Source organism: Nipponia nippon, unplaced genomic scaffold (genome assembly GCF_047370975.1).
Source record: "Nipponia nippon isolate SJK-2023a ecotype South Korea unplaced genomic scaffold, ASM4737097v1 scaffold_43, whole genome shotgun sequence".
Classification (NCBI taxonomy): Eukaryota; Metazoa; Chordata; class Aves; order Pelecaniformes; family Threskiornithidae; genus Nipponia; species Nipponia nippon.
In genome coordinates this window covers 3,206-136,709 of record NW_028262362.1, presented here as the reverse complement: position 1 = coordinate 136,709, position 133,504 = coordinate 3,206, and the positions used below count along the sequence as shown (strand labels likewise).

The following is a 133,504-nucleotide window of genomic DNA, read 5'->3' as shown; positions in this document are numbered from 1 at the left end:
GGAGGGGGCTGCGTGAGGCTTGCAGGACGGCACAGCCAGCGCAAAGCCAGGGGCATGCCCGTCTCTCTCTCGCCTAGCGTCAGGAGCTACATCTCTGCGGAAGGGATCTTCATCAGGAACGCCAAGGAGTTCCTGGTGCGCCACACCCTCTCCATGAGGAAGAGGCACGCGGCGCTGAAAGCTGCAAAGCAGCAGTGGCGCCAAGATATGCAGGAAGCGCGGGAGGCGGTGCGGGATCTAGACAGCTCCCAGCTCCTGGAGGGCGTGCGCCGGAACCTGGAGGAGGTGAGCTGAGCGCCGCCCGTGTCCGGGTGTCGGCATCGTGGCTGCGCGAACGAACCCGCAGCCCGGGGCTCGGTTCCTGGCTCTGCAGGTGCGGTGACGGGCAGCTGAGGGGGCCGAGTCCTCCTGGAAATCGGATCTCGCGTGTTTTTTGGGTTAGATACGCGGCGTTCGTCCCTCCTCGCGTCTTCCTCATCATAACACGAGGGTTAGAGGCTGCGGATCGCAGTGACGTTACCGTGCGTCAGACGAGCGGCCCAGAGCGCCTGCGTGGGCACGCGTGGCCCGCAGCTAACGGAGCGTTGCGCGGTAGAAGAGTTTCGGTTCTGTTTCGCTGTGTGCGCTGCGGACTAGGAAGGCTCTACGAAGCAGTGGCTGCAGTGCGGCCCGTGCTCAGTAGCTTGCTAGCTTCCAGGAGCTCTGGGCGCCTTGAAAACGGAGAAGGCATTTGGTGGGGAAAGAGGGATTCCCGTGCCCCGCAGGTCCCATAACGCGCTTTTTCCTCCTAGCAAAGGAAGCAACAGGTATCCGTCCCATCAGCGGGTACAAATTTAGGGTCGTAGCTCTACAGTGATTTCACCCTTGCTTGGCAGAGGGTTCTTGAGCACTTGCCAGCTCTGCCGGTACGCCAGGCAAAGACAGGGAAGATCGTAGTTTCCCTCGCTCGCGATAAGCGCTCTGCTTACGTCTGCAGAACCAAAGCTGTTGACCCTGTTGGCTGCCGGGTGTGGAAGTGAAACCTCCTTTTCCCTGGGGTGAACGTGCTTTGAGGCCTGGGCTCTGCCCTCTGCACGCTCCGCTTCCCATGCTCTCGAAGGCCTGGGAGCAGTTGTACTCCAGCAGCACGATTCCCCGTGCTGAGCAGAAGCGAGATAACGAAAGTCACCACGACCACGAACGCAGGTTATTTCCTGTCATCCTTGTTTAATTTTCCTCCTTGGCTTGGCTGTTGGTCCACTGCAGGAAGCAAAGCGGTTGGAGAAGATGAAGTCGGCTATGCGGAAAGGGCAGGTGCTGCTGAAGAAGGAAGAGGAGAAGCTAAGCCAGCTGGAGTCCTCGCTGCTGGAGGAGGTAAGCACAGCAGCACTCCTGCTTGGGCCTGCCCAGCCGCGCTCCCAGCCCGCCCAGAGCTCCTGGCCCTAGGCTGGAGTCTCTCTGCGGGGCTTTTGGTCCCTCTGCGGGCTGCTTAGCTGGCGGCCAGAGGCTGGTGTTTGCCAGCGGAGCCGGACTTTAGAAACACGTTCTCCGGGAGCAGAACGGTGCGCCTGTCTGAGAACGGCGGGAGAGAGGCGGCCAGTCGCAAGGTCGGGGAGCACGGCAAGCCCAATTGAGCCGTGGCCCCCGTGATTCGCTAGCTCTGCAGCCAGCAGGGCAGATGCGGGCTGGGGTTTGGGACGGAGACTTTCTTCCACGGCGGCAGCTTGCCAGGCAGGGCTGCTGGCGGCCGGGATGGACCTGGGGGAGCAAACCTGCCGAGTGCGCTGGCTTGCGAGAAGCGTGCTCGTTAGGTCAGAAACGAATCACAGTTAACACCAGCGTGCTGAAGCATCCTACGATATAAACTCAAACCTCACATCAGGATGCTTGGATGTCTTATTAACTGCCTGTATCTTGGCCGAGACGGCAAACGCTGAGCCTTCCCTCTGCTGCTGACACCTGGACTCGCCGTTAAGCGTGGGGCTGCAGAGCGGATGCAGAAGGCAGCCTGAAAAAGCTGCGTGACTCGAGGCTCGAGAAAGCAAGGGCAGGTCACCTTGCGCGAGCTAGGCTCGGGTCTGCTTTCCCGACCGAGGCAAGCCCTGGGATCCGCTCGGCTCTGCCTGGGACCGCGGGGCCTTAGGTGCAGGGCGGCAGCAGATGCGAGAGCACGAGACCTTTGAGGGTCGAGCGCTTGTCCTTGGTGCAGAGAGAGAACCCAGCCCACGCGGGAGTTTTGAGGCTTATTTAAACCAAAGCACTTGGCCTCCTGCCTAGAAGGGCCCGTTCACGTGGCCGTTGGCTTTGGCCTCCAGTGCGCGCACGTGCTTCTTCCAGAGACCGAGCGGTCTCTTGACTTTCAGATTTTGCTGTCGGGGGCCGAAGACGAGTCTGCTGTCGCCTGGCCTATGCCCGTCTCCGCAGTCCAGCCTGCGGAGACTGGCTGTAGGCGGTATTCCAGCGGCTTTGATGTTTCGGGGACAGAACGGGAGGATTTATTTGCGTTGTTTCCCTTCTTTTGACCAGCCGTCGGACGAAGATACGCTGAAGAGTGCCGCGTGCAAGAAGACGGTGACTTTTGATCTCGGCAGCTCTGAGGACACAGACAGCACATCCAGTGTGAATCTGCATCAGCCTAAACGTAAGCGCCTGACGGGCTTGATGTGCTGTGCCCAGCGCCTAATGCTTTAGACCTGGCTCTGGCTTTCCCTCTCGCCTCTCGGAGGTACCTTCTGCTCTTCTGACTCGTGCTCGCTAGCGCCCAAGGCAGGTCTGCCCTCCGTGACGGGGGCAGGTCCGTCCTCCGTGACGGGGACTGCTCTGCGTACAACGTTTTACGTGAGAAACTCCTTTCCCGCCTGTAGCGGCAGGTGAGAGGGATGGGACCTGCGTGAGAACTTGCCCTTTAAATCTCTACCGTTCTTTTTCGAGCGGATTATAAAATCCGGCTTCAGCTCTTCCCGCTGCTGTTGCAGAGCTGTCTTCCTCTTCTGCGGGTGTCCGGCCTTCCTCTTCCTCACGTCTCTGGCAGGAGAGGCTGCTGCAGTTCCCTCTGCCTGCTGCCTGTGCTTTTTTCTTTGCCTCCAGTTGCCTGTAACTGGAGTTGCGCGGGTGCGGAGGAGGGCTCCCCGTAAACAGCCGGGAAGGCAGGCGGGCTGTGTTGCTCGCAGAAGGGCTGGCAAGGCTGAAGCTTAAGGAAAAGTTGGAAAGCTTCCCTGTGGGAACAGACTGACAATCTGTCCGGTCTGGGATCATCTCTCTGGCCCTGGTCAGTAAAATACCCGCAGGCACGCGTGAAACTTAAGGGTCTTCTCTCGCCCTAAGACGAGAGCCCTTCCGTCAGGATGGTCCCATCGGTCCCACCTCCAGCCTGGCTGGTGGCCTCGACACCTTTGCTTTTTACGAGCGTGTGAAGTGTGACCAAGCCATTCTGCCTCCTGCTCAGCTGGCGCGCGGTGGGAGCGCTGAAGTACAGCGTGTCGGCCCGCGCCGGGGTCTCGCCGGAGGGGCAGGGTGCCGTACTGGGGGTTTCGGCCCTTGAGAGGGCTCGCCGCTTGCAAGGGAACCGCCGTTCACGGCTGCGTGCTGCAGGGTACAGTAGAACTCGGAGGGACGGAGCAGGGGGGTGAAGCGCACGCACCGGTGCCTATCCCGCTTGTCCTGCGGGCCCTGTTCTTGCAGCTTTGGAGGGTCTTGTCCCCGCTCTCTGGTTTCTCCTCCGCTTTGTGCCCAAGCAGCCTCCAAGGCACAAATCCTCGTTGTCAGCCCGTATCTGCTCTGTTGGCTGCAAAGCCAGGTTTCTGCCTCTCTATCCCGCTTAGCAGACGCTGATCAGGCTCGGCTCGGGGCGCGACGCGCAGTGGGGAGCGAGCCTCCTGCCGGGGAGGCGGCGTCTCCCTTGCCTTCCCAGTCACCCCTTTTTTCCCCCTCTCTTCTGCCAGTTGATTTGAGAACGGATTTGCGGCCTGCCCCCCAGCTGGACAAGATCAAGTACTTGACAGACTCCCTGCAGCGTATCAGCAGTGAACTGAGGGGGGTCCTGGGCGTCTTGGGCGCTCCGAACGATCGCCAGTCTCCGCTCTTCACCTTGACACCCTGCGACGGCGTCCCTCCTTCTACCTATGCCTCCTTGGCAGGAGTCCAGGCAGGGAGCTCCCCGGTGCCCTCCACCGCGGCATCCCTGGTGGACCGGTGGGCCTGGAGCACTGGGCTGAGCTCCAGCCGCTCCTTCGCAGCCGAACAATCAGTGGACAGCTTCCTAGCAGAGAAATGGCACAAGTATTTCCCAGGTCAGTCTCCTGTCAATCCATCTGCTTGCTTGCCTGCGACTTTTGATTTACAGCCCTGCAGGTTCTAACGGGCTCACCCGTCCGATGCTGGTGCTGCCGATGGGAAGGGTGCTAATGAGATAAGGAACGAGAGCCTCGTTCCGGGAACTGCAGCATATGGCTGATCTCGTCGTCCTGCTTCTGGGGCAGTTCAGCCTTTCAGAGGCACCCAAGAAAGCCGTCGTTGCTGGCGAAGGGAGCAGAAGGAGATGGCCCTGCTTCACTGGAAGCCTCCTGTGAATTGCAGACAGGGTTCACCATCTCGGCTTCCTTAACGCCACCGTGTCCTCGGCCGGTGGCTCAGCTTGTAAGGACGGTCTGTCCATAGCACAGGAAAGCAAACGCGCCCAGATGTAAAGACTGGCGATTTCTCTGGGGGCCTGTACTTAATGTCTGTTTTCCAGGTGGGTTCCCGGTGCTCGGTGGCAGTTCCAAGCCTCTGGACAACAAGCTGGGATACGTACCTGCAGAGTAAGGGTCCTTTTCCTTCCGTTGTCGTTTCGTTGTCCTGCTTTTATTTCCCTGGAATGATTTGCGGGTCGCATTTCATAGAACGAGTAGATAGCAAAATCAAAAGCTACGTATTAAGCAGACAAGTCAGAAGCTAGTAGTTATTACTGCCACGCGCTTGGCGGCGTGGCTGTGCTGACAGCCCTCGTTCCAGGACCAGGGTCCGAGGGTGTCGGCGCTGGGCCTCGCCGGCTCCGCCGGGCGGGCGGGTGGAGCGGAGGCTGCCGCCCCAGCCTTTCCAGTGCTGCACGGACTAAAAGGAGGACGGCAGCCTGATAGCGGGGGGCTGCTGCAGTGTTTCTCTACGATGGGGTTGGGCAGAGGACTTTGAGCCAAGAGGAGGTTGCTCTTTGTTCACCGTGGCTCTTTCTGTAGCAGCCCCTCATTTTCTTTGCCATTTCGGGGCTAGTTTCTGCCTAGACCTCTCTTTCCCACTTGCGCCGTCTCTCTCGTGCAACAGGGAGCAATTACGGCTGTTCCAGCAGTCCCAGAGCCGTGAGTCGGACAAGATGAGTATTGAAGGAAGGATTGAGGCCATCAAGAAATGGCTAGAAGACTTCAAGAGGGATTCCAAAGTGTATCCTTTGCCTGCGTCTGGTCTTCTGTTGCACTCCACCTTCCTGCAGCGAGTAGGAGACGGCGGCAGGAGGTGAGGGAATCGGGCCCCAAAGCATCGAACAGCAATTTCGAAGCCTTAGCCTCTATTTTGGCGCCCGGTTCTGCAGAGGAATACGATGTTTAGCAGTTAGAGCGTGAGTGACCTGTTGGCTGTTCTTTGCCCTGGGCTTGACAGAGAAAGTCTCTTCCCTTTCCCCAGCCGGGCTGCGCCGCTCTGCGGTGCCACGGCTCTGCTGTGGTACGCAGCAGTTGGAGCTGGTGATGTGAGGATTAAAACCAAATGAACCAGAGGGTGCAGAACGGAGGAGGCAGCAGGGCCCTAGTCTCGGAGGCCTGCCTTTGGTGCCATCGCTCCAGCCCCAGCCCCGCGGGCGACTCCGCTAGGGGCAGTCCCCGCTGAGCAGCCCGGGACGAGGCGAGGGGGCCGGAGCCGCGCGGGCCTGGCGCGTGGGGTGGCCGCGTGGCCGGGCGGGGAGGGCTGGGGCTCCCCGGCGGAGCGTGCTCTCCAGCTCGGTTGGAGGCATGGCCTTGCATCGAATGAGGGAGGCCTCGGCGCTATTAGCGGGGCCGTTCCCAGGTTTGCGGGGTAACAGCATTATGCTGGGGCTGTCAGCATCTCCTCCGTGGCGTACGCTGAAATTAGCAGCAAACCCCTCAGGCCTCCGACAGCGCACGCTGTCCTGAGCACGGCGCTCCTTCGAATGCCCTAATCCCCCTTTAATTCCCTTTGGCTCGGATGCAGCGGGCTAAACGCAGCACGTGTGCGCGAGGCTGGCTCCCGCCCCTCGATACCTGTCCTGTCTGCTGGCTGTGCTCGTGCCTGCTAATCCCTCCCGTAAGCCGGGCTTTTCCTTCACCCAGCTGCCAGACCTCTCTTCCCAGGTGCACAGAAGCCCCCGGCCGGCAGCTCCAGCCTGCTTCAGCTCAGACTGGATGAAAACAGCAACATTAAAGTGTACCGCTACTAAAAGGGGGGCTTGGCGCCGGAGAGGCAGTGGCTGGGGCCCCTGCGGGCCCCCTCACGAGATGCTGGGTTTCGGTGATGCCCAGCCGCCTCCGCGCTGTCTTTGGGCCGTGCCCTTGAAATATAGGCTCTGCGCAAGAGAGCGGAGGAAGGAGGAAGCGAACTTCCCAGCTGGATTCTTCCAATCCTGTATTGTGTCCAAATATACTTTATAGACTGTTTAATCCAGTTCTCTCATTAGCATTCTAGCAGTCGTGAGCCAGAGCTGTGAATCACGGGGGACCCTGAGTAACCGGTCAAGGGGGAGGACGTTAATCCAGCCGCGGCTCTGCCAGAGGAAACGCGTCGGGGAACGAGCCCCCACCGGTGCCCGGCAAATGCCGAATTGCCGGTGGGCCAGGTCGCCTGGCCTCTGGTGCGCGCGGGAGCAGGGGAGGACGAGCAGCGAAAGGGCTGTAGCGTCGGGGGCAGAATCGGGGAACGGTGGTTTCCGACTCTCGGGAAACGTTGCTCTCTTTTCGGGGATGGAAGCAACTGGGACGAAACCAGGAGCGGCTTTTCAGGGCAGACCTGGGAAAGCGCTCCCTGCTCCCGCTTTCTGCCGCGCCGGCCAGAGCTGCGCAGGGATTTGTGTTGAAGCAGAATTGTGTTGGAGCGGAGGCTGTGTTGCAGGTGGCGGGAGGCTCTGGGAGAGAGGGAGGAGAGACGGAAAGAAATGCTGCCCCCAATGTGGCAGAGTCATCCCGCTCCCTGGGCTGAGCAGGGTTCCCTTTTGGCGGCTGCTGTTCACGCTGACCGTTCAGCTCCGGAGCCCGCGCCTTTCCACAGGCCGGTCCCGCCGGGATCGGTGCGCTCGTCTCCAGGCTTACGCCGATCGCTGGAAGTAATGATTGGATGGGCAGGAATTTCACATCAGTTGGTGGCACTCAGCTGCAGGTAAAATGCGTTACAGCTTGTAAAAAGATCAGCTAAACCAACTATAACCCGCTTGACTTGTCCTAGCTCTGAAATCCGTAGAAAACCCATAGTGGCCTGTTTTTGCAGGAGGAAAAGCGCCCGCCTCCTCCGCCTCTCTGTCTGATCGGCGTCGTTCCCTCTTCTGGAGGGTGGCATCTGCGGTCATTAAGGGGTAGCGTTAACAAACGTTTTGTCTGTATCTGTCCCTGAAATAGGGTTCTGCCAGCTAAAGAAATTATTCTGGGATGTTCTAGTAACTGAGGTAAACTTGCCGGGAGAGCAGTCTTTTTGTGTGCCCAGTATTGCCGGATACGTGGGTGCATGGGGTTGTGGTGCGGGTGCTCCTCGAAGGGCCGTATCTGCGTCCTGGTTTGAAGCGTAAGAATCCCGATGGCTCTCGTTTGGCATATCTGTCCTGTCCTCAGGAAGAACCTGACAGGGAGCACAGCTAGGGACCGGTCTTTCCAGACGCCCTCGCCCCCAGGGAAAAGGAAGCGTAGTAAGGACTCCTCTTCTGGAGCAGCGCTAAAGAAAGGCCGCTCGCAGGCGTTCTCCCGGGTTCCGGAATTATGATGTCACTGAGGCCTCTGCAGAGCCTCACGGCCAGCGCGCGATTCGGTGGCGCATTCGTGACCCTCTGCGAACTGGACTGCAAGGGGGCCGTGAGCTCTCGTTTCTCGCTTGGTGAGTTGCAGGTGAGGCTCCGAACTGGTGCTTTTTGGCAAGTCCCCAGGGGTTTGATTTCTCTGGCCTCCTCTCCGGTCCGATGGACGGCTCGCACAGCCCTGAGAAGGTCTCTCAGACAAATGGCGTTCTTTCCGTGTGCCGCAGCTCCGGGTTTAAAGCTGACAGCGTTCCAGTTGCACTTTGATAAAAATACATGGTTAAAATATGCGGTCTGTGTATGGTACACGCTGTACGCAGGATGCGGCTAACGTTTGAACAAGACGCCACAGCTTTAATAAAACAGCGAGAAAGTAGGACGTGCTCGCGGTTTTGTTTGCATACTGATGAGGGAGCCTTTGCCTGCTTCTCGCACGTTTGGTTGTGAGCTTTGCGGGCCGCCCCGCTGCCGGCAGAGGCGGTCGAACCTTTGGGTGACTAAGCTTTGGCTCGGGGCTGTTTTTCTCCCGAGGCCGGCGGGTTCTGCCGCTCCTCGCTGCGTGAGCTGGTCGCGGTCTGGTCCCGAGCTCAGAGCGGCAGCTTCAGTCGGCGCCTGCCCTCGAGCGGGTCCTGCTGGGCTGATTGCACCCCGCCTGCTCTCCTCTGGCGATAATTTTGGGCAGAAGTCAAACGCCCAGTAACCGCGCTCTGGCAAATTGCCGTCTCGCGCTGACCAGAGCCGATGTGGAAGCGCGAGCGGGCGGACTGCGGGGCAGGTTGGGTGCTCCCAGGGGCCGGCGGTTCCTGCAGCAGCCACTGCTAGCTCTGGGTCGCTGAGGCCCTGTGCATAGAAAAGCAACAGATTAAAACCAAAAAAAAAGCCTGAGCCCAAGAAACGAGCGTGTTTTTTATCTTAATGAAGCTCCTTGTCTTTGAAAGGGGCGGTATGGAAGGCAATCAAACTGGTCTTAAAGTCACCCAAAGCTTTGCGATTTTGCTTCTTGCCGTAGGAGAACCCATGCTATTTCTGACCCCTCCAAAGACCCATCTGAATACAGCGATTCACTCGACAGCAGCGAGGCGATTCGGAAAATCCGCGGGCATCACCCCAAAACCAAAGCGAGGGCAGGACGGCCGCCACGGGAGCCGACGCAGCTGCGCGTACCCCCTCGCAGCACCCTCTGGGAGGGCTCTTACCAACTCGCACCCCAGGCAAACCGGGCAGCTTCGCCTCCGTTTGCCCTGCGACTCCGCACGGCGTGAAACCGTGAAGCAGAAACCACTCCGATGGCAAGGAGCCTCCTACTCTCCACAAGCTGCAACTACCGCCTCCTCGCAGACCGAAACCCAGGCTGCTTCCTCACCTTGCACCAGCAGAAAAGGCACGAGCAGTGCAAAGCAGCTCTGCTGCAGCAGTAAGGGGCTCCTGAACACACCTCTCCCTTTCAAAGCGCAGCAAGAGCCCCGGGAGCCCTCCAGCACCCCCACCTCTGCGCGACGCACGCCCGACATCGCCAGTTATCCTCACCCAGCAACGGGGTCCTTCTGTTGGGCTTCGCGGAACTGCCCGCCCCAGCAGCCTCGCCCTGCCGCACACCGCACAGCTTACGCTAGAAGCACACCTACGCCAGGATTTTTTTCGTAGCGTGCCAGCACGGCCGCGGGCTGTTGCTTCAGCGGCACACGCGTGCGTTCAGAAATCACAGCTCCTGCACTCTGCGCCCATACGAGATTACAGACTGCAAACAGAGTTAATTCACCCGCACGCCGAGGGATGGGGAGAGGGAGCCGATATACGCCGATCCTCCTTCCGCCAAGTCAGCGCCACAGCAACGGCAACAGAAGAAATCACACCTTCTGGGCTTGACTAATTATTTTCTATAGATGGCCATCAACTACACGTACGGAGCAGAGGGTGTGAGCTGTCCTTCAGCAAAGATAAACTCACTTCCACCGGGCTGATTACAACCTTCAGGATAACCCGCAGTTTATCTGGTATTTATAGTCCGAGTCCCTATCAGCTAACCGGGCGCCACCCCGCGCTGGTCATTAGAAACCCGAGCTAGCCATTTGGCGGAGCCGCAGCGGGCCGCCAGCAGCAGCAGAGCAAAGCGGTTCATTAACATCACACACGGCGACCTTTCCGTTCATTTTTTTCTTCAGAACGGGAGAGTGGCTAAGTTTGATTAAATTGAAGCAATTACTCATGGACAAAGACAAAACGGCCTGGAACGTTCTTCCCAGGGAAGGGCAGGATCCTGCGATAGGCAACAGGGGGAAAAAGTTTGGGCAAAACAGAGCAAAAGGGTCCAGCTATTCCCAGAGGGAGCAGCGTGGGTTTGTGAAAGGCAGGTCCTGCTTGACTGACCTGGTCTCCTACGACAAGGTGGCCCGCTCAGTGGAGGAGGGAAAGGCTGCGGGTGCCGTCTGCCTGCACTTTAGTAAAGCCTTTGGCACCCTTTCCCACAGCATTCTCCTGGAGAAACTGGCTGCTCCCAGCTTGGACGGGCGTACTCTTTGCTGGGTAAGAAACCGGCTGGATGGCCAAGCCCAGAGAGTGGCGGTGAATGGAGTTAAACCCAGTTGGTGGGCGGTCACCAGGGGTGATCCCCAGGGCCGAGTACTGGGGCCCATTCTGTTTAATATCTTTATCAATGACCTGGACGAGGGGATGGAGGGCACCCTCAGTCAGTTTGCAGGGGACACCCAGTCGGGCGGGAGCGTCGATCTGCCGGAGGGCAGGGAGGCCCTGCAGAGGGCCCTGGCCAGGCTGGGGCGATGGGCCCAGGCCACGGGGTGAGGGGCAGCAAGGCTCAGGGCCGGGTCCTGCACTGGGGGCACAGCAACCCCAGGCACCGCTGCAGGCGTGGGGAGGAGCGGCTGGGAGCTGCCCGGCGGGAAAGGGCCTGGGGGCGCTGGTCGACAGCCGCTGAACATGAGCCAGCAGCGTGCCCAGGCGGCCAAGAGGGCCAGTGGCATCCTGGCTTGTGTCAGGAACGGCGTGGCCAGCAGGAGCAGGGCAGGGATGGTGCCCCTGTGCTGGGCACTGGGGAGGCCGCCCCTCGAATGCCGTGCTCAGCGCTGGGCCCCTCACCCCAAGGCGGCCATGGAGGGGCTGGAGCGTGGCCAGAGCAGGGCAGCGAGGCTGGGGCAGGGGCTGGAGCACAAGGCTTCAGAGCTTCTCTGGGCACCCTGTGCCAGTGCCTCACCACCCTCACAGTAAAGAATTTCTTCTTATATATAATCTAAATCTGCCCTCTTTCAGTTTACAGCCATTACCCCCTGTCCCGTCATGGCATGCCCTCGGAAAAAGCCCCTCTCCAGCCTTCTTGCAGGCCCCCTTCGGGCACCGGGAGGCTGCTACAAGGTCCCCCCGCAGCCTTCTCTCCTCCAGGCTGAACCACCCCAACTCTCAGCCTGTCCTCACAGCAGAGGTGCTCCAGCCCCCGATCGCCTTCACCTCCTAAGACAACAACAGCAGCAGCCCAGGGACCAAACTGCGCTCAGACAAGTCGGTACTGCGCCCACCTGCCAACCAACGGCCTGCAGCCGCTGGGACTGCTCCTGCCCTCGTCTGGGAAAGCTCAAACACTTTTTCCCATTTTTCTTTCCTTTGAGAGGGAAGAGAGCCCCTTTCTCGAGGTACTGGCCACGGCGGCAGGAGAGCTGACCGCAACTTACGGTTTCTTATCACCTTAACCAACTCAATCACTCCGGGACTTGAGATTCAGCAAGCTAAATTAAGCTAAAAATAGCTGAATAAGCTATTCCCCCCCCAGTTTAGAGCGTGGGACCTCCAGGGAAAAGACTGACTTTGTAGCGTGCTTACTACACAGAGTCTCAGAGCCAAAACGAAGGATGATTTTGTATTTCACGTTGCCATCCCGCTTGAGTTACCGCCCATCACTTGGTTTTGGGTTCAGAAGGCACTTCGCGTCCTTGCAAAACTAAAGCAAGGTGCGAGTTGTGCAGCGTTTGCCACGCAAGGAAGGCCTCGAACAAAGGCTCTTTCAAGCTACCTCCTGAGCTTTAGGAAAACCACTAAAACTAACGCCACATCTGCTTACGTGGCCTCCAGCAGGATGGTTTTGCCCATTTTCCCCTGAAAATTACCTTGGAAGCAAAACTTCACCCCTCAGGTCTCCAGAAACGCTTACAACGGAAGGGCCGTCACAAAGGACCTCATTCCCACCTGCTCCTTCACCTTCTCCTCTATTTTGCCCTAACTCCCTGCAGCTTCTCTGGTCTGGGCCATCTCCCCCCTCAGCTCTAGCATCGCAGGGCTGCGGCACCCCCGCGCCAGGCGCGTCCTTCGAAAGCCAAGCTCGCCAGCTTCTGTGGGTTCGCGACCCCACTTCTGTGGGATTTTCATCCCACTCGCAACCTTACTGAACAGGATCCCTTGCCAGGGGGTCGCTGTTCCCATCCCGAAGCAGCAAGAGCACGGGGTCAGCCCCTAATTCACAGCCCCGTGTTCATCCTCCGCCCAGCCCGCTCCTCCTCCCCGGGAGCACTGCAAGCAGCAGAGCCTACTCACGGTGGGTTGCTTCAGCAACTGCTTCTCCTTCTTGTCTGCCTCCTCTTTCTTTTCTTTCTTCTTCTCTTTCTTTTTCAAGCTGCCGCGTGCCAGCAGCTTCTCTCGCTCCTGAACGACAAGCTCCCTGTAGCGATCGTCGCAGGGGTGGTCCCACGTGGACTGGCCGTTGGCAAAGTTGAAGTAATAGATATCGCCGGTGATATCCTGGCTGCGTGGCAAAAACAGCGTGAAGAGCGAGCCCGGTACTTCCCCGCCCGCAGGAAGCCCCCCTGTTGTGGCATTAGCCCCCCCGGCCAGCCGGTCCCCTGCCCACGCGGGCAGCCCAGAGCAGGGGAAGGGCAGGGAGGCCAGGAGCCTCCGAGGGCAGCTGCCGACAGAGCTCTCACCAGGGCTTCCACTCGGGTGGCAACGGGGCCACGATGCCTTCCCTGGCCAGCCAGATCAGCTCCGGCTCCTTCTCGGGGTCGATGCCGATCTCCCGTGCAAAGTCGTGGATTTCTAGGAAAACGGAAGAGGGACCTGTGGCGACGGTCTACACCGGGCACTACACAATAAAGGCAACCTCCTCGGCTAAAGCAACGGGCGCACGGGGAAACCCCGATCCCGAGAGGAAGCTGCTCAAAGCTGCTGAGACAGCCCTGGGTCAGCAAGCACGTCCTGCCAGGCCGGTAAAGCAGGGAGGAAGACTGGCAAACGGCATTTATCTTCGCAACCAGACAGCTAATTTTTCAGCTCCGCCTTCTACAAAATCCCATTTATCCTGCCCTCTCCCCCCACGCTCTCCCCGATTCCCGTTTTCTCAATACGCCCAGGAGCGGCTCGCGCGCTTGAATCCCTCGTCGCGGCTCCCGGGAGGCCAGGCATCGGTTACCTTGCTCGCTGGGAATGTACGTCTCGTCGTAGTCTTCTTCCAGGATGAGCTGGTCCCCGATGCGCACCATCGATCCCGCCATGGCTCCCGGCACCTGGCAGCACGGAGGAGTAAGGCAGATCACAACGATCGAACGCGCGCCGGCAGAAATAAAGCTTCCTCGTCGCCCGGCGCGTGGCAGAGCCCCGCGGGGTCCTCGGCACCGGGGCGGTGCAGGGGAGCCAGGGGCTGCCGAGGGCGGGTGCAGACGGGAAGGGCAAAGAGCGAAGGCGGCCAGAACTGATGGATTCTGGTCAAGGCGGGAGGACACGGCTCAAAGCGAACGAAGAGCGCAAAGAGAGGAGAAATGGCACGTTATTTCCACGCGCGTTTCCCCCCCTTCCCTACAAAGGGTAGAAGCTGCTGGAACTGGGTTTTGCTTCAGGCTTTGTTCATTTGGCAACGAGGAGATGGAGCCCACCTGCGCGCCGCTGGGATACACCTGCACAGCCAGCAGCCCTCCGCTCTGCGGTTCGGCACCCTCCCAAGGACGGAAAACACGCAAGAGGGCAGAGCTCTCCGCTCTGCTTACGGCGAAGCCGAATCAAAGCCCTTCCGCGCGCGCCGCGCGGGGGCCGCGGGAAGAGGGAGCGGAGCTGAAGCGGCACAGGAGTCACAATCGGAGCCCCCGGCTTTTAGGCTCCTGCAGAGGAGATGAGCGCTTGCTTTGGGGACTTTTTAAACAGGCCAAACATAAGGCGAAACGAGAAAGGGAGAAGACGTGTTTCCCAGAGCGCAGCCCAGCTTTTCGAGGGCAGTCCCTGGGCTGAACCCGCGCTGCCCAGGGACGAGGCAGCTTCCCGCCGCAGCCGGCTCGCCCCGGCCCCTCTCGCCTTCCCAGGGGACCTTTCGGAAGCTCTCAAAGGATCCTAATTCAACGTGTCCCACCTCCGGAGCTTCGCTATTTAGCTCAAAGACGGCGGGCGGCCCTGCGCAGCTGAGCCCTTACACCCCGTTCACCACGGGCTGAGGCAGGCGCAAGTCAGTTTCCCCAGCCCAGCCGCCCCCGCCGCGGCTCGGCACCGCCACCTTAGCCTCACGCAGGCCAGGTGGCCCAGCAGGCTCCCAGCACGAGGAGCGGCAGGAGCGGGGACAGGGCCTTCCCGTCCAGTCCCGCCGCGCAAACCCAGCGCAAGGACGAGCTCAGGCCAGCTTTCACCCCGAAACCCCCCAAATGCTCAACGCACGCCTCTGCTTTCCTCGTCAGCCTCACTCCGAGGCCTCACGCGCTACGGTCACCGACAGGCGTTGAGAGCCAAGGCGCGCAAACTACCTCGTCCTCGCTTGCCTCCTCTTCGTTTCTCCCTTTATCTACGGCCGCTGTGTTCAGGGAACTCTTCTCTTCACAGACCAAGCCCAGCAACTTCTTGGTCTGGCTGGTGGGCTTACAGCTCTCTGCAGGCTGCGAAGACAAAAAGAAAGGGAGGTGAGAGGACAGCCGAGGAGAAAGGGGAGATGCAAACCCACCGCGACGCCGGCCGGCAGCGGGGTTACGCCGCTGCCCTCGCTCTGCTGGAGCCACGTCCAGTCGGGAGGCGACGCGTTCTTTACCAGGCCAGGCTTTCCTTACGCCAGAGGGGCTCCTGTCCCATAGGAGCACGTCTGCAAAACCCGCCTGCGCCTCAAAACGCTGCTTCGTAATAAAACAAAATGTCTGAAGTCCCCAGGCTTCCCTCAGCGAGGGGAACACCTTCAGCCGAGGTGCCGAGCTGTAACGTTTCCCACACCTATTGTTTTGTTTTCCTTTAAAAGATCACATTGTTACCAGTCGACTGGTTGGTTGGTTGGTTGGTTGACCCAAAGGTCACTTTCTATAAACGATCACGCGACAGGATTGCAAGTCTTACGTTCATCCAGAAAACTCTTCTGTACATTTGCTTATTCTCAGCCAAGAGTTGAGCGAAGCTATTATTTAGTAGATTACGTTACCTGTACCATATGCTTCATTGGGACACAAATTAAGGCTCTACAAAAAAACTGAACTTAACGGACTTTTTTCCCCCAACAGTAATTGAAACAATTCTGTCTTTAAATCTGCTAAACGTAGCAGAAGAAAGCTCACCACAAATTTAGCACTGGGGTCCCTAGAAACAGCAAAAGAAACAAAAAACAGAGTAGGGAAGTGGCTTTTCAACAGACAAAAGTATCCCAAAACCGACGAGAGTCCCTATCAGCTAACCGGGCGCCACCCCGCGCTGGTCATTAGAAACCCGAGCTAGCCATTTGGCGGAGCCGCAGCGGGCCGCCAGCAGCAGCAGAGCAAAGCGGTTCATTAACATCACACACGGCGACCTTTCCGTTCATTTTTTTCTTCAGAACGGGAGAGTGGCTAAGTTTGATTAAATTGAAGCCTGGAGACGAGCGCACCGATCCCGGCGGGACCGACCTGTGGAAAGGCGCGGGCTCCGGAGCTGAACGGTCAGCGTGAACAGCAGCCGCCAAAAGGGAACCCTGCTCAGCCCAGGGAGCGGGATGACTCTGCCACATTGGGGGCAGCATTTCTTTCCGTCTCTCCTCCCTCTCTCCCAGAGCCTCCCGCCACCTGCAACACAGCCTCCGCTCCAACACAATTCTGCTTCAACACAAATCCCTGCGCAGCTCTGGCCGGCGCGGCAGAAAGCGGGAGCAGGGAGCGCTTTCCCAGGTCTGCCCTGAAAAGCCGCTCCTGGTTTCGTCCCAGTTGCTTCCATCCCCGAAAAGAGAGCAACGTTTCCCGAGAGTCGGAAACCACCGTTCCCCGATTCTGCCCCCGACGCTACAGCCCTTTCGCTGCTCGTCCTCCCCTGCTCCCGCGCGCACCAGAGGCCAGGCGACCTGGCCCACCGGCAATTCGGCATTTGCCGGGCACCGGTGGGGGCTCGTTCCCCGACGCGTTTCCTCTGGCAGAGCCGCGGCTGGATTAACGTCCTCCCCCTTGACCGGTTACTCAGGGTCCCCCGTGATTCACAGCTCTGGCTCACGACTGCTAGAATGCTAATGAGAGAACTGGATTAAACAGTCTATAAAGTATATTTGGACACAATACAGGATTGGAAGAATCCAGCTGGGAAGTTCGCTTCCTCCTTCCTCCGCTCTCTTGCGCAGAGCCTATATTTCAAGGGCACGGCCCAAAGACAGCGCGGAGGCGGCTGGGCATCACCGAAACCCAGCATCTCGTGAGGGGGCCCGCAGGGGCCCCAGCCACTGCCTCTCCGGCGCCAAGCCCCCCTTTTAGTAGCGGTACACTTTAATGTTGCTGTTTTCATCCAGTCTGAGCTGAAGCAGGCTGGAGCTGCCGGCCGGGGGCTTCTGTGCACCTGGGAAGAGAGGTCTGGCAGCTGGGTGAAGGAAAAGCCCGGCTTACGGGAGGGATTAGCAGGCACGAGCACAGCCAGCAGACAGGACAGGTATCGAGGGGCGGGAGCCAGCCTCGCGCACACGTGCTGCGTTTAGCCCGCTGCATCCGAGCCAAAGGGAATTAAAGGGGGATTAGGGCATTCGAAGGAGCGCCGTGCTCAGGACAGCGTGCGCTGTCGGAGGCCTGAGGGGTTTGCTGCTAATTTCAGCGTACGCCACGGAGGAGATGCTGACAGCCCCAGCATAATGCTGTTACCCCGCAAACCTGGGAACGGCCCCGCTAATAGCGCCGAGGCCTCCCTCATTCGATGCAAGGCCATGCCTCCAACCGAGCTGGAGAGCACGCTCCGCCGGGGAGCCCCAGCCCTCCCCGCCCGGCCACGCGGCCACCCCACGCGCCAGGCCCGCACGGCTCCGGCCCCCTCGCCTCGTCCCGGGCTGCTCAGCGGGGACTGCCCCTAGCGGAGTCGCCCGCGGGGCTGGGGCTGGAGCGATGGCACCAAAGGCAGGCCTCCGAGACTAGGGCCCTGCTGCCTCCTCCGTTCTGCACCCTCTGGTTCATTTGGTTTTAATCCTCACATCACCAGCTCCAACTGCTGCGTACCACAGCAGAGCCGTGGCACCGCAGAGCGGCGCAGCCCGGCTGGGGAAAGGGAAGAGACTTTCTCTGTCAAGCCCAGGGCAAAGAACAGCCAACAGGTCACTCACGCTCTAACTGCTAAACATCGTATTCCTCTGCAGAACCGGGCGCCAAAATAGAGGCTAAGGCTTCGAAATTGCTGTTCGATGCTTTGGGGCCCGATTCCCTCACCTCCTGCCGCCGTCTCCTACTCGCTGCAGGAAGGTGGAGTGCAACAGAAGACCAGACGCAGGCAAAGGATACACTTTGGAATCCCTCTTGAAGTCTTCTAGCCATTTCTTGATGGCCTCAATCCTTCCTTCAATACTCATCTTGTCCGACTCACGGCTCCAGATCTGGGACTGCTGGAACAGCCGTAATTGCTCCCTGTTGCACGAGAGAGACGGCGCAAGTGGGAAAGAGAGGTCTAGGCAGAAACTAGCCCCGAAATGGCAAAGAAAATGAGGGGCTGCTACAGAAAGAGCCACGGTGAACAAAGAGCAACCTCCTCTTGGCTCAAAGTCCTCTGCCCAACCCCATCGTAGAGAAACGCTGCAGCAGCCCCCCGCTATCAGGCTGCCGTCCTCCTTTTAGTCCGTGCAGCACTGGAAAGGCTGGGGCGGCAGCCTCCGCTCCACCCGCCCGCACGGCGGAGCCGGCGAGGCCCAGCGCCGACACCCTCGGACCCTGGTCCTGGAACGAGGGCTGTCAGCACAGCCACGCCGCCAAGCGCGTGGCAGTAATAACTACTAGCTTCTGACTTGCCTGCTTAATACGTACCTTTTGATTTTGCTATCTACTCGTTCTATGAAATGCGACCCGCAAATCATTCCAGGGAAGTAAAAGCAGGACAACGAAACGACAACGGAAGGAAAAGGACCCTTACTCTGCAGGTACGTATCCCAGCTTGTTGTCCAGAGGCTTGGAACTGCCACCGAGCACCGGGAACCCACCTGGAAAACAGACATTAAGTACAGGCCCCCAGAGAAATCGCCAGTCTTTACATCTGGGCGCGTTTGCTTTCCTGTGCTATGGACAGACCGTCCTTACAAGCTGAGCCACCGGCCGAGGACACGGTGGCGTTAAGGAAGCCGAGATGGTGAACCCTGTCTGCAATTCACAGGAGGCTTCCAGTGAAGCAGGGCCATCTCCTTCTGCTCCCTTCGCCAGCAACGACGGCTTTCTTGGGTGCCTCTGAAAGGCTGAACTGCCCCAGAAGCAGGACGACGAGATCAGCCATATGCTGCAGTTCCCGGAACGAGGCTCTCGTTCCTTATCTCATTAGCACCCTTCCCATCGGCAGCACCAGCATCGGACGGGTGAGCCCGTTAGAACCTGCAGGGCTGTAAATCAAAAGTCGCAGGCAAGCAAGCAGATGGATTGACAGGAGACTGACCTGGGAAATACTTGTGCCATTTCTCTGCTAGGAAGCTGTCCACTGATTGTTCGGCTGCGAAGGAGCGGCTGGAGCTCAGCCCAGTGCTCCAGGCCCACCGGTCCACCAGGGATGCCGCGGTGGAGGGCACCGGGGAGCTCCCTGCCTGGACTCCTGCCAAGGAGGCATAGGTAGAAGGAGGGACGCCGTCGCAGGGTGTCAAGGTGAAGAGCGGAGACTGGCGATCGTTCGGAGCGCCCAAGACGCCCAGGACCCCCTCAGTTCACTGCTGATACGCTGCAGGGAGTCTGTCAAGTACTTGATCTTGTCCAGCTGGGGGGCAGGCCGCAAATCCGTTCTCAAATCAACTGGCAGAAGAGAGGGGGAAAAAAGGGGTGACTGGGAAGGCAAGGGAGACGCCGCCTCCCCGGCAGGAGGCTCGCTCCCCACTGCGCGTCGCGCCCCGAGCCGAGCCTGATCAGCGTCTGCTAAGCGGGATAGAGAGGCAGAAACCTGGCTTTGCAGCCAACAGAGCAGATACGGGCTGACAACGAGGATTTGTGCCTTGGAGGCTGCTTGGGCACAAAGCGGAGGAGAAACCAGAGAGCGGGGACAAGACCCTCCAAAGCTGCAAGAACAGGGCCCGCAGGACAAGCGGGATAGGCACCGGTGCGTGCGCTTCACCCCCCTGCTCCGTCCCTCCGAGTTCTACTGTACCCTGCAGCACGCAGCCGTGAACGGCGGTTCCCTTGCAAGCGGCGAGCCCTCTCAAGGGCCGAAACCCCCAGTACGGCACCCTGCCCCTCCGGCGAGACCCCGGCGCGGGCCGACACGCTGTACTTCAGCGCTCCCACCGCGCGCCAGCTGAGCAGGAGGCAGAATGGCTTGGTCACACTTCACACGCTCGTAGAAAGCAAAGGTGTCGAGGCCACCAGCCAGGCTGGAGGTGGGACCGATGGGACCATCCTGACGGAAGGGCTCTCGTCTTAGGGCGAGAGAAGACCCTTAAGTTTCACGCGTGCCTGCGGGTATTTTACTGACCAGGGCCAGAGAGATGATCCCAGACCGGACAGATTGTCAGTCTGTTCCCACAGGGAAGCTTTCCAACTTTTCCTTAAGCTTCAGCCTTGCCAGCCCTTCTGCGAGCAACACAGCCCGCCTGCCTTCCCGGCTGTTTACGGGGAGCCCTCCTCCGCACCCGCGCAACTCCAGTTACAGGCAACTGGAGGCAAAGAAAAAAGCACAGGCAGCAGGCAGAGGGAACTGCAGCAGCCTCTCCTGCCAGAGACGTGAGGAAGAGGAAGGCCGGACACCCGCAGAAGAGGAAGACAGCTCTGCAACAGCAGCGGGAAGAGCTGAAGCCGGATTTTATAATCCGCTCGAAAAAGAACGGTAGAGATTTAAAGGGCAAGTTCTCACGCAGGTCCCATCCCTCTCACCTGCCGCTACAGGCGGGAAAGGAGTTTCTCACGTAAAACGTTGTACGCAGAGCAGTCCCCGTCACGGAGGACGGACCTGCCCCCGTCACGGAGGGCAGACCTGCCTTGGGCGCTAGCGAGCACGAGTCAGAAGAGCAGAAGGTACCTCCGAGAGGCGAGAGGGAAAGCCAGAGCCAGGTCTAAAGCATTAGGCGCTGGGCACAGCACATCAAGCCCGTCAGGCGCTTACGTTTAGGCTGATGCAGATTCACACTGGATGTGCTGTCTGTGTCCTCAGAGCTGCCGAGATCAAAAGTCACCGTCTTCTTGCACGCGGCACTCTTCAGCGTATCTTCGTCCGACGGCTGGTCAAAAGAAGGGAAACAACGCAAATAAAACCTCCCGTTCTGTCCCCGAAACATCAAAGCCGCTGGAATACCGCCTACAGCCAGTCTCCGCAGGCTGGACTGCGGAGACGGGCATAGGCCAGGCGACAGCAGACTCGTCTTCGGCCCCCGACAGCAAAATCTGAAAGTCAAGAGACCGCTCGGTCTCTGGAAGAAGCACGTGCGCGCACTGGAGGCCAAAGCCAACGGCCACGTGAACGGGCCCTTCTAGGCAGGAGGCCAAGTGCTTTGGTTTAAATAAGCCTCAAAACTCCCGCGTGGGCTGGGTTCTCTCTCTGCACCAAGGACAAGCGCTCGACCCTCAAAGGTCTCGTGCTCTCGCATCTGCTGCCGCCCTGCGCCTAAGGCCCCGCGGTCCCAGGCAGAGCCGAGCGGATCCCAGGGCTTGCCTCGGTCGGGAAAGCAGACCCGAGCCTAGCTCGCGCAAGGTGACCTGCCCTTGCTTTCTCGAGCCTCGAGTCACGCAGCTTTTTCAGGCTGCCTTCTGCATCCGCTCTGCAGCCCCACGCTTAACGGCGAGTCCAGGTGTCAGCAGCAGAGGGAAGGCTCAGCGTTTGCCGTCTCGGCCAAGATACAGGCAGTTAATAAGACATCCAAGCATCCTGATGTGAGGTTTGAGTTTATATCGTAGGATGCTTCAGCACGCTGGTGTTAACTGTGATTCGTTTCTGACCTAACGAGCACGCTTCTCGCAAGCCAGCGCACTCGGCAGGTTTGCTCCCCCCAGGTCCATCCCGGCCGCCAGCAGCCCTGCCTGGCAAGCTGCCGCCGTGGAAGAAAGTCTCCGTCCCAAACCCCAGCCCGCATCTGCCCTGCTGGCTGCAGAGCTAGCGAATCACGGGGGCCACGGCTCAATTGGGCTTGCCGTGCTCCCCGACCTTGCGACTGGCCGCCTCTCTCCCGCCGTTCTCAGACAGGCGCACCGTTCTGCTCCCGGAGAACGTGTTTCTAAAGTCCGGCTCCGCTGGCAAACACCAGCCTCTGGCCGCCAGCTAAGCAGCCCGCAGAGGGACCAAAAGCCCCGCAGAGAGACTCCAGCCTAGGGCCAGGAGCTCTGGGCGGGCTGGGAGCGCGGCTGGGCAGGCCCAAGCAGGAGTGCTGCTGTGCTTACCTCCTCCAGCAGCGAGGACTCCAGCTGGCTTAGCTTCTCCTCTTCCTTCTTCAGCAGCACCTGCCCTTTCCGCATAGCCGACTTCATCTTCTCCAACCGCTTTGCTTCCTGCAGTGGACCAACAGCCAAGCCAAGGAGGAAAATTAAACAAGGATGACAGGAAATAACCTGCGTTCGTGGTCGTGGTGACTTTCGTTATCTCGCTTCTGCTCAGCACGGGGAATCGTGCTGCTGGAGTACAACTGCTCCCAGGCCTTCGAGAGCGCGGGAAGCGGAGCGTGCAGAGGGCAGAGCCCAGGCCTCAAAGCACGTTCACCCCAGGGAAAAGGAGGTTTCACTTCCACACCCGGCAGCCAACAGGGTCAACAGCTTTGGTTCTGCAGACGTAAGCAGAGCGCTTATCGCGAGCGAGGGAAACTACGATCTTCCCTGTCTTTGCCTGGCGTACCGGCAGAGCTGGCAAGTGCTCAAGAACCCTCTGCCAAGCAAGGGTGAAATCACTGTAGAGCTACGACCCTAAATTTGTACCCGCTGATGGGACGGATACCTGTCGCTTCCTTTGCTAGGAGGAAAAAGCGCGTTATGGGACCTGCGGGGCACGGGAATCCCTCTTTCCCCACCAAATGCCTTCTCCGTTTTCAAGGCGCCCAGAGCTCCTGGAAGCTAGCAAGCTACTGAGCACGGGCCGCACTGCAGCCACTGCTTCGTAGAGCCTTCCTAGTCCGCAGCGCACACAGCGAAACAGAACCGAAACTCTTCTACCGCGCAACGCTCCGTTAGCTGCGGGCCACGCGTGCCCACGCAGGCGCTCTGGGCCGCTCGTCTGACGCACGGTAACGTCACTGCGATCCGCAGCCTCTAACCCTCGTGTTATGATGAGGAAGACGCGAGGAGGGACGAACGCCGCGTATCTAACCCAAAAAACACGCGAGATCCGATTTCCAGGAGGACTCGGCCCCCTCAGCTGCCCGTCACCGCACCTGCAGAGCCAGGAACCGAGCCCCGGGCTGCGGGTTCGTTCGCGCAGCCACGATGCCGACACCCGGACACGGGCGGCGCTCAGCTCACCTCCTCCAGGTTCCGGCGCACGCCCTCCAGGAGCTGGGAGCTGTCTAGATCCCGCACCGCCTCCCGCGCTTCCTGCATATCTTGGCGCCACTGCTGCTTTGCAGCTTTCAGCGCCGCGTGCCTCTTCCTCATGGAGAGGGTGTGGCGCACCAGGAACTCCTTGGCGTTCCTGATGAAGATCCCTTCCGCAGAGATGTAGCTCCTGACGCTAGGCGAGAGAGAGACGGGCATGCCCCTGGCTTTGCGCTGGCTGTGCCGTCCTGCAAGCCTCACGCAGCCCCCTCCCCAAAACCGGAGGGCCAGCTCAACGCGCGTAAACCCCAGCAAAAACATTTGCTTGCAAAACCAAAGCGACAACGTTTTCCAGAAGCGGCTGCCATGCAGATACTCACTGATCAAACTGGAAGGCGCTGTTCTCATGGCTTTGCGAGGGCGGGGAAGCAGGCTCTCTGGGCGAGCGCTGAGGAGTTGAAGCATTTCAAAAACTAAGGAATACGTATGGGAGACGGAACCCCAGGATCCCATTAGGAGCAAAAATTTGGAATGACATCATCGTGGCATCGCCCAGATCCCAGACCAGTGCCGGGGGTGTTCTTTATCTGACTCGTGAAAAGGAACACAGGCATTTCCATCCCTGACTCAAGTCCTGCCTTGGACTCCAAGGGCGCTCAAGGATCCGACAACTCCTTCCCCCCCCCCCCCCCCCCCAACAGACAGGACTCAACAATTACTGCTAAACGCGTCGACGTCCCCTGGCAAAGAAAACGCGTCGCTGCATCTCAACCGGCTTCACGCAGAAGGAACAAAAGCTGGGCTTTTCAAGGCAGTTACGGCCTCCGATCCCACAGGGAAGCACCTTTACGGTCCGCGTTACTCACAGCTTGAAGACTTTCTCTCAGGTCTTCAACGTGGAGCTCGGCTTTCCTTCTCGGAGATTCCACGCTTCCTTCTGCCTCCAGCTCTTTCAAAGTCTCCTGTTTGCTCCTGACAGCTGCCTCCAGCTCACTGCCCCGAGAAAAGGCAACAGCGGCAGCGCTTGATTAGACCGGTAATCCATCTGCAGCCGCGTCCAAAGCGACCTCCAGTTTCCAGGAGGGAAAGGGCCGCAGACGTGCAAGACGCCACCAGTATCGGCTCTGCGGGGCGACGTCGGACGTAGCCCCCGGCTGGGCAGGGAAACGTCGCTTCGCGCCCTCACCCAGAGCCTCAGCTACCCTCAGGAGAATCTTTTCTCCGCATTTCAGTGCCCCTCTCCGAGCATCTTATTAAGCTCACAAGACAGACGGGGAGAAGACAGACCAATTAACCTGGCAAGCAGGGGCAAAGTTACACAGCGAGTTACTAATAGATGTGGAAACAGCCCCCGGGACCTCCACGCCCTCGACACGCAGTAAAACCACCGTCAGGGTTCTGAAGGAGCACGGCCCAACACGCAAGAGGCTCAGAGGTGAGGGAGAGACCCAGGCGAGGTCAGAGAGGTTTCCGTTAGGAGCACAGGGGACATTTTTTGCACGAGATCAAATTTCTCCTCCACGCACCTGATGCGTTTCTGCAGCCTCTGGCTGCGGGTCTGCAACAAGTCCACCTGGGCCTCCAGCTCAGCTTTCTGGTCCCGGAGCTCCTCAAGGGACCTACGCAGCTGCCGGAGGGACTCAAGGAGGCTGGCGTGCTCCTTCCTGTTCTCCTCCAGGCGGAGCTGAGAAGCTAAAGCAGCTTCCTAGAAGAAAACCAAAACAATCCCTCACAGTCCTTTCCCCAAAACCAAAAGGAAAGGCGCTCAGTGGCTCGCCACTCGCGCAGTTCGCAGGAGGTCCCGGAGCTACGAATGCACGTGCCAGTCCTGGAAGAAGAGGGCTGTCTCTTCTTTTTGGGAAGCAGCTCAGAGCTAATCAACCTCCCGGCAAGATGGCGCTCCCGGCTGAGGCAGGGAGGGATTTTCATACTCACAATTCAGAAGCAACAGTTTGCTTTTTTAAAGCCGTAGTTCCAACGTGCTCCCCTCAGCCCCAAAAGGAGGGCAGCACGGCACCTCTCCGGAGCTAAGACATACATACATCTCTTTCTAGCTCAGTCCGTCTGTCTTCATCCAGCAGCTGCTGCCTTTTCTTTCTCAGAGACTCCTCCTAGGTCCAGATGAGAAAGTAGGCGAGTGTCAGAGCGAGGAGACGGCCGACGCCGAGCAGCACTTGAAGTACCGGGGTCAGGCCTGAGTCTCAAGACCATTTCAAGACACCCGAGGACTCTTGTCAGTGCTGCTTTATTCCCCCTCCTGCGCTCAAGATCCCCTGCCTCTCTTTGACTTCAAGCTGGGAACGTTTGCGTTCCCGTGGGAAGAACGGCCCTTCCTGCTCAGCTGCGAGGGCACTCAAGGCACGCAGCCGCTTCTGCGGGATCTTGCTTTTCTGAAACCTCTGCTTGCCTCCGGCATTTCTCCGCCTTTTTACTTCTCACTCCAGCGCCGCTTGGAAAGGAAGGGCTGACCGAAGCAAGGCTACCTACAGCCCTGGGCACAGGCCAGCACTTAGAGACCTGGCAGGCGAGAGCATCAGCCGGTGATCTTTGCCAGCTCCACAGGAGCATTTGGGGTGCTTCCCTCTCCCACCCTGCTGCCCAAGATCCAGCAACGCTCATTGCCTTTTCACGGCAGCAGGGAGAAGAGGAGGTAGATCGGGAAGGGACTGACTAAAATCCAAAGTTACGCTGAGCAGGACGCGCTGCCTCGAAAGGCTTTTATGGTCCCTCTGCCACTTACTGCCTCCCAAAGCCCCGACAAAGCCAGAGCGCTGGCTGTCGCTGCAAACATCAGTCACGAGGACCGCTTAGCCCTGCTCCGCCTCGTGATGGAAGCTTCACCTGTAGCTTGGATGGCAGCACAAGCCCTGGCTGAGCGCTTCCGAAAGTCCCCCCCCGAGGGAGCAGCCAGAGGAGCAGCACGGGCTAGGAGACCTCCGCGAGCCCACCAGGGCTGACTCACCTGGCTGAGGAGCTGCGCTGATCTGGCTTCGACGTCCCTCATGCGCATTTCAAGCTCCATTTCCGAATCCTGGAGTTCTCTTTCCTGCAGGGAGATGCCGAGTCAAAGAGAGAACGGCACGAGTTCCTCACTCGCCGGGCAGAGCTCTGCCACCAGGAGGAGCAAGGAAAACTGGGGAGGTGTGACGCGCCGCTTGCGTCGCCCTGGGCTGGCACGCACACGGAGGTGTCACCACGCCCAGGCCGTCCCCAGGCAGCCAAGTCACAGCAACCTAAGGCAAAGGGTTCTCCTCACCTTCTCCCCGTGCCTGTGCTGCAGCGCAGCCAGCCGCTCGTCCAGCTCCGCCTGCAGAGCCTTCACCTCCGCCGCGTGGAGCTGCTGGAGGCGCGCCTTCTTACTTCGCAGGCCTTCGAACAGCTCTGCCTTTTGCTTCCGCTCCTGTTTGTCGCAAAACCCAAAGAAGGAAAGCGTCTGAGTGAAGCAGAGGTTCTCCAGCAAGGCCACGGGAACCCACGGGACGCGCGCCCTCTGGAAAGCCAGCCCGTCCCACAGCAGCTCCCGAGCAAACGCCAGTCAGCAAATTAACACCGCTTGCTTACAGGGACAACGCTGTCAAGGGAGCGGCTCAAGAAAGAAGGAGCCACCCATGAAACTAAGGTTTTGTCACGCGCTGCCGACTGTATAGTCAAAAACGGGAGGCAGAAGGCTTTCCAGAACAGGCACCTGCAAAAACGTGAACGAGCTTCGCTTGTACCAAAGTCCACAAAGGCACGTGGAAGGGGCCTGCCCAGAGACTATTTGGACAGCTGATCCTTACAACCCCAGCCTAAATTCATTTTACGTTATGGCAACAGTTCTGCTAGAAGAAAGGAGACTTCCAGCTCTAGGAGCGGCCGAGACAGGCGGGCCTGGCAAGCAGCAGTGCCAGCCCAGGCGCAGCCCAACTGAGCAACTCGCTGCTCTCCCCCCGCAGTACCTCCTCCTCGTACTGGTCCTGAATCCGTGCTAGGACCTCCTGGTGCTCCTCTCTCATCCTCTCCATTTTCCTCTCGTGCTCGTCTTCCACTTGCCGGCGTTTCTCTCTCATAAGCTCGCCGAGCTGCGGGGGTAACACGGACAGATATTTCCCCGACCTGCGGCGCTGCGCTCCGGTGGCCCCCCAGCGATCAGCCTCTCGCACGAGCAGAGGGACCGAGGCTCCGAGCACCTTGCGAGGGGCATCAGGCTGTGGCCGGGGCAGCGCAAAGCCAGCGCCCTGGCGAGGCGAGATGCTGCAGGGGCGTCCTTTCCCCGAAGGCGCCGGTCACCCCTGGGCAGGGGACGCGGCCCCTCGGGCCTCACCACGCGCCCAAGGAGAGAGGGTGAAGAACCCTCAACAATCCGAGATGAGTACTCGCCTCGCGTTCGTATTCGGTTACTCGAAAGGCTTTTTGCTGCACTTTCTGCTCCGCTCGCTGCAAGTCGTCACGCAGCCGAGCCTCCTTGCTCCTCTGTGCCTCTGCTATCTGGGTTCGCAGGCTGGAAATGACCTGCCATGAAAGCCGCCCACGGAGACTTGTCACCCTTCTGACAAGATCCATTTAGGGCCCTCCTACAGAGAGCAAGCACCGCGGCAAGGACCAGCGCGTGCAGCCTCACCGCCCCCGACTTGGAGCACGTCCAAATGCTGAGCCAGACCAGGCCCGCATTTAGGAAGCGGGAAAAATTTAACGACGCCCTCCCTGGCCACCTTTGATGGCAGCGTGGGGGAGCAAAACAACCAGTTTACTTTCTGAGGACACCACGTTTTACCTTACGATGCTTCTCTTCTGCTGCGGATTTCACCTGCTGGAGTTCAGCTGCAAACTGTTTCTCCAGCTCTTCTGCTGCCTACGGGAACAGGAGCAAGACAGGCTGCTGGAAAACCTCTATTTGTGGGGACGTGCTGCGCAAGACGCATTTGCAATTAGCACCTCTCCGTCAGCATCAAAAAAGCGCACGGTAACCCCCTTTCAGGCCGGACTGTACACGAGGTGCCTTCACTCTCGCTGAGCTTTCCCTCCCGAGCGGGAGGGTGCTTCTCCCTCCCTCCTCCGCAGATCTCAGCCGCGCTGGGCTGGACGGACTACAGACCGCCTCCGTGCAGGAACCCCCCAAGCTCTCCGGAGGACTACAGCGGCAGCCGAAGCGGTAGTCCGAGCGGATAAAATGGCTCGGTTTAGCTCGGCAGAGACACGCGGCGATCCTTCTTTTCGTCAGATGCAATGTGGCCATTGAAGTAAGTGCTATTTAATCACCATGGTAATAAAAATTGGGGGAGTACTCCTCCCCACCTCCGTCACGCCTCTAACAGCATGCCTAACATCTTTCCTTTAGGTTTCAAGGCAGCCGTTATTAAAGTGCGTGCAGGCGTTGTTTAACCTCAACACTTGAGCGTCGCGACGCCAGCCAGGTCAGCACGAACAGCACGGCTCTGACCCTAGCTGGCAATAAACACCTCACCTTCTTCTTCTTTTCCCTGTCTAATCTCTCCTTGAGCTCACGCAGGACTTGCTCCTTCTCTTGTTCCAGCCCCACCATCTCCTTCTGCCGAGCTTCCTCCATTTCCAGCTTCATTTTCTCCAAAGCGAGCTGGTGCTGCTTCTCCAGGCTCTCCTTCTCCATCACCTGCAGGGACTCCCACTCTTCTCTTAGTTTCTGCAGCGCGACCTCTTGCTCTGCCCTGCCGGGTTTGCGACAAGAACACAGACAGAGGCAAGTCAGGATTCGGTCCTTTACCGCCGGCCTCCGTTTCGGAACCAGAGCTGACAGAAGACACAGCTAGAGGACAGGACACGCAAGCCAGAAGGAACCAGGAACCACAGCACACAGATCCACAAGCGCGGATCCAAAGCTCAGGCCTTGGAAATAAACAGCAAAGCAGTCGGGTGCAGACATATCCGTCAGCTAAGAAAAAAAAAGAAAGAGGAAAATAGAAGTTTGCCAGCGGCTGCCTTTTCTGCCTCCTCCGGCGGTTTTAACAGGCCTTAACCGCCGTTAGACGGAGACGTCCGCTCAAGGCAAGCCACGCTGCCGAGCGCGGCCGTCCTTGCAGATGCCACCTCTTTCATTTCCAGGCCCCAGGGCTGCGCCTGGTCCAACATTACAGCAGCACCTCTCTCAGGGCACTTCTGCACCGTACGTCTACTTAGCAAAACTGGATCAGCTCCCAGGCGGCAATAAGGTCCCTCCGTTTTACCTCCTTTCGACACGCGGCTCCCCGGCACGTGCAGCGTCACGGCTGGGGCCTCGCGCTCACGGCCGAGGCAGGCGACCGGCCACGGGAGGCTCGGGCGGGCTAGCACCTCCGCTTTGAGCGGCTGCCGGTGGCATGCAAGGCGCTTCCCTCCCAGACCAGCAGAGTTTGGGTCCCCAGGGATGGCAGCAAAAAACTTGTCACCTTATCTTCTCCTTCTCTGCCTCCGTCTCCGAGGCGATTCTGGCTCGCAGCTTTGAGAGTCTCTCAGTTTCTTCCTTTCTGACACGCAGCTCTTCCTCCTCAGAAGCCTTTGCCAAATCTTCTTTTAGAGTCCTGAGAGATGAGCAGCTGGGGAAAAAAAAAAAAAAAAGAAAAAAAGAAAAAAAAAAAAGAGGTTCAGGAGGCTTTAATGTCTTCCAACCACCTCCCCAAGGCCTATAGATCAGCCGCTGCTCCCACTCGCTCTGCCCGCCCAGGCGACGCGTTGCCAGGGCTCCAGACCATTCATTCTCTTCCCCACCTTCCGAACCTGGCTGCTGGCACGGGAGACGCAGCCCCCAAGCACCAAACTTCCGTGGCAGGCTTTTAAAATGCACTCTATCATCAGAGGTGGCACTTGGGGTTTTTTCCCAGGTAAATGAAATCAGCTCCTATTAAATGAAAGCCACGGGGCCCGGATGCTTTACTGCATCTGTAAGCTTCCTATTTCCATGAGACACCCTTTCTGCTACTGCTTTAGTACCGCATAGACCTTTTTCCCTTTCTGTGTCTTCCCTCGCACCCAAGTCAGCATTCCCGTGACATTTCATGCCAAGATACTGTTTCTGGCTGGCTCGGCCTGCTAAGAACATAAGTATCAAGGCCACCTGAAATAAAAGACAAGCCTTGAGAGAAGAATCCCCCCAGGGAGAGGACACGGCTCCCAGTGCCGTTCTGCTCCCTGCGTTGCTACGAGACCCGCGTGCACTGGCTGGCTTTCACGCAGGCATCCGTGCCCCGTTCCTTCAAGTCTCGTTTGGAAGCGCCTCTGTAAAACGTACCGCGCCAGAGGTTCAGGCAGCTCCTCTGGGGTAACCTCACCTCCTCTAAGGCTCCCATTGCCAGTCCCGTTACCAGCATTTCACCCAGGATTTGAACGCCTGCCGGGCGGCAAAGCTCCACGCGCCCAGCTGGGAGCTCTTCCCAGGTTAACCGTAAGAGGCAGGCTCAGAGCTCTGAAAGCTGCACGTGTATGGCATCAGAGCTCCTCTTGCAGGACAGGGGAAGATGCTCTCTTGCCTGCGCTGGAGAGCGCTTTCCTGCGGCAGACCGTGCTCTCCACGCATCTGCCTTGAGCATTTGCGGCGCCGACAGCAGACCCCTGCTCATTTCAAGGTGCGCAGACCCTCGCGCGCAGGGCTGTCCGTGCCGGGCAGGGAGCCCCGCGCTCCTCCTCCCCAAAAGCCTCGTTCTTGCCTCCTTCGCCCACAACTCCGCAAAGCAGCCCCGCTGCCAGGGTGGTGGCCCATACCGGCACAAGCCTGCAGCCGCCGGCAACGAAAGCGCAGCTAGGAAAGGCTCGTAGGAGAAAGCGGGGAGGTGGAGTAAAAGAGGAACGTACCTGAGGGATATTTCTTTCTGCTGATGAAGCTTCTGAGCTTCCTCCTCCTCCTGCTGCCTCATCTCCTCCCGGAATTGCCGAATTTTCTCCTTTGCTTGCAATAAACGCATTTTCTCTCGCTCCAGCTCCAGCTCCAGCTCCTCGACTATTCCCTCCAGGGATTCTTCACTAGGCTGGTTCAAGGACTGCCCGTGTTTGATTTCCTTCTTGCGGCGCCTGCCGAAAAGAGAAAGCTCCTTTAGGCAAAAGGGTGACAGAAAACCGAGTAACACGAAAGGAACAGCCACATCCCCCCACGCAGTATCGACTCCAAACCCAAAACCTCAGAGCCACCTACGGCAGAAGCTTCACCGTCGGCAAAGGGAAGGGACGAGCAGAAGCCCCACCAGCCATCAGACCATCAGTTTAGCACAGCAACAGGCCGCAGGCTTTTGCGGGGAACCTGGGCTCGACCGTCCTGCGCTCTGACCTTAGTCTCTCAAAGCGACCCACGTTCCCAGCGACCGTAAGAGCGGGGTGAGGTGCTGGGGTTTTGTTGCTCCCCCGCAACCTCGGCACCGCTCAGCGAGCCAAGGCAGGAGGCTGCGCGAAAGCGTTTGCCAAAGGAGGACGAACGCTTGCAGCCTCGTTGGCGACGCTGGCAAGGAGGAGGCTTTCCCAGGCACAGAGCAGACCGCTCTGTCTCCGTACCACGGAGTCCTGCGCCACAGCCCCCAGGGCTGAGCCGCTCTTCGCGCGCTCCCCAGCGCAGACCGTTCACACAGCTGCTCCGATTTGCGCAGGGAGGGAGACGTTCGCGCTCTGCTGTGCCCACCAGACCGCATCTCCTGGCATGCTGACTTCAGACACCACGAAGGGCAACAAAAGGACAAGAGCTGTTACGCTTACAACACCGGGGACTTAACTGAAGCCCTTACGCCTTCCGTGGGGCAGCGAGCTCCTCCAGACTGCTGGGGCTACCCAGCGATCCCTCCTCCGCCTCCCGGGCCACAGCCTCCTCCTCCCGACTGGCATTTTCTAAAGCAAAACACTTCTCTTCTGACGTTTCCCAAGCACTTTGCTCCCTCGCGCTTTGCGGCGCAGAAGAGGCAACAGAAGACCGGATTAGCACAGATCAGATGCTAGCGGCTGCCGCAGGTAGACGAGGCGGAGGGAAGAGGGGACGGGCAGGCGGCGCGGACGGGCACCGAGCCATGCCTGCCAACGGGACCCCTTTGGCCACCGCGGGGCTGCCAAAGGCACCGCAAAGCTCCAAACCGTCCCCACCGCCTCGAGGCCTGCCGGGCTAACAGGCAGCCGCGGCTCTCACGGCTGTCGGTCTCAGAATGCCGAACCCCCTGCCCTGGATTAGCCCCCTCTCTTTCCGAGTCCTTGGAGCATCTCCCCAAGACAAGTCAGCCCCGCGAGCAGTACTCTCGCTGTTGTCCGAGTTACAGACGGGAACATTGGCAGGCATGTTTACACCTCCAGTCCTACTTCATCTCAGGATAACAGAGCAGAGAGGCAACAAAGCAAGCACGAGCCAGCTTTACAGGCCGAGAGAAAGAGAGGCTGCACAGCTGGGAAGCAGGTACCAAGCGATAAGGAGACAGCTCCTGCGGGCAGAGCACGTTTTCGGGGACCTTCCCGCGAACAGCTCCTCTACGAACAAGGCTGCAGATCCCAAGGGCGTGCAGCCAGTCGTTAAGATGGACTGCAGCTTCTTCTGTTCACAAGTTTTCCTGGCACGGGTAACAGCTCCTCGGTTCCCGGCGCCCCAGAGGATGTGTAACTCTGCGCGGAGGCTAAGAGTTTTGACACGATTCATCTATAAACGCCACACGCTGCAGCTCTCGGAGAGGGAGGGAGGGGCTCGAGGGAGCACGGAGCTCACGGCTCAGCACAGCATTTCAACTGTTTTAAACGAGTGGCCACAAACAGGCTGAAAAGAGCTCCCCAGACAGCCTAACTAAGGGCCTGGAACCAGCGTTGCTCTCGGCGTAACAGCCAGCGCGCTCGAGCGAGTCGTCCGTGTACCAGGACGTAAAATAGCTTAATGCTCACAGCTGGTCAAGCAGTGACTTGCTCTGGGCCACCTCTGTGGAAGGAAGAGGACGACAACCGTTCACACTGCAGCTGGACCCTCCTGCCAGCAGCGACAGGCACCGGGCTGGCCCTGGGAGCCTTCAGCTGCAGGCTCTGCCCAGCGGAGAGCCGGCAGCCCAGCAGGACCAGCGCCGGCCGAGACGGGGGCTGCCTCAGAACCAGAAAGGTCTCTCGTCGGGCAGCCGCCCGCGGCCAAGTCTTCCACGGTTCAACGCCGCAGGGCACAAGACACAAGGTTAACAGGTTCAGAGCATCCCGGCAGGAGCGTGACTTTCAGAGCCTTAGAGAAAAGCCAGAGAGCTGTAAGGGAAACAGAAGCCAGCTCCACATCTGGGGCAGTCTCGAGGAAACGAAAGGCAGGCGGATTTGCTGCCTACCCAGCCAGAAGCCGAAACAAAGCTGCAATCCGCTGCGACAGTCCCGAGGAGGTGGCAGGAGGAGCGAGAGGGAGAGACCCCGCGAGAAGCGGCAGCGTCTCAGGGCGTTCTACGGGGACGCCTGCACGGGTTACAGGGAGCAGAGCAGAGCAGGGGCAGACAAGACGGGAAAGCCACCCGGAGCTAGAGCTGGCTACACCTCCTCTCTTGCTCTGGCTGTTTGTACCATACCTCTCAGCAGCTTTTCTTCTTTGGCTTTGCTCTTCCTCTATACTGGCTTCGCTTTGCTCTTCTTCCTCTTCTCCCAGCTCCCGGGCCTGCAGGTAAAAGCAAACAGCGTGGAGTTTGCTGGCTCCTTCGCCATCGAAGCCTCTCAGGACCCGGCGGCGGTTCTGCTAAGGGCAGCGCCGCTCTGGTCCAGCCCATCGGCGCCGAGCAAGCAGCGCCCGCGGGCTGCTGCGGAGCGCCCAGCCGAAGGGGCCAGCCTCCTCTCCCGCAGGCAGCCACGGGTCTCAGCGCGTCGCGGGAGCGGTTCCAGCAGCGCAGCCGAGAGGCCGGGGAGCTCGGCTCTCCGGGCTGCGCTGGGTTACGGGCTGGGGCTCGCGTTTTCAAGGCGGAAGATGAACTCCCTGCCGGCACTCTAGACACAGGCTGGGTTTTTTCCCTGAGGATCGTCTTGGACACGTGAGTAACACTAAACGCCCTGAAAAGCGTGGGACGACAAAAAAAAAAAATCTCCTAAACCAAACAGGAACGTCACACGCACGGAAGCGTGCCGGGGCCATAAAGCGATAGATGTATTGGCCGCGACCGGAACGGCACAGGACTCAGTCCTGCCCGGCACCCCGGACCTCGGGCAGATCGCGACGAGCGGCGCGCGCGCGCAGTCGCACCTCCCCAGGGATTTCTGACCGCTCGCTCCGGAACGCGTCACGTCGGGTGCCGCCAAGGAAGCCAGCCCCCTCGGGAACGCACCCTGAGCCACTACGGTTGGCTTACTTATGACGTAGTAAATACTTGAAATACAAACAGCAAATATTCGGATACGAACTAGCCAGCTGCTCCTTCTCCCACCTGCCAGCTCCGGGCACCTCCGTCCCCGCAGCAGGCGCACGCAAGCGCGCACCGCGCCGTTCGCCTGGGGAGGGGAAGAGCTTCCCTCCTCGAGCTGCCGGCCCCGGCTGACCGAGCCGTAAGGGCTCGCCCTCCCTGCGGAGGCTTCTGGCCCCCAGAAGAGCGGCCCGTCGGGACGCTCTTGGGGACCACAGCAACAGCAGGTGGGCTCAGCCCGCGCCACGCGGGAGAGTACCGTGGAGCAGGGTCAAAATAAGGCAGGATTAAACCAGCAGTAATTTCTGCAAGCGTCCAGCGGAGCAAAGAGCAGAAGGATTCCCTGCAAGCGCTGTCACCTTCCGTCACATCAGCCTGGTCAGAGCTCGCCCAGGCGGCTCCCCCTCCCAGCCTCCCTCCTGCCCCCTGGAAAACGATGACTTCAGTTCTCCAGAACCGAGGAGCTCGGCAAACGTCTCCTGGCTCAAAACAGGCTCTGTAACTGCTGCCTGCGAAAGGAGAGAAGCCAGGCAAATGGAGAATGAGAGCTCCCTGGGAACGGGGATAACCAGGCCCCGGGGAACGCTGCTGAGCCCAGGCACGGGCCAGCGCTGCTCTCCTGCCCAGCGCCCCTTCCCGGGAGGGCGGCCCCTCGCCAGGAACCGCGGGCTGCGGGAACCTCTGGGCACATTCGAGGAGGCGAAGACGGCACCTGCCCGCGGGGACCGAGGGCTGGTTTTAAGCCTTGCCTGTGAAATTACCGCCCCTCCTGCTGCCTCAGCATCCCCAGCAGTCCCAGTACCGCAAACAGCCTAGCGTGCCGTCCTGCCCAGACGCCCGGCTGCACGCCACCCAGGAAGTCTCGCACGCCCGCAATACAAAGCCGGTCTTGCGGCCACAGGAGAGCAGGATGACAGCTCGCAGGCCGTCTCCTCCCCCTGCACAGCGCCGTGCCCAAGGGACCTCAGCAGGAGGATCTCCACGACCTCCAGCACGCACCAGCTTAGATGCGCCCCTCGCAAGCCGGCTCTGCTAAAGGGTGCGTCGCTTGCGCAGCTACCTGCGCCTCGCCTCCGCGGAGAAAACAAGAGCGCTGCTCTAATCCCTGCCCTGCCGCAGGCAGGGCGCTGAACGCGCCGCTTCTGCTTGCCTCTGCAAAGCCGTTCTGCCGACACCACCGTCCTGCCATTAGTACGCCACAATACAGTATTCTACCCCGGCTATTCACAGCTCCGTCCCCGAGCACATATACAGCACTTACCTTGCACGTGGGGCGGTCCAGAACAGGAGACAGAACCCCCGCGTCCAGTACCTGCTCCAAAAGCCGACTCTGGAAAGCCAGGTCCTAAAGAAGGAAGCAGAAAAGGATCCGTGTCTGATGAGCACGCACGGGTTTTACCCGAGATCCTGACAGGTTAGGCCAAAATCCTGACACGGCTGGGCCTCCACGCTCACCGCCCTGCTGACAGCCAGCCTTCTGCAGCACTGGGCATCTGAACATCAGAACGGTTTACAGGACACGGGAGATGGCTACACAAAGACTCGGCCCCACGTCCAAGCAGAGGTCCTGTCCGTACTGCAGGCAGGCAGACGGACGGACGGACGGCTCTGTTGGCGGCTTGAGCAGCAGCAGCGAGTGGGGCCGGCCCGTGCCACAGCCGTAAGGTCACCGCTTCGCAGCCGAGGAGCGGGGCAGGCGGACTGCACGAGGTGGGGACAGCATTACCCGGCTGCACGTTCCCAGAGGAACGCGAAGCCCACGGACAGGGGACAAGGAGCTTCCAGTGACTCACCATCGGCTGCAGCAGCTCCCGGTCCGAGCGGTTGGAAACTTGCAAGTCCTCCCCACCGCCGCTGCTCTCCGATGCCTTTGAAAGCTGAAAGGAGACGTGCGTTACAGCCCGTACGTGCCTCACCCCCGCAGCTTCACCTAGGCCTTTCCAGCGAGGTGACAACTGATCTTGGGAAGACAAATCTGGCCGCTCTAACGCAGGGAAGAAAAGGCGATTGAATATCCCAGGAAAAACACTAAGGGTGTGACCCCGAGACAAGCACAAAAACGCCACTTCACAGAGACAAAGCGCAGAGATGGAGATGGGACTGGGGAGGGCAGAGAAGCGCTCTTCAAACATCCCTGCTAACGGGCACTTGCTCACTGTCCTCTGCTCCTTCCGCGTGGACCTCTGCACCACAACCCCATGCACCCACGTACCCGGCAATACTGGGCACACAAAAAGACTGCTCTCCCGGCAAGTTTACCTCAGTTACTAGAACATCCCAGAATAATTTCTTTAGCTGGCAGAACCCTATTTCAGGGACTGATACAGACAAAACGTTTGTTAACGCTACCCGTTAACGAGTGCCGTGGCTCGCTACGGCCGTTCCCAGCCACGCTCTCCCGTGAACACAGCGGCCGTTCCTCCCCTGTCACCGGCCACCCCTGCGCTGGTGTTTCACGGAGGTCTTTGTTTCCTGGGAACCAGCGGCACGGCTTCCCGCGCATACATCTCCGCGGTAACGCACAAGTGTGTCGCGCAACCTTTATTTACAGGGACGGCTCCCTTTCACACGTCTCCATCTGGTGAAGAAGCCTCGCGTGGTGACTTCCCACCACACGAAGGACCCCCTTGGCTCCCGGTGTTTACCCGGAGCTGCGCCTGTACAGAAGGCAGAGCACGAAACCTCCCGAGCTCAAGCGCTGCGGCGGGGGATCGCTTCTGCTGCCGTGGGACCCTCTCCCCAGGCACCCAGAGGCGCTTCCAGACCTGTTCCTCCTCGTGCCCCCTCCAGCAGCGTCCCAAAGCCCTTCTGCATTTTAGAGCAGAGTCTCACGAGTCTGCGGCAGCTATTCCACCACAGGGATTCAGAAGGCAAGAGAGCCGGGCTCAGGCCAGAGCGAACCCCACCGGCAGCCAGGCAAACCAGGCTGCCCAGAAGAGGCCCTCTCTCCCAGAGCACGCTCCACATAGACCTCACGCCTCGAGGAGTTCTCCGGCGCCTGACGGGGGGTTCGTTTTCAGTGCCTTCTCCCCACTTAACTCCAGAAAAGCCCACTGAGGGGGGCAGCATTTCTTTCCGTCTCTCCTCCCTCTCTCCCAGAGCCTCCCGCCACCTGCAACACAGCCTCCGCTCTCGCCCAGCGTCCTCGCGTCTCCGCAGGTCACTACAACCACACGCTGCTTTTCTTTGAACGCAGGTATTCGACCCCGACCCACGGGCTACGCGAAGCCGGTTTTTTCGTCGCTTCACCCCATCGCTGCTCAGATTTCCTCCCCTGCAGGGCTCGCTACGCAAACCCTTCCCTCCCCTCCCTTTTGCAAGGAAGCCGGAGAAGGGCTTGGGCTGCGGCTCGCTCGCAGGAACGCTTTGCTGCTGCCATCTCACGGCGCTACAAGCGAATTCTATTTTCCAGCGGGGCACTAATACGTTGTCAGGACTAAGATATTGCCCACGAGGGTTAACGGAGCCTGGCTGCTGGCCGGCAATTGCCGGTTCATAATAGATTCCTGAAGCCCTGCCGCGGCACCGAAGTGCCAAGAGAGCTCTTTGTGGCTGGACACGTTAACCTTTCGGTGACGAACTGGACCCTGACAGACGGCTCGCCGTTTGGAGAGGAGAGAGGCAGGCCTTTCTTTTTCACCTCTGCTTTCGCATAAGCCTTGGCAGTTTCTGCCCAGCACCGCGAGTGGGTTCTCCGGCAAAGCCCTTTACAGCTTAATTGTCATATGCTGCGAAGAGCATAAAGGAAATACCATAAAACGCTTTAAAAGAAATTAATTTGCCTTTCAGGTACCGGAACAGAGTTTTCAAAGCGGCGAGGAAGGATTAACGTCAGCGCAAACAGTCGGGCCAAGCCACCAGAGCCGCTCGCGACGCGCTTCCCATTGCGCCCTTGTCATCTTCAGCCGGATCGCGGCTAAGAGAGCGCAGGCAGAGCGCGCGCCCGTGGGGAAAGCGGAACGCCTGCGTACCGCACTCATTGCTGGCGCTCCGTCTGAGCCGTGGAATTCATCAGCAGCGCAAAGAGAACAGGTTTTAGGTTGCCACGGAGAAGCGGCCACGCGCGGGCCACGTGGAAGCTTCTGAGATTCTCGCGGGACCGAGCGACAGCGCGAGAATGGCGTTGCCAGAGTACGTTCCCAGCTTATCCATCGCACCTATGTGGCTCTAAGTCCCGCTCTTTCTTCGTTCGGCAAGAAACAAAGCCCCACGCTGTGCAAAGACGCCGTCCCCTCCAGTCCCATCTCCCAGACGGCAAGCATTCTCCTTCAAGCCCAAACCCGCCTTCGACGCCCACGCCGGTGTCCCCTGCGGACTGCACCTGGCTCCTCGTACGCCCCCCTCACCCCCCCAGCCCTGCCCCGGGTTGTGCCTGCCCATAAACGAGAGGCGAAACCTCGGGCCCCCCTCCTGCGCCCTCGCCCCCCAGCCCAGGCGCTGCCTGGGCGGCGCCGCGGCTCCTCTCCTGCCCGCCCCACATCGCCCACGTTCCTACCTCAGTGTCCGAGATGCCTCCCAGGGCGCCGACGTCCACGTGCAGGTTTTTGAACAGTCTTGCTGTCCCACGGAGACTCTAAGGGTATTAAAAACGAGATGGCCAACACTGAGTTCCCTCTGCAACCCCCCAGGCTACGCAGGAGGAACTGGGGGTTCCTGATCAGCGAAGTACGGCAGCAGAGCCGTAGCAGCACGCCAAGGCAATACGCCTACGGCCAGTTCACAGGACCGCGCAACGCTTTGGGACGGAAGGGACCATCTGGTCCAGCCCCCCTGCAATGGGCAGGGACACCTTCAACCCCATCAGCTTGCTCAGAGCCCCATCCAGCCTGGCATCTATTCCTTTCAGAAATACATGGTGGCAGATCCTGGTTCACAGGGAGCACAAGGAGAAAACAGGGTTAGACGCTTTTTGGTGCCCAAACAGCACCCAGGGGAAGTTCAGCACAAACGGAGGCCCAGAGTCAAACGGCACAGCCACGGTCAATCAGCTGCTCCCGGGGAGCGGCGCAGCTTTTCACTCCGAGGCCTCACGCGCTACGGTCACCGACAGGCGTTGAGAGCCAAGGCGCGCAAACTACCTCGTCCTCGCTTGCCTCCTCTTCGTTTCTCCCTTTATCTACGGCCGCTGTGTTCAGGGAACTCTTCTCTTCACAGACCAAGCCCAGCAACTTCTTGGTCTGGCTGGTGGGCTTACAGCTCTCTGCAGGCTGCGAAGACAAAAAGAAAGGGAGGTGAGAGGACAGCCGAGGAGAAAGGGGAGATGCAAACCCACCGCGACGCCGGCCGGCAGCGGGGTTACGCCGCTGCCCTCGCTCTGCTGGAGCCACGTCCAGTCGGGAGGCGACGCGTTCTTTACCAGGCCAGGCTTTCCTTACGCCAGAGGGGCTCCTGTCCCATAGGAGCACGTCTGCAAAACCCGCCTGCGCCTCAAAACGCTGCTTCGTAATAAAACAAAATGTCTGAAGTCCCCAGGCTTCCCTCAGCGAGGGGAACACCTTCAGCCGAGGTGCCGAGCTGTAACGTTTCCCACACCTATTGTTTTGTTTTCCTTTAAAAGATCACATTGTTACCAGTCGACTGGTTGGTTGGTTGGTTGGTTGACCCAAAGGTCACTTTCTATAAACGATCACGCGACAGGATTGCAAGTCTTACGTTCATCCAGAAAACTCTTCTGTACATTTGCTTATTCTCAGCCAAGAGTTGAGCGAAGCTATTATTTAGTAGATTACGTTACCTGTACCATATGCTTCATTGGGACACAAATTAAGGCTCTACAAAAAAACTGAACTTAACGGACTTTTTTCCCCCAACAGTAATTGAAACAATTCTGTCTTTAAATCTGCTAAACGTAGCAGAAGAAAGCTCACCACAAATTTAGCACTGGGGTCCCTAGAAACAGCAAAAGAAACAAAAAACAGAGTAGGGAAGTGGCTTTTCAACAGACAAAAGTATCCCAAAACCGACGAGAGGTCACAAATACTGTCATTTAAGCTTCGAAGCGCCGCCACGCCTGCGACCTCGTGCAGAGCGCGCTTTCCAGGGCCCGCTCCCCGAGAAGCTGCGGCCTTACCCGCGTTCCTCCTCTGGCCGCGAGGCTGGAGTCCGCCGAGCTGCCCGCGTCCGAGTTGAGGGAGGCGCGGAGGCCGCCGGCCGGGGAGGCCGCGAGGCCACGCAGCGGAGCGAGGTTCCCCAGGGGCGCCTGGACGGGTGCCAGCAGGGTGCCTGCGGACTGGAGCGTGCAGAAGGGACTCGCTGACAGGAGAGCACAGGCGCACGGGCTTACGCTCCTGACTTCAGAAAGGGAGAAACCGCTCCCCCGGGCGAACGCTGTCTGCTGACGCTGAACCCACCACCGCTGAAGAACTGCCTGTGAGACCCCGCGCCCAGCAGTCCCACCCACGAGATGCATAAGGAACAGCGGTTTGATTTACTCGCGCGTTTCGTCCTCCAAAGACCCATCTGAATACAGCGATTCACTCGACAGCAGCGAGGCGATTCGGAAAATCCGCGGGCATCACCCCAAAACCAAAGCGAGGGCAGGACGGCCGCCACGGGAGCCGACGCAGCTGCGCGTACCCCCTCGCAGCACCCTCTGGGAGGGCTCTTACCAACTCGCACCCCAGGCAAACCGGGCAGCTTCGCCTCCGTTTGCCCTGCGACTCCGCACGGCGTGAAACCGTGAAGCAGAAACCACTCCGATGGCAAGGAGCCTCCTACTCTCCACAAGCTGCAACTACCGCCTCCTCGCAGACCGAAACCCAGGCTGCTTCCTCACCTTGCACCAGCAGAAAAGGCACGAGCAGTGCAAAGCAGCTCTGCTGCAGCAGTAAGGGGCTCCTGAACACACCTCTCCCTTTCAAAGCGCAGCAAGAGCCCCGGGAGCCCTCCAGCACCCCCACCTCTGCGCGACGCACGCCCGACATCGCCAGTTATCCTCACCCAGCAACGGGGTCCTTCTGTGGGGCTTCGCGGAACTGCCCGCCCCAGCAGCCTCGCCCTGCCGCACACCGCACAGCTTACGCTAGAAGCACACCTACGCCAGGATTTTTTTCGTAGCGTGCCAGCACGGCCGCGGGCTGTTGCTTCAGCGGCGCACGCGTGCGTTCAGAAATCACAGCTCCTGCACTCTGCGCCCATACGAGATTACAGACTGCAAACAGAGTTAATTCACCCGCACGCCGAGGGATGGGGAGAGGGAGCCGATATACGCCGATCCTCCTTCCGCCAAGTCAGCGCCACAGCAACGGCAACAGAAGAAATCACACCTTCTGGGCTTGACTAATTATTTTCTATAGATGGCCATCAACTACACGTACGGAGCAGAGGGTGTGAGCTGTCCTTCAGCAAAGATAAACTCACTTCCACCGGGCTGATTACAACCTTCAGGATAACCCGCAGTTTATCTGGTATTTATAGTCCGAGTCCCTATCAGCTAACCGGGCGCCACCCCGCGCTGGTCATTAGAAACCCGAGCTAGCCATTTGGCGGAGCCGCAGCGGGCCGCCAGCAGCAGCAGAGCAAAGCGGTTCATTAACATCACACACGGCGACCTTTCCGTTCATTTTTTTCTTCAGAACGGGAGAGTGGCTAAGTTTGATTAAATTGAAGCAATTACTCATGGACAAAGACAAAACGGCCTGGAACGTTCTTCCCAGGGAAGGGCAGGATCCTGCGATAGGCAACAGGGGGAAAAAGTTTGGGCAAAACAGAGCAAAAGGGTCCAGCTATTCCCAGAGGGAGCAGCGTGGGTTTGTGAAAGGCAGGTCCTGCTTGACTGACCTGGTCTCCTACGACAAGGTGGCCCGCTCAGTGGAGGAGGGAAAGGCTGCGGGTGCCGTCTGCCTGCACTTTAGTAAAGCCTTTGGCACCCTTTCCCACAGCATTCTCCTGGAGAAACTGGCTGCTCCCAGCTTGGACGGGCGTACTCTTTGCTGGGTAAGAAACCGGCTGGATGGCCAAGCCCAGAGAGTGGCGGTGAATGGAGTTAAACCCAGTTGGTGGGCGGTCACCAGGGGTGATCCCCAGGGCCGAGTACTGGGGCCCATTCTGTTTAATATCTTTATCAATGACCTGGACGAGGGGATGGAGGGCACCCTCAGTCAGTTTGCAGGGGACACCCAGTCGGGCGGGAGCGTCGATCTGCCGGAGGGCAGGGAGGCCCTGCAGAGGGCCCTGGCCAGGCTGGGGCGATGGGCCCAGGCCACGGGGTGAGGGGCAGCAAGGCTCAGGGCCGGGTCCTGCACTGGGGGCACAGCAACCCCAGGCACCGCTGCAGGCGTGGGGAGGAGCGGCTGGGAGCTGCCCGGCGGGAAAGGGCCTGGGGGCGCTGGTCGACAGCCGCTGAACATGAGCCAGCAGCGTGCCCAGGCGGCCAAGAGGGCCAGTGGCATCCTGGCTTGTGTCAGGAACGGCGTGGCCAGCAGGAGCAGGGCAGGGATGGTGCCCCTGTGCTGGGCACTGGGGAGGCCGCCCCTCGAATGCCGTGCTCAGCGCTGGGCCCCTCACCCCAAGGCGGCCATGGAGGGGCTGGAGCGTGGCCAGAGCAGGGCAGCGAGGCTGGGGCAGGGGCTGGAGCACAAGGCTTCAGAGCTTCTCTGGGCACCCTGTGCCAGTGCCTCACCACCCTCACAGTAAAGAATTTCTTCTTATATATAATCTAAATCTGCCCTCTTTCAGTTTACAGCCATTACCCCCTGTCCCGTCATGGCATGCCCTCGGAAAAAGCCCCTCTCCAGCCTTCTTGCAGGCCCCCTTCGGGCACCGGGAGGCTGCTACAAGGTCCCCCCGCAGCCTTCTCTCCTCCAGGCTGAACCACCCCAACTCTCAGCCTGTCCTCACAGCAGAGGTGCTCCAGCCCCCGATCGCCTTCACCTCCTAAGACAACAACAGCAGCAGCCCAGGGACCAAACTGCGCTCAGACAAGTCGGTACTGCGCCCACCTGCCAACCAACGGCCTGCAGCCGCTGGGACTGCTCCTGCCCTCGTCTGGGAAAGCTCAAACACTTTTTCCCATTTTTCTTTCCTTTGAGAGGGAAGAGAGCCCCTTTCTCGAGGTACTGGCCACGGCGGCAGGAGAGCTGACCGCAACTTACGGTTTCTTATCACCTTAACCAACTCAATCACTCCGGGACTTGAGATTCAGCAAGCTAAATTAAGCTAAAAATAGCTGAATAAGCTATTCCCCCCCAGTTTAGAGCGTGGGACCTCCAGGGAAAAGACTGACTTTGTAGCGTGCTTACTACACAGAGTCTCAGAGCCAAAACGAAGGATGATTTTGTATTTCACGTTGCCATCCCGCTTGAGTTACCGCCCATCACTTGGTTTTGGGTTCAGAAGGCACTTCGCGTCCTTGCAAAACTAAAACAAGGTGCGAGTTGTGCAGCGTTTGCCACGCAAGGAAGGCCTCGAACAAAGGCTCTTTCAAGCTACCTCCTGAGCTTTAGGAAAACCACTAAAACTAACGCCACATCTGCTTACGTGGCCTCCAGCAGGATGGTTTTGCCCATTTTCCCCTGAAAATTACCTTGGAAGCAAAACTTCACCCCTCAGGTCTCCAGAAACGCTTACAACGGAAGGGCCGTCACAAAGGACCTCATTCCCACCTGCTCCTTCACCTTCTCCTCTATTTTGCCCTAACTCCCTGCAGCTTCTCTGGTCTGGGCCATCTCCCCCTCAGCTCTAGCATCGCAGGGCTGCGGCACCCCCGCGCCAGGCGCGTCCTTCGAAAGCCAAGCTCGCCAGCTTCTGTGGGTTCGCGACCCCACTTCTGTGGGATTTTCATCCCACTCGCAACCTTACTGAACAGGATCCCTTGCCAGGGGGTCGCTGTTCCCATCCCGAAGCAGCAAGAGCACGGGGTCAGCCCCTAATTCACAGCCCCGCGTTCATCCTCCGCCCAGCCCGCTCCTCCTCCCCGGGAGCACTGCAAGCAGCAGAGCCTACTCACGGTGGGTTGCTTCAGCAACTGCTTCTCCTTCTTGTCTGCCTCCTCTTTCTTTTCTTTCTTCTTCTCTTTCTTTTTCAAGCTGCCGCGTGCCAGCAGCTTCTCTCGCTCCTGAACGACAAGCTCCCTGTAGCGATCGTCGCAGGGGTGGTCCCACGTGGACTGGCCGTTGGCAAAGTTGAAGTAATAGATATCGCCGGTGATATCCTGGCTGCGTGGCAAAAACAGCGTGAAGAGCGAGCCCGGTACTTCCCCGCCCGCAGGAACGCCCCCTGTTGTGGCATTAGCCCCCCGGCCAGCCGGTCCCCTGCCCACGCGGGCAGCCCAGAGCAGGGGAAGGGCAGGGAGGCCAGGAGCCTCCGAGGGCAGCTGCCGACAGAGCTCTCACCAGGGCTTCCACTCGGGTGGCAACGGGGCCACGATGCCTTCCCTGGCCAGCCAGATCAGCTCCGGCTCCTTCTCGGGGTCGATGCCGATCTCCCGTGCAAAGTCGTGGATTTCTAGGAAAACGGAAGAGGGACCTGTGGCGACGGTCTACACCGGGCACTACACAATAAAGGCAACCTCCTCGGCTAAAGCAACGGGCGCACGGGGAAACCCCGATCCCGAGAGGAAGCTGCTCAAAGCTGCTGAGACAGCCCTGGGTCAGCAAGCACGTCCTGCCAGGCCGGTAAAGCAGGGAGGAAGACTGGCAAACGGCATTTATCTTCGCAACCAGACAGCTAATTTTTCAGCTCCGCCTTCTACAAAATCCCATTTATCCTGCCCTCTCCCCCCACGCTCTCCCCGATTCCCGTTTTCTCAATACGCCCAGGAGCGGCTCGCGCGCTTGAATCCCTCGTCGCGGCTCCCGGGAGGCCAGGCATCGGTTACCTTGCTCGCTGGGAATGTACGTCTCGTCGTAGTCTTCTTCCAGGATGAGCTGGTCCCCGATGCGCACCATCGATCCCGCCATGGCTCCCGGCACCTGGCAGCACGGAGGAGTAAGGCAGATCACAACGATCGAACGCGCGCCGGCAGAAATAAAGCTTCCTCGTCGCCCGGCGCGTGGCAGAGCCCCGCGGGGTCCTCGGCACCGGGGCGGTGCAGGGGAGCCAGGGGCTGCCGAGGGCGGGTGCAGACGGGAAGGGCAAAGAGCGAAGGCGGCCAGAACTGATGGATTCTGGTCAAGGCGGGAGGACACGGCTCAAAGCGAACGAAGAGCGCAAAGAGAGGAGAAATGGCACGTTATTTCCACGCGCGTTTCCCCCCCTTCCCTACAAAGGGTAGAAGCTGCTGGAACTGGGTTTTGCTTCAGGCTTTGTTCATTTGGCAACGAGGAGATGGAGCCCACCTGCGCGCCGCTGGGATACACCTGCACAGCCAGCAGCCCTCCGCTCTGCGGTTCGGCACCCTCCCAAGGACGGAAAACACGCAAGAGGGCAGAGCTCTCCGCTCTGCTTACGGCGAAGCCGAATCAAAGCCCTTCCGCGCGCGCCGCGCGGGGGCCGCGGGAAGAGGGAGCGGAGCTGAAGCGGCACAGGAGTCACAATCGGAGCCCCCCGGCTTTTAGGCTCCTGCAGAGGAGATGAGCGCTTGCTTTGGGGACTTTTTAAACAGGCCAAACATAAGGCGAAACGAGAAAGGGAGAAGACGTGTTTCCCAGAGCGCAGCCCAGCTTTTCGAGGGCAGTCCCTGGGCTGAACCCGCGCTGCCCAGGGACGAGGCAGCTTCCCGCCGCAGCCGGCTCGCCCCGGCCCCTCTCGCCTTCCCAGGGGACCTTTCGGAAGCTCTCAAAGGATCCTAATTCAACGTGTCCCACCTCCGGAGCTTCGCTATTTAGCTCAAAGACGGCGGGCGGCCCTGCGCAGCTGAGCCCTTACACCCCGTTCACCACGGGCTGAGGCAGGCGCAAGTCAGTTTCCCCAGCCCAGCCGCCCCCGCCGCGGCTCGGCACCGCCACCTTAGCCTCACGCAGGCCAGGTGGCCCAGCAGGCTCCCAGCACGAGGAGCGGCAGGAGCGGGGACAGGGCCTTCCCGTCCAGTCCCGCCGCGCAAACCCAGCGCAAGGACGAGCTCAGGCCAGCTTTCACCCCGAAACCCCCCAAATGCTCAACGCACGCCTCTGCTTTCCTCGTCAGCCTCAGGGGTGGCCGGGGGCCGCCCCTCGCCTTCCCCTCCGCTGCGGCCCCTTTCCTCGCCCCTGGAACTGCGTGTGCACCTCACCCCGAGGGGGTCTGCACCCCGGGGGGGCGGGCGGAGAGGCCGCACTCCGGCGAAGGGGCCGCACTCCGGCGGGGGGGGGGGGGGGGCCGCACCGCACCCCGGGGCGGGCGGGGGGGGGGGGGTCCGCACCGCACCCCGGGGCGGGCGGAGGGGGGGGGGGTCCGCACCGCACCCCGGGGCGGGCGGAGGGGGGGGGGGGGTCCGCACCGCACCCCGGGGCGGGCGGAGGGGGGGGCCGCACCGCACCCCGGGGCGGGCGGAGGGGGGGGGGGGCCGCACCGCACCCCGGGGCGGGCGGAGGAGGGGGGGGGGGCCGCACCGCACCCCGGGGCGGGCGGAGGGGGGGGGGGCCGCACCGCACCCCGGGGCGGGCGGAGGGGGGGGGGCCGCACCGCACCCCGGGGCGGGCGGAGGGGGGGGGGGGGGGCCGCACCGCACCCCGGGGCGGGCGGAGGGGGGGGGGCCGCACCGCACCTCGGGGCGGGCGGAGGGGGGGGGGGGGGCCGCACCGCACCCCGGGGCGGGCGGAGGGGGGGGGGGGGCCGCACCGCACCCCGGGGCGGGCGGAGGGGGGGGGGGGGGGGCCGCACCGCACCCCGGGGCGGGCGGAGGGGGGGGGGGCCGCACCGCACCCCGGGGCGGGGCGGAGGGGGGGGGGGGCCGCACCGCACCCCGGGGCGGGCGGAGGGGGGGGGGGGGCCGCACCGCACCCCGGGGCGGGCGGAGGGGGGGGGCCGCACCGCACCTCGGGGCGGGCGGAGGGGGGGGGCCGCACCGCACCCCGGGGCGGGCGGAGGGGGGGGGGGGGCCGCACCGCACCCCGGGGCGGGCGGAGGGGGGGGGGGGGCCGCACCGCACCCCGGGGCGGGCGGAGGGGGGGGGGCCGCACCGCACCCCGGGGCGGGCGGGGGGGCCACCCGCAATTAAAGCGCTCGCGCGGCTGCGGCCCCGCCGGCCCGAAGCCGAGCGAGGAAGAGAAACAGCTTTGAGTAACAGGACAGAAAGTAAAAAAAAAGGCGAAGAAGCCCCTTCTCACCCGTTCCGCCGCTGCGGAGGCGCAGGCAGCTGAAGCCGCGGAGCGCACGCACAGCCGGGACCCGGCGCTCCGGGGGAGGGGAAGCCGAGGCGGGGCGGCGCACTGCAGGCTGCCGGCCTCCTCCTCCGACTGCCGGGCCCGGGGCCGGGCCCCGGAGCCGGAGGAGGAGCCGCCGCCGCCGCCGCCGCCGGAGGCTACCCGCCGCCGTTTAACCGTTTCCGGCTCGCGGCGCCCTTAGCAACGGCAGGTCCCACCCCCGCCTCCGCGCTATTGGGCGGCGGGGTAACGGTCGGGAACCGGATTGGCCGGGCCGCGTGACGGCGGCGGCGCCTGCCGGGGGCTGTAGTCCGGGCGGGGCGGGGCCCCGCCGCGCGTTCCCATGGCGACGCGTCTGCCGAGCCCGCCGCCCGCTGCGGGCCCGCTAGGGAGGAGCGCTTTCGGGGCGGGGAGCCGCCGGCGGGGCTGCGGCGATGGCTGCCGCCTGGCCCTGGCTGCTGCTCTGGCTGGGGGCGGCCGCCCTGCGCGCCCGCCCGGCCCCGCCGCGCATCCGGCTGCCGCTGCGGGGCGGCGCGGCCCTGCCGCCGGGTCCCCGGGAGCGCCGGGCGCCGGAGGAGGCCGAGCGGGGCGGCAGCTTCGTGGAGATGATCGACAACCTGCGGGGCAAGTCCGGGCAGGGCTACTACGTGGAGATGACGGTGGGCAGCCCCCCGCAGAAGGTAGGCTGCCGCCGAAGGGGACCCCCCCCCCCCCCCCCGCCCGGGGGGCGGCGGGGGGCGGCGGTGCGCGCTTGCGTGCGCCTGCTGCGGGGACGGAGGTGCCCGGAGCTGGCAGGTGGGAGAAGGAGCAGCTGGCTAGTTCGTATCCGAATATTTGCTGTTTGTATTTCAAGTATTTACTACGTCATAAGTAAGCCAACCGTAGTGGCTCAGGGTGCGTTCCCGAGGGGGCTGGCTTCCTTGGCGGCACCCGACGTGTTCCGGAGCGAGCGGTCAGAAATCCCTGGGGAGGTGCGACTGCGCGCGCGCGCCGCTCGTCGCGATCTGCCCGAGGTCCGGGGTGCCGGGCAGGACTGAGTCCTGTGCCGTTCCGGTCGCGGCCAATACATCTATCGCTTTATGGCCCCGGCACGCTTCCGTGCGTGTGACGTTCCTGTTTGGTTTAGGAGATTTTTTTTTTTTTTGTCGTCCCACGCTTTTCAGGGCGTTTAGTGTTACTCACGTGTCCAAGACGATCCTCAGGGAAAAAACCCAGCCTGTGTCTAGAGTGCCGGCAGGGAGTTCATCTTCCGCCTTGAAAACGCGAGCCCCAGCCCGTAACCCAGCGCAGCCCGGAGAGCCGAGCTCCCCGGCCTCTCGGCTGCGCTGCTGGAACCGCTCCCGCGACGCGCTGAGACCCGTGGCTGCCTGCGGGAGAGGAGGCTGGCCCCTTCGGCTGGGCGCTCCGCAGCAGCCCGCGGGCGCTGCTTGCTCGGCGCCGATGGGCTGGACCAGAGCGGCGCTGCCCTTAGCAGAACCGCCGCCGGGTCCTGAGAGGCTTCGATGGCGAAGGAGCCAGCAAACTCCACGCTGTTTGCTTTTACCTGCAGGCCCGGGAGCTGGGAGAAGAGGAAGAAGAGCAAAGCGAAGCCAGTATAGAGGAAGAGCAAAGCCAAAGAAGAAAAGCTGCTGAGAGGTATGGTACAAACAGCCAGAGCAAGAGAGGAGGTGTAGCCAGCTCTAGCTCCGGGTGGCTTTCCCGTCTTGTCTGCCCCTGCTCTGCTCTGCTCCCTGTAACCCGTGCAGGCGTCCCCGTAGAACGCCCTGAGACGCTGCCGCTTCTCGCGGGGTCTCTCCCTCTCGCTCCTCCTGCCACCTCCTCGGGACTGTCGCAGCGGATTGCAGCTTTGTTTCGGCTTCTGGCTGGGTAGGCAGCAAATCCGCCTGCCTTTCGTTTCCTCGAGACTGCCCCAGATGTGGAGCTGGCTTCTGTTTCCCTTACAGCTCTCTGGCTTTTCTCTAAGGCTCTGAAAGTCACGCTCCTGCCGGGATGCTCTGAACCTGTTAACCTTGTGTCTTGTGCCCTGCGGCGTTGAACCGTGGAAGACTTGGCCGCGGGCGGCTGCCCGACGAGAGACCTTTCTGGTTCTGAGGCAGCCCCCGTCTCGGCCGGCGCTGGTCCTGCTGGGCTGCCGGCTCTCCGCTGGGCAGAGCCTGCAGCTGAAGGCTCCCAGGGCCAGCCCGGTGCCTGTCGCTGCTGGCAGGAGGGTCCAGCTGCAGTGTGAACGGTTGTCGTCCTCTTCCTTCCACAGAGGTGGCCCAGAGCAAGTCACTGCTTGACCAGCTGTGAGCATTAAGCTATTTTACGTCCTGGTACACGGACGACTCGCTCGAGCGCGCTGGCTGTTACGCCGAGAGCAACGCTGGTTCCAGGCCCTTAGTTAGGCTGTCTGGGGAGCTCTTTTCAGCCTGTTTGTGGCCACTCGTTTAAAACAGTTGAAATGCTGTGCTGAGCCGTGAGCTCCGTGCTCCCTCGAGCCCCTCCCTCCCTCTCCGAGAGCTGCAGCGTGTGGCGTTTATAGATGAATCGTGTCAAAACTCTTAGCCTCCGCGCAGAGTTACACATCCTCTGGGGCGCCGGGAACCGAGGAGCTGTTACCCGTGCCAGGAAAACTTGTGAACAGAAGAAGCTGCAGTCCATCTTAACGACTGGCTGCACGCCCTTGGGATCTGCAGCCTTGTTCGTAGAGGAGCTGTTCGCGGGAAGGTCCCCGAAAACGTGCTCTGCCCGCAGGAGCTGTCTCCTTATCGCTTGGTACCTGCTTCCCAGCTGTGCAGCCTCTCTTTCTCTCGGCCTGTAAAGCTGGCTCGTGCTTGCTTTGTTGCCTCTCTGCTCTGTTATCCTGAGATGAAGTAGGACTGGAGGTGTAAACATGCCTGCCAATGTTCCCGTCTGTAACTCGGACAACAGCGAGAGTACTGCTCGCGGGGCTGACTTGTCTTGGGGAGATGCTCCAAGGACTCGGAAAGAGAGGGGGCTAATCCAGGGCAGGGGGTTCGGCATTCTGAGACCGACAGCCGTGAGAGCCGCGGCTGCCTGTTAGCCCGGCAGGCCTCGAGGCGGTGGGGACGGTTTGGAGCTTTGCGGTGCCTTTGGCAGCCCCGCGGTGGCCAAAGGGGTCCCGTTGGCAGGCATGGCTCGGTGCCCGTCCGCGCCGCCTGCCCGTCCCCTCTTCCCTCCGCCTCGTCTACCTGCGGCAGCCGCTAGCATCTGATCTGTGCTAATCCGGTCTTCTGTTGCCTCTTCTGCGCCGCAAAGCGCGAGGGAGCAAAGTGCTTGGGAAACGTCAGAAGAGAAGTGTTTTGCTTTAGAAAATGCCAGTCGGGAGGAGGAGGCTGTGGCCCGGGAGGCGGAGGAGGGGTCGCTGGGTAGCCCCAGCAGTCTGGAGGAGCTCGCTGCCCCACGGAAGGCGTAAGGGCTTCAGTTAAGTCCCCGGTGTTGTAAGCGTAACAGCTCTTGTCCTTTTGTTGCCCTTCGTGGTGTCTGAAGTCAGCATGCCAGGAGATGCGGTCTGGTGGGCACAGCAGAGCGCGAACGTCTCCCTCCCTGCGCAAATCGGAGCAGCTGTGTGAACGGTCTGCGCTGGGGAGCGCGCGAAGAGCGGCTCAGCCCTGGGGGCTGTGGCGCAGGACTCCGTGGTACGGAGACAGAGCGGTCTGCTCTGTGCCTGGGAAAGCCTCCTCCTTGCCAGCGTCGCCAACGAGGCTGCAAGCGTTCGTCCTCCTTTGGCAAACGCTTTCGCGCAGCCTCCTGCCTTGGCTCGCTGAGCGGTGCCGAGGTTGCGGGGGAGCAACAAAACCCCAGCACCTCACCCCGCTCTTACGGTCGCTGGGAACGTGGGTCGCTTTGAGAGACTAAGGTCAGAGCGCAGGACGGTCGAGCCCAGGTTCCCCGCAAAAGCCTGCGGCCTGTTGCTGTGCTAAACTGATGGTCTGATGGCTGGTGGGGCTTCTGCTCGTCCCTTCCCTTTGCCGACGGTGAAGCTTCTGCCGTAGGTGGCTCTGAGGTTTTGGGTTTGGAGTCGATACTGCGTGGGGGGATGTGGCTGTTCCTTTCGTGTTACTCGGTTTTCTGTCACCCTTTTGCCTAAAGGAGCTTTCTCTTTTCGGCAGGCGCCGCAAGAAGGAAATCAAACACGGGCAGTCCTTGAACCAGCCTAGTGAAGAATCCCTGGAGGGAATAGTCGAGGAGCTGGAGCTGGAGCTGGAGCGAGAGAAAATGCGTTTATTGCAAGCAAAGGAGAAAATTCGGCAATTCCGGGAGGAGATGAGGCAGCAGGAGGAGGAGGAAGCTCAGAAGCTTCATCAGCAGAAAGAAATATCCCTCAGGTACGTTCCTCTTTTACTCCACCTCCCCGCTTTCTCCTACGAGCCTTTCCTAGCTGCGCTTTCGTTGCCGGCGGCTGCAGGCTTGTGCCGGTATGGGCCACCACCCTGGCAGCGGGGCTGCTTTGCGGAGTTGTGGGCGAAGGAGGCAAGAACGAGGCTTTTGGGGAGGAGGAGCGCGGGGCTCCCTGCCCGGCACGGACAGCCCTGCGCGCGAGGGTCTGCGCACCTTGAAATGAGCAGGGGTCTGCTGTCGGCGCCGCAAATGCTCAAGGCAGATGCGTGGAGAGCACGGTCTGCCGCAGGAAAGCGCTCTCCAGCGCAGGCAAGAGAGCATCTTCCCCTGTCCTGCAAGAGGAGCTCTGATGCCATACACGTGCAGCTTTCAGAGCTCTGAGCCTGCCTCTTACGGTTAACCTGGGAAGAGCTCCCAGCTGGGCGCGTGGAGCTTTGCCGCCCGGCAGGCGTTCAAATCCTGGGTGAAATGCTGGTAACGGGACTGGCAATGGGAGCCTTAGAGGAGGTGAGGTTACCCCAGAGGAGCTGCCTGAACCTCTGGCGCGGTACGTTTTACAGAGGCGCTTCCAAACGAGACTTGAAGGAACGGGGCACGGATGCCTGCGTGAAAGCCAGCCAGTGCACGCGGGTCTCGTAGCAACGCAGGGAGCAGAACGGCACTGGGAGCCGTGTCCTCTCCCTGGGGGGATTCTTCTCTCAAGGCTTGTCTTTTATTTCAGGTGGCCTTGATACTTATGTTCTTAGCAGGCCGAGCCAGCCAGAAACAGTATCTTGGCATGAAATGTCACGGGAATGCTGACTTGGGTGCGAGGGAAGACACAGAAAGGGAAAAAGGTCTATGCGGTACTAAAGCAGTAGCAGAAAGGGTGTCTCATGGAAATAGGAAGCTTACAGATGCAGTAAAGCATCCGGGCCCCGTGGCTTTCATTTAATAGGAGCTGATTTCATTTACCTGGGAAAAAACCCCAAGTGCCACCTCTGATGATAGAGTGCATTTTAAAAGCCTGCCACGGAAGTTTGGTGCTTGGGGGCTGCGTCTCCCGTGCCAGCAGCCAGGTTCGGAAGGTGGGGAAGAGAATGAATGGTCTGGAGCCCTGGCAACGCGTCGCCTGGGCGGGCAGAGCGAGTGGGAGCAGCGGCTGATCTATAGGCCTTGGGGAGGTGGTTGGAAGACATTAAAGCCTCCTGAACCTCTTTTTTTTTTTTTTTTTTTTCTTTTTTTCTTTTTTTTTTCCCCAGCTGCTCATCTCTCAGGACTCTAAAAGAAGATTTGGCAAAGGCTTCTGAGGAGGAAGAGCTGCGTGTCAGAAAGGAAGAAACTGAGAGACTCTCAAAGCTGCGAGCCAGAATCGCCTCGGAGATGGAGGCAGAGAAGGAGAAGATAAGGTGACAAGTTTTTTGCTGCCATCCCTGGGGACCCAAACTCTGCTGGTCTGGGAGGGAAGCGCCTTGCATGCCACCGGCAGCCGCTCAAAGCGGAGGTGCTAGCCCGCCCGAGCCTCCCGTGGCCGGTCGCCTGCCTCGGCCGTGAGCGCGAGGCCCCAGCCGTGACGCTGCACGTGCCGGGGAGCCGCGTGTCGAAAGGAGGTAAAACGGAGGGACCTTATTGCCGCCTGGGAGCTGATCCAGTTTTGCTAAGTAGACGTACGGTGCAGAAGTGCCCTGAGAGAGGTGCTGCTGTAATGTTGGACCAGGCGCAGCCCTGGGGCCTGGAAATGAAAGAGGTGGCATCTGCAAGGACGGCCGCGCTCGGCAGCGTGGCTTGCCTTGAGCGGACGTCTCCGTCTAACGGCGGTTAAGGCCTGTTAAAACCGCCGGAGGAGGCAGAAAAGGCAGCCGCTGGCAAACTTCTATTTTCCTCTTTCTTTTTTTTTTCTTAGCTGACGGATATGTCTGCACCCGACTGCTTTGCTGTTTATTTCCAAGGCCTGAGCTTTGGATCCGCGCTTGTGGATCTGTGTGCTGTGGTTCCTGGTTCCTTCTGGCTTGCGTGTCCTGTCCTCTAGCTGTGTCTTCTGTCAGCTCTGGTTCCGAAACGGAGGCCGGCGGTAAAGGACCGAATCCTGACTTGCCTCTGTCTGTTCTTGTCGCAAACCCGGCAGGGCAGAGCAAGAGGTCGCGCTGCAGAAACTAAGAGAAGAGTGGGAGTCCCTGCAGGTGATGGAGAAGGAGAGCCTGGAGAAGCAGCACCAGCTCGCTTTGGAGAAAATGAAGCTGGAAATGGAGGAAGCTCGGCAGAAGGAGATGGTGGGGCTGGAACAAGAGAAGGAGCAAGTCCTGCGTGAGCTCAAGGAGAGATTAGACAGGGAAAAGAAGAAGGTGAGGTGTTTATTGCCAGCTAGGGTCAGAGCCGTGCTGTTCGTGCTGACCTGGCTGGCGTCGCGACGCTCAAGTGTTGAGGTTAAACAACGCCTGCACGCACTTTAATAACGGCTGCCTTGAAACCTAAAGGAAAGATGTTAGGCATGCTGTTAGAGGCGTGACGGAGGTGGGGAGGAGTACTCCCCCAATTTTTATTACCATGGTGATTAAATAGCACTTACTTCAATGGCCACATTGCATCTGACGAAAAGAAGGATCGCCGCGTGTCTCTGCCGAGCTAAACCGAGCCATTTTATCCGCTCGGACTACCGCTTCGGCTGCCGCTGTAGTCCTCCGGAGAGCTTGGGGGGTTCCTGCACGGAGGCGGTCTGTAGTCCGTCCAGCCCAGCGCGGCTGAGATCTGCGGAGGAGGGAGGGAGAAGCACCCTCCCGCTCGGGAGGGAAAGCTCAGCGAGAGTGAAGGCACCTCGTGTACAGTCCGGCCTGAAAGGGGGTTACCGTGCGCTTTTTTGATGCTGACGGAGAGGTGCTAATTGCAAATGCGTCTTGCGCAGCACGTCCCCACAAATAGAGGTTTTCCAGCAGCCTGTCTTGCTCCTGTTCCCGTAGGCAGCAGAAGAGCTGGAGAAACAGTTTGCAGCTGAACTCCAGCAGGTGAAATCCGCAGCAGAAGAGAAGCATCGTAAGGTAAAACGTGGTGTCCTCAGAAAGTAAACTGGTTGTTTTGCTCCCCCACGCTGCCATCAAAGGTGGCCAGGGAGGGCGTCGTTAAATTTTTCCCGCTTCCTAAATGCGGGCCTGGTCTGGCTCAGCATTTGGACGTGCTCCAAGTCGGGGGCGGTGAGGCTGCACGCGCTGGTCCTTGCCGCGGTGCTTGCTCTCTGTAGGAGGGCCCTAAATGGATCTTGTCAGAAGGGTGACAAGTCTCCGTGGGCGGCTTTCATGGCAGGTCATTTCCAGCCTGCGAACCCAGATAGCAGAGGCACAGAGGAGCAAGGAGGCTCGGCTGCGTGACGACTTGCAGCGAGCGGAGCAGAAAGTGCAGCAAAAAGCCTTTCGAGTAACCGAATACGAACGCGAGGCGAGTACTCATCTCGGATTGTTGAGGGTTCTTCACCCTCTCTCCTTGGGCGCGTGGTGAGGCCCGAGGGGCCGCGTCCCCTGCCCAGGGGTGACCGGCGCCTTCGGGGAAAGGACGCCCCTGCAGCATCTCGCCTCGCCAGGGCGCTGGCTTTGCGCTGCCCCGGCCACAGCCTGATGCCCCTCGCAAGGTGCTCGGAGCCTCGGTCCCTCTGCTCGTGCGAGAGGCTGATCGCTGGGGGGCCACCGGAGCGCAGCGCCGCAGGTCGGGGAAATATCTGTCCGTGTTACCCCCGCAGCTCGGCGAGCTTATGAGAGAGAAACGCCGGCAAGTGGAAGACGAGCACGAGAGGAAAATGGAGAGGATGAGAGAGGAGCACCAGGAGGTCCTAGCACGGATTCAGGACCAGTACGAGGAGGAGGTACTGCGGGGGAGAGCAGCGAGTTGCTCAGTTGGGCTGCGCCTGGGCTGGCACTGCTGCTTGCCAGGCCCGCCTGTCTCGGCCGCTCCTAGAGCTGGAAGTCTCCTTTCTTCTAGCAGAACTGTTGCCATAACGTAAAATGAATTTAGGCTGGGGTTGTAAGGATCAGCTGTCCAAATAGTCTCTGGGCAGGCCCCTTCCACGTGCCTTTGTGGACTTTGGTACAAGCGAAGCTCGTTCACGTTTTTGCAGGTGCCTGTTCTGGAAAGCCTTCTGCCTCCCGTTTTTGACTATACAGTCGGCAGCGCGTGACAAAACCTTAGTTTCATGGGTGGCTCCTTCTTTCTTGAGCCGCTCCCTTGACAGCGTTGTCCCTGTAAGCAAGCGGTGTTAATTTGCTGACTGGCGTTTGCTCGGGAGCTGCTGTGGGACGGGCTGGCTTTCCAGAGGGCGCGCGTCCCGTGGGTTCCCGTGGCCTTGCTGGAGAACCTCTGCTTCACTCAGACGCTTTCCTTCTTTGGGTTTTGCGACAAACAGGAGCGGAAGCAAAAGGCAGAGCTGTTCGAAGGCCTGCGAAGTAAGAAGGCGCGCCTCCAGCAGCTCCACGCGGCGGAGGTGAAGGCTCTGCAGGCGGAGCTGGACGAGCGGCTGGCTGCGCTGCAGCACAGGCACGGGGAGAAGGTGAGGAGAACCCTTTGCCTTAGGTTGCTGTGACTTGGCTGCCTGGGGACGGCCTGGGCGTGGTGACACCTCCGTGTGCGTGCCAGCCCAGGGCGACGCAAGCGGCGCGTCACACCTCCCCAGTTTTCCTTGCTCCTCCTGGTGGCAGAGCTCTGCCCGGCGAGTGAGGAACTCGTGCCGTTCTCTCTTTGACTCGGCATCTCCCTGCAGGAAAGAGAACTCCAGGATTCGGAAATGGAGCTTGAAATGCGCATGAGGGACGTCGAAGCCAGATCAGCGCAGCTCCTCAGCCAGGTGAGTCAGCCCTGGTGGGCTCGCGGAGGTCTCCTAGCCCGTGCTGCTCCTCTGGCTGCTCCCTCGGGGGGGGACTTTCGGAAGCGCTCAGCCAGGGCTTGTGCTGCCATCCAAGCTACAGGTGAAGCTTCCATCACGAGGCGGAGCAGGGCTAAGCGGTCCTCGTGACTGATGTTTGCAGCGACAGCCAGCGCTCTGGCTTTGTCGGGGCTTTGGGAGGCAGTAAGTGGCAGAGGGACCATAAAAGCCTTTCGAGGCAGCGCGTCCTGCTCAGCGTAACTTTGGATTTTAGTCAGTCCCTTCCCGATCTACCTCCTCTTCTCCCTGCTGCCGTGAAAAGGCAATGAGCGTTGCTGGATCTTGGGCAGCAGGGTGGGAGAGGGAAGCACCCCAAATGCTCCTGTGGAGCTGGCAAAGATCACCGGCTGATGCTCTCGCCTGCCAGGTCTCTAAGTGCTGGCCTGTGCCCAGGGCTGTAGGTAGCCTTGCTTCGGTCAGCCCTTCCTTTCCAAGCGGCGCTGGAGTGAGAAGTAAAAGGCGGAGAAATGCCGGAGGCAAGCAGAGGTTTCAGAAAAGCAAGATCCCGCAGAAGCGGCTGCGTGCCTTGAGTGCCCTCGCAGCTGAGCAGGAAGGGCCGTTCTTCCCACGGGAACGCAAACGTTCCCAGCTTGAAGTCAAAGAGAGGCAGGGGATCTTGAGCGCAGGAGGGGGAATAAAGCAGCACTGACAAGAGTCCTCGGGTGTCTTGAAATGGTCTTGAGACTCAGGCCTGACCCCGGTACTTCAAGTGCTGCTCGGCGTCGGCCGTCTCCTCGCTCTGACACTCGCCTACTTTCTCATCTGGACCTAGGAGGAGTCTCTGAGAAAGAAAAGGCAGCAGCTGCTGGATGAAGACAGACGGACTGAGCTAGAAAGAGATGTATGTATGTCTTAGCTCCGGAGAGGTGCCGTGCTGCCCTCCTTTTGGGGCTGAGGGGAGCACGTTGGAACTACGGCTTTAAAAAAGCAAACTGTTGCTTCTGAATTGTGAGTATGAAAATCCCTCCCTGCCTCAGCCGGGAGCGCCATCTTGCCGGGAGGTTGATTAGCTCTGAGCTGCTTCCCAAAAGAAGAGACAGCCCTCTTCTTCCAGGACTGGCACGTGCATTCGTAGCTCCGGGACCTCCTGCGAACTGCGCGAGTGGCGAGCCACTGAGCGCCTTTCCTTTTGGTTTTGGGGAAAGGACTGTGAGGGATTGTTTTGGTTTTCTTCTAGGAAGCTGCTTTAGCTTCTCAGCTCCGCCTGGAGGAGAACAGGAAGGAGCACGCCAGCCTCCTTGAGTCCCTCCGGCAGCTGCGTAGGTCCCTTGAGGAGCTCCGGGACCAGAAAGCTGAGCTGGAGGCCCAGGTGGACTTGTTGCAGACCCGCAGCCAGAGGCTGCAGAAACGCATCAGGTGCGTGGAGGAGAAATTTGATCTCGTGCAAAAAATGTCCCCTGTGCTCCTAACGGAAACCTCTCTGACCTCGCCTGGGTCTCTCCCTCACCTCTGAGCCTCTTGCGTGTTGGGCCGTGCTCCTTCAGAACCCTGACGGTGGTTTTACTGCGTGTCGAGGGCGTGGAGGTCCCGGGGGCTGTTTCCACATCTATTAGTAACTCGCTGTGTAACTTTGCCCCTGCTTGCCAGGTTAATTGGTCTGTCTTCTCCCCGTCTGTCTTGTGAGCTTAATAAGATGCTCGGAGAGGGGCACTGAAATGCGGAGAAAAGATTCTCCTGAGGGTAGCTGAGGCTCTGGGTGAGGGCGCGAAGCGACGTTTCCCTGCCCAGCCGGGGGCTACGTCCGACGTCGCCCCGCAGAGCCGATACTGGTGGCGTCTTGCACGTCTGCGGCCCTTTCCCTCCTGGAAACTGGAGGTCGCTTTGGACGCGGCTGCAGATGGATTACCGGTCTAATCAAGCGCTGCCGCTGTTGCCTTTTCTCGGGGCAGTGAGCTGGAGGCAGCTGTCAGGAGCAAACAGGAGACTTTGAAAGAGCTGGAGGCAGAAGGAAGCGTGGAATCTCCGAGAAGGAAAGCCGAGCTCCACGTTGAAGACCTGAGAGAAAGTCTTCAAGCTGTGAGTAACGCGGACCGTAAAGGTGCTTCCCTGTGGGATCGGAGGCCGTAACTGCCTTGAAAAGCCCAGCTTTTGTTCCTTCTGCGTGAAGCCGGTTGAGATGCAGCGACGCGTTTTCTTTGCCAGGGGACGTCGACGCGTTTAGCAGTAATTGTTGAGTCCTGTCTGTTGGGGGGGGAGGGGAAGGAGTTGTCGGATCCTTGAGCGCCCTTGGAGTCCAAGGCAGGACTTGAGTCAGGGATGGAAATGCCTGTGTTCCTTTTCACGAGTCAGATAAAGAACACCCCCGGCACTGGTCTGGGATCTGGGCGATGCCACGATGATGTCATTCCAAATTTTTGCTCCTAATGGGATCCTGGGGTTCCGTCTCCCATACGTATTCCTTAGTTTTTGAAATGCTTCAACTCCTCAGCGCTCGCCCAGAGAGCCTGCTTCCCCGCCCTCGCAAAGCCATGAGAACAGCGCCTTCCAGTTTGATCAGTGAGTATCTGCATGGCAGCCGCTTCTGGAAAACGTTGTCGCTTTGGTTTTGCAAGCAAATGTTTTTGCTGGGGTTTACGCGCGTTGAGCTGGCCCTCCGGTTTTGGGGAGGGGGCTGCGTGAGGCTTGCAGGACGGCACAGCCAGCGCAAAGCCAGGGGCATGCCCGTCTCTCTCTCGCCTAGCGTCAGGAGCTACATCTCTGCGGAAGGGATCTTCATCAGGAACGCCAAGGAGTTCCTGGTGCGCCACACCCTCTCCATGAGGAAGAGGCACGCGGCGCTGAAAGCTGCAAAGCAGCAGTGGCGCCAAGATATGCAGGAAGCGCGGGAGGCGGTGCGGGATCTAGACAGCTCCCAGCTCCTGGAGGGCGTGCGCCGGAACCTGGAGGAGGTGAGCTGAGCGCCGCCCGTGTCCGGGTGTCGGCATCGTGGCTGCGCGAACGAACCCGCAGCCCGGGGCTCGGTTCCTGGCTCTGCAGGTGCGGTGACGGGCAGCTGAGGGGGCCGAGTCCTCCTGGAAATCGGATCTCGCGTGTTTTTTGGGTTAGATACGCGGCGTTCGTCCCTCCTCGCGTCTTCCTCATCATAACACGAGGGTTAGAGGCTGCGGATCGCAGTGACGTTACCGTGCGTCAGACGAGCGGCCCAGAGCGCCTGCGTGGGCACGCGTGGCCCGCAGCTAACGGAGCGTTGCGCGGTAGAAGAGTTTCGGTTCTGTTTCGCTGTGTGCGCTGCGGACTAGGAAGGCTCTACGAAGCAGTGGCTGCAGTGCGGCCCGTGCTCAGTAGCTTGCTAGCTTCCAGGAGCTCTGGGCGCCTTGAAAACGGAGAAGGCATTTGGTGGGGAAAGAGGGATTCCCGTGCCCCGCAGGTCCCATAACGCGCTTTTTCCTCCTAGCAAAGGAAGCGACAGGTATCCGTCCCATCAGCGGGTACAAATTTAGGGTCGTAGCTCTACAGTGATTTCACCCTTGCTTGGCAGAGGGTTCTTGAGCACTTGCCAGCTCTGCCGGTACGCCAGGCAAAGACAGGGAAGATCGTAGTTTCCCTCGCTCGCGATAAGCGCTCTGCTTACGTCTGCAGAACCAAAGCTGTTGACCCTGTTGGCTGCCGGGTGTGGAAGTGAAACCTCCTTTTCCCTGGGGTGAACGTGCTTTGAGGCCTGGGCTCTGCCCTCTGCACGCTCCGCTTCCCATGCTCTCGAAGGCCTGGGAGCAGTTGTACTCCAGCAGCACGATTCCCCGTGCTGAGCAGAAGCGAGATAACGAAAGTCACCACGACCACGAACGCAGGTTATTTCCTGTCATCCTTGTTTAATTTTCCTCCTTGGCTTGGCTGTTGGTCCACTGCAGGAAGCAAAGCGGTTGGAGAAGATGAAGTCGGCTATGCGGAAAGGGCAGGTGCTGCTGAAGAAGGAAGAGGAGAAGCTAAGCCAGCTGGAGTCCTCGCTGCTGGAGGAGGTAAGCACAGCAGCACTCCTGCTTGGGCCTGCCCAGCCGCGCTCCCAGCCCGCCCAGAGCTCCTGGCCCTAGGCTGGAGTCTCTCTGCGGGGCTTTTGGTCCCTCTGCGGGCTGCTTAGCTGGCGGCCAGAGGCTGGTGTTTGCCAGCGGAGCCGGACTTTAGAAACACGTTCTCCGGGAGCAGAACGGTGCGCCTGTCTGAGAACGGCGGGAGAGAGGCGGCCAGTCGCAAGGTCGGGGAGCACGGCAAGCCCAATTGAGCCGTGGCCCCCGTGATTCGCTAGCTCTGCAGCCAGCAGGGCAGATGCGGGCTGGGGTTTGGGACGGAGACTTTCTTCCACGGCGGCAGCTTGCCAGGCAGGGCTGCTGGCGGCCGGGATGGACCTGGGGGAGCAAACCTGCCGAGTGCGCTGGCTTGCGAGAAGCGTGCTCGTTAGGTCAGAAACGAATCACAGTTAACACCAGCGTGCTGAAGCATCCTACGATATAAACTCAAACCTCACATCAGGATGCTTGGATGTCTTATTAACTGCCTGTATCTTGGCCGAGACGGCAAACGCTGAGCCTTCCCTCTGCTGCTGACACCTGGACTCGCCGTTAAGCGTGGGGCTGCAGAGCGGATGCAGAAGGCAGCCTGAAAAAGCTGCGTGACTCGAGGCTCGAGAAAGCAAGGGCAGGTCACCTTGCGCGAGCTAGGCTCGGGTCTGCTTTCCCGACCGAGGCAAGCCCTGGGATCCGCTCGGCTCTGCCTGGGACCGCGGGGCCTTAGGTGCAGGGCGGCAGCAGATGCGAGAGCACGAGACCTTTGAGGGTCGAGCGCTTGTCCTTGGTGCAGAGAGAGAACCCAGCCCACGCGGGAGTTTTGAGGCTTATTTAAACCAAAGCACTTGGCCTCCTGCCTAGAAGGGCCCGTTCACGTGGCCGTTGGCTTTGGCCTCCAGTGCGCGCACGTGCTTCTTCCAGAGACCGAGCGGTCTCTTGACTTTCAGATTTTGCTGTCGGGGGCCGAAGACGAGTCTGCTGTCGCCTGGCCTATGCCCGTCTCCGCAGTCCAGCCTGCGGAGACTGGCTGTAGGCGGTATTCCAGCGGCTTTGATGTTTCGGGGACAGAACGGGAGGATTTATTTGCGTTGTTTCCCTTCTTTTGACCAGCCGTCGGACGAAGATACGCTGAAGAGTGCCGCGTGCAAGAAGACGGTGACTTTTGATCTCGGCAGCTCTGAGGACACAGACAGCACATCCAGTGTGAATCTGCATCAGCCTAAACGTAAGCGCCTGACGGGCTTGATGTGCTGTGCCCAGCGCCTAATGCTTTAGACCTGGCTCTGGCTTTCCCTCTCGCCTCTCGGAGGTACCTTCTGCTCTTCTGACTCGTGCTCGCTAGCGCCCAAGGCAGGTCTGCCCTCCGTGACGGGGGCAGGTCCGTCCTCCGTGACGGGGACTGCTCTGCGTACAACGTTTTACGTGAGAAACTCCTTTCCCGCCTGTAGCGGCAGGTGAGAGGGATGGGACCTGCGTGAGAACTTGCCCTTTAAATCTCTACCGTTCTTTTTCGAGCGGATTATAAAATCCGGCTTCAGCTCTTCCCGCTGCTGTTGCAGAGCTGTCTTCCTCTTCTGCGGGTGTCCGGCCTTCCTCTTCCTCACGTCTCTGGCAGGAGAGGCTGCTGCAGTTCCCTCTGCCTGCTGCCTGTGCTTTTTTCTTTGCCTCCAGTTGCCTGTAACTGGAGTTGCGCGGGTGCGGAGGAGGGCTCCCCGTAAACAGCCGGGAAGGCAGGCGGGCTGTGTTGCTCGCAGAAGGGCTGGCAAGGCTGAAGCTTAAGGAAAAGTTGGAAAGCTTCCCTGTGGGAACAGACTGACAATCTGTCCGGTCTGGGATCATCTCTCTGGCCCTGGTCAGTAAAATACCCGCAGGCACGCGTGAAACTTAAGGGTCTTCTCTCGCCCTAAGACGAGAGCCCTTCCGTCAGGATGGTCCCATCGGTCCCACCTCCAGCCTGGCTGGTGGCCTCGACACCTTTGCTTTTTACGAGCGTGTGAAGTGTGACCAAGCCATTCTGCCTCCTGCTCAGCTGGCGCGCGGTGGGAGCGCTGAAGTACAGCGTGTCGGCCCGCGCCGGGGTCTCGCCGGAGGGGCAGGGTGCCGTACTGGGGGTTTCGGCCCTTGAGAGGGCTCGCCGCTTGCAAGGGAACCGCCGTTCACGGCTGCGTGCTGCAGGGTACAGTAGAACTCGGAGGGACGGAGCAGGGGGGTGAAGCGCACGCACCGGTGCCTATCCCGCTTGTCCTGCGGGCCCTGTTCTTGCAGCTTTGGAGGGTCTTGTCCCCGCTCTCTGGTTTCTCCTCCGCTTTGTGCCCAAGCAGCCTCCAAGGCACAAATCCTCGTTGTCAGCCCGTATCTGCTCTGTTGGCTGCAAAGCCAGGTTTCTGCCTCTCTATCCCGCTTAGCAGACGCTGATCAGGCTCGGCTCGGGGCGCGACGCGCAGTGGGGAGCGAGCCTCCTGCCGGGGAGGCGGCGTCTCCCTTGCCTTCCCAGTCACCCCTTTTTTCCCCCTCTCTTCTGCCAGTTGATTTGAGAACGGATTTGCGGCCTGCCCCCCAGCTGGACAAGATCAAGTACTTGACAGACTCCCTGCAGCGTATCAGCAGTGAACTGAGGGGGGTCCTGGGCGTCTTGGGCGCTCCGAACGATCGCCAGTCTCCGCTCTTCACCTTGACACCCTGCGACGGCGTCCCTCCTTCTACCTATGCCTCCTTGGCAGGAGTCCAGGCAGGGAGCTCCCCGGTGCCCTCCACCGCGGCATCCCTGGTGGACCGGTGGGCCTGGAGCACTGGGCTGAGCTCCAGCCGCTCCTTCGCAGCCGAACAATCAGTGGACAGCTTCCTAGCAGAGAAATGGCACAAGTATTTCCCAGGTCAGTCTCCTGTCAATCCATCTGCTTGCTTGCCTGCGACTTTTGATTTACAGCCCTGCAGGTTCTAACGGGCTCACCCGTCCGATGCTGGTGCTGCCGATGGGAAGGGTGCTAATGAGATAAGGAACGAGAGCCTCGTTCCGGGAACTGCAGCATATGGCTGATCTCGTCGTCCTGCTTCTGGGGCAGTTCAGCCTTTCAGAGGCACCCAAGAAAGCCGTCGTTGCTGGCGAAGGGAGCAGAAGGAGATGGCCCTGCTTCACTGGAAGCCTCCTGTGAATTGCAGACAGGGTTCACCATCTCGGCTTCCTTAACGCCACCGTGTCCTCGGCCGGTGGCTCAGCTTGTAAGGACGGTCTGTCCATAGCACAGGAAAGCAAACGCGCCCAGATGTAAAGACTGGCGATTTCTCTGGGGGCCTGTACTTAATGTCTGTTTTCCAGGTGGGTTCCCGGTGCTCGGTGGCAGTTCCAAGCCTCTGGACAACAAGCTGGGATACGTACCTGCAGAGTAAGGGTCCTTTTCCTTCCGTTGTCGTTTCGTTGTCCTGCTTTTATTTCCCTGGAATGATTTGCGGGTCGCATTTCATAGAACGAGTAGATAGCAAAATCAAAAGCTACGTATTAAGCAGACAAGTCAGAAGCTAGTAGTTATTACTGCCACGCGCTTGGCGGCGTGGCTGTGCTGACAGCCCTCGTTCCAGGACCAGGGTCCGAGGGTGTCGGCGCTGGGCCTCGCCGGCTCCGCCGGGCGGGCGGGTGGAGCGGAGGCTGCCGCCCCAGCCTTTCCAGTGCTGCACGGACTAAAAGGAGGACGGCAGCCTGATAGCGGGGGCTGCTGCAGTGTTTCTCTACGATGGGGTTGGGCAGAGGACTTTGAGCCAAGAGGAGGTTGCTCTTTGTTCACCGTGGCTCTTTCTGTAGCAGCCCCTCATTTTCTTTGCCATTTCGGGGCTAGTTTCTGCCTAGACCTCTCTTTCCCACTTGCGCCGTCTCTCTCGTGCAACAGGGAGCAATTACGGCTGTTCCAGCAGTCCCAGAGCCGTGAGTCGGACAAGATGAGTATTGAAGGAAGGATTGAGGCCATCAAGAAATGGCTAGAAGACTTCAAGAGGGATTCCAAAGTGTATCCTTTGCCTGCGTCTGGTCTTCTGTTGCACTCCACCTTCCTGCAGCGAGTAGGAGACGGCGGCAGGAGGTGAGGGAATCGGGCCCCAAAGCATCGAACAGCAATTTCGAAGCCTTAGCCTCTATTTTGGCGCCCGGTTCTGCAGAGGAATACGATGTTTAGCAGTTAGAGCGTGAGTGACCTGTTGGCTGTTCTTTGCCCTGGGCTTGACAGAGAAAGTCTCTTCCCTTTCCCCAGCCGGGCTGCGCCGCTCTGCGGTGCCACGGCTCTGCTGTGGTACGCAGCAGTTGGAGCTGGTGATGTGAGGATTAAAACCAAATGAACCAGAGGGTGCAGAACGGAGGAGGCAGCAGGGCCCTAGTCTCGGAGGCCTGCCTTTGGTGCCATCGCTCCAGCCCCAGCCCCGCGGGCGACTCCGCTAGGGGCAGTCCCCGCTGAGCAGCCCGGGACGAGGCGAGGGGGCCGGAGCCGCGCGGGCCTGGCGCGTGGGGTGGCCGCGTGGCCGGGCGGGGAGGGCTGGGGCTCCCCGGCGGAGCGTGCTCTCCAGCTCGGTTGGAGGCATGGCCTTGCATCGAATGAGGGAGGCCTCGGCGCTATTAGCGGGGCCGTTCCCAGGTTTGCGGGGTAACAGCATTATGCTGGGGCTGTCAGCATCTCCTCCGTGGCGTACGCTGAAATTAGCAGCAAACCCCTCAGGCCTCCGACAGCGCACGCTGTCCTGAGCACGGCGCTCCTTCGAATGCCCTAATCCCCCTTTAATTCCCTTTGGCTCGGATGCAGCGGGCTAAACGCAGCACGTGTGCGCGAGGCTGGCTCCCGCCCCTCGATACCTGTCCTGTCTGCTGGCTGTGCTCGTGCCTGCTAATCCCTCCCGTAAGCCGGGCTTTTCCTTCACCCAGCTGCCAGACCTCTCTTCCCAGGTGCACAGAAGCCCCCGGCCGGCAGCTCCAGCCTGCTTCAGCTCAGACTGGATGAAAACAGCAACATTAAAGTGTACCGCTACTAAAAGGGGGGCTTGGCGCCGGAGAGGCAGTGGCTGGGGCCCCTGCGGGCCCCCTCACGAGATGCTGGGTTTCGGTGATGCCCAGCCGCCTCCGCGCTGTCTTTGGGCCGTGCCCTTGAAATATAGGCTCTGCGCAAGAGAGCGGAGGAAGGAGGAAGCGAACTTCCCAGCTGGATTCTTCCAATCCTGTATTGTGTCCAAATATACTTTATAGACTGTTTAATCCAGTTCTCTCATTAGCATTCTAGCAGTCGTGAGCCAGAGCTGTGAATCACGGGGGACCCTGAGTAACCGGTCAAGGGGGAGGACGTTAATCCAGCCGCGGCTCTGCCAGAGGAAACGCGTCGGGGAACGAGCCCCCACCGGTGCCCGGCAAATGCCGAATTGCCGGTGGGCCAGGTCGCCTGGCCTCTGGTGCGCGCGGGAGCAGGGGAGGACGAGCAGCGAAAGGGCTGTAGCGTCGGGGGCAGAATCGGGGAACGGTGGTTTCCGACTCTCGGGAAACGTTGCTCTCTTTTCGGGGATGGAAGCAACTGGGACGAAACCAGGAGCGGCTTTTCAGGGCAGACCTGGGAAAGCGCTCCCTGCTCCCGCTTTCTGCCGCGCCGGCCAGAGCTGCGCAGGGATTTGTGTTGAAGCAGAATTGTGTTGGAGCGGAGGCTGTGTTGCAGGTGGCGGGAGGCTCTGGGAGAGAGGGAGGAGAGACGGAAAGAAATGCTGCCCCCAATGTGGCAGAGTCATCCCGCTCCCTGGGCTGAGCAGGGTTCCCTTTTGGCGGCTGCTGTTCACGCTGACCGTTCAGCTCCGGAGCCCGCGCCTTTCCACAGGCCGGTCCCGCCGGGATCGGTGCGCTCGTCTCCAGGCTTACGCCGATCGCTGGAAGTAATGATTGGATGGGCAGGAATTTCACATCAGTTGGTGGCACTCAGCTGCAGGTAAAATGCGTTACAGCTTGTAAAAAGATCAGCTAAACCAACTATAACCCGCTTGACTTGTCCTAGCTCTGAAATCCGTAGAAAACCCATAGTGGCCTGTTTTTGCAGGAGGAAAAGCGCCCGCCTCCTCCGCCTCTCTGTCTGATCGGCGTCGTTCCCTCTTCTGGAGGGTGGCATCTGCGGTCATTAAGGGGTAGCGTTAACAAACGTTTTGTCTGTATCTGTCCCTGAAATAGGGTTCTGCCAGCTAAAGAAATTATTCTGGGATGTTCTAGTAACTGAGGTAAACTTGCCGGGAGAGCAGTCTTTTTGTGTGCCCAGTATTGCCGGATACGTGGGTGCATGGGGTTGTGGTGCGGGTGCTCCTCGAAGGGCCGTATCTGCGTCCTGGTTTGAAGCGTAAGAATCCCGATGGCTCTCGTTTGGCATATCTGTCCTGTCCTCAGGAAGAACCTGACAGGGAGCACAGCTAGGGACCGGTCTTTCCAGACGCCCTCGCCCCCAGGGAAAAGGAAGCGTAGTAAGGACTCCTCTTCTGGAGCAGCGCTAAAGAAAGGCCGCTCGCAGGCGTTCTCCCGGGTTCCGGAATTATGATGTCACTGAGGCCTCTGCAGAGCCTCACGGCCAGCGCGCGATTCGGTGGCGCATTCGTGACCCTCTGCGAACTGGACTGCAAGGGGGCCGTGAGCTCTCGTTTCTCGCTTGGTGAGTTGCAGGTGAGGCTCCGAACTGGTGCTTTTTGGCAAGTCCCCAGGGGTTTGATTTCTCTGGCCTCCTCTCCGGTCCGATGGACGGCTCGCACAGCCCTGAGAAGGTCTCTCAGACAAATGGCGTTCTTTCCGTGTGCCGCAGCTCCGGGTTTAAAGCTGACAGCGTTCCAGTTGCACTTTGATAAAAATACATGGTTAAAATATGCGGTCTGTGTATGGTACACGCTGTACGCAGGATGCGGCTAACGTTTGAACAAGACGCCACAGCTTTAATAAAACAGCGAGAAAGTAGGACGTGCTCGCGGTTTTGTTTGCATACTGATGAGGGAGCCTTTGCCTGCTTCTCGCACGTTTGGTTGTGAGCTTTGCGGGCCGCCCCGCTGCCGGCAGAGGCGGTCGAACCTTTGGGTGACTAAGCTTTGGCTCGGGGCTGTTTTTCTCCCGAGGCCGGCGGGTTCTGCCGCTCCTCGCTGCGTGAGCTGGTCGCGGTCTGGTCCCGAGCTCAGAGCGGCAGCTTCAGTCGGCGCCTGCCCTCGAGCGGGTCCTGCTGGGCTGATTGCACCCCGCCTGCTCTCCTCTGGCGATAATTTTGGGCAGAAGTCAAACGCCCAGTAACCGCGCTCTGGCAAATTGCCGTCTCGCGCTGACCAGAGCCGATGTGGAAGCGCGAGCGGGCGGACTGCGGGGCAGGTTGGGTGCTCCCAGGGGCCGGCGGTTCCTGCAGCAGCCACTGCTAGCTCTGGGTCGCTGAGGCCCTGTGCATAGAAAAGCAACAGATTAAAACCAAAAAAAAAGCCTGAGCCCAAGAAACGAGCGTGTTTTTTATCTTAATGAAGCTCCTTGTCTTTGAAAGGGGCGGTATGGAAGGCAATCAAACTGGTCTTAAAGTCACCCAAAGCTTTGCGATTTTGCTTCTTGCCGTAGGAGAACCCATGCTATTTCTGACCCCTCCAAAGACCCATCTGAATACAGCGATTCACTCGACAGCAGCGAGGCGATTCGGAAAATCCGCGGGCATCACCCCAAAACCAAAGCGAGGGCAGGACGGCCGCCACGGGAGCCGACGCAGCTGCGCGTACCCCCTCGCAGCACCCTCTGGGAGGGCTCTTACCAACTCGCACCCCAGGCAAACCGGGCAGCTTCGCCTCCGTTTGCCCTGCGACTCCGCACGGCGTGAAACCGTGAAGCAGAAACCACTCCGATGGCAAGGAGCCTCCTACTCTCCACAAGCTGCAACTACCGCCTCCTCGCAGACCGAAACCCAGGCTGCTTCCTCACCTTGCACCAGCAGAAAAGGCACGAGCAGTGCAAAGCAGCTCTGCTGCAGCAGTAAGGGGCTCCTGAACACACCTCTCCCTTTCAAAGCGCAGCAAGAGCCCCGGGAGCCCTCCAGCACCCCCACCTCTGCGCGACGCACGCCCGACATCGCCAGTTATCCTCACCCAGCAACGGGGTCCTTCTGTTGGGCTTCGCGGAACTGCCCGCCCCAGCAGCCTCGCCCTGCCGCACACCGCACAGCTTACGCTAGAAGCACACCTACGCCAGGATTTTTTTCGTAGCGTGCCAGCACGGCCGCGGGCTGTTGCTTCAGCGGCACACGCGTGCGTTCAGAAATCACAGCTCCTGCACTCTGCGCCCATACGAGATTACAGACTGCAAACAGAGTTAATTCACCCGCACGCCGAGGGATGGGGAGAGGGAGCCGATATACGCCGATCCTCCTTCCGCCAAGTCAGCGCCACAGCAACGGCAACAGAAGAAATCACACCTTCTGGGCTTGACTAATTATTTTCTATAGATGGCCATCAACTACACGTACGGAGCAGAGGGTGTGAGCTGTCCTTCAGCAAAGATAAACTCACTTCCACCGGGCTGATTACAACCTTCAGGATAACCCGCAGTTTATCTGGTATTTATAGTCCGAGTCCCTATCAGCTAACCGGGCGCCACCCCGCGCTGGTCATTAGAAACCCGAGCTAGCCATTTGGCGGAGCCGCAGCGGGCCGCCAGCAGCAGCAGAGCAAAGCGGTTCATTAACATCACACACGGCGACCTTTCCGTTCATTTTTTTCTTCAGAACGGGAGAGTGGCTAAGTTTGATTAAATTGAAGCAATTACTCATGGACAAAGACAAAACGGCCTGGAACGTTCTTCCCAGGGAAGGGCAGGATCCTGCGATAGGCAACAGGGGGAAAAAGTTTGGGCAAAACAGAGCAAAAGGGTCCAGCTATTCCCAGAGGGAGCAGCGTGGGTTTGTGAAAGGCAGGTCCTGCTTGACTGACCTGGTCTCCTACGACAAGGTGGCCCGCTCAGTGGAGGAGGGAAAGGCTGCGGGTGCCGTCTGCCTGCACTTTAGTAAAGCCTTTGGCACCCTTTCCCACAGCATTCTCCTGGAGAAACTGGCTGCTCCCAGCTTGGACGGGCGTACTCTTTGCTGGGTAAGAAACCGGCTGGATGGCCAAGCCCAGAGAGTGGCGGTGAATGGAGTTAAACCCAGTTGGTGGGCGGTCACCAGGGGTGATCCCCAGGGCCGAGTACTGGGGCCCATTCTGTTTAATATCTTTATCAATGACCTGGACGAGGGGATGGAGGGCACCCTCAGTCAGTTTGCAGGGGACACCCAGTCGGGCGGGAGCGTCGATCTGCCGGAGGGCAGGGAGGCCCTGCAGAGGGCCCTGGCCAGGCTGGGGCGATGGGCCCAGGCCACGGGGTGAGGGGCAGCAAGGCTCAGGGCCGGGTCCTGCACTGGGGGCACAGCAACCCCAGGCACCGCTGCAGGCGTGGGGAGGAGCGGCTGGGAGCTGCCCGGCGGGAAAGGGCCTGGGGGCGCTGGTCGACAGCCGCTGAACATGAGCCAGCAGCGTGCCCAGGCGGCCAAGAGGGCCAGTGGCATCCTGGCTTGTGTCAGGAACGGCGTGGCCAGCAGGAGCAGGGCAGGGATGGTGCCCCTGTGCTGGGCACTGGGGAGGCCGCCCCTCGAATGCCGTGCTCAGCGCTGGGCCCCTCACCCCAAGGCGGCCATGGAGGGGCTGGAGCGTGGCCAGAGCAGGGCAGCGAGGCTGGGGCAGGGGCTGGAGCACAAGGCTTCAGAGCTTCTCTGGGCACCCTGTGCCAGTGCCTCACCACCCTCACAGTAAAGAATTTCTTCTTATATATAATCTAAATCTGCCCTCTTTCAGTTTACAGCCATTACCCCCTGTCCCGTCATGGCATGCCCTCGGAAAAAGCCCCTCTCCAGCCTTCTTGCAGGCCCCCTTCGGGCACCGGGAGGCTGCTACAAGGTCCCCCCGCAGCCTTCTCTCCTCCAGGCTGAACCACCCCAACTCTCAGCCTGTCCTCACAGCAGAGGTGCTCCAGCCCCCGATCGCCTTCACCTCCTAAGACAACAACAGCAGCAGCCCAGGGACCAAACTGCGCTCAGACAAGTCGGTACTGCGCCCACCTGCCAACCAACGGCCTGCAGCCGCTGGGACTGCTCCTGCCCTCGTCTGGGAAAGCTCAAACACTTTTTCCCATTTTTCTTTCCTTTGAGAGGGAAGAGAGCCCCTTTCTCGAGGTACTGGCCACGGCGGCAGGAGAGCTGACCGCAACTTACGGTTTCTTATCACCTTAACCAACTCAATCACTCCGGGACTTGAGATTCAGCAAGCTAAATTAAGCTAAAAATAGCTGAATAAGCTATTCCCCCCAGTTTAGAGCGTGGGACCTCCAGGGAAAAGACTGACTTTGTAGCGTGCTTACTACACAGAGTCTCAGAGCCAAAACGAAGGATGATTTTGTATTTCACGTTGCCATCCCGCTTGAGTTACCGCCCATCACTTGGTTTTGGGTTCAGAAGGCACTTCGCGTCCTTGCAAAACTAAAGCAAGGTGCGAGTTGTGCAGCGTTTGCCACGCAAGGAAGGCCTCGAACAAAGGCTCTTTCAAGCTACCTCCTGAGCTTTAGGAAAACCACTAAAACTAACGCCACATCTGCTTACGTGGCCTCCAGCAGGATGGTTTTGCCCATTTTCCCCTGAAAATTACCTTGGAAGCAAAACTTCACCCCTCAGGTCTCCAGAAACGCTTACAACGGAAGGGCCGTCACAAAGGACCTCATTCCCACCTGCTCCTTCACCTTCTCCTCTATTTTGCCCTAACTCCCTGCAGCTTCTCTGGTCTGGGCCATCTCCCCCTCAGCTCTAGCATCGCAGGGCTGCGGCACCCCCGCGCCAGGCGCGTCCTTCGAAAGCCAAGCTCGCCAGCTTCTGTGGGTTCGCGACCCCACTTCTGTGGGATTTTCATCCCACTCGCAACCTTACTGAACAGGATCCCTTGCCAGGGGGTCGCTGTTCCCATCCCGAAGCAGCAAGAGCACGGGGTCAGCCCCTAATTCACAGCCCCGTGTTCATCCTCCGCCCAGCCCGCTCCTCCTCCCCGGGAGCACTGCAAGCAGCAGAGCCTACTCACGGTGGGTTGCTTCAGCAACTGCTTCTCCTTCTTGTCTGCCTCCTCTTTCTTTTCTTTCTTCTTCTCTTTCTTTTTCAAGCTGCCGCGTGCCAGCAGCTTCTCTCGCTCCTGAACGACAAGCTCCCTGTAGCGATCGTCGCAGGGGTGGTCCCACGTGGACTGGCCGTTGGCAAAGTTGAAGTAATAGATATCGCCGGTGATATCCTGGCTGCGTGGCAAAAACAGCGTGAAGAGCGAGCCCGGTACTTCCCCGCCCGCAGGAAGCCCCCCTGTTGTGGCATTAGCCGCCCGGCCAGCCGGTCCCCTGCCCACGCGGGCAGCCCAGAGCAGGGGAAGGGCAGGGAGGCCAGGAGCCTCCGAGGGCAGCTGCCGACAGAGCTCTCACCAGGGCTTCCACTCGGGTGGCAACGGGGCCACGATGCCTTCCCTGGCCAGCCAGATCAGCTCCGGCTCCTTCTCGGGGTCGATGCCGATCTCCCGTGCAAAGTCGTGGATTTCTAGGAAAACGGAAGAGGGACCTGTGGCGACGGTCTACACCGGGCACTACACAATAAAGGCAACCTCCTCGGCTAAAGCAACGGGCGCACGGGGAAACCCCGATCCCGAGAGGAAGCTGCTCAAAGCTGCTGAGACAGCCCTGGGTCAGCAAGCACGTCCTGCCAGGCCGGTAAAGCAGGGAGGAAGACTGGCAAACGGCATTTATCTTCGCAACCAGACAGCTAATTTTTCAGCTCCGCCTTCTACAAAATCCCATTTATCCTGCCCTCTCCCCCCACGCTCTCCCCGATTCCCGTTTTCTCAATACGCCCAGGAGCGGCTCGCGCGCTTGAATCCCTCGTCGCGGCTCCCGGGAGGCCAGGCATCGGTTACCTTGCTCGCTGGGAATGTACGTCTCGTCGTAGTCTTCTTCCAGGATGAGCTGGTCCCCGATGCGCACCATCGATCCCGCCATGGCTCCCGGCACCTGGCAGCACGGAGGAGTAAGGCAGATCACAACGATCGAACGCGCGCCGGCAGAAATAAAGCTTCCTCGTCGCCCGGCGCGTGGCAGAGCCCCGCGGGGTCCTCGGCACCGGGGCGGTGCAGGGGAGCCAGGGGCTGCCGAGGGCGGGTGCAGACGGGAAGGGCAAAGAGCGAAGGCGGCCAGAACTGATGGATTCTGGTCAAGGCGGGAGGACACGGCTCAAAGCGAACGAAGAGCGCAAAGAGAGGAGAAATGGCACGTTATTTCCACGCGCGTTTCCCCCCCTTCCCTACAAAGGGTAGAAGCTGCTGGAACTGGGTTTTGCTTCAGGCTTTGTTCATTTGGCAACGAGGAGATGGAGCCCACCTGCGCGCCGCTGGGATACACCTGCACAGCCAGCAGCCCTCCGCTCTGCGGTTCGGCACCCTCCCAAGGACGGAAAACACGCAAGAGGGCAGAGCTCTCCGCTCTGCTTACGGCGAAGCCGAATCAAAGCCCTTCCGCGCGCGCGCCGCGCGGGGGCCGCGGGAAGAGGGAGCGGAGCTGAAGCGGCACAGGAGTCACAATCGGAGCCCCCCGGCTTTTAGGCTCCTGCAGAGGAGATGAGCGCTTGCTTTGGGGACTTTTTAAACAGGCCAAACATAAGGCGAAACGAGAAAGGGAGAAGACGTGTTTCCCAGAGCGCAGCCCAGCTTTTCGAGGGCAGTCCCTGGGCTGAACCCGCGCTGCCCAGGGACGAGGCAGCTTCCCGCCGCAGCCGGCTCGCCCCGGCCCCTCTCGCCTTCCCAGGGGACCTTTCGGAAGCTCTCAAAGGATCCTAATTCAACGTGTCCCACCTCCGGAGCTTCGCTATTTAGCTCAAAGACGGCGGGCGGCCCTGCGCAGCTGAGCCCTTACACCCCGTTCACCACGGGCTGAGGCAGGCGCAAGTCAGTTTCCCCAGCCCAGCCGCCCCCGCCGCGGCTCGGCACCGCCACCTTAGCCTCACGCAGGCCAGGTGGCCCAGCAGGCTCCCAGCACGAGGAGCGGCAGGAGCGGGGACAGGGCCTTCCCGTCCAGTCCCGCCGCGCAAACCCAGCGCAAGGACGAGCTCAGGCCAGCTTTCACCCCGAAACCCCCCAAATGCTCAACGCACGCCTCTGCTTTCCTCGTCAGCCTCACTCCGAGGCCTCACGCGCTACGGTCACCGACAGGCGTTGAGAGCCAAGGCGCGCAAACTACCTCGTCCTCGCTTGCCTCCTCTTCGTTTCTCCCTTTATCTACGGCCGCTGTGTTCAGGGAACTCTTCTCTTCACAGACCAAGCCCAGCAACTTCTTGGTCTGGCTGGTGGGCTTACAGCTCTCTGCAGGCTGCGAAGACAAAAAGAAAGGGAGGTGAGAGGACAGCCGAGGAGAAAGGGGAGATGCAAACCCACCGCGACGCCGGCCGGCAGCGGGGTTACGCCGCTGCCCTCGCTCTGCTGGAGCCACGTCCAGTCGGGAGGCGACGCGTTCTTTACCAGGCCAGGCTTTCCTTACGCCAGAGGGGCTCCTGTCCCATAGGAGCACGTCTGCAAAACCCGCCTGCGCCTCAAAACGCTGCTTCGTAATAAAACAAAATGTCTGAAGTCCCCAGGCTTCCCTCAGCGAGGGGAACACCTTCAGCCGAGGTGCCGAGCTGTAACGTTTCCCACACCTATTGTTTTGTTTTCCTTTAAAAGATCACATTGTTACCAGTCGACTGGTTGGTTGGTTGGTTGGTTGACCCAAAGGTCACTTTCTATAAACGATCACGCGACAGGATTGCAAGTCTTACGTTCATCCAGAAAACTCTTCTGTACATTTGCTTATTCTCAGCCAAGAGTTGAGCGAAGCTATTATTTAGTAGATTACGTTACCTGTACCATATGCTTCATTGGGACACAAATTAAGGCTCTACAAAAAAACTGAACTTAACGGACTTTTTTTCCCCCAACAGTAATTGAAACAATTCTGTCTTTAAATCTGCTAAACGTAGCAGAAGAAAGCTCACCACAAATTTAGCACTGGGGTCCCTAGAAACAGCAAAAGAAACAAAAAACAGAGTAGGGAAGTGGCTTTTCAACAGACAAAAGTATCCCAAAACCGACGAGAGTCCCTATCAGCTAACCGGGCGCCACCCCGCGCTGGTCATTAGAAACCCGAGCTAGCCATTTGGCGGAGCCGCAGCGGGCCGCCAGCAGCAGCAGAGCAAAGCGGTTCATTAACATCACACACGGCGACCTTTCCGTTCATTTTTTTCTTCAGAACGGGAGAGTGGCTAAGTTTGATTAAATTGAAGCCTGGAGACGAGCGCACCGATCCCGGCGGGACCGACCTGTGGAAAGGCGCGGGCTCCGGAGCTGAACGGTCAGCGTGAACAGCAGCCGCCAAAAGGGAACCCTGCTCAGCCCAGGGAGCGGGATGACTCTGCCACATTGGGGGCAGCATTTCTTTCCGTCTCTCCTCCCTCTCTCCCAGAGCCTCCCGCCACCTGCAACACAGCCTCCGCTCCAACACAATTCTGCTTCAACACAAATCCCTGCGCAGCTCTGGCCGGCGCGGCAGAAAGCGGGAGCAGGGAGCGCTTTCCCAGGTCTGCCCTGAAAAGCCGCTCCTGGTTTCGTCCCAGTTGCTTCCATCCCCGAAAAGAGAGCAACGTTTCCCGAGAGTCGGAAACCACCGTTCCCCGATTCTGCCCCCGACGCTACAGCCCTTTCGCTGCTCGTCCTCCCCTGCTCCCGCGCGCACCAGAGGCCAGGCGACCTGGCCCACCGGCAATTCGGCATTTGCCGGGCACCGGTGGGGGCTCGTTCCCCGACGCGTTTCCTCTGGCAGAGCCGCGGCTGGATTAACGTCCTCCCCCTTGACCGGTTACTCAGGGTCCCCCGTGATTCACAGCTCTGGCTCACGACTGCTAGAATGCTAATGAGAGAACTGGATTAAACAGTCTATAAAGTATATTTGGACACAATACAGGATTGGAAGAATCCAGCTGGGAAGTTCGCTTCCTCCTTCCTCCGCTCTCTTGCGCAGAGCCTATATTTCAAGGGCACGGCCCAAAGACAGCGCGGAGGCGGCTGGGCATCACCGAAACCCAGCATCTCGTGAGGGGGCCCGCAGGGGCCCCAGCCACTGCCTCTCCGGCGCCAAGCCCCCCTTTTAGTAGCGGTACACTTTAATGTTGCTGTTTTCATCCAGTCTGAGCTGAAGCAGGCTGGAGCTGCCGGCCGGGGGCTTCTGTGCACCTGGGAAGAGAGGTCTGGCAGCTGGGTGAAGGAAAAGCCCGGCTTACGGGAGGGATTAGCAGGCACGAGCACAGCCAGCAGACAGGACAGGTATCGAGGGGCGGGAGCCAGCCTCGCGCACACGTGCTGCGTTTAGCCCGCTGCATCCGAGCCAAAGGGAATTAAAGGGGGATTAGGGCATTCGAAGGAGCGCCGTGCTCAGGACAGCGTGCGCTGTCGGAGGCCTGAGGGGTTTGCTGCTAATTTCAGCGTACGCCACGGAGGAGATGCTGACAGCCCCAGCATAATGCTGTTACCCCGCAAACCTGGGAACGGCCCCGCTAATAGCGCCGAGGCCTCCCTCATTCGATGCAAGGCCATGCCTCCAACCGAGCTGGAGAGCACGCTCCGCCGGGGAGCCCCAGCCCTCCCCGCCCGGCCACGCGGCCACCCCACGCGCCAGGCCCGCGCGGCTCCGGCCCCCTCGCCTCGTCCCGGGCTGCTCAGCGGGGACTGCCCCTAGCGGAGTCGCCCGCGGGGCTGGGGCTGGAGCGATGGCACCAAAGGCAGGCCTCCGAGACTAGGGCCCTGCTGCCTCCTCCGTTCTGCACCCTCTGGTTCATTTGGTTTTAATCCTCACATCACCAGCTCCAACTGCTGCGTACCACAGCAGAGCCGTGGCACCGCAGAGCGGCGCAGCCCGGCTGGGGAAAGGGAAGAGACTTTCTCTGTCAAGCCCAGGGCAAAGAACAGCCAACAGGTCACTCACGCTCTAACTGCTAAACATCGTATTCCTCTGCAGAACCGGGCGCCAAAATAGAGGCTAAGGCTTCGAAATTGCTGTTCGATGCTTTGGGGCCCGATTCCCTCACCTCCTGCCGCCGTCTCCTACTCGCTGCAGGAAGGTGGAGTGCAACAGAAGACCAGACGCAGGCAAAGGATACACTTTGGAATCCCTCTTGAAGTCTTCTAGCCATTTCTTGATGGCCTCAATCCTTCCTTCAATACTCATCTTGTCCGACTCACGGCTCTGGGACTGCTGGAACAGCCGTAATTGCTCCCTGTTGCACGAGAGAGACGGCGCAAGTGGGAAAGAGAGGTCTAGGCAGAAACTAGCCCCGAAATGGCAAAGAAAATGAGGGGCTGCTACAGAAAGAGCCACGGTGAACAAAGAGCAACCTCCTCTTGGCTCAAAGTCCTCTGCCCAACCCCATCGTAGAGAAACGCTGCAGCAGCCCCCCGCTATCAGGCTGCCGTCCTCCTTTTAGTCCGTGCAGCACTGGAAAGGCTGGGGCGGCAGCCTCCGCTCCACCCGCCCGCACGGCGGAGCCGGCGAGGCCCAGCGCCGACACCCTCGGACCCTGGTCCTGGAACGAGGGCTGTCAGCACAGCCACGCCGCCAAGCGCGTGGCAGTAATAACTACTAGCTTCTGACTTGTCTGCTTAATACGTAGCTTTTGATTTTGCTATCTACTCGTTCTATGAAATGCGACCCGCAAATCATTCCAGGGAAATAAAAGCAGGACAACGAAACGACAACGGAAGGAAAAGGACCCTTACTCTGCAGGTACGTATCCCAGCTTGTTGTCCAGAGGCTTGGAACTGCCACCGAGCACCGGGAACCCACCTGGAAAACAGACATTAAGTACAGGCCCCCAGAGAAATCGCCAGTCTTTACATCTGGGCGCGTTTGCTTTCCTGTGCTATGGACAGACCGTCCTTACAAGCTGAGCCACCGGCCGAGGACACGGTGGCGTTAAGGAAGCCGAGATGGTGAACCCTGTCTGCAATTCACAGGAGGCTTCCAGTGAAGCAGGGCCATCTCCTTCTGCTCCCTTCGCCAGCAACGACGGCTTTCTTGGGTGCCTCTGAAAGGCTGAACTGCCCCAGAAGCAGGACGACGAGATCAGCCATATGCTGCAGTTCCCGGAACGAGGCTCTCGTTCCTTATCTCATTAGCACCCTTCCCATCGGCAGCACCAGCATCGGACGGGTGAGCCCGTTAGAACCTGCAGGGCTGTAAATCAAAAGTCGCAGGCAAGCAAGCAGATGGATTGACAGGAGACTGACCTGGGAAATACTTGTGCCATTTCTCTGCTAGGAAGCTGTCCACTGATTGTTCGGCTGCGAAGGAGCGGCTGGAGCTCAGCCCAGTGCTCCAGGCCCACCGGTCCACCAGGGATGCCGCGGTGGAGGGCACCGGGGAGCTCCCTGCCTGGACTCCTGCCAAGGAGGCATAGGTAGAAGGAGGGACGCCGTCGCAGGGTGTCAAGGTGAAGAGCGGAGACTGGCGATCGTTCGGAGCGCCCAAGACGCCCAGGACCCCCTCAGTTCACTGCTGATACGCTGCAGGGAGTCTGTCAAGTACTTGATCTTGTCCAGCTGGGGGGCAGGCCGCAAATCCGTTCTCAAATCAACTGGCAGAAGAGAGGGGGAAAAAAGGGGTGACTGGGAAGGCAAGGGAGACGCCGCCTCCCCGGCAGGAGGCTCGCTCCCCACTGCGCGTCGCGCCCCGAGCCGAGCCTGATCAGCGTCTGCTAAGCGGGATAGAGAGGCAGAAACCTGGCTTTGCAGCCAACAGAGCAGATACGGGCTGACAACGAGGATTTGTGCCTTGGAGGCTGCTTGGGCACAAAGCGGAGGAGAAACCAGAGAGCGGGGACAAGACCCTCCAAAGCTGCAAGAACAGGGCCCGCAGGACAAGCGGGATAGGCACCGGTGCGTGCGCTTCACCCCCTGCTCCGTCCCTCCGAGTTCTACTGTACCCTGCAGCACGCAGCCGTGAACGGCGGTTCCCTTGCAAGCGGCGAGCCCTCTCAAGGGCCGAAACCCCCAGTACGGCACCCTGCCCCTCCGGCGAGACCCCGGCGCGGGCCGACACGCTGTACTTCAGCGCTCCCACCGCGCGCCAGCTGAGCAGGAGGCAGAATGGCTTGGTCACACTTCACACGCTCGTAGAAAGCAAAGGTGTCGAGGCCACCAGCCAGGCTGGAGGTGGGACCGATGGGACCATCCTGACGGAAGGGCTCTCGTCTTAGGGCGAGAGAAGACCCTTAAGTTTCACGCGTGCCTGCGGGTATTTTACTGACCAGGGCCAGAGAGATGATCCCAGACCGGACAGATTGTCAGTCTGTTCCCACAGGGAAGCTTTCCAACTTTTCCTTAAGCTTCAGCCTTGCCAGCCCTTCTGCGAGCAACACAGCCCGCCTGCCTTCCCGGCTGTTTACGGGGAGCCCTCCTCCGCACCCGCGCAACTCCAGTTACAGGCAACTGGAGGCAAAGAAAAAAGCACAGGCAGCAGGCAGAGGGAACTGCAGCAGCCTCTCCTGCCAGAGACGTGAGGAAGAGGAAGGCCGGACACCCGCAGAAGAGGAAGACAGCTCTGCAACAGCAGCGGGAAGAGCTGAAGCCGGATTTTATAATCCGCTCGAAAAAGAACGGTAGAGATTTAAAGGGCAAGTTCTCACGCAGGTCCCATCCCTCTCACCTGCCGCTACAGGCGGGAAAGGAGTTTCTCACGTAAAACGTTGTACGCAGAGCAGTCCCCGTCACGGAGGACGGACCTGCCCCCGTCACGGAGGGCAGACCTGCCTTGGGCGCTAGCGAGCACGAGTCAGAAGAGCAGAAGGTACCTCCGAGAGGCGAGAGGGAAAGCCAGAGCCAGGTCTAAAGCATTAGGCGCTGGGCACAGCACATCAAGCCCGTCAGGCGCTTACGTTTAGGCTGATGCAGATTCACACTGGATGTGCTGTCTGTGTCCTCAGAGCTGCCGAGATCAAAAGTCACCGTCTTCTTGCACGCGGCACTCTTCAGCGTATCTTCGTCCGACGGCTGGTCAAAAGAAGGGAAACAACGCAAATAAAACCTCCCGTTCTGTCCCCGAAACATCAAAGCCGCTGGAATACCGCCTACAGCCAGTCTCCGCAGGCTGGACTGCGGAGACGGGCATAGGCCAGGCGACAGCAGACTCGTCTTCGGCCCCCGACAGCAAAATCTGAAAGTCAAGAGACCGCTCGGTCTCTGGAAGAAGCACGTGCGCGCACTGGAGGCCAAAGCCAACGGCCACGTGAACGGGCCCTTCTAGGCAGGAGGCCAAGTGCTTTGGTTTAAATAAGCCTCAAAACTCCCGCGTGGGCTGGGTTCTCTCTCTGCACCAAGGACAAGCGCTCGACCCTCAAAGGTCTCGTGCTCTCGCATCTGCTGCCGCCCTGCGCCTAAGGCCCCGCGGTCCCAGGCAGAGCCGAGCGGATCCCAGGGCTTGCCTCGGTCGGGAAAGCAGACCCGAGCCTAGCTCGCGCAAGGTGACCTGCCCTTGCTTTCTCGAGCCTCGAGTCACGCAGCTTTTTCAGGCTGCCTTCTGCATCCGCTCTGCAGCCCCACGCTTAACGGCGAGTCCAGGTGTCAGCAGCAGAGGGAAGGCTCAGCGTTTGCCGTCTCGGCCAAGATACAGGCAGTTAATAAGACATCCAAGCATCCTGATGTGAGGTTTGAGTTTATATCGTAGGATGCTTCAGCACGCTGGTGTTAACTGTGATTCGTTTCTGACCTAACGAGCACGCTTCTCGCAAGCCAGCGCACTCGGCAGGTTTGCTCCCCCCAGGTCCATCCCGGCCGCCAGCAGCCCTGCCTGGCAAGCTGCCGCCGTGGAAGAAAGTCTCCGTCCCAAACCCCAGCCCGCATCTGCCCTGCTGGCTGCAGAGCTAGCGAATCACGGGGGCCACGGCTCAATTGGGCTTGCCGTGCTCCCCGACCTTGCGACTGGCCGCCTCTCTCCCGCCGTTCTCAGACAGGCGCACCGTTCTGCTCCCGGAGAACGTGTTTCTAAAGTCCGGCTCCGCTGGCAAACACCAGCCTCTGGCCGCCAGCTAAGCAGCCCGCAGAGGGACCAAAAGCCCCGCAGAGAGACTCCAGCCTAGGGCCAGGAGCTCTGGGCGGGCTGGGAGCGCGGCTGGGCAGGCCCAAGCAGGAGTGCTGCTGTGCTTACCTCCTCCAGCAGCGAGGACTCCAGCTGGCTTAGCTTCTCCTCTTCCTTCTTCAGCAGCACCTGCCCTTTCCGCATAGCCGACTTCATCTTCTCCAACCGCTTTGCTTCCTGCAGTGGACCAACAGCCAAGCCAAGGAGGAAAATTAAACAAGGATGACAGGAAATAACCTGCGTTCGTGGTCGTGGTGACTTTCGTTATCTCGCTTCTGCTCAGCACGGGGAATCGTGCTGCTGGAGTACAACTGCTCCCAGGCCTTCGAGAGCGCGGGAAGCGGAGCGTGCAGAGGGCAGAGCCCAGGCCTCAAAGCACGTTCACCCCAGGGAAAAGGAGGTTTCACTTCCACACCCGGCAGCCAACAGGGTCAACAGCTTTGGTTCTGCAGACGTAAGCAGAGCGCTTATCGCGAGCGAGGGAAACTACGATCTTCCCTGTCTTTGCCTGGCGTACCGGCAGAGCTGGCAAGTGCTCAAGAACCCTCTGCCAAGCAAGGGTGAAATCACTGTAGAGCTACGACCCTAAATTTGTACCCGCTGATGGGACGGATACCTGTCGCTTCCTTTGCTAGGAGGAAAAAGCGCGTTATGGGACCTGCGGGGCACGGGAATCCCTCTTTCCCCACCAAATGCCTTCTCCGTTTTCAAGGCGCCCAGAGCTCCTGGAAGCTAGCAAGCTACTGAGCACGGGCCGCACTGCAGCCACTGCTTCGTAGAGCCTTCCTAGTCCGCAGCGCACACAGCGAAACAGAACCGAAACTCTTCTACCGCGCAACGCTCCGTTAGCTGCGGGCCACGCGTGCCCACGCAGGCGCTCTGGGCCGCTCGTCTGACGCACGGTAACGTCACTGCGATCCGCAGCCTCTAACCCTCGTGTTATGATGAGGAAGACGCGAGGAGGGACGAACGCCGCGTATCTAACCCAAAAAACACGCGAGATCCGATTTCCAGGAGGACTCGGCCCCCTCAGCTGCCCGTCACCGCACCTGCAGAGCCAGGAACCGAGCCCCGGGCTGCGGGTTCGTTCGCGCAGCCACGATGCCGACACCCGGACACGGGCGGCGCTCAGCTCACCTCCTCCAGGTTCCGGCGCACGCCCTCCAGGAGCTGGGAGCTGTCTAGATCCCGCACCGCCTCCCGCGCTTCCTGCATATCTTGGCGCCACTGCTGCTTTGCAGCTTTCAGCGCCGCGTGCCTCTTCCTCATGGAGAGGGTGTGGCGCACCAGGAACTCCTTGGCGTTCCTGATGAAGATCCCTTCCGCAGAGATGTAGCTCCTGACGCTAGGCGAGAGAGAGACGGGCATGCCCCTGGCTTTGCGCTGGCTGTGCCGTCCTGCAAGCCTCACGCAGCCCCCTCCCCAAAACCGGAGGGCCAGCTCAACGCGCGTAAACCCCAGCAAAAACATTTGCTTGCAAAACCAAAGCGACAACGTTTTCCAGAAGCGGCTGCCATGCAGATACTCACTGATCAAACTGGAAGGCGCTGTTCTCATGGCTTTGCGAGGGCGGGGAAGCAGGCTCTCTGGGCGAGCGCTGAGGAGTTGAAGCATTTCAAAAACTAAGGAATACGTATGGGAGACGGAACCCCAGGATCCCATTAGGAGCAAAAATTTGGAATGACATCATCGTGGCATCGCCCAGATCCCAGACCAGTGCCGGGGGTGTTCTTTATCTGACTCGTGAAAAGGAACACAGGCATTTCCATCCCTGACTCAAGTCCTGCCTTGGACTCCAAGGGCGCTCAAGGATCCGACAACTCCTTCCCCCCCCCCCCCCCCCCCCCCCAACAGACAGGACTCAACAATTACTGCTAAACGCGTCGACGTCCCCTGGCAAAGAAAACGCGTCGCTGCATCTCAACCGGCTTCACGCAGAAGGAACAAAAGCTGGGCTTTTCAAGGCAGTTACGGCCTCCGATCCCACAGGGAAGCACCTTTACGGTCCGCGTTACTCACAGCTTGAAGACTTTCTCTCAGGTCTTCAACGTGGAGCTCGGCTTTCCTTCTCGGAGATTCCACGCTTCCTTCTGCCTCCAGCTCTTTCAAAGTCTCCTGTTTGCTCCTGACAGCTGCCTCCAGCTCACTGCCCCGAGAAAAGGCAACAGCGGCAGCGCTTGATTAGACCGGTAATCCATCTGCAGCCGCGTCCAAAGCGACCTCCAGTTTCCAGGAGGGAAAGGGCCGCAGACGTGCAAGACGCCACCAGTATCGGCTCTGCGGGGCGACGTCGGACGTAGCCCCCGGCTGGGCAGGGAAACGTCGCTTCGCGCCCTCACCCAGAGCCTCAGCTACCCTCAGGAGAATCTTTTCTCCGCATTTCAGTGCCCCTCTCCGAGCATCTTATTAAGCTCACAAGACAGACGGGGAGAAGACAGACCAATTAACCTGGCAAGCAGGGGCAAAGTTACACAGCGAGTTACTAATAGATGTGGAAACAGCCCCCGGGACCTCCACGCCCTCGACACGCAGTAAAACCACCGTCAGGGTTCTGAAGGAGCACGGCCCAACACGCAAGAGGCTCAGAGGTGAGGGAGAGACCCAGGCGAGGTCAGAGAGGTTTCCGTTAGGAGCACAGGGGACATTTTTTGCACGAGATCAAATTTCTCCTCCACGCACCTGATGCGTTTCTGCAGCCTCTGGCTGCGGGTCTGCAACAAGTCCACCTGGGCCTCCAGCTCAGCTTTCTGGTCCCGGAGCTCCTCAAGGGACCTACGCAGCTGCCGGAGGGACTCAAGGAGGCTGGCGTGCTCCTTCCTGTTCTCCTCCAGGCGGAGCTGAGAAGCTAAAGCAGCTTCCTAGAAGAAAACCAAAACAATCCCTCACAGTCCTTTCCCCAAAACCAAAAGGAAAGGCGCTCAGTGGCTCGCCACTCGCGCAGTTCGCAGGAGGTCCCGGAGCTACGAATGCACGTGCCAGTCCTGGAAGAAGAGGGCTGTCTCTTCTTTTTGGGAAGCAGCTCAGAGCTAATCAACCTCCCGGCAAGATGGCGCTCCCGGCTGAGGCAGGGAGGGATTTTCATACTCACAATTCAGAAGCAACAGTTTGCTTTTTTAAAGCCGTAGTTCCAACGTGCTCCCCTCAGCCCCAAAAGGAGGGCAGCACGGCACCTCTCCGGAGCTAAGACATACATACATCTCTTTCTAGCTCAGTCCGTCTGTCTTCATCCAGCAGCTGCTGCCTTTTCTTTCTCAGAGACTCCTCCTAGGTCCAGATGAGAAAGTAGGCGAGTGTCAGAGCGAGGAGACGGCCGACGCCGAGCAGCACTTGAAGTACCGGGGTCAGGCCTGAGTCTCAAGACCATTTCAAGACACCCGAGGACTCTTGTCAGTGCTGCTTTATTCCCCCTCCTGCGCTCAAGATCCCCTGCCTCTCTTTGACTTCAAGCTGGGAACGTTTGCGTTCCCGTGGGAAGAACGGCCCTTCCTGCTCAGCTGCGAGGGCACTCAAGGCACGCAGCCGCTTCTGCGGGATCTTGCTTTTCTGAAACCTCTGCTTGCCTCCGGCATTTCTCCGCCTTTTACTTCTCACTCCAGCGCCGCTTGGAAAGGAAGGGCTGACCGAAGCAAGGCTACCTACAGCCCTGGGCACAGGCCAGCACTTAGAGACCTGGCAGGCGAGAGCATCAGCCGGTGATCTTTGCCAGCTCCACAGGAGCATTTGGGGTGCTTCCCTCTCCCACCCTGCTGCCCAAGATCCAGCAACGCTCATTGCCTTTTCACGGCAGCAGGGAGAAGAGGAGGTAGATCGGGAAGGGACTGACTAAAATCCAAAGTTACGCTGAGCAGGACGCGCTGCCTCGAAAGGCTTTTATGGTCCCTCTGCCACTTACTGCCTCCCAAAGCCCCGACAAAGCCAGAGCGCTGGCTGTCGCTGCAAACATCAGTCACGAGGACCGCTTAGCCCTGCTCCGCCTCGTGATGGAAGCTTCACCTGTAGCTTGGATGGCAGCACAAGCCCTGGCTGAGCGCTTCCGAAAGTCCCCCCCCGAGGGAGCAGCCAGAGGAGCAGCACGGGCTAGGAGACCTCCGCGAGCCCACCAGGGCTGACTCACCTGGCTGAGGAGCTGCGCTGATCTGGCTTCGACGTCCCTCATGCGCATTTCAAGCTCCATTTCCGAATCCTGGAGTTCTCTTTCCTGCAGGGAGATGCCGAGTCAAAGAGAGAACGGCACGAGTTCCTCACTCGCCGGGCAGAGCTCTGCCACCAGGAGGAGCAAGGAAAACTGGGGAGGTGTGACGCGCCGCTTGCGTCGCCCTGGGCTGGCACGCACACGGAGGTGTCACCACGCCCAGGCCGTCCCCAGGCAGCCAAGTCACAGCAACCTAAGGCAAAGGGTTCTCCTCACCTTCTCCCCGTGCCTGTGCTGCAGCGCAGCCAGCCGCTCGTCCAGCTCCGCCTGCAGAGCCTTCACCTCCTCCGCGTGGAGCTGCTGGAGGCGCGCCTTCTTACTTCGCAGGCCTTCGAACAGCTCTGCCTTTTGCTTCCGCTCCTGTTTGTCGCAAAACCCAAAGAAGGAAAGCGTCTGAGTGAAGCAGAGGTTCTCCAGCAAGGCCACGGGAACCCACGGGACGCGCGCCCTCTGGAAAGCCAGCCCGTCCCACAGCAGCTCCCGAGCAAACGCCAGTCAGCAAATTAACACCGCTTGCTTACAGGGACAACGCTGTCAAGGGAGCGGCTCAAGAAAGAAGGAGCCACCCATGAAACTAAGGTTTTGTCACGCGCTGCCGACTGTATAGTCAAAAACGGGAGGCAGAAGGCTTTCCAGAACAGGCACCTGCAAAAACGTGAACGAGCTTCGCTTGTACCAAAGTCCACAAAGGCACGTGGAAGGGGCCTGCCCAGAGACTATTTGGACAGCTGATCCTTACAACCCCAGCCTAAATTCATTTTACGTTATGGCAACAGTTCTGCTAGAAGAAAGGAGACTTCCAGCTCTAGGAGCGGCCGAGACAGGCGGGCCTGGCAAGCAGCAGTGCCAGCCCAGGCGCAGCCCAACTGAGCAACTCGCTGCTCTCCCCCCGCAGTACCTCCTCCTCGTACTGGTCCTGAATCCGTGCTAGGACCTCCTGGTGCTCCTCTTTCATCCTCTCCATTTTCCTCTCGTGCTCGTCTTCCACTTGCCGGCGTTTCTCTCTCATAAGCTCGCCGAGCTGCGGGGGTAACACGGACAGATATTTCCCCGACCTGCGGCGCTGCGCTCCGGTGGCCCCCCAGCGATCAGCCTCTCGCACGAGCAGAGGGACCGAGGCTCCGAGCACCTTGCGAGGGGCATCAGGCTGTGGCCGGGGCAGCGCAAAGCCAGCGCCCTGGCGAGGCGAGATGCTGCAGGGGCGTCCTTTCCCCGAAGGCGCCGGTCACCCCTGGGCAGGGGACGCGGCCCCTCGGGCCTCACCACGCGCCCAAGGAGAGAGGGTGAAGAACCCTCAACAATCCGAGATGAGTACTCGCCTCGCGTTCGTATTCGGTTACTCGAAAGGCTTTTTGCTGCACTTTCTGCTCCGCTCGCTGCAAGTCGTCACGCAGCCGAGCCTCCTTGCTCCTCTGTGCCTCTGCTATCTGGGTTCGCAGGCTGGAAATGACCTGCCATGAAAGCCGCCCACGGAGACTTGTCACCCTTCTGACAAGATCCATTTAGGGCCCTCCTACAGAGAGCAAGCACCGCGGCAAGGACCAGCGCGTGCAGCCTCACCGCCCCCGACTTGGAGCACGTCCAAATGCTGAGCCAGACCAGGCCCGCATTTAGGAAGCGGGAAAAATTTAACGACGCCCTCCCTGGCCACCTTTGATGGCAGCGTGGGGGAGCAAAACAACCAGTTTACTTTCTGAGGACACCACGTTTTACCTTACGATGCTTCTCTTCTGCTGCGGATTTCACCTGCTGGAGTTCAGCTGCAAACTGTTTCTCCAGCTCTTCTGCTGCCTACGGGAACAGGAGCAAGACAGGCTGCTGGAAAACCTCTATTTGTGGGGACGTGCTGCGCAAGACGCATTTGCAATTAGCACCTCTCCGTCAGCATCAAAAAAGCGCACGGTAACCCCCTTTCAGGCCGGACTGTACACGAGGTGCCTTCACTCTCGCTGAGCTTTCCCTCCCGAGCGGGAGGGTGCTTCTCCCTCCCTCCTCCGCAGATCTCAGCCGCGCTGGGCTGGACGGACTACAGACCGCCTCCGTGCAGGAACCCCCCAAGCTCTCCGGAGGACTACAGCGGCAGCCGAAGCGGTAGTCCGAGCGGATAAAATGGCTCGGTTTAGCTCGGCAGAGACACGCGGCGATCCTTCTTTTCGTCAGATGCAATGTGGCCATTGAAGTAAGTGCTATTTAATCACCATGGTAATAAAAATTGGGGGAGTACTCCTCCCCACCTCCGTCACGCCTCTAACAGCATGCCTAACATCTTTCCTTTAGGTTTCAAGGCAGCCGTTATTAAAGTGCGTGCAGGCGTTGTTTAACCTCAACACTTGAGCGTCGCGACGCCAGCCAGGTCAGCACGAACAGCACGGCTCTGACCCTAGCTGGCAATAAACACCTCACCTTCTTCTTTTCCCTGTCTAATCTCTCCTTGAGCTCACGCAGGACTTGCTCCTTCTCTTGTTCCAGCCCCACCATCTCCTTCTGCCGAGCTTCCTCCATTTCCAGCTTCATTTTCTCCAAAGCGAGCTGGTGCTGCTTCTCCAGGCTCTCCTTCTCCATCACCTGCAGGGACTCCCACTCTTCTCTTAGTTTCTGCAGCGCGACCTCTTGCTCTGCCCTGCCGGGTTTGCGACAAGAACAGACAGAGGCAAGTCAGGATTCGGTCCTTTACCGCCGGCCTCCGTTTCGGAACCAGAGCTGACAGAAGACACAGCTAGAGGACAGGACACGCAAGCCAGAAGGAACCAGGAACCACAGCACACAGATCCACAAGCGCGGATCCAAAGCTCAGGCCTTGGAAATAAACAGCAAAGCAGTCGGGTGCAGACATATCCGTCAGCTAAGAAAAAAAAGAGAGAGGAAAATAGAAGTTTGCCAGCGGCTGCCTTTTCTGCCTCCTCCGGCGGTTTTAACAGGCCTTAACCGCCGTTAGACGGAGACGTCCGCTCAAGGCAAGCCACGCTGCCGAGCGCGGCCGTCCTTGCAGATGCCACCTCTTTCATTTCCAGGCCCCAGGGCTGCGCCTGGTCCAACATTACAGCAGCACCTCTCTCAGGGCACTTCTGCACCGTACGTCTACTTAGCAAAACTGGATCAGCTCCCAGGCGGCAATAAGGTCCCTCCGTTTTACCTCCTTTCGACACGCGGCTCCCCGGCACGTGCAGCGTCACGGCTGGGGCCTCGCGCTCACGGCCGAGGCAGGCGACCGGCCACGGGAGGCTCGGGCGGGCTAGCACCTCCGCTTTGAGCGGCTGCCGGTGGCATGCAAGGCGCTTCCCTCCCAGACCAGCAGAGTTTGGGTCCCCAGGGATGGCAGCAAAAAACTTGTCACCTTATCTTCTCCTTCTCTGCCTCCATCTCCGAGGCGATTCTGGCTCGCAGCTTTGAGAGTCTCTCAGTTTCTTCCTTTCTGACACGCAGCTCTTCCTCCTCAGAAGCCTTTGCCAAATCTTCTTTTAGAGTCCTGAGAGATGAGCAGCTGGGGAAAAAAAAAAGAAAAAAAAAAAAAAAGAAAAAAAAAAAGAGGTTCAGGAGGCTTTAATGTCTTCCAACCACCTCCCCAAGGCCTATAGATCAGCCGCTGCTCCCACTCGCTCTGCCCGCCCAGGCGACGCGTTGCCAGGGCTCCAGACCATTCATTCTCTTCCCCACCTTCCGAACCTGGCTGCTGGCACGGGAGACGCAGCCCCCAAGCACCAAACTTCCGTGGCAGGCTTTTAAAATGCACTCTATCATCAGAGGTGGCACTTGGGGTTTTTTCCCAGGTAAATGAAATCAGCTCCTATTAAATGAAAGCCACGGGGCCCGGATGCTTTACTGCATCTGTAAGCTTCCTATTTCTATGAGACACCCTTTCTGCTACTGCTTTAGTACCGCATAGACCTTTTTCCCTTTCTGTGTCTTCCCTCGCACCCAAGTCAGCATTCCCGTGACATTTCATGCCAAGATACTGTTTCTGGCTGGCTCGGCCTGCTAAGAACATAAGTATCAAGGCCACCTGAAATAAAAGACAAGCCTTGAGAGAAGAATCCCCCCAGGGAGAGGACACGGCTCCCAGTGCCGTTCTGCTCCCTGCGTTGCTACGAGACCCGCGTGCACTGGCTGGCTTTCACGCAGGCATCCGTGCCCCGTTCCTTCAAGTCTCGTTTGGAAGCGCCTCTGTAAAACGTACCGCGCCAGAGGTTCAGGCAGCTCCTCTGGGGTAACCTCACCTCCTCTAAGGCTCCCATTGCCAGTCCCGTTACCAGCATTTCACCCAGGATTTGAACGCCTGCCGGGCGGCAAAGCTCCACGCGCCCAGCTGGGAGCTCTTCCCAGGTTAACCGTAAGAGGCAGGCTCAGAGCTCTGAAAGCTGCACGTGTATGGCATCAGAGCTCCTCTTGCAGGACAGGGGAAGATGCTCTCTTGCCTGCGCTGGAGAGCGCTTTCCTGCGGCAGACCGTGCTCTCCACGCATCTGCCTTGAGCATTTGCGGCGCCGACAGCAGACCCCTGCTCATTTCAAGGTGCGCAGACCCTCGCGCGCAGGGCTGTCCGTGCCGGGCAGGGAGCCCCGCGCTCCTCCTCCCCAAAAGCCTCGTTCTTGCCTCCTTCGCCCACAACTCCGCAAAGCAGCCCCGCTGCCAGGGTGGTGGCCCATACCGGCACAAGCCTGCAGCCGCCGGCAACGAAAGCGCAGCTAGGAAAGGCTCGTAGGAGAAAGCGGGGAGGTGGAGTAAAAGAGGAACGTACCTGAGGGATATTTCTTTCTGCTGATGAAGCTTCTGAGCTTCCTCCTCCTCCTGCTGCCTCATCTCCTCCCGGAATTGCCGAATTTTCTCCTTTGCTTGCAATAAACGCATTTTCTCTCGCTCCAGCTCCAGCTCCAGCTCCTCGACTATTCCCTCCAGGGATTCTTCACTAGGCTGGTTCAAGGACTGCCCGTGTTTGATTTCCTTCTTGCGGCGCCTGCCGAAAAGAGAAAGCTCCTTTAGGCAAAAGGGTGACAGAAAACCGAGTAACACGAAAGGAACAGCCACATCCCCCCACGCAGTATCGACTCCAAACCCAAAACCTCAGAGCCACCTACGGCAGAAGCTTCACCGTCGGCAAAGGGAAGGGACGAGCAGAAGCCCCACCAGCCATCAGACCATCAGTTTAGCACAGCAACAGGCCGCAGGCTTTTGCGGGGAACCTGGGCTCGACCGTCCTGCGCTCTGACCTTAGTCTCTCAAAGCGACCCACGTTCCCAGCGACCGTAAGAGCGGGGTGAGGTGCTGGGGTTTTGTTGCTCCCCCGCAACCTCGGCACCGCTCAGCGAGCCAAGGCAGGAGGCTGCGCGAAAGCGTTTGCCAAAGGAGGACGAACGCTTGCAGCCTCGTTGGCGACGCTGGCAAGGAGGAGGCTTTCCCAGGCACAGAGCAGACCGCTCTGTCTCCGTACCACGGAGTCCTGCGCCACAGCCCCCAGGGCTGAGCCGCTCTTCGCGCGCTCCCCAGCGCAGACCGTTCACACAGCTGCTCCGATTTGCGCAGGGAGGGAGACGTTCGCGCTCTGCTGTGCCCACCAGACCGCATCTCCTGGCATGCTGACTTCAGACACCACGAAGGGCAACAAAAGGACAAGAGCTGTTACGCTTACAACACCGGGGACTTAACTGAAGCCCTTACGCCTTCCGTGGGGCAGCGAGCTCCTCCAGACTGCTGGGGCTACCCAGCGACCCCTCCTCCGCCTCCCGGGCCACAGCCTCCTCCTCCCGACTGGCATTTTCTAAAGCAAAACACTTCTCTTCTGACGTTTCCCAAGCACTTTGCTCCCTCGCGCTTTGCGGCGCAGAAGAGGCAACAGAAGACCGGATTAGCACAGATCAGATGCTAGCGGCTGCCGCAGGTAGACGAGGCGGAGGGAAGAGGGGACGGGCAGGCGGCGCGGACGGGCACCGAGCCATGCCTGCCAACGGGACCCCTTTGGCCACCGCGGGGCTGCCAAAGGCACCGCAAAGCTCCAAACCGTCCCCACCGCCTCGAGGCCTGCCGGGCTAACAGGCAGCCGCGGCTCTCATGGCTGTCGGTCTCAGAATGCCGAACCCCCTGCCCTGGATTAGCCCCCTCTCTTTCCGAGTCCTTGGAGCATCTCCCCAAGACAAGTCAGCCCCGCGAGCAGTACTCTCGCTGTTGTCCGAGTTACAGACGGGAACATTGGCAGGCATGTTTACACCTCCAGTCCTACTTCATCTCAGGATAACAGAGCAGAGAGGCAACAAAGCAAGCACGAGCCAGCTTTACAGGCCGAGAGAAAGAGAGGCTGCACAGCTGGGAAGCAGGTACCAAGCGATAAGGAGACAGCTCCTGCGGGCAGAGCACGTTTTCGGGGACCTTCCCGCGAACAGCTCCTCTACGAACAAGGCTGCAGATCCCAAGGGCGTGCAGCCAGTCGTTAAGATGGACTGCAGCTTCTTCTGTTCACAAGTTTTCCTGGCACGGGTAACAGCTCCTCGGTTCCCGGCGCCCCAGAGGATGTGTAACTCTGCGCGGAGGCTAAGAGTTTTGACACGATTCATCTATAAACGCCACACGCTGCAGCTCTCGGAGAGGGAGGGAGGGGCTCGAGGGAGCACGGAGCTCACGGCTCAGCACAGCATTTCAACTGTTTTAAACGAGTGGCCACAAACAGGCTGAAAAGAGCTCCCCAGACAGCCTAACTAAGGGCCTGGAACCAGCGTTGCTCTCGGCGTAACAGCCAGCGCGCTCGAGCGAGTCGTCCGTGTACCAGGACGTAAAATAGCTTAATGCTCACAGCTGGTCAAGCAGTGACTTGCTCTGGGCCACCTCTGTGGAAGGAAGAGGACGACAACCGTTCACACTGCAGCTGGACCCTCCTGCCAGCAGCGACAGGCACCGGGCTGGCCCTGGGAGCCTTCAGCTGCAGGCTCTGCCCAGCGGAGAGCCGGCAGCCCAGCAGGACCAGCGCCGGCCGAGACGGGGGCTGCCTCAGAACCAGAAAGGTCTCTCGTCGGGCAGCCGCCCGCGGCCAAGTCTTCCACGGTTCAACGCCGCAGGGCACAAGACACAAGGTTAACAGGTTCAGAGCATCCCGGCAGGAGCGTGACTTTCAGAGCCTTAGAGAAAAGCCAGAGAGCTGTAAGGGAAACAGAAGCCAGCTCCACATCTGGGGCAGTCTCGAGGAAACGAAAGGCAGGCGGATTTGCTGCCTACCCAGCCAGAAGCCGAAACAAAGCTGCAATCCGCTGCGACAGTCCCGAGGAGGTGGCAGGAGGAGCGAGAGGGAGAGACCCCGCGAGAAGCGGCAGCGTCTCAGGGCGTTCTACGGGGACGCCTGCACGGGTTACAGGGAGCAGAGCAGAGCAGGGGCAGACAAGACGGGAAAGCCACCCGGAGCTAGAGCTGGCTACACCTCCTCTCTTGCTCTGGCTGTTTGTACCATACCTCTCAGCAGCTTTTCTTCTTTGGCTTTGCTCTTCCTCTATACTGGCTTCGCTTTGCTCTTCTTCCTCTTCTCCCAGCTCCCGGGCCTGCAGGTAAAAGCAAACAGCGTGGAGTTTGCTGGCTCCTTCGCCATCGAAGCCTCTCAGGACCCGGCGGCGGTTCTGCTAAGGGCAGCGCCGCTCTGGTCCAGCCCATCGGCGCCGAGCAAGCAGCGCCCGCGGGCTGCTGCGGAGCGCCCAGCCGAAGGGGCCAGCCTCCTCTCCCGCAGGCAGCCACGGGTCTCAGCGCGTCGCGGGAGCGGTTCCAGCAGCGCAGCCGAGAGGCCGGGGAGCTCGGCTCTCCGGGCTGCGCTGGGTTACGGGCTGGGGCTCGCGTTTTCAAGGCGGAAGATGAACTCCCTGCCGGCACTCTAGACACAGGCTGGGTTTTTTCCCTGAGGATCGTCTTGGACACGTGAGTAACACTAAACGCCCTGAAAAGCGTGGGACGACAAAAAAAAAAATCTCCTAAACCAAACAGGAACGTCACACGCACGGAAGCGTGCCGGGGCCATAAAGCGATAGATGTATTGGCCGCGACCGGAACGGCACAGGACTCAGTCCTGCCCGGCACCCCGGACCTCGGGCAGATCGCGACGAGCGGCGCGCGCGCGCAGTCGCACCTCCCCAGGGATTTCTGACCGCTCGCTCCGGAACACGTCGGGTGCCGCCAAGGAAGCCAGCCCCCTCGGGAACGCACCCTGAGCCACTACGGTTGGCTTACTTATGACGTAGTAAATACTTGAAATACAAACAGCAAATATTCGGATACGAACTAGCCAGCTGCTCCTTCTCCCACCTGCCAGCTCCGGGCACCTCCGTCCCCGCAGCAGGCGCACGCAAGCGCGCACCGCGCCGTTCGCCTGGGGAGGGGAAGAGCTTCCCTCCTCGAGCTGCCGGCCCCGGCTGACCGAGCCGTAAGGGCTCGCCCTCCCTGCGGAGGCTTCTGGCCCCCAGAAGAGCGGCCCGTCGGGACGCTCTTGGGGACCACAGCAACAGCAGGTGGGCTCAGCCCGCGCCACGCGGGAGAGTACCGTGGAGCAGGGTCAAAATAAGGCAGGATTAAACCAGCAGTAATTTCTGCAAGCGTCCAGCGGAGCAAAGAGCAGAAGGATTCCCTGCAAGCGCTGTCACCTTCCGTCACATCAGCCTGGTCAGAGCTCGCCCAGGCGGCTCCCCCTCCCAGCCTCCCTCCTGCCCCCTGGAAAACGATGACTTCAGTTCTCCAGAACCGAGGAGCTCGGCAAACGTCTCCTGGCTCAAAACAGGCTCTGTAACTGCTGCCTGCGAAAGGAGAGAAGCCAGGCAAATGGAGAATGAGAGCTCCCTGGGAACGGGGATAACCAGGCCCCGGGGAACGCTGCTGAGCCCAGGCACGGGCCAGCGCTGCTCTCCTGCCCAGCGCCCCTTCCCGGGAGGGCGGCCCCTCGCCAGGAACCGCGGGCTGCGGGAACCTCTGGGCACATTCGAGGAGGCGAAGACGGCACCTGCCCGCGGGGACCGAGGGCTGGTTTTAAGCCTTGCCTGTGAAATTACCGCCCCTCCTGCTGCCTCAGCATCCCCAGCAGTCCCAGTACCGCAAACAGCCTAGCGTGCCGTCCTGCCCAGACGCCCGGCTGCACGCCACCCAGGAAGTCTCGCACGCCCGCAATACAAAGCCGGTCTTGCGGCCACAGGAGAGCAGGATGACAGCTCGCAGGCCGTCTCCTCCCCCTGCACAGCGCCGTGCCCAAGGGACCTCAGCAGGAGGATCTCCACGACCTCCAGCACGCACCAGCTTAGATGCGCCCCTCGCAAGCCGCCTCTGCTAAAGGGTGCGTCGCTTGCGCAGCTACCTGCGCCTCGCCTCCGCGGAGAAAACAAGAGCGCTGCTCTAATCCCTGCCCTGCCGCAGGCAGGGCGCTGAACGCGCCGCTTCTGCTTGCCTCTGCAAAGCCGTTCTGCCGACACCACCGTCCTGCCATTAGTACGCCACAATACAGTATTCTACCCCGGCTATTCACAGCTCCGTCCCCGAGCACATATACAGCACTTACCTTGCACGTGGGGCGGTCCAGAACAGGAGACAGAACCCCCGCGTCCAGTACCTGCTCCAAAAGCCGACTCTGGAAAGCCAGGTCCTAAAGAAGGAAGCAGAAAAGGATCCGTGTCTGATGAGCACGCACGGGTTTTACCCGAGATCCTGACAGGTTAGGCCAAAATCCTGACACGGCTGGGCCTCCACGCTCACCGCCCTGCTGACAGCCAGCCTTCTGCAGCACTGGGCATCTGAACATCAGAACGGTTTACAGGACACGGGAGATGGCTACACAAAGACTCGGCCCCACGTCCAAGCAGAGGTCCTGTCCGTACTGCAGGCAGGCAGACGGACGGACGGACGGCTCTGTTGGCGGCTTGAGCAGCAGCAGCGAGTGGGGCCGGCCCGTGCCACAGCCGTAAGGTCACCGCTTCGCAGCCGAGGAGCGGGGCAGGCGGACTGCACGAGGTGGGGACAGCATTACCCGGCTGCACGTTCCCAGAGGAACGCGAAGCCCACGGACAGGGGACAAGGAGCTTCCAGTGACTCACCATCGGCTGCAGCAGCTCCCGGTCCGAGCGGTTGGAAACTTGCAAGTCCTCCCCACCGCCGCTGCTCTCCGATGCCTTTGAAAGCTGAAAGGAGACGTGCGTTACAGCCCGTACGTGCCTCACCCCCGCAGCTTCACCTAGGCCTTTCCAGCGAGGTGACAACTGATCTTGGGAAGACAAATCTGGCCGCTCTAACGCAGGGAAGAAAAGGCGATTGAATATCCCAGGAAAAACACTAAGGGTGTGACCCCGAGACAAGCACAAAAACGCCACTTCACAGAGACAAAGCGCAGAGATGGAGATGGGACTGGGGAGGGCAGAGAAGCGCTCTTCAAACATCCCTGCTAACGGGCACTTGCTCACTGTCCTCTGCTCCTTCCGCGTGGACCTCTGCACCACAACCCCATGCACCCACGTACCCGGCAATACTGGGCACACAAAAAGACTGCTCTCCCGGCAAGTTTACCTCAGTTACTAGAACATCCCAGAATAATTTCTTTAGCTGGCAGAACCCTATTTCAGGGACTGATACAGACAAAACGTTTGTTAACGCTACCCGTTAACGAGTGCCGTGGCTCGCTACGGCCGTTCCCAGCCACGCTCTCCCGTGAACACAGCGGCCGTTCCTCCCCTGTCACCGGCCACCCCTGCGCTGGTGTTTCACGGAGGTCTTTGTTTCCTGGGAACCAGCGGCACGGCTTCCCGCGCATACATCTCCGCGGTAACGCACAAGTGTGTCGCGCAACCTTTATTTACAGGGACGGCTCCCTTTCACACGTCTCCATCTGGTGAAGAAGCCTCGCGTGGTGACTTCCCACCACACGAAGGACCCCCTTGGCTCCCGGTGTTTACCCGGAGCTGCGCCTGTACAGAAGGCAGAGCACGAAACCTCCCGAGCTCAAGCGCTGCGGACGGGGATCGCTTCTGCTGCCGTGGGACCCTCTCCCCAGGCACCCAGAGGCGCTTCCAGACCTGTTCCTCCTCGTGCCCCCTCCAGCAGCGTCCCAAAGCCCTTCTGCATTTTAGAGCAGAGTCTCACGAGTCTGCGGCAGCTATTCCACCACAGGGATTCAGAAGGCAAGAGAGCCGGGCTCAGGCCAGAGCGAACCCCACCGGCAGCCAGGCAAACCAGGCTGCCCAGAAGAGGCCCTCTCTCCCAGAGCACGCTCCACATAGACCTCACGCCTCGAGGAGTTCTCCGGCGCCTGACGGGGGGTTCGTTTTCAGTGCCTTCTCCCCACTTAACTCCAGAAAAGCCCACTGAGGGGGGCAGCATTTCTTTCCGTCTCTCCTCCCTCTCTCCCAGAGCCTCCCGCCACCTGCAACACAGCCTCCGCTCTCGCCCAGCGTCCTCGCGTCTCCGCAGGTCACTACAACCACACGCTGCTTTTCTTTGAACGCAGGTATTCGACCCCGACCCACGGGCTACGCGAAGCCGGTTTTTCGTCGCTTCACCCCATCGCTGCTCAGATTTCCTCCCCTGCAGGGCTCGCTACGCAAACCCTTCCCTCCCCTCCCTTTTGCAAGGAAGCCGGAGAAGGGCTTGGGCTGCGGCTCGCTCGCAGGAACGCTTTGCTGCTGCCATCTCACGGCGCTACAAGCGAATTCTATTTTCCAGCGGGGCACTAATACGTTGTCAGGACTAAGATATTGCCCACGAGGGTTAACGGAGCCTGGCTGCTGGCCGGCAATTGCCGGTTCATAATAGATTCCTGAAGCCCTGCCGCGGCACCGAAGTGCCAAGAGAGCTCTTTGTGGCTGGACACGTTAACCTTTCGGTGACGAACTGGACCCTGACAGACGGCTCGCCGTTTGGAGAGGAGAGAGGCAGGCCTTTCTTTTTCACCTCTGCTTTCGCATAAGCCTTGGCAGTTTCTGCCCAGCACCGCGAGTGGGTTCTCCGGCAAAGCCCTTTACAGCTTAATTGTCATATGCTGCGAAGAGCATAAAGGAAATACCATAAAACGCTTTAAAAGAAATTAATTTGCCTTTCAGGTACCGGAACAGAGTTTTCAAAGCGGCGAGGAAGGATTAACGTCAGCGCAAACAGTCGGGCCAAGCCACCAGAGCCGCTCGCGACGCGCTTCCCATTGCGCCCTTGTCATCTTCAGCCGGATCGCGGCTAAGAGAGCGCAGGCAGAGCGCGCGCCCGTGGGGAAAGCGGAACGCCTGCGTACCGCACTCATTGCTGGCGCTCCGTCTGAGCCGTGGAATTCATCAGCAGCGCAAAGAGAACAGGTTTTAGGTTGCCACGGAGAAGCGGCCACGCGCGGGCCACGTGGAAGCTTCTGAGATTCTCGCGGGACCGAGCGACAGCGCGAGAATGGCGTTGCCAGAGTACGTTCCCAGCTTATCCATCGCACCTATGTGGCTCTAAGTCCCGCTCTTTCTTCGTTCGGCAAGAAACAAAGCCCCACGCTGTGCAAAGACGCCGTCCCCTCCAGTCCCATCTCCCAGACGGCAAGCATTCTCCTTCAAGCCCAAACCCGCCTTCGACGCCCACGCCGGTGTCCCCTGCGGACTGCACCTGGCTCCTCGTACGCCCCCCTCACCCCCCAGCCCTGCCCCGGGTTGTGCCTGCCCATAAACGAGAGGCGAAACCTCGGGCCCCCTCCTGCGCCCTCGCCCCCCAGCCCAGGCGCTGCCTGGGCGGCGCCGCGGCTCCTCTCCTGCCCGCCCCACATCGCCCACGTTCCTACCTCAGTGTCCGAGATGCCTCCCAGGGCGCCGACGTCCACGTGCAGGTTTTTGAACAGTCTTGCTGTCCCACGGAGACTCTAAGGGTATTAAAAACGAGATGGCCAACACTGAGTTCCCTCTGCAACCCCCCAGGCTACGCAGGAGGAACTGGGGGTTCCTGATCAGCGAAGTACGGCAGCAGAGCCGTAGCAGCACGCCAAGGCAATACGCCTACGGCCAGTTCACAGGACCGCGCAACGCTTTGGGACGGAAGGGACCATCTGGTCCAGCCCCCCTGCAATGGGCAGGGACACCTTCAACCCCATCAGCTTGCTCAGAGCCCCATCCAGCCTGGCATCTATTCCTTTCAGAAATACATGGTGGCAGATCCTGGTTCACAGGGAGCACAAGGAGAAAACAGGGTTAGACGCTTTTTGGTGCCCAAACAGCACCCAGGGGAAGTTCAGCACAAACGGAGGCCCAGAGTCAAACGGCACAGCCACGGTCAATCAGCTGCTCCCGGGGAGCGGCGCAGCTTTTCACTCCGAGGCCTCACGCGCTACGGTCACCGACAGGCGTTGAGAGCCAAGGCGCGCAAACTACCTCGTCCTCGCTTGCCTCCTCTTCGTTTCTCCCTTTATCTACGGCCGCTGTGTTCAGGGAACTCTTCTCTTCACAGACCAAGCCCAGCAACTTCTTGGTCTGGCTGGTGGGCTTACAGCTCTCTGCAGGCTGCGAAGACAAAAAGAAAGGGAGGTGAGAGGACAGCCGAGGAGAAAGGGGAGATGCAAACCCACCGCGACGCCGGCCGGCAGCGGGGTTACGCCGCTGCCCTCGCTCTGCTGGAGCCACGTCCAGTCGGGAGGCGACGCGTTCTTTACCAGGCCAGGCTTTCCTTACGCCAGAGGGGCTCCTGTCCCATAGGAGCACGTCTGCAAAACCCGCCTGCGCCTCAAAACGCTGCTTCGTAATAAAACAAAATGTCTGAAGTCCCCAGGCTTCCCTCAGCGAGGGGAACACCTTCAGCCGAGGTGCCGAGCTGTAACGTTTCCCACACCTATTGTTTTGTTTTCCTTTAAAAGATCACATTGTTACCAGTCGACTGGTTGGTTGGTTGGTTGGTTGACCCAAAGGTCACTTTCTATAAACGATCACGCGACAGGATTGCAAGTCTTACGTTCATCCAGAAAACTCTTCTGTACATTTGCTTATTCTCAGCCAAGAGTTGAGCGAAGCTATTATTTAGTAGATTACGTTACCTGTACCATATGCTTCATTGGGACACAAATTAAGGCTCTACAAAAAAACTGAACTTAACGGACTTTTTTCCCCCAACAGTAATTGAAACAATTCTGTCTTTAAATCTGCTAAACGTAGCAGAAGAAAGCTCACCACAAATTTAGCACTGGGGTCCCTAGAAACAGCAAAAGAAACAAAAAACAGAGTAGGGAAGTGGCTTTTCAACAGACAAAAGTATCCCAAAACCGACGAGAGGTCACAAATACTGTCATTTAAGCTTCGAAGCGCCGCCACGCCTGCGACCTCGTGCAGAGCGCGCTTTCCAGGGCCCGCTCCCCGAGAAGCTGCGGCCTTACCCGCGTTCCTCCTCTGGCCGCGAGGCTGGAGTCCGCCGAGCTGCCCGCGTCCGAGTTGAGGGAGGCGCGGAGGCCGCCGGCCGGGGAGGCCGCGAGGCCACGCAGCGGAGCGAGGTTCCCCAGGGGCGCCTGGACGGGTGCCAGCAGGGTGCCTGCGGACTGGAGCGTGCAGAAGGGACTCGCTGACAGGAGAGCACAGGCGCACGGGCTTACGCTCCTGACTTCAGAAAGGGAGAAACCGCTCCCCCGGGCGAACGCTGTCTGCTGACGCTGAACCCACCACCGCTGAAGAACTGCCTGTGAGACCCCGCGCCCAGCAGTCCCACCCACGAGATGCATAAGGAACAGCGGTTTGATTTACTCGCGCGTTTCGTCCTCCAAAGACCCATCTGAATACAGCGATTCACTCGACAGCAGCGAGGCGATTCGGAAAATCCGCGGGCATCACCCCAAAACCAAAGCGAGGGCAGGACGGCCGCCACGGGAGCCGACGCAGCTGCGCGTACCCCCTCGCAGCACCCTCTGGGAGGGCTCTTACCAACTCGCACCCCAGGCAAACCGGGCAGCTTCGCCTCCGTTTGCCCTGCGACTCCGCACGGCGTGAAACCGTGAAGCAGAAACCACTCCGATGGCAAGGAGCCTCCTACTCTCCACAAGCTGCAACTACCGCCTCCTCGCAGACCGAAACCCAGGCTGCTTCCTCACCTTGCACCAGCAGAAAAGGCACGAGCAGTGCAAAGCAGCTCTGCTGCAGCAGTAAGGGGCTCCTGGACACACCTCTCCCTTTCAAAGCGCAGCAAGAGCCCCGGGAGCCCTCCAGCACCCCCACCTCTGCGCGACGCACGCCCGACATCGCCAGTTATCCTCACCCAGCAACGGGGTCCTTCTGTTGGGCTTCGCGGAACTGCCCGCCCCAGCAGCCTCGCCCTGCCGCACACCGCACAGCTTACGCTAGAAGCACACCTACGCCAGGATTTTTCTCGTAGCGTGCCAGCACGGCCGCGGGCTGTTGCTTCAGCGGCGCACGCGTGCGTTCAGAAATCACAGCTCCTGCACTCTGCGCCCATACGAGATTACAGACTGCAAACAGAGTTAATTCACCCGCACGCCGAGGGATGGGGAGAGGGAGCCGATATACGCCGATCCTCCTTCCGCCAAGTCAGCGCCACAGCAACGGCAACAGAAGAAATCACACCTTCTGGGCTTGACTAATTATTTTCTATAGATGGCCATCAACTACACGTACGGAGCAGAGGGTGTGAGCTGTCCTTCAGCAAAGATAAACTCACTTCCACCGGGCTGATTACAACCTTCAGGATAACCCGCAGTTTATCTGGTATTTATAGTCCGAGTCCCTATCAGCTAACCGGGCGCCACCCCGCGCTGGTCATTAGAAACCCGAGCTAGCCATTTGGCGGAGCCGCAGCGGGCCGCCAGCAGCAGCAGAGCAAAGCGGTTCATTAACATCACACACGGCGACCTTTCCGTTCATTTTTTTCTTCAGAACGGGAGAGTGGCTAAGTTTGATTAAATTGAAGCAATTACTCATGGACAAAGACAAAACGGCCTGGAACGTTCTTCCCAGGGAAGGGCAGGATCCTGCGATAGGCAACAGGGGGAAAAAGTTTGGGCAAAACAGAGCAAAAGGGTCCAGCTATTCCCAGAGGGAGCAGCGTGGGTTTGTGAAAGGCAGGTCCTGCTTGACTGACCTGGTCTCCTACGACAAGGTGGCCCGCTCAGTGGAGGAGGGAAAGGCTGCGGGTGCCGTCTGCCTGCACTTTAGTAAAGCCTTTGGCACCCTTTCCCACAGCATTCTCCTGGAGAAACTGGCTGCTCCCAGCTTGGACGGGCGTACTCTTTGCTGGGTAAGAAACCGGCTGGATGGCCAAGCCCAGAGAGTGGCGGTGAATGGAGTTAAACCCAGTTGGTGGGCGGTCACCAGGGGTGGTCCCCAGGGCCGAGTACTGGGGCCCATTCTGTTTAATATCTTTATCAATGACCTGGACGAGGGGATGGAGGGCACCCTCAGTCAGTTTGCAGGGGACACCCAGTCGGGCGGGAGCGTCGATCTGCCGGAGGGCAGGGAGGCCCTGCAGAGGGCCCTGGCCAGGCTGGGGCGATGGGCCCAGGCCACGGGGTGAGGGGCAGCAAGGCTCAGGGCCGGGTCCTGCACTGGGGGCACAGCAACCCCAGGCACCGCTGCAGGCGTGGGGAGGAGCGGCTGGGAGCTGCCCGGCGGGAAAGGGCCTGGGGGCGCTGGTCGACAGCCGCTGAACATGAGCCAGCAGCGTGCCCAGGCGGCCAAGAGGGCCAGTGGCATCCTGGCTTGTGTCAGGAACGGCGTGGCCAGCAGGAGCAGGGCAGGGATGGTGCCCCTGTGCTGGGCACTGGGGAGGCCGCCCCTCGAATGCCGTGCTCAGCGCTGGGCCCCTCACCCCAAGGCGGCCATGGAGGGGCTGGAGCGTGGCCAGAGCAGGGCAGCGAGGCTGGGGCAGGGGCTGGAGCACAAGGCTTCAGAGCTTCTCTGGGCACCCTGTGCCAGTGCCTCACCACCCTCACAGTAAAGAATTTCTTCTTATATATAATCTAAATCTGCCCTCTTTCAGTTTACAGCCATTACCCCCTGTCCCGTCATGGCATGCCCTCGGAAAAAGCCCCTCTCCAGCCTTCTTGCAGGCCCCCTTCGGGCACCGGGAGGCTGCTACAAGGTCCCCCCGCAGCCTTCTCTCCTCCAGGCTGAACCACCCCAACTCTCAGCCTGTCCTCACAGCAGAGGTGCTCCAGCCCCCGATCGCCTTCACCTCCTAAGACAACAACAGCAGCAGCCCAGGGACCAAACTGCGCTCAGACAAGTCGGTACTGCGCCCACCTGCCAACCAACGGCCTGCAGCCGCTGGGACTGCTCCTGCCCTCGTCTGGGAAAGCTCAAACACTTTTTCCCATTTTTCTTTCCTTTGAGAGGGAAGAGAGCCCCTTTCTCGAGGTACTGGCCACGGCGGCAGGAGAGCTGACCGCAACTTACGGTTTCTTATCACCTTAACCAACTCAATCACTCCGGGACTTGAGATTCAGCAAGCTAAATTAAGCTAAAAATAGCTGAATAAGCTATTCCCCCCAGTTTAGAGCGTGGGACCTCCAGGGAAAAGACTGACTTTGTAGCGTGCTTACTACACAGAGTCTCAGAGCCAAAACGAAGGATGATTTTGTATTTCACGTTGCCATCCCGCTTGAGTTACCGCCCATCACTTGGTTTTGGGTTCAGAAGGCACTTCGCGTCCTTGCAAAACTAAAACAAGGTGCGAGTTGTGCAGCGTTTGCCACGCAAGGAAGGCCTCGAACAAAGGCTCTTTCAAGCTACCTCCTGAGCTTTAGGAAAACCACTAAAACTAACGCCACATCTGCTTACGTGGCCTCCAGCAGGATGGTTTTGCCCATTTTCCCCTGAAAATTACCTTGGAAGCAAAACTTCACCCCTCAGGTCTCCAGAAACGCTTACAACGGAAGGGCCGTCACAAAGGACCTCATTCCCACCTGCTCCTTCACCTTCTCCTCTATTTTGCCCTAACTCCCTGCAGCTTCTCTGGTCTGGGCCATCTCCCCCCTCAGCTCTAGCATCGCAGGGCTGCGGCACCCCCGCGCCAGGCGCGTCCTTCGAAAGCCAAGCTCGCCAGCTTCTGTGGGTTCGCGACCCCACTTCTGTGGGATTTTCATCCCACTCGCAACCTTACTGAACAGGATCCCTTGCCAGGGGGTCGCTGTTCCCATCCCGAAGCAGCAAGAGCACGGGGTCAGCCCCTAATTCACAGCCCCGCGTTCATCCTCCGCCCAGCCCGCTCCTCCTCCCCGGGAGCACTGCAAGCAGCAGAGCCTACTCACGGTGGGTTGCTTCAGCAACTGCTTCTCCTTCTTGTCTGCCTCCTCTTTCTTTTCTTTCTTCTTCTCTTTCTTTTTCAAGCTGCCGCGTGCCAGCAGCTTCTCTCGCTCCTGAACGACAAGCTCCCTGTAGCGATCGTCGCAGGGGTGGTCCCACGTGGACTGGCCGTTGGCAAAGTTGAAGTAATAGATATCGCCGGTGATATCCTGGCTGCGTGGCAAAAACAGCGTGAAGAGCGAGCCCGGTACTTCCCCGCCCGCAGGAAGCCCCCCTGTTGTGGCATTAGCCCCCCGGCCAGCCGGTCCCCTGCCCACGCGGGCAGCCCAGAGCAGGGGAAGGGCAGGGAGGCCAGGAGCCTCCGAGGGCAGCTGCCGACAGAGCTCTCACCAGGGCTTCCACTCGGGTGGCAACGGGGCCACGATGCCTTCCCTGGCCAGCCAGATCAGCTCCGGCTCCTTCTCGGGGTCGATGCCGATCTCCCGTGCAAAGTCGTGGATTTCTAGGAAAACGGAAGAGGGACCTGTGGCGACGGTCTACACCGGGCACTACACAATAAAGGCAACCTCCTCGGCTAAAGCAACGGGCGCACGGGGAAACCCCGATCCCGAGAGGAAGCTGCTCAAAGCTGCTGAGACAGCCCTGGGTCAGCAAGCACGTCCTGCCAGGCCGGTAAAGCAGGGAGGAAGACTGGCAAACGGCATTTATCTTCGCAACCAGACAGCTAATTTTTCAGCTCCGCCTTCTACAAAATCCCATTTATCCTGCCCTCTCCCCCCACGCTCTCCCCGATTCCCGTTTTCTCAATACGCCCAGGAGCGGCTCGCGCGCTTGAATCCCTCGTCGCGGCTCCCGGGAGGCCAGGCATCGGTTACCTTGCTCGCTGGGAATGTACGTCTCGTCGTAGTCTTCTTCCAGGATGAGCTGGTCCCCGATGCGCACCATCGATCCCGCCATGGCTCCCGGCACCTGGCAGCACGGAGGAGTAAGGCAGATCACAACGATCGAACGCGCGCCGGCAGAAATAAAGCTTCCTCGTCGCCCGGCGCGTGGCAGAGCCCCGCGGGGTCCTCGGCACCGGGGCGGTGCAGGGGAGCCAGGGGCTGCCGAGGGCGGGTGCAGACGGGAAGGGCAAAGAGCGAAGGCGGCCAGAACTGATGGATTCTGGTCAAGGCGGGAGGACACGGCTCAAAGCGAACGAAGAGCGCAAAGAGAGGAGAAATGGCACGTTATTTCCACGCGCGTTTCCCCCCCTTCCCTACAAAGGGTAGAAGCTGCTGGAACTGGGTTTTGCTTCAGGCTTTGTTCATTTGGCAACGAGGAGATGGAGCCCACCTGCGCGCCGCTGGGATACACCTGCACAGCCAGCAGCCCTCCGCTCTGCGGTTCGGCACCCTCCCAAGGACGGAAAACACGCAAGAGGGCAGAGCTCTCCGCTCTGCTTACGGCGAAGCCGAATCAAAGCCCTTCCGCGCGCGCCGCGCGGGGGCCGCGGGAAGAGGGAGCGGAGCTGAAGCGGCACAGGAGTCACAATCGGAGCCCCCCGGCTTTTAGGCTCCTGCAGAGGAGATGAGCGCTTGCTTTGGGGACTTTTTAAACAGGCCAAACATAAGGCGAAACGAGAAAGGGAGAAGACGTGTTTCCCAGAGCGCAGCCCAGCTTTTCGAGGGCAGTCCCTGGGCTGAACCCGCGCTGCCCAGGGACGAGGCAGCTTCCCGCCGCAGCCGGCTCGCCCCGGCCCCTCTCGCCTTCCCAGGGGACCTTTCGGAAGCTCTCAAAGGATCCTAATTCAACGTGTCCCACCTCCGGAGCTTCGCTATTTAGCTCAAAGACGGCGGGCGGCCCTGCGCAGCTGAGCCCTTACACCCCGTTCACCACGGGCTGAGGCAGGCGCAAGTCAGTTTCCCCAGCCCAGCCGCCCCCGCCGCGGCTCGGCACCGCCACCTTAGCCTCACGCAGGCCAGGTGGCCCAGCAGGCTCCCAGCACGAGGAGCGGCAGGAGCGGGGACAGGGCCTTCCCGTCCAGTCCCGCCGCGCAAACCCAGCGCAAGGACGAGCTCAGGCCAGCTTTCACCCCGAAACCCCACAAATGCTCAACGCACGCCTCTGCTTTCCTCGTCAGCCTCACTCCGAGGCCTCACGCGCTACGGTCACCGACAGGCGTTGAGAGCCAAGGCGCGCAAACTACCTCGTCCTCGCTTGCCTCCTCTTCGTTTCTCCCTTTATCTACGGCCGCTGTGTTCAGGGAACTCTTCTCTTCACAGACCAAGCCCAGCAACTTCTTGGTCTGGCTGGTGGGCTTACAGCTCTCTGCAGGCTGCGAAGACAAAAAGAAAGGGAGGTGAGAGGACAGCCGAGGAGAAAGGGGAGATGCAAACCCACCGCGACGCCGGCCGGCAGCGGGGTTACGCCGCTGCCCTCGCTCTGCTGGAGCCACGTCCAGTCGGGAGGCGACGCGTTCTTTACCAGGCCAGGCTTTCCTTACGCCAGAGGGGCTCCTGTCCCATAGGAGCACGTCTGCAAAACCCGCCTGCGCCTCAAAACGCTGCTTCGTAATAAAACAAAATGTCTGAAGTCCCCAGGCTTCCCTCAGCGAGGGGAACACCTTCAGCCGAGGTGCCGAGCTGTAACGTTTCCCACACCTATTGTTTTGTTTTCCTTTAAAAGATCACATTGTTACCAGTCGACTGGTTGGTTGGTTGGTTGGTTGACCCAAAGGTCACTTTCTATAAACGATCACGCGACAGGATTGCAAGTCTTACGTTCATCCAGAAAACTCTTCTGTACATTTGCTTATTCTCAGCCAAGAGTTGAGCGAAGCTATTATTTAGTAGATTACGTTACCTGTACCATATGCTTCATTGGGACACAAATTAAGGCTCTACAAAAAAACTGAACTTAACGGACTTTTTTCCCCCAACAGTAATTGAAACAATTCTGTCTTTAAATCTGCTAAACGTAGCAGAAGAAAGCTCACCACAAATTTAGCACTGGGGTCCCTAGAAACAGCAAAAGAAACAAAAAACAGAGTAGGGAAGTGGCTTTTCAACAGACAAAAGTATCCCAAAACCGACGAGAGGTCACAAATACTGTCATTTAAGCTTCGAAGCGCCGCCACGCCTGCGACCTCGTGCAGAGCGCGCTTTCCAGGGCCCGCTCCCCGAGAAGCTGCGGCCTTACCCGCGTTCCTCCTCTGGCCGCGAGGCTGGAGTCCGCCGAGCTGCCCGCGTCCGAGTTGAGGGAGGCGCGGAGGCCGCCGGCCGGGGAGGCCGCGAGGCCACGCAGCGGAGCGAGGTTCCCCAGGGGCGCCTGGACGGGTGCCAGCAGGGTGCCTGCGGACTGGAGCGTGCAGAAGGGACTCGCTGACAGGAGAGCACAGGCGCACGGGCTTACGCTCCTGACTTCAGAAAGGGAGAAACCGCTCCCCCGGGCGAACGCTGTCTGCTGACGCTGAACCCACCACCGCTGAAGAACTGCCTGTGAGACCCCGCGCCCAGCAGTCCCACCCACGAGATGCATAAGGAACAGCGGTTTGATTTACTCGCGCGTTTCGTCCTCCAAAGACCCATCTGAATACAGCGATTCACTCGACAGCAGCGAGGCGATTCGGAAAATCCGCGGGCATCACCCCAAAACCAAAGCGAGGGCAGGACGGCCGCCACGGGAGCCGACGCAGCTGCGCGTACCCCCTCGCAGCACCCTCTGGGAGGGCTCTTACCAACTCGCACCCCAGGCAAACCGGGCAGCTTCGCCTCCGTTTGCCCTGCGACTCCGCACGGCGTGAAACCGTGAAGCAGAAACCACTCCGATGGCAAGGAGCCTCCTACTCTCCACAAGCTGCAACTACCGCCTCCTCGCAGACCGAAACCCAGGCTGCTTCCTCACCTTGCACCAGCAGAAAAGGCACGAGCAGTGCAAAGCAGCTCTGCTGCAGCAGTAAGGGGCTCCTGAACACACCTCTCCCTTTCAAAGCGCAGCAAGAGCCCCGGGAGCCCTCCAGCACCCCCACCTCTGCGCGACGCACGCCCGACATCGCCAGTTATCCTCACCCAGCAACGGGGTCCTTCTGTTGGGCTTCGCGGAACTGCCCGCCCCAGCAGCCTCGCCCTGCCGCACACCGCACAGCTTACGCTAGAAGCACACCTACGCCAGGATTTTTTTCGTAGCGTGCCAGCACGGCCGCGGGCTGTTGCTTCAGCGGCGCACGCGTGCGTTCAGAAATCACAGCTCCTGCACTCTGCGCCCATACGAGATTACAGACTGCAAACAGAGTTAATTCACCCGCACGCCGAGGGATGGGGAGAGGGAGCCGATATACGCCGATCCTCCTTCCGCCAAGTCAGCGCCACAGCAACGGCAACAGAAGAAATCACACCTTCTGGGCTTGACTAATTATTTTCTATAGATGGCCATCAACTACACGTACGGAGCAGAGGGTGTGAGCTGTCCTTCAGCAAAGATAAACTCACTTCCACCGGGCTGATTACAACCTTCAGGATAACCCGCAGTTTATCTGGTATTTATAGTCCGAGTCCCTATCAGCTAACCGGGCGCCACCCCGCGCTGGTCATTAGAAACCCGAGCTAGCCATTTGGCGGAGCCGCAGCGGGCCGCCAGCAGCAGCAGAGCAAAGCGGTTCATTAACATCACACACGGCGACCTTTCCGTTCATTTTTTTCTTCAGAACGGGAGAGTGGCTAAGTTTGATTAAATTGAAGCAATTACTCATGGACAAAGACAAAACGGCCTGGAACGTTCTTCCCAGGGAAGGGCAGGATCCTGCCACAGCCGTAAGGTCACCGCTTCGCAGCCGAGGAGCGGGGCAGGCGGACTGCACGAGGTGGGGACAGCATTACCCGGCTGCACCTTCCCAGAGGAACGCGAAGCCCACGGACAGGGGACAAGGAGCTTCCAGTGACTCACCATCGGCTGCAGCAGCTCCCGGTCCGAGCGGTTGGAAACTTGCAAGTCCTCCCCACCGCCGCTGCTCTCCGATGCCTTTGAAAGCTGAAAGGAGACGTGCGTTACAGCCCGTACGTGCCTCACCCCCGCAGCTTCACCTAGGCCTTTCCAGCGAGGTGACAACTGATCTTGGGAAGACAAATCTGGCCGCTCTAACGCAGGGAAGAAAAGGCGATTGAATATCCCAGGAAAAACACTAAGGGTGTGACCCCGAGACAAGCACAAAAACACCACTTCACAGAGACAAAGCGCAGAGATGGAGATGGGACTGGGGAGGGCAGAGAAGCGCTCTTCAAACATCCCTGCTAACGGGCACTTGCTCACTGTCCTCTGCTCCTTCCGCGTGGATCTCTGCAGCTCTGAGAACGCCCCAGCCCACGCACGAATGGCTAAAGCCACACTGGACAGTACCGTGGCCTTAAAAGTGCACCTCGCCGTGCCCAGCTGCAGCGAGGGCTCCCCTGTGCCCAGCCATCGGGAAGCAATACGCCAGCGTTCGATGCGGACACCAGTGCAGCCCTGCTGACTTCAGCAGAACTACCCAGACGCCTAAAGCAAGCGCGCAGGTAAGCGTTCGTAAAAGCAACGCTTTCAACTTTAAGCTCTTCGGGACAGCGCATGTTTTCCGGGCTCAGCGCTATAGCTTACCATTTCTTCGAGACATTACGCATCAGCGGAACTAGAAAAGTCACCAAAATCGGCAGGAAGGAGACTAGATTGGAAAGAAACGGTTATTCAGAGCTCATGTTGGAGCGTTTCTGGGGGACGCTGAGCAAGAGCGGACAGCACGCGCCTGTCCGGCGACCCAGCTGCAGGGACCGTGAACCCATCTGCACCCTGCGACACTTAGCGGTTCCTCTCCTGCCCGAGACTGCACAAACACCCTGGTTCAGCTGGCCGCAGTCAGCTCTTTGCCAGTTCTCCTCCCAGCGAGCGCTGGAAAAGCGGCGGGCAGCCCGGACGGTACCCTGCTCGACGGACTCGGGCGCCAGCTCCGGAGGCAGCCCCGAGGCAGCGTCCTCCCCGCCTCTGACCTCGCGCCTCCCCGGCGCATCCCCCCGCAGAGCTGCGAACGTCGCAGCTGGCAGCTCGCTTGACGCTTTCGCCCTGTCTCTGCCTAAGCCGAGAGAAACAACAGACGGAGAGAAACAAAGCAGCGCGGACAGCTGGGCTCGGTGTGAACTTCATTATGAAACCTGCTTGCTTGGTACAGATGGCAGCACTGAAAGCTGAGACTTATTTCTCCTCCGAGACTCGAAACACGCGTCACAGTTCGGGGTTTTTGCCTGTCGGTTGCTTTGGACAGCACTTTGCGCATGCAGAAAAGAACGGTTTCCTAGCTGCGCACTAAAGACGCCGATCTGGGCGCTCGGAGCACTCGTGCCCCCCAGGAACACCCCGCTGACTCGGAAAGCCCTTACGCTGACTTAACAGAAAGCGAGCAAGCGCTGGGAGAGCTTTCCTGAATCAAGGCCTTACAAAGCGACGGGAACAGCCACGGCAGCTCCCCCACCAAGCCCTGCCCGTGCAGGCAGGTCTCTTACTTTGCCAGCATCCAGCCTGCTGTCTGTTTTCAGATCAGCTGCTGCTGCTTCCCTCATTTCAGTCACTCTCTTTTCATCACCTGACGTGGCGTCAACAGCGGCGGCCAGCCTCGCCAGCCAACCTGCCTCGGCGGCTTCCGCAGCCAGAGACGCAGCTCGAGGTCGCCCAGGACCGCCGGGCGCGTCTGCCCCTGTCGCACTCCTTTCCCCCCGAGACCGCGGCAGCTCATCAGCTGCAGAGACGTCACCTTCCACCGCGGCATCTTTCTCGCCCAGCACTTCCTTCCCAGCGAGTTTCCCATCGGACTCCTCCTTGCTCTGGCCAGACAGGCTACTGTCAGCGTCACCGGGAAGGGCTCGAAGCGGAGTCGGAGGGCACGCAGCGTCAGAAGCCGAGGAAGACTCTCGCCCTTCTTCAGCGTGTCTTGGTTTTAAAGACTCCTCCTAGACAGCAAGTCAAACACAGTTAGAGCTACAACATTCCTTGCCTCCTCTCTGGGAGGCTGCAGGGGTCAGAAATAGCATGGGTTCTCCTACGGCAAGAAGCAAAATCGCAAAGCTTTGGGTGACTTTAAGACCAGTTTGATTGCCTTCCATACCGCCCCTTTCAAAGACAAGGAGCTTCATTAAGATAAAAAACACGCTCGTTTCTTGGGCTCAGGCTTTTTTTTTGGTTTTAATCTGTTGCTTTTCTATGCACAGGGCCTCAGCGACCCAGAGCTAGCAGTGGCTGCTGCAGGAACCGCCGGCCCCTGGGAGCACCCAACCTGCCCCGCAGTCCGCCCGCTCGCGCTTCCACATCGGCTCTGGTCAGCGCGAGACGGCAATTTGCCAGAGCGCGTTACTGGGCGTTTGACTTCTGCCCAAAATTATCGCCAGAGGAGAGCAGGCGGGGTGCAATCAGCCCAGCAGGACCCGCTCGAGGGCAGGCGCCGACTGAAGCCGCCGCTCTGAGCTCGGGACCAGACCGCGACCAGCTCACGCAGCGAGGAGCGGCAGAACCCGCCGGCCTCGGGAGAAAAACAGCCCCGAGCCAAAGCTTAGTCACCCAAAGGTTCGACCGCCTCTGCCGGCAGCGGGGCGGCCCGCAAAGCTCACAACCAAACGTGCGAGAAGCAGGCAAAGGCTCCCTCATCAGTATGCAAACAAAACCGCGAGCACGTCCTACTTTCTCGCTGTTTTATTAAAGCTGTGGCGTCTTGTTCAAACGTTAGCCGCATCCTGCGTACAGCGTGTACCATACACAGACCGCATATTTTAACCATGTATTTTTATCAAAGTGCAACTGGAACGCTGTCAGCTTTAAACCCGGAGCTGCGGCACACGGAAAGAACGCCATTTGTCTGAGAGACCTTCTCAGGGCTGTGCGAGCCGTCCATCGGACCGGAGAGGAGGCCAGAGAAATCAAACCCCTGGGGACTTGCCAAAAAGCACCAGTTCGGAGCCTCACCTGCAACTCACCAAGCGAGAAACGAGAGCTCACGGCCCCCTTGCAGTCCAGTTCGCAGAGGGTCACGAATGCGCCACCGAATCGCGCGCTGGCCGTGAGGCTCTGCAGAGGCCTCAGTGACATCATAATTCCGGAACCCGGGAGAACGCCTGCGAGCGGCCTTTCTTTAGCGCTGCTCCAGAAGAGGAGTCCTTACTACGCTTCCTTTTCCCTGGGGGCGAGGGCGTCTGGAAAGACCGGTCCCTAGCTGTGCTCCCTGTCAGGTTCTTCCTGAGGACAGGACAGATATGCCAAACGAGAGCCATCGGGATTCTTACGCTTCAAACCAGGACGCAGATACGGCCCTTCGAGGAGCACCCGCACCACAACCCCATGCACCCACGTATCCGGCAATACTGGGCACACAAAAAGACTGCTCTCCCGGCAAGTTTACCTCAGTTACTAGAACATCCCAGAATAATTTCTTTAGCTGGCAGAACCCTATTTCAGGGACAGATACAGACAAAACGTTTGTTAACGCTACCCCTTAATGACCGCAGATGCCACCCTCCAGAAGAGGGAACGACGCCGATCAGACAGAGAGGCGGAGGAGGCGGGCGCTTTTCCTCCTGCAAAAACAGGCCACTATGGGTTTTCTACGGATTTCAGAGCTAGGACAAGTCAAGCGGGTTATAGTTGGTTTAGCTGATCTTTTTACAAGCTGTAACGCATTTTACCTGCAGCTGAGTGCCACCAACTGATGTGAAATTCCTGCCCATCCAATCATTACTTCCAGCGATCGGCGTAAGCCTGGAGACGAGCGCACCGATCCCGGCGGGACCGGCCTGTGGAAAGGCGCGGGCTCCGGAGCTGAACGGTCAGCGTGAACAGCAGCCGCCAAAAGGGAACCCTGCTCAGCCCAGGGAGCGGGATGACTCTGCCACATTGGGGGCAGCATTTCTTTCCGTCTCTCCTCCCTCTCTCCCAGAGCCTCCCGCCACCTGCAACACAGCCTCCGCTCTCGCCCAGCGTCCTCGCGTCTCCGCAGGTCACTACAACCACACGCTGCTTTTCTTTGAACGCAGGTATTCGACCCCGACCCACGGGCTACGCGAAGCCGGTTTTTTCGTCGCTTCACCCCATCGCTGCTCAGATTTCCTCCCCTGCAGGGCTCGCTACGCAAACCCTTCCCTCCCCTCCCTTTTGCAAGGAAGCCGGAGAAGGGCTTGGGCTGCGGCTCGCTCGCAGGAACGCTTTGCTGCTGCCATCTCACGGCGCTACAAGCGAATTCTATTTTCCAGCGGGGCACTAATACGTTGTCAGGACTAAGATATTGCCCACGAGGGTTAACGGAGCCTGGCTGCTGGCCGGCAATTGCCGGTTCATAATAGATTCCTGAAGCCCTGCCGCGGCACCGAAGTGCCAAGAGAGCTCTTTGTGGCTGGACACGTTAACCTTTCGGTGACGAACTGGACCCTGACAGACGGCTCGCCGTTTGGAGAGGAGAGAGGCAGGCCTTTCTTTTTCACCTCTGCTTTCGCATAAGCCTTGGCAGTTTCTGCCCAGCACCGCGAGTGGGTTCTCCGGCAAAGCCCTTTACAGCTTAATTGTCATATGCTGCGAAGAGCATAAAGGAAATACCATAAAACGCTTTAAAAGAAATTAATTTGCCTTTCAGGTACCGGAACAGAGTTTTCAAAGCGGCGAGGAAGGATTAACGTCAGCGCAAACAGTCGGGCCAAGCCACCAGAGCCGCTCGCGACGCGCTTCCCATTGCGCCCTTGTCATCTTCAGCCGGATCGCGGCTAAGAGAGCGCAGGCAGAGCGCGCGCCCGTGGGGAAAGCGGAACGCCTGCGTACCGCACTCATTGCTGGCGCTCCGTCTGAGCCGTGGAATTCATCAGCAGCGCAAAGAGAACAGGTTTTAGGTTGCCACGGAGAAGCGGCCACGCGCGGGCCACGTGGAAGCTTCTGAGATTCTCGCGGGACCGAGCGACAGCGCGAGAATGGCGTTGCCAGAGTACGTTCCCAGCTTATCCATCGCACCTATGTGGCTCTAAGTCCCGCTCTTTCTTCGTTCGGCAAGAAACAAAGCCCCACGCTGTGCAAAGACGCCGTCCCCTCCAGTCCCATCTCCCAGACGGCAAGCATTCTGCTTCAACACAAATCCCTGCGCAGCTCTGGCCGGCGCGGCAGAAAGCGGGAGCAGGGAGCGCTTTCCCAGGTCTGCCCTGAAAAGCCGCTCCTGGTTTCGTCCCAGTTGCTTCCATCCCCGAAAAGAGAGCAACGTTTCCCGAGAGTCGGAAACCACCGTTCCCCGATTCTGCCCCCGACGCTACAGCCCTTTCGCTGCTCGTCCTCCCCTGCTCCCGCGCGCACCAGAGGCCAGGCGACCTGGCCCACCGGCAATTCGGCATTTGCCGGGCACCGGTGGGGGCTCGTTCCCCGACGCGTTTCCTCTGGCAGAGCCGCGGCTGGATTAACGTCCTCCCCCTTGACCGGTTACTCAGGGTCCCCTGTGATTCACAGCTCTGGCTCACGACTGCTAGAATGCTAATGAGAGAACTGGATTAAACAGTCTATAAAGTATATTTGGACACAATACAGGATTGGAAGAATCCAGCTGGGAAGTTCGCTTCCTCCTTCCTCTGCTCTCTTGCGCAGAACCGAAACCCAGCATCTCGTGAGGGGGCCCGCAGGGGCCCCAGCCACTGCCTCTCCGGCGCCAAGCCCCCCTTTTAGTAGCGGTACACTTTAATGTTGCTGTTTTCATCCAGTCTGAGCTGAAGCAGGCTGGAGCTGCCGGCCGGGGGCTTCTGTGCACCTGGGAAGAGAGGTCTGGCAGCTGGGTGAAGGAAAAGCCCGGCTTACGGGAGGGATTAGCAGGCACGAGCACAGCCAGCAGACAGGACAGGTATCGAGGGGCGGGAGCCAGCCTCGCGCACACGTGCTGCGTTTAGCCCGCTGCATCCGAGCCAAAGGGAATTAAAGGGGGATTAGGGCATTCGAAGGAGCGCCGTGCTCAGGACAGCGTGTGCTGTCGGAGGCCTGAGGGGTTTGCTGCTAATTTCAGCGTACGCCGCGGAGGAGATGCTGACAGCCCCAGCATAATGCTGTTACCCCGCAAACCTGGGAACGGCCCCGCTAATAGCGCCGAGGCCTCCCTCATTCGATGCAAGGCCATGCCTCCAACCGAGCTGGAGAGCGCGCTCCGCCGGGGAGCCCCAGCCCTCCCCGCCCGGCCACGCGGCCACCCCACGCGCCAGGCCCGCGCGGCTCCGGCCCCCTCGCCTCGTCCCGGGCTGCTCAGCGGGGACTGCCCCTAGCGGAGTCGCCCGCGGGGCTGGGGCTGGAGCGATGGCACCAAAGGCAGGCCTCCGAGACTAGGGCCCTGCTGCCTCCTCCGTTCTGCACCCTCTGGTTCATTTGGTTTTAATCCTCACATCACCAGCTCCAACTGCTGCGTACCACAGCAGAGCCGTGGCACCGCAGAGCGGCGCAGCCCGGCTGGGGAAAGGGAAGAGACTTTCTCTGTCAAGCCCAGGGCAAAGAACAGCCAACAGGTCACTCACGCTCTAACTGCTAAACATCGTATTCCTCTGCAGAACCGGGCGCCAAAATAGAGGCTAAGGCTTCGAAATTGCTGTTCGATGCTTTGGGGCCCGATTCCCTCACCTCCTGCCGCCGTCTCCTACTCGCTGCAGGAAGGTGGAGTGCAACAGAAGACCAGACGCAGGCAAAGGATACACTTTGGAATCCCTCTTGAAGTCTTCTAGCCATTTCTTGATGGCCTCAATCCTTCCTTCAATACTCATCTTGTCCGACTCACGGCTCTGGGACTGCTGGAACAGCCGTAATTGCTCCCTGTTGCACGAGAGAGACGGCGCAAGTGGGAAAGAGAGGTCTAGGCAGAAACTAGCCCCGAAATGGCAAAGAAAATGAGGGGCTGCTACAGAAAGAGCCACGGTGAACAAAGAGCAACCTCCTCTTGGCTCAAAGTCCTCTGCCCAACCCCATCGTAGAGAAACACTGCAGCAGCCCCCCGCTATCAGGCTGCCGTCCTCCTTTTAGTCCGTGCAGCACTGGAAAGGCTGGGGCGGCAGCCTCCGCTCCACCCGCCCGCACGGCGGAGCCGGCGAGGCCCAGCGCCGACACCCTCGGACCCTGGTCCTGGAACGAGGGCTGTCAGCACAGCCACGCCGCCAAGCGCGTGGCAGTAATAACTACTAGCTTCTGACTTGTCTGCTTAATACGTAGCTTTTGATTTTGCTATCTACTCGTTCTATGAAATGCGACCCGCAAATCATTCCAGGGAAATAAAAGCAGGACAACGAAACGACAACGGAAGGAAAAGGACCCTTACTCTGCAGGTACGTATCCCAGCTTGTTGTCCAGAGGCTTGGAACTGCCACCGAGCACCGGGAACCCACCTGGAAAACAGACATTAAGTACAGGCCCCCAGAGAAATCGCCAGTCTTTACATCTGGGCGCGTTTGCTTTCCTGTGCTATGGACAGACCGTCCTTACAAGCTGAGCCACCGGCCGAGGACACGGTGGCGTTAAGGAAGCCGAGATGGTGAACCCTGTCTGCAATTCACAGGAGGCTTCCAGTGAAGCAGGGCCATCTCCTTCTGCTCCCTTCGCCAGCAACGACGGCTTTCTTGGGTGCCTCTGAAAGGCTGAACTGCCCCAGAAGCAGGACGACGAGATCAGCCATATGCTGCAGTTCCCGGAACGAGGCTCTCGTTCCTTATCTCATTAGCACCCTTCCCATCGGCAGCACCAGCATCGGACGGGTGAGCCCGTTAGAACCTGCAGGGCTGTAAATCAAAAGTCGCAGGCAAGCAAGCAGATGGATTGACAGGAGACTGACCTGGGAAATACTTGTGCCATTTCTCTGCTAGGAAGCTGTCCACTGATTGTTCGGCTGCGAAGGAGCGGCTGGAGCTCAGCCCAGTGCTCCAGGCCCACCGGTCCACCAGGGATGCCGCGGTGGAGGGCACCGGGGAGCTCCCTGCCTGGACTCCTGCCAAGGAGGCATAGGTAGAAGGAGGGACGCCGTCGCAGGGTGTCGAGGTGAAGAGCGGAGACTGGCGATCGTTCGGAGCGCCCAAGACGCCCAGGACCCCCCTCAGTTCACTGCTGATACGCTGCAGGGAGTCTGTCAAGTACTTGATCTTGTCCAGCTGGGGGCAGGCCGCAAATCCGTTCTCAAATCAACTGGCAGAAGAGAGGGGGAAAAAAGGGGTGACTGGGAAGGCAAGGGAGACGCCGCCTCCCCGGCAGGAGGCTCGCTCCCCACTGCGCGTCGCGCCCCGAGCCGAGCCTGATCAGCGTCTGCTAAGCGGGATAGAGAGGCAGAAACCTGGCTTTGCAGCCAACAGAGCAGATACGGGCTGACAACGAGGATTTGTGCCTTGGAGGCTGCTTGGGCACAAAGCGGAGGAGAAACCAGAGAGCGGGGACAAGACCCTCCAAAGCTGCAAGAACAGGGCCCACAGGACAAGCGGGATAGGCACCGGTGCGTGCGCTTCACCCCCTGCTCCGTCCCTCCGAGTTCTACTGTACCCTGCAGCACGCAGCCGTGAACGGCGGTTCCCTTGCAAGCGGCGAGCCCTCTCAAGGGCCGAAACCCCCAGTACGGCACCCTGCCCCTCCGGCGAGACCCCGGCGCGGGCCGACACGCTGTACTTCAGCGCTCCCACCGCGCGCCAGCTGAGCAGGAGGCAGAATGGCTTGGTCACACTTCACACGCTCGTAAAAAGCAAAGGTGTCGAGGCCACCAGCCAGGCTGGAGGTGGGACCGATGGGACCATCCTGACGGAAGGGCTCTCGTCTTAGGGCGAGAGAAGACCCTTAAGTTTCACGCGTGCCTGCAGGTATTTTACTGACCAGGGCCAGAGAGATGATCCCAGACCGGACAGATTGTCAGTCTGTTCCCACAGGGAAGCTTTCCAACTTTTCCTTAAGCTTCAGCCTTGCCAGCCCTTCTGCGAGCAACACAGCCCGCCTGCCTTCCCGGCTGTTTACGGGGAGCCCTCCTCCGCACCCGCGCAACTCCAGTTACAGGCAACTGGAGGCAAAGAAAAAAGCACAGGCAGCAGGCAGAGGGAACTGCAGCAGCCTCTCCTGCCAGAGACGTGAGGAAGAGGAAGGCCGGACACCCGCAGAAGAGGAAGACAGCTCTGCAACAGCAGCGGGAAGAGCTGAAGCCGGATTTTATAATCCGCTCGAAAAAGAACGGTAGAGATTTAAAGGGCAAGTTCTCACGCAGGTCCCATCCCTCTCACCTGCCGCTACAGGCGGGAAAGGAGTTTCTCACGTAAAACGTTGTACGCAGAGCAGTCCCCGTCACGGAGGACGGACCTGCCCCCGTCACGGAGGGCAGACCTGCCTTGGGCGCTAGCGAGCACGAGTCAGAAGAGCAGAAGGTACCTCCGAGAGGCGAGAGGGAAAGCCAGAGCCAGGTCTAAAGCATTAGGCGCTGGGCACAGCACATCAAGCCCGTCAGGCGCTTACGTTTAGGCTGATGCAGATTCACACTGGATGTGCTGTCTGTGTCCTCAGAGCTGCCGAGATCAAAAGTCACCGTCTTCTTGCACGCGGCACTCTTCAGCGTATCTTCGTCCGACGGCTGGTCAAAAGAAGGGAAACAACGCAAATAAAACCTCCCGTTCTGTCCCCGAAACATCAAAGCCGCTGGAATACCGCCTACAGCCAGTCTCCGCAGGCTGGACTGCGGAGACGGGCATAGGCCAGGCGACAGCAGACTCGTCTTCGGCCCCCGACAGCAAAATCTGAAAGTCAAGAGACCGCTCGGTCTCTGGAAGAAGCACGTGCGCGCACTGGAGGCCAAAGCCAACGGCCACGTGAACGGGCCCTTCTAGGCAGGAGGCCAAGTGCTTTGGTTTAAATAAGCCTCAAAACTCCCGCGTGGGCTGGGTTCTCTCTCTGCACCAAGGACAAGCGCTCGACCCTCAAAGGTCTCGTGCTCTCGCATCTGCTGCCGCCCTGCGCCTAAGGCCCCGCGGTCCCAGGCAGAGCCGAGCGGATCCCAGGGCTTGCCTCGGTCGGGAAAGCAGACCCGAGCCTAGCTCGCGCAAGGTGACCTGCCCTTGCTTTCTCGAGCCTCGAGTCACGCAGCTTTTTCAGGCTGCCTTCTGCATCCGCTCTGCAGCCCCACGCTTAACGGCGAGTCCAGGTGTCAGCAGCAGAGGGAAGGCTCAGCGTTTGCCGTCTCGGCCAAGATACAGGCAGTTAATAAGACATCCAAGCATCCTGATGTGAGGTTTGAGTTTATATCGTAGGATGCTTCAGCACGCTGGTGTTAACTGTGATTCGTTTCTGACCTAACGAGCACGCTTCTCGCAAGCCAGCGCACTCGGCAGGTTTGCTCCCCCCAGGTCCATCCCGGCCGCCAGCAGCCCTGCCTGGCAAGCTGCCGCCGTGGAAGAAAGTCTCCGTCCCAAACCCCAGCCCGCATCTGCCCTGCTGGCTGCAGAGCTAGCGAATCACGGGGGCCACGGCTCAATTGGGCTTGCCGTGCTCCCCGACCTTGCGACTGGCCGCCTCTCTCCCGCCGTTCTCAGACAGGCGCACCGTTCTGCTCCCGGAGAACGTGTTTCTAAAGTCCGGCTCCGCTGGCAAACACCAGCCTCTGGCCGCCAGCTAAGCAGCCCGCAGAGGGACCAAAAGCCCCGCAGAGAGACTCCAGCCTAGGGCCAGGAGCTCTGGGCGGGCTGGGAGCGCGGCTGGGCAGGCCCAAGCAGGAGTGCTGCTGTGCTTACCTCCTCCAGCAGCGAGGACTCCAGCTGGCTTAGCTTCTCCTCTTCCTTCTTCAGCAGCACCTGCCCTTTCCGCATAGCCGACTTCATCTTCTCCAACCGCTTTGCTTCCTGCAGTGGACCAACAGCCAAGCCAAGGAGGAAAATTAAACAAGGATGACAGGAAATAACCTGCGTTCGTGGTCGTGGTGACTTTCGTTATCTCGCTTCTGCTCAGCACGGGGAATCGTGCTGCTGGAGTACAACTGCTCCCAGGCCTTCGAGAGCACGGGAAGCGGAGCGTGCAGAGGGCAGAGCCCAGGCCTCAAAGCACGTTCACCCCAGGGAAAAGGAGGTTTCACTTCCACACCCGGCAGCCAACAGGGTCAACAGCTTTGGTTCTGCAGACGTAAGCAGAGCGCTTATCGCGAGCGAGGGAAACTACGATCTTCCCTGTCTTTGCCTGGCGTACCGGCAGAGCTGGCAAGTGCTCAAGAACCCTCTGCCAAGCAAGGGTGAAATCACTGTAGAGCTACGACCCTAAATTTGTACCCGCTGATGGGACGGATACCTGTCGCTTCCTTTGCTAGGAGGAAAAAGCGCGTTATGGGACCTGCGGGGCACGGGAATCCCTCTTTCCCCACCAAATGCCTTCTCCGTTTTCAAGGCGCCCAGAGCTCCTGGAAGCTAGCAAGCTACTGAGCACGGGCCGCACTGCAGCCACTGCTTCGTAGAGCCTTCCTAGTCCGCAGCGCACACAGCGAAACAGAACCGAAACTCTTCTACCGCGCAACGCTCCGTTAGCTGCGGGCCACGCGTGCCCACGCAGGCGCTCTGGGCCGCTCGTCTGACGCACGGTAACGTCACTGCGATCCGCAGCCTCTAACCCTCGTGTTATGATGAGGAAGACGCGAGGAGGGACGAACGCCGCGTATCTAACCCAAAAAACACGCGAGATCCGATTTCCAGGAGGACTCGGCCCCCTCAGCTGCCCGTCACCGCACCTGCAGAGCCAGGAACCGAGCCCCGGGCTGCGGGTTCGTTCGCGCAGCCACGATGCCGACACCCGGACACGGGCGGCGCTCAGCTCACCTCCTCCAGGTTCCGGCGCACGCCCTCCAGGAGCTGGGAGCTGTCTAGATCCCGCACCGCCTCCCGCGCTTCCTGCATATCTTGGCGCCACTGCTGCTTTGCAGCTTTCAGCGCCGCGTGCCTCTTCCTCATGGAGAGGGTGTGGCGCACCAGGAACTCCTTGGCGTTCCTGATGAAGATCCCTTCCGCAGAGATGTAGCTCCTGACGCTAGGCGAGAGAGAGACGGGCATGCCCCTGGCTTTGCGCTGGCTGTGCCGTCCTGCAAGCCTCACGCAGCCCCCTCCCCAAAACCGGAGGGCCAGCTCAACGCGCGTAAACCCCAGCAAAAACATTTGCTTGCAAAACCAAAGCGACAACGTTTTCCAGAAGCGGCTGCCATGCAGATACTCACTGATCAAACTGGAAGGCGCTGTTCTCATGGCTTTGCGAGGGCGGGGAAGCAGGCTCTCTGGGCGAGCGCTGAGGAGTTGAAGCATTTCAAAAACTAAGGAATACGTATGGGAGACGGAACCCCAGGATCCCATTAGGAGCAAAAATTTGGAATGACATCATCGTGGCATCGCCCAGATCCCAGACCAGTGCCGGGGGTGTTCTTTATCTGACTCGTGAAAAGGAACACAGGCATTTCCATCCCTGACTCAAGTCCTGCCTTGGACTCCAAGGGCGCTCAAGGATCCGACAACTCCTTCCTCCCCCCCCCCAACAGACAGGACTCAACAATTACTGCTAAACGCGTCGACGTCCCCTGGCAAAGAAAACGCGTCGCTGCATCTCAACCGGCTTCACGCAGAAGGAACAAAAGCTGGGCTTTTCAAGGCAGTTACGGCCTCCGATCCCACAGGGAAGCACCTTTACGGTCCGCGTTACTCACAGCTTGAAGACTTTCTCTCAGGTCTTCAACGTGGAGCTCGGCTTTCCTTCTCGGAGATTCCACGCTTCCTTCTGCCTCCAGCTCTTTCAAAGTCTCCTGTTTGCTCCTGACAGCTGCCTCCAGCTCACTGCCCCGAGAAAAGGCAACAGCGGCAGCGCTTGATTAGACCGGTAATCCATCTGCAGCCGCGTCCAAAGCGACCTCCAGTTTCCAGGAGGGAAAGGGCCGCAGACGTGCAAGACGCCACCAGTATCGGCTCTGCGGGGCGACGTCGGACGTAGCCCCCGGCTGGGCAGGGAAACGTCGCTTCGCGCCCTCACCCAGAGCCTCAGCTACCCTCAGGAGAATCTTTTCTCCGCATTTCAGTGCCCCTCTCCGAGCATCTTATTAAGCTCACAAGACAGACGGGGAGAAGACAGACCAATTAACCTGGCAAGCAGGGGCAAAGTTACACAGCGAGTTACTAATAGATGTGGAAACAGCCCCCGGGACCTCCACGCCCTCGACACGCAGTAAAACCACCGTCAGGGTTCTGAAGGAGCACGGCCCAACACGCAAGAGGCTCAGAGGTGAGGGAGAGACCCAGGCGAGGTCAGAGAGGTTTCCGTTAGGAGCACAGGGGACATTTTTTGCACGAGATCAAATTTCTCCTCCACGCACCTGATGCGTTTCTGCAGCCTCTGGCTGCGGGTCTGCAACAAGTCCACCTGGGCCTCCAGCTCAGCTTTCTGGTCCCGGAGCTCCTCAAGGGACCTACGCAGCTGCCGGAGGGACTCAAGGAGGCTGGCGTGCTCCTTCCTGTTCTCCTCCAGGCGGAGCTGAGAAGCTAAAGCAGCTTCCTAGAAGAAAACCAAAACAATCCCTCACAGTCCTTTCCCCAAAACCAAAAGGAAAGGCGCTCAGTGGCTCGCCACTCGCGCAGTTCGCAGGAGGTCCCGGAGCTACGAATGCACGTGCCAGTCCTGGAAGAAGAGGGCTGTCTCTTCTTTTTGGGAAGCAGCTCAGAGCTAATCAACCTCCCGGCAAGATGGCGCTCCCGGCTGAGGCAGGGAGGGATTTTCATACTCACAATTCAGAAGCAACAGTTTGCTTTTTAAAGCCGTAGTTCCAACGTGCTCCCCTCAGCCCCAAAAGGAGGGCAGCACGGCACCTCTCCGGAGCTAAGACATACATACATCTCTTTCTAGCTCAGTCCGTCTGTCTTCATCCAGCAGCTGCTGCCTTTTCTTTCTCAGAGACTCCTCCTAGGTCCAGATGAGAAAGTAGGCGAGTGTCAGAGCGAGGAGACGGCCGACGCCGAGCAGCACTTGAAGTACCGGGGTCAGGCCTGAGTCTCAAGACCATTTCAAGACACCCGAGGACTCTTGTCAGTGCTGCTTTATTCCCCCTCCTGCGCTCAAGATCCCCTGCCTCTCTTTGACTTCAAGCTGGGAACGTTTGCGTTCCCGTGGGAAGAACGGCCCTTCCTGCTCAGCTGCGAGGGCACTCAAGGCACGCAGCCGCTTCTGCGGGATCTTGCTTTTCTGAAACCTCTGCTTGCCTCCGGCATTTCTCCGCCTTTTACTTCTCACTCCAGCGCCGCTTGGAAAGGAAGGGCTGACCGAAGCAAGGCTACCTACAGCCCTGGGCACAGGCCAGCACTTAGAGACCTGGCAGGCGAGAGCATCAGCCGGTGATCTTTGCCAGCTCCACAGGAGCATTTGGGGTGCTTCCCTCTCCCACCCTGCTGCCCAAGATCCAGCAACGCTCATTGCCTTTTCACGGCAGCAGGGAGAAGAGGAGGTAGATCGGGAAGGGACTGACTAAAATCCAAAGTTACGCTGAGCAGGACGCGCTGCCTCGAAAGGCTTTTATGGTCCCTCTGCCACTTACTGCCTCCCAAAGCCCCGACAAAGCCAGAGCGCTGGCTGTCGCTGCAAACATCAGTCACGAGGACCGCTTAGCCCTGCTCCGCCTCGTGATGGAAGCTTCACCTGTAGCTTGGATGGCAGCACAAGCCCTGGCTGAGCGCTTCCGAAAGTCCCCCCCCGAGGGAGCAGCCAGAGGAGCAGCACGGGCTAGGAGACCTCCGCGAGCCCACCAGGGCTGACTCACCTGGCTGAGGAGCTGCGCTGATCTGGCTTCGACGTCCCTCATGCGCATTTCAAGCTCCATTTCCGAATCCTGGAGTTCTCTTTCCTGCAGGGAGATGCCGAGTCAAAGAGAGAACGGCACGAGTTCCTCACTCGCCGGGCAGAGCTCTGCCACCAGGAGGAGCAAGGAAAACTGGGGAGGTGTGACGCGCCGCTTGCGTCGCCCTGGGCTGGCACGCACACGGAGGTGTCACCACGCCCAGGCCGTCCCCAGGCAGCCAAGTCACAGCAACCTAAGGCAAAGGGTTCTCCTCACCTTCTCCCCGTGCCTGTGCTGCAGCGCAGCCAGCCGCTCGTCCAGCTCCGCCTGCAGAGCCTTCACCTCCGCCGCGTGGAGCTGCCGGAGGCGCGCCTTCTTACTTCGCAGGCCTTCGAACAGCTCTGCCTTTTGCTTCCGCTCCTGTTTGTCGCAAAACCCAAAGAAGGAAAGCGTCTGAGTGAAGCAGAGGTTCTCCAGCAAGGCCACGGGAACCCACGGGACGCGCGCCCTCTGGAAAGCCAGCCCGTCCCACAGCAGCTCCCGAGCAAACGCCAGTCAGCAAATTAACACCGCTTGCTTACAGGGACAACGCTGTCAAGGGAGCGGCTCAAGAAAGAAGGAGCCACCCATGAAACTAAGGTTTTGTCACGCGCTGCCGACTGTATAGTCAAAAACGGGAGGCAGAAGGCTTTCCAGAACAGGCACCTGCAAAAACGTGAACGAGCTTCGCTTGTACCAAAGTCCACAAAGGCACGTGGAAGGGGCCTGCCCAGAGACTATTTGGACAGCTGATCCTTACAACCCCAGCCTAAATTCATTTTACGTTATGGCAACAGTTCTGCTAGAAGAAAGGAGACTTCCAGCTCTAGGAGCGGCCGAGACAGGCGGGCCTGGCAAGCAGCAGTGCCAGCCCAGGCGCAGCCCAACTGAGCAACTCGCTGCTCTCCCCCCGCAGTACCTCCTCCTCGTACTGGTCCTGAATCCGTGCTAGGACCTCCTGGTGCTCCTCTCTCATCCTCTCCATTTTCCTCTCGTGCTCGTCTTCCACTTGCCGGCGTTTCTCTCTCATAAGCTCGCCGAGCTGCGGGGGTAACACGGACAGATATTTCCCCGACCTGCGGCGCTGCGCTCCGGTGGCCCCCCAGCGATCAGCCTCTCGCACGAGCAGAGGGACCGAGGCTCCGAGCACCTTGCGAGGGGCATCAGGCTGTGGCCGGGGCAGCGCAAAGCCAGCGCCCTGGCGAGGCGAGATGCTGCAGGGGCGTCCTTTCCCCGAAGGCGCCGGTCACCCCTGGGCAGGGGACGCGGCCCCTCGGGCCTCACCACGCGCCCAAGGAGAGAGGGTGAAGAACCCTCAACAATCCGAGATGAGTACTCGCCTCGCGTTCGTATTCGGTTACTCGAAAGGCTTTTTGCTGCACTTTCTGCTCCGCTCGCTGCAAGTCGTCACGCAGCCGAGCCTCCTTGCTCCTCTGTGCCTCTGCTATCTGGGTTCGCAGGCTGGAAATGACCTGCCATGAAAGCCGCCCACGGAGACTTGTCACCCTTCTGACAAGATCCATTTAGGGCCCTCCTACAGAGAGCAAGCACCGCGGCAAGGACCAGCGCGTGCAGCCTCACCGCCCCCGACTTGGAGCACGTCCAAATGCTGAGCCAGACCAGGCCCGCATTTAGGAAGCGGGAAAAATTTAACGACGCCCTCCCTGGCCACCTTTGATGGCAGCGTGGGGGAGCAAAACAACCAGTTTACTTTCTGAGGACACCACGTTTTACCTTACGATGCTTCTCTTCTGCTGCGGATTTCACCTGCTGGAGTTCAGCTGCAAACTGTTTCTCCAGCTCTTCTGCTGCCTACGGGAACAGGAGCAAGACAGGCTGCTGGAAAACCTCTATTTGTGGGGACGTGCTGCGCAAGACGCATTTGCAATTAGCACCTCTCCGTCAGCATCAAAAAAGCGCACGGTAACCCCCTTTCAGGCCGGACTGTACACGAGGTGCCTTCACTCTCGCTGAGCTTTCCCTCCCGAGCGGGAGGGTGCTTCTCCCTCCCTCCTCCGCAGATCTCAGCCGCGCTGGGCTGGACGGACTACAGACCGCCTCCGTGCAGGAACCCCCCAAGCTCTCCGGAGGACTACAGCGGCAGCCGAAGCGGTAGTCCGAGCGGATAAAATGGCTCGGTTTAGCTCGGCAGAGACACGCGGCGATCCTTCTTTTCGTCAGATGCAATGTGGCCATTGAAGTAAGTGCTATTTAATCACCATGGTAATAAAAATTGGGGGAGTACTCCTCCCCACCTCCGTCACGCCTCTAACAGCATGCCTAACATCTTTCCTTTAGGTTTCAAGGCAGCCGTTATTAAAGTGCGTGCAGGCGTTGTTTAACCTCAACACTTGAGCGTCGCGACGCCAGCCAGGTCAGCACGAACAGCACGGCTCTGACCCTAGCTGGCAATAAACACCTCACCTTCTTCTTTTCCCTGTCTAATCTCTCCTTGAGCTCACGCAGGACTTGCTCCTTCTCTTGTTCCAGCCCCACCATCTCCTTCTGCCGAGCTTCCTCCATTTCCAGCTTCATTTTCTCCAAAGCGAGCTGGTGCTGCTTCTCCAGGCTCTCCTTCTCCATCACCTGCAGGGACTCCCACTCTTCTCTTAGTTTCTGCAGCGCGACCTCTTGCTCTGCCCTGCCGGGTTTGCGACAAGAACACAGACAGAGGCAAGTCAGGATTCGGTCCTTTACCGCCGGCCTCCGTTTCGGAACCAGAGCTGACAGAAGACACAGCTAGAGGACAGGACACGCAAGCCAGAAGGAACCAGGAACCACAGCACACAGATCCACAAGCGCGGATCCAAAGCTCAGGCCTTGGAAATAAACAGCAAAGCAGTCGGGTGCAGACATATCCGTCAGCTAAGAAAAAAAAAGAAAGAGGAAAATAGAAGTTTGCCAGCGGCTGCCTTTTCTGCCTCCTCCGGCGGTTTTAACAGGCCTTAACCGCCGTTAGACGGAGACGTCCGCTCAAGGCAAGCCACGCTGCCGAGCGCGGCCGTCCTTGCAGATGCCACCTCTTTCATTTCCAGGCCCCAGGGCTGCGCCTGGTCCAACATTACAGCAGCACCTCTCTCAGGGCACTTCTGCACCGTACGTCTACTTAGCAAAACTGGATCAGCTCCCAGGCGGCAATAAGGTCCCTCCGTTTTACCTCCTTTCGACACGCGGCTCCCCGGCACGTGCAGCGTCACGGCTGGGGCCTCGCGCTCACGGCCGAGGCAGGCGACCGGCCACGGGAGGCTCGGGCGGGCTAGCACCTCCGCTTTGAGCGGCTGCCGGTGGCATGCAAGGCGCTTCCCTCCCAGACCAGCAGAGTTTGGGTCCCCAGGGATGGCAGCAAAAAACTTGTCACCTTATCTTCTCCTTCTCTGCCTCCATCTCCGAGGCGATTCTGGCTCGCAGCTTTGAGAGTCTCTCAGTTTCTTCCTTTCTGACACGCAGCTCTTCCTCCTCAGAAGCCTTTGCCAAATCTTCTTTTAGAGTCCTGAGAGATGAGCAGCTGGGGAAAAAAAAAAAAGAAAAAAAGAAAAAAAGAAAAAAAAAAAGAGGTTCAGGAGGCTTTAATGTCTTCCAACCACCTCCCCAAGGCCTATAGATCAGCCGCTGCTCCCACTCGCTCTGCCCGCCCAGGCGACGCGTTGCCAGGGCTCCAGACCATTCATTCTCTTCCCCACCTTCCGAACCTGGCTGCTGGCACGGGAGACGCAGCCCCCAAGCACCAAACTTCCGTGGCAGGCTTTTAAAATGCACTCTATCATCAGAGGTGGCACTTGGGGTTTTTTCCCAGGTAAATGAAATCAGCTCCTATTAAATGAAAGCCACGGGGCCCGGATGCTTTACTGCATCTGTAAGCTTCCTATTTCCATGAGACACCCTTTCTGCTACTGCTTTAGTACCGCATAGACCTTTTTCCCTTTCTGTGTCTTCCCTCGCACCCAAGTCAGCATTCCCGTGACATTTCATGCCAAGATACTGTTTCTGGCTGGCTCGGCCTGCTAAGAACATAAGTATCAAGGCCACCTGAAATAAAAAGACAAGCCTTGAGAGAAGAATCCCCCCAGGGAGAGGACACGGCTCCCAGTGCCGTTCTGCTCCCTGCGTTGCTACGAGACCCGCGTGCACTGGCTGGCTTTCACGCAGGCATCCGTGCCCCGTTCCTTCAAGTCTCGTTTGGAAGCGCCTCTGTAAAACGTACCGCGCCAGAGGTTCAGGCAGCTCCTCTGGGGTAACCTCACCTCCTCTAAGGCTCCCATTGCCAGTCCCGTTACCAGCATTTCACCCAGGATTTGAACGCCTGCCGGGCGGCAAAGCTCCACGCGCCCAGCTGGGAGCTCTTCCCAGGTTAACCGTAAGAGGCAGGCTCAGAGCTCTGAAAGCTGCACGTGTATGGCATCAGAGCTCCTCTTGCAGGACAGGGGAAGATGCTCTCTTGCCTGCGCTGGAGAGCGCTTTCCTGCGGCAGACCGTGCTCTCCACGCATCTGCCTTGAGCATTTGCGGCGCCGACAGCAGACCCCTGCTCATTTCAAGGTGCGCAGACCCTCGCGCGCAGGGCTGTCCGTGCCGGGCAGGGAGCCCCGCGCTCCTCCTCCCCAAAAGCCTCGTTCTTGCCTCCTTCGCCCACAACTCCGCAAAGCAGCCCCGCTGCCAGGGTGGTGGCCCATACCGGCACAAGCCTGCAGCCGCCGGCAACGAAAGCGCAGCTAGGAAAGGCTCGTAGGAGAAAGCGGGGAGGTGGAGTAAAAGAGGAACGTACCTGAGGGATATTTCTTTCTGCTGATGAAGCTTCTGAGCTTCCTCCTCCTCCTGCTGCCTCATCTCCTCCCGGAATTGCCGAATTTTCTCCTTTGCTTGCAATAAACGCATTTTCTCTCGCTCCAGCTCCAGCTCCAGCTCCTCGACTATTCCCTCCAGGGATTCTTCACTAGGCTGGTTCAAGGACTGCCCGTGTTTGATTTCCTTCTTGCGGCGCCTGCCGAAAAGAGAAAGCTCCTTTAGGCAAAAGGGTGACAGAAAACCGAGTAACACGAAAGGAACAGCCACATCCCCCACGCAGTATCGACTCCAAACCCAAAACCTCAGAGCCACCTACGGCAGAAGCTTCACCGTCGGCAAAGGGAAGGGACGAGCAGAAGCCCCACCAGCCATCAGACCATCAGTTTAGCACAGCAACAGGCCGCAGAGCTTTGCGGGGAACCTGGGCTCGACCGTCCTGCGCTCTGACCTTAGTCTCTCAAAGCGACCCACGTTCCCAGCGACCGTAAGAGCGGGGTGAGGTGCTGGGGTTTTGTTGCTCCCCCGCAACCTCGGCACCGCTCAGCGAGCCAAGGCAGGAGGCTGCGCGAAAGCGTTTGCCAAAGGAGGACGAACGCTTGCAGCCTCGTTGGCGACGCTGGCAAGGGAGGAGGCTTTCCCAGGCACAGAGCAGACCGCTCTGTCTCCGTACCACGGAGTCCTGCGCCACAGCCCCCAGGGCTGAGCCGCTCTTCGCGCGCTCCCCAGCGCAGACCGTTCACACAGCTGCTCCGATTTGCGCAGGGAGGGAGACGTTCGCGCTCTGCTGTGCCCACCAGACCGCATCTCCTGGCATGCTGACTTCAGACACCACGAAGGGCAACAAAAGGACAAGAGCTGTTACGCTTACAACACCGGGGACTTAACTGAAGCCCTTACGCCTTCCGTGGGGCAGCGAGCTCCTCCAGACTGCTGGGGCTACCCAGCGACCCCTCCTCCGCCTCCCGGGCCACAGCCTCCTCCTCCCGACTGGCATTTTCTAAAGCAAAACACTTCTCTTCTGACGTTTCCCAAGCACTTTGCTCCCTCGCGCTTTGCGGCGCAGAAGAGGCAACAGAAGACCGGATTAGCACAGATCAGATGCTAGCGGCTGCCGCAGGTAGACGAGGGGGAGGGAAGAGGGGACGGGCAGGCGGCGCGGACGGGCACCGAGCCATGCCTGCCAACGGGACCCCTTTGGCCACCGCGGGGCTGCCAAAGGCACCGCAAAGCTCCAAACCGTCCCCACCGCCTCGAGGCCTGCCGGGCTAACAGGCAGCCGCGGCTCTCACGGCTGTCGGTCTCAGAATGCCGAACCCCCTGCCCTGGATTAGCCCCCTCTCTTTCCGAGTCCTTGGAGCATCTCCCCAAGACAAGTCAGCCCCGCGAGCAGTACTCTCGCTGTTGTCCGAGTTACAGACGGGAACATTGGCAGGCATGTTTACACCTCCAGTCCTACTTCATCTCAGGATAACAGAGCAGAGAGGCAACAAAGCAAGCACGAGCCAGCTTTACAGGCCGAGAGAAAGAGAGGCTGCACAGCTGGGAAGCAGGTACCAAGCGATAAGGAGACAGCTCCTGCGGGCAGAGCACGTTTTCGGGGACCTTCCCGCGAACAGCTCCTCTACGAACAAGGCTGCAGATCCCAAGGGCGTGCAGCCAGTCGTTAAGATGGACTGCAGCTTCTTCTGTTCACAAGTTTTCCTGGCACGGGTAACAGCTCCTCGGTTCCCGGCGCCCCAGAGGATGTGTAACTCTGCGCGGAGGCTAAGAGTTTTGACACGATTCATCTATAAACGCCACACGCTGCAGCTCTCGGAGAGGGAGGGAGGGGCTCGAGGGAGCACGGAGCTCACGGCTCAGCACAGCATTTCAACTGTTTTAAACGAGTGGCCACAAACAGGCTGAAAAGAGCTCCCCAGACAGCCTAACTAAGGGCCTGGAACCAGCGTTGCTCTCGGCGTAACAGCCAGCGCGCTCGAGCGAGTCGTCCGTGTACCAGGACGTAAAATAGCTTAATGCTCACAGCTGGTCAAGCAGTGACTTGCTCTGGGCCACCTCTGTGGAAGGAAGAGGACGACAACCGTTCACACTGCAGCTGGACCCTCCTGCCAGCAGCGACAGGCACCGGGCTGGCCCTGGGAGCCTTCAGCTGCAGGCTCTGCCCAGCGGAGAGCCGGCAGCCCAGCAGGACCAGCGCCGGCCGAGACGGGGGCTGCCTCAGAACCAGAAAGGTCTCTCGTCGGGCAGCCGCCCGCGGCCAAGTCTTCCACGGTTCAACGCCGCAGGGCACAAGACACAAGGTTAACAGGTTCAGAGCATCCCGGCAGGAGCGTGACTTTCAGAGCCTTAGAGAAAAGCCAGAGAGCTGTAAGGGAAACAGAAGCCAGCTCCACATCTGGGGCAGTCTCGAGGAAACGAAAGGCAGGCGGATTTGCTGCCTACCCAGCCAGAAGCCGAAACAAAGCTGCAATCCGCTGCGACAGTCCCGAGGAGGTGGCAGGAGGAGCGAGAGGGAGAGACCCCGCGAGAAGCGGCAGCGTCTCAGGGCGTTCTACGGGGACGCCTGCACGGGTTACAGGGAGCAGAGCAGAGCAGGGGCAGACAAGACGGGAAAGCCACCCGGAGCTAGAGCTGGCTACACCTCCTCTCTTGCTCTGGCTGTTTGTACCATACCTCTCAGCAGCTTTTCTTCTTTGGCTTTGCTCTTCCTCTATACTGGCTTCGCTTTGCTCTTCTTCCTCTTCTCCCAGCTCCCGGGCCTGCAGGTAAAAGCAAACAGCGTGGAGTTTGCTGGCTCCTTCGCCATCGAAGCCTCTCAGGACCCGGCGGCGGTTCTGCTAAGGGGCAGCGCCGCTCTGGTCCAGCCCATCGGCGCCGAGCAAGCAGCGCCCGCGGGCTGCTGCGGAGCGCCCAGCCGAAGGGGCCAGCCTCCTCTCCCGCAGGCAGCCACGGGTCTCAGCGCGTCGCGGGAGCGGTTCCAGCAGCGCAGCCGAGAGGCCGGGGAGCTCGGCTCTCCGGGCTGCGCTGGGTTACGGGCTGGGGCTCGCGTTTTCAAGGCGGAAGATGAACTCCCTGCCGGCACTCTAGACACAGGCTGGGTTTTTTCCCTGAGGATCGTCTTGGACACGTGAGTAACACTAAACGCCCTGAAAAGCGTGGGACGACAAAAAAAAAATCTCCTAAACCAAACAGGAACGTCACACGCACGGAAGCGTGCCGGGGCCATAAAGCGATAGATGTATTGGCCGCGACCGGAACGGCACAGGACTCAGTCCTGCCCGGCACCCCGGACCTCGGGCAGATCGCGACGAGCGGCGCGCGCGCGCAGTCGCACCTCCCCAGGGATTTCTGACCGCTCGCTCCGGAACACGTCGGGTGCCGCCAAGGAAGCCAGCCCCCTCGGGAACGCACCCTGAGCCACTACGGTTGGCTTACTTATGACGTAGTAAATACTTGAAATACAAACAGCAAATATTCGGATACGAACTAGCCAGCTGCTCCTTCTCCCACCTGCCAGCTCCGGGCACCTCCGTCCCCGCAGCAGGCGCACGCAAGCGCGCACCGCCGCCCCCCCGCCGCCGCGCCCCCGGGCGGGGGGGGGGGGGTCCCCTTCGGCGGCAGCCTACCTTCTGCGGGGGGCTGCCCACCGTCATCTCCACGTAGTAGCTTCCCTGCCCGGACTTGCCCCGCAGGTTGTCGATCATCTCCACGAAGCTGCCGCCCCGCTCTCCGGCCTCCTCCGGCGCCCGGCGCTCCCGGGGACCCGGCGGCAGGGCCGCGCCGCCCCACGCAGCGGCAGCCAGCAGATGCGCGGCGGGGCCGGGCGGGCGCTGCAGGGCGGCCGCCCCCAGCCACGAGCAGCAGCCAGGGCCAGGCGGCAGCCATCGCCGCAGCCCCGCCGGCGGCTCCCCGCCCCGAAAGCGCTCCTCCCTAGCGGGCCCGCAGCCGGGCGGCGGGCTCGGCATGGACGCGTCGCGCCACCATGCAGGAACGCGCGGCGGGGCCCCGCCCCGCCCGGACTACAGCCCCCGGCGAGAAATCCTTGCCGCCGCCGTCACGCGGCCCCGGCCAATCCGGTTCCCGACCGTTACCCCGCCGCCCAATAGCGCGGAGGCGGGGGTGGGACCTGCCGTTGCTATGGGCGCCGCGAGCCGGAAACGCGGTTAAACGGCCCGGCGGGTAGCCTCCGGCGGCGGCGGCGGCGGCGGCTCCTCCTCTACCTCCGGGCTCCGGGGGCCCCGGCCCCGGGCCCGGCAGTCGAGAGGAGGAGGCCGGCAGCCTGCAGATGCGCCGCCCCGCCCTCGGCTTCCCCTCCCCGGAGCGCGGGGTCCCGGCTGCTGTGCGTGCGGCTCCCCGCGGCTTCAGCTGCCTGCGCCTCCGCAGCGGCGGAACGGGTGAGAAGGGGCTTCTTCGCGCTTTTTTTTTACTTTCTGTCCTGTTACCTCAAAGCTGTTTCTCTTCCTCGCTCGGCTTCGGGCCGGCGGGGGCCGCAGCCGCGCGAGCGCTTTACCCGCGGGGTGGCCCCCGCCCGCCCCGGGGTGCGGTGCGGCCCCCCCCCCCCGCCCGCCCGGGGGTGCGGGGTGCGGCCCCCCCGCCCGCCCCCGGGGTGCGGTGCCGGCCCCCCCCCCCCCGCCCGCCCCGGGGTGCGGTGCCGGCCCCCCCGCCCGCCCCGGGGTGCGGTGCGGCCCCCGCCCCCCCCCGCCCGCCCCGGGGGTGCGATGCTGCCCCCCCCACCCCGCCCGCCCCCGAAGGAGGTGCGGTGCGGTCCCCCCCCGCCCGCCCGCGGGGTCGCAACCCCCCCGCCCGCGGAGGTGCCGGGCCCGACCCCGCCCCCCCCGCCCCGCCCCGGGGTGCGGTGCGGCACCCCGGCCCCGCCCCCCCGCCCGCCCCGGGGTGCGGTGCAACCCCCCCCCGCCCGCCCCGGGGTGCGGGCCGGCCCGCCCCCCCCGCCCGCCGGGGTGCGACGCGGCCCCCGCCCCCCCCGCCCGCCGCGGGGTGCGGTGCCCCCCCCCGCCCGCCCCGGGGGTGCGGTGCTGCCCCCCCCCCCGCGCCCGCGGGTGTGCGGTGCTGCACCCCCCCCCCGCCCGCCCCGGGGTGCGGTGCCCCCCCCCGCCCGCCCCGGGGTGCGGTGCCTGCCCCCCCCCCGCCCGCCCCGGGGTGCGGTGCTGCCCCCCCCGCCCGCCCCGGGGGTGCGGTGCCCCCCCCCCCGCCCGCCCCGGGGTGCGGTGCTGCCACCCCCCCACCCCGCCCCGCCCCGGGGTGGCTGCACCCCCCCCCCCCCCGCCCCGCCCCGGGGTGCGGTGCTGCCCCCCCGCCCGCCCCGGGGCCGGGGTCCTGCCCCCTCCCCCCCCGCTCCGCCCCGGGGGTGCGGTGCTGCCCCCGCTCCCCCGCGCCCGCCCCGGGGGTGCGGTGCCCCCCCCGCGCCCGCCCCGGGGTGCGGTGCCTGCCCCCCCCCCCCCCGCCCCGCCCCGGGGGTGCGGTGCTGCCCCCCCCCCCGCCCGCCCCGGGGGTGCGGGGCGCCCCTGCCCCCCCCCCCGCCCGCCCCGGGGAGTCCGTGGGGTGCGCCCCCCCCCGCCCGCCCGGGGTGCGGTACTGCCCCCCCCCCCCCGCCCGCCCCCGGGGTGCGGTGCCTGCCCCCCCTTCGTTGCCCCGGGGTGGGACGCTGCGCCCCCCCCCCCCCCGCCCGCCCCGGGGTGCGGTGCTGCCCCCCCCCCCCCCGCTCCGCGGGGGTGCGGTGCTGCCCCCCCCCGCCCGCGCCCCGGGGGTGCGGTGCTGCCCCCCCCCCGCCCGCGGGGTGCGTGCCCCCCCCCCCCGCCCGCCCCGGGGTGCGGTGCTGCCCCCCCCCCCCGCCCGCCCCGG

General features: G+C 60.1%; 6 protein-coding genes and 1 pseudogene across 8 annotated transcripts in view; 2 read left to right on the top strand and 5 right to left on the bottom strand.

The window, feature by feature from the left end:
• The window catches only part of LOC148052830 (centrosomal protein of 164 kDa-like), a 42,510-nt gene extending 35,743 nt beyond the window's left edge, over positions 1–6,767 (top strand). Inside the window, exons 26-32 of the mRNA XM_087778254.1 lie at positions 78–285; positions 1,246–1,353; positions 2,506–2,620; positions 3,921–4,268; positions 4,712–4,778; positions 5,278–5,394; positions 6,304–6,767. Coding sequence (XP_087634380.1) covers positions 78–285; positions 1,246–1,353; positions 2,506–2,620; positions 3,921–4,268; positions 4,712–4,778; positions 5,278–5,394; positions 6,304–6,403 — 1,063 coding nt within the window. The 3' untranslated portion in view covers positions 6,404–6,767. The remainder of the gene's footprint in view (positions 1–77; positions 286–1,245; positions 1,354–2,505; positions 2,621–3,920; positions 4,269–4,711; positions 4,779–5,277; positions 5,395–6,303) is intronic.
• A 143-nt stretch (positions 6,768–6,910) lies between these two features.
• Positions 6,911–13,455, bottom strand: LOC148052829 (uncharacterized). Its single transcript, XM_087778251.1, has 4 exons — positions 13,368–13,455; positions 12,883–12,994; positions 12,497–12,704; positions 6,911–8,800 (listed from the first exon to the last, which is right to left on the bottom strand). Exons 1-4 carry the CDS (start codon positions 13,447–13,449, stop codon positions 8,315–8,317), a joined length of 888 nt encoding a protein of 295 aa, XP_087634377.1. The 5' UTR covers positions 13,450–13,455; the 3' UTR covers positions 6,911–8,314.
• Positions 13,456–13,542: 87 nt separating this feature from the next.
• On the bottom strand, positions 13,543–47,437 carry LOC148052828 (centrosomal protein of 164 kDa-like; annotated as a pseudogene). The gene is made up of 31 exons (XR_015709136.1): positions 47,228–47,437; positions 44,860–44,953; positions 44,375–44,486; positions 43,990–44,197; positions 40,114–40,272; positions 39,122–39,250; positions 38,539–38,616; positions 35,837–35,920; positions 35,305–35,388; positions 33,225–33,310; positions 30,532–30,747; positions 29,133–29,279; positions 28,196–28,415; positions 27,506–27,583; positions 27,112–27,243; positions 26,691–26,813; positions 26,009–26,152; positions 25,715–25,798; positions 24,795–24,863; positions 24,279–24,457; positions 23,619–23,745; positions 23,133–23,200; positions 22,741–22,948; positions 21,673–21,780; positions 20,405–20,519; positions 18,758–19,104; positions 18,248–18,314; positions 17,626–17,748; positions 15,793–16,716; positions 14,680–14,808; positions 13,543–13,679 (listed from the first exon to the last, which is right to left on the bottom strand). The product of XR_015709136.1 is annotated as a centrosomal protein of 164 kDa-like (transcript).
• A 111-nt stretch (positions 47,438–47,548) lies between these two features.
• Positions 47,549–65,528, top strand: LOC148052827 (centrosomal protein of 164 kDa-like). Of its 2 annotated transcripts, XM_087778247.1 has the most exons (21): positions 47,549–47,943; positions 48,813–48,898; positions 51,376–51,591; positions 52,846–52,992; positions 53,709–53,925; positions 54,538–54,615; positions 54,878–55,009; positions 55,308–55,430; positions 55,968–56,111; positions 56,322–56,405; positions 57,256–57,324; positions 57,661–57,839; positions 58,373–58,499; positions 58,912–58,979; positions 59,164–59,371; positions 60,332–60,439; positions 61,592–61,706; positions 63,007–63,354; positions 63,798–63,864; positions 64,363–64,479; positions 65,389–65,528. In XM_087778247.1, exons 1-21 carry the CDS (start codon positions 47,698–47,700, stop codon positions 65,486–65,488), a joined length of 2,979 nt encoding a protein of 992 aa, XP_087634373.1. In that variant the 5' UTR covers positions 47,549–47,697; the 3' UTR covers positions 65,489–65,528. The 2 variants fall into 2 exon arrangements, with proteins under 2 accessions (XP_087634373.1, XP_087634374.1); XM_087778248.1 differs by lacking the exon at positions 57,256–57,324.
• A 1,869-nt stretch (positions 65,529–67,397) lies between these two features.
• Positions 67,398–72,536, bottom strand: LOC148052826 (uncharacterized). The gene is made up of 4 exons (XM_087778252.1): positions 72,449–72,536; positions 71,964–72,075; positions 71,579–71,786; positions 67,398–67,885 (listed from the first exon to the last, which is right to left on the bottom strand). Exons 1-4 carry the CDS (start codon positions 72,528–72,530, stop codon positions 67,400–67,402), a joined length of 888 nt encoding a protein of 295 aa, XP_087634378.1. The 5' UTR covers positions 72,531–72,536; the 3' UTR covers positions 67,398–67,399.
• Positions 72,537–72,623: 87 nt separating this feature from the next.
• On the bottom strand, positions 72,624–112,020 carry LOC104017553 (centrosomal protein of 164 kDa). Its single transcript, XM_087778235.1, is given in 35 exon segments — positions 72,624–72,760; positions 73,764–73,892; positions 74,878–75,801; positions 76,711–76,827; positions 77,327–77,393; positions 77,837–78,094; positions 78,097–78,183; positions 79,483–79,597; positions 80,751–80,858; positions 81,819–82,026; positions 82,211–82,278; positions 82,701–82,827; positions 83,361–83,539; positions 83,877–83,945; positions 84,796–84,879; positions 85,090–85,233; positions 85,772–85,894; positions 86,193–86,324; positions 86,587–86,664; positions 87,277–87,493; positions 88,208–88,354; positions 89,608–89,823; positions 92,301–92,386; positions 94,375–94,458; positions 94,907–94,990; positions 97,606–97,683; positions 98,189–98,317; positions 99,181–99,339; positions 103,057–103,264; positions 103,442–103,553; positions 103,927–104,020; positions 105,240–105,368; positions 106,232–106,390; positions 107,975–108,058; positions 109,806–112,020. Coding segments are annotated over 33 exon segments (4,104 nt in total). The 5' UTR covers positions 109,860–112,020; the 3' UTR covers positions 72,624–72,760; positions 73,764–73,892; positions 74,878–75,701.
• Positions 112,021–112,086: 66 nt separating this feature from the next.
• On the bottom strand, positions 112,087–131,610 carry LOC148052825 (centrosomal protein of 164 kDa-like). Its single transcript, XM_087778431.1, is given in 22 exon segments — positions 112,087–113,824; positions 114,734–114,850; positions 115,350–115,416; positions 115,860–116,177; positions 116,180–116,206; positions 117,506–117,620; positions 118,774–118,881; positions 119,842–120,049; positions 120,234–120,301; positions 120,714–120,840; positions 121,374–121,552; positions 121,889–121,957; positions 122,808–122,891; positions 123,102–123,245; positions 123,784–123,906; positions 124,205–124,336; positions 124,599–124,676; positions 125,289–125,505; positions 126,223–126,369; positions 127,626–127,841; positions 130,319–130,404; positions 131,272–131,610. Coding segments are annotated over 22 exon segments (3,069 nt in total). The 3' UTR covers positions 112,087–113,724.
• Positions 131,611–133,504: the final 1,894 nt, after the last annotated feature.

What these genes read in the sequence shown, in the direction of transcription:
- LOC148052827 (XM_087778247.1), top strand. Translation starts at nt 47,698, where the DNA reads ATGGCTGCCGCCTGGCCCTGGCTGCTGCTCTGGCTGGGGGCGGCCGCC. An exon ending in AGAAGAAAAGCTGCTGAGAG is followed by an intron (nt 48,899 to 51,375) that starts GTATGGTACAAA and finishes TCTTTTCGGCAG; the next exon opens with GCGCCGCAAGAAGGAAATCA. An exon ending in AGGACCAGTACGAGGAGGAG is followed by an intron (nt 55,431 to 55,967) that starts GTACTGCGGGGG and finishes TGCGACAAACAG; the next exon opens with GAGCGGAAGCAAAAGGCAGA.
- LOC148052826 (XM_087778252.1), bottom strand. Translation starts at nt 72,530, where the DNA reads ATGGCGGGATCGATGGTGCGCATCGGGGACCAGCTCATCCTGGAAGAA. An exon ending in CCACCCGAGTGGAAGCCCTG is followed by an intron (nt 71,787 to 71,963) that starts GTGAGAGCTCTG and finishes TTTGCCACGCAG; the next exon opens with CCAGGATATCACCGGCGATA. An exon ending in AGTTGCTGAAGCAACCCACC is followed by an intron (nt 67,886 to 71,578) that starts GTGAGTAGGCTC and finishes TTCTATGCACAG; the next exon opens with GGCCTCAGCGACCCAGAGCT.
- LOC148052829 (XM_087778251.1), bottom strand. Translation starts at nt 13,449, where the DNA reads ATGGCGGGATCGATGGTGCGCATCGGGGACCAGCTCATCCTGGAAGAA. An exon ending in GTACATTCCCAGCGAGCAAG is followed by an intron (nt 12,995 to 13,367) that starts GTAACCGATGCC and finishes CCGTTTTCCTAG; the next exon opens with AAATCCACGACTTTGCACGG. An exon ending in AGTTGCTGAAGCAACCCACC is followed by an intron (nt 8,801 to 12,496) that starts GTGAGTAGGCTC and finishes TTCTATGCACAG; the next exon opens with GGCCTCAGCGACCCAGAGCT.